This window comes from Vanessa tameamea, chromosome 14 (assembly GCF_037043105.1).
Source record: "Vanessa tameamea isolate UH-Manoa-2023 chromosome 14, ilVanTame1 primary haplotype, whole genome shotgun sequence".
NCBI lineage: Eukaryota > Metazoa > Arthropoda > Insecta > Lepidoptera > Nymphalidae > Vanessa > Vanessa tameamea.
The window spans coordinates 8,816,300-8,960,478 of record NC_087322.1 but is presented as its reverse complement, the minus strand read 5'-3'; the positions used below and the strand labels follow the sequence as shown (position 1 = coordinate 8,960,478).

Sequence of the window (144,179 nt, the reverse complement as noted above, 5' to 3'; positions counted from 1 at the left end):
CAAATTGTTGTAGGTACATATTATAGTATGTTACGAGTGCCTACAGACACGACTTTCGTAAATGTAAGCTATCCTTTAAGTGAAAAACTTGCTGTCAAATGTCGAAGATGTTTTATCTCCTGTCTGTAACTTGAGTTAAAGTTTGAGGTACAGTTGAGTTGAAATGAAAATAGTAAATATCGATCAGATAATTTTAATGATTCTTATTATGTCTACTATACTTGACATTGGCAGAATATTTTACGCTTAAATAAATAAAAATATATGAGTTTTAAGGTTATTACACATTTTCCATTAGAGCTCAAACATTTATTATGAGTGGATCTGCATTTAGTAATAATTATTATTATATTAATAATCATCATTAAAATGACTAAGTAATTAATTAAATTTTAGTTTTTAATGTTAAAAAACGGTAATTATTATAAATAGTGTAAGTGGAATACACCAAAATCGCGACGAAAATCGCGATGTATCATTGCTTTTACTTGTTGCATCCGCAGGGGCGTTACACGGTTCGACTCTTGCGCCGGTATCACGAATTACTTAATAAATTTAATACTTACAACCATATCTTGACACTCATTCTAATCTTATTAAATTATAATAATCTCTATCGTTTTAAATATAAGGTTTAAATTCCTGTTATTAAACAAACGAGAGTTATAATTTTAAATTGGTTAATATGTGTCCTGTCATTAAATTTGGAGGTCTGAGGATGCGATTTCCATTTACATTGTGTAATTAGACGATTCGCAGATGTTATGTATCGCGTGATCGACGCATCCTCTCGAAACGGTCACTGATAATTTATCAATTGTTTATTACCGTCGGTTTATTTGAGTCATGCTATTATAAAGCATTTCATGATGATTTTCAATGACCTACTAACTAAATAATCTATTTATAGTCTCTATTTAACATTAACGTATAACAGCTGTTTAGATGTTTTTGCAAAGAGACTCGACCTAAGAAATGGTTGTACGTGTAAATTAAGGATGCTATCCCAATCTGTTTGCCAATATATGTTTATAATGGCAACATTTGTTATCATAAGTATTTAAAACGGGATTTTCACGAGAACAAGACATTCGTAGATAATGTCGAAAGATCGAGCTCCACCAAATGATGTTTTTAATTTTTAATTATATAAATAAGAATAAAAATCATGGTAAATATCCCGTTTTAAATACTTATAGTAATAAAAATAACCATGTTAATATAAAATCTTATTTGTTATCATAATACGTTTTTGTCTATTTGTCTAGTATTTGTTCACGTGTTACTGAATCAAATTCAATGAAATTCTACTAAATTTGTTAATTGTAATTAAATACCTACTTAAATAGTAATTTAAGTATTTGTAAGTCGGTATAAAGTATCGCATTTAATTAAAAATAAAAAAATATGTATATTTGCGACAGAATTGTGAATGTTATATTTTTTCTTGACTATCATTTCAGTAGCGGTGAGATTGTATCGTCAAAGTTACTTGAAGGCTAGTTCGAATTAAAGTTACAATTTGAATAATAATTGTGTTAAGAATCGGACTTGCTGCATGAAATGTAATTAGAACGAATTAATTAACATTAATATGCGTAAATTAATTACTTGAGGTTAAGGTTATTTTTCTTTGTACGTAACTTTAATATTTATCACATATAATATTAAGTTTTCCTGGCTGAAACTAGTTCCCTCTATTTCCTCTCACTCCAAACAATTGCAGGTAAATTGGTAAGTGGTCAAATGGTGGTGATGGTGGTAAGTGGTCACATAGATTTGGGCGCAATTTTTAATCATTTCTTACATAACCGATGTGCCATTATCCTTGTCGACTGAGATGTTGTGTCTCTTGTGGTTACACTGGCTTGCTCACCCTTCAAACTAGAACACAATAATATTAAGTACCCAGACATGCTTGCACAAAGCCCTAACATCTTGTAAGTGAGTTTATTATCCTCAAATGTGCGACTTATAGTGTCAGACTTAATTCAGAGCAAAGGCCAAGATTAACAAATGATTTTCAAATAAGTTTTATATGGAAACCAGATGATGTGATAATTTATGAACACAGCCCTTCATAACCAAATGGTTTTGGTTCATAACCCAGTCGTCGCCAACGTCGCTACCACAGCTCTCTGCCACGAGAGAGTGACTTAGGAAGTGACGTACATAGACACTTCTATTTATCATATTAAATTTTTTAATTCATTATATCAACAGCCTGTAATATTCCCACTGCTGGGCTAAGGTTTCCTCTCCCTTTGAGGAGGTTTGGGGCATATCCCACCACGTTGCTACAATGCTTCAAAGGTTGCTGGAATACACATGTGGCAGAATTACGTTGAAATTAGACACATGCAGATTTCACGATTTTTTCCTTCACCGCCGAGCACGAGATGAATTATGAACGCAAATTAAGCACATGAAAATTCAGTGGTGCTTGCCTGGGTATGTACTCGAAATCATCGGTTAAGATGTACGCGTTCTAACCACTGGGACATCTCGGCTATATTAGAAGTGTATGTCTTTAATTAATGTGCTATCCCCTGAATAGAAGTTTTAATTATGATTTGTTTATTTGAAATGTATTTAAGAAGTATTTGTAGCGCTTAGTGATTTAGTGCATGTAGGTGTTATTTACGAACATGGTCGATACACATTTGTGTGAAGGATAAAACGATTTGTTTTGTTTTTATTTCGATTACAGTCGAGTAACGAATTACAAGGCGGCTTATAAATTTACATACATACGTAGGTACCCATTCTGATGAATATGTAAGTTTATCTTTTTGATTTTGAACTATATATTCCGTATTATATATTCGCAGACGTTTTTTTTTCTTAATAAATAAAAATGATTAATTGTATTTTTATCCTTAAACTATTCATCCCAATGCGATTGAACTGTGTGTGCTAAGCATACGCCAATGAAGGCACCGGCCCAAAAAACGCCTTATTCTACCCGTGCGAAGTCTGCATGGGTAGGTAGTTATTATATATGTTTATTAGAAATAAGTACAGTGTACGTAATTTGTTTTATTATTCGGTCATCTTTATTTAAGAATCTCTCAATATTTACTTACGACTGCTGCTAATGTCGTTGCTAATGCTGTTGTTAAAAATTGTAATTGCTATCTATTATAGTACTGGCCGTTTTGAAGAACAAGAAATTTCATACTTTAAAAAAAACTAATCTTTGTTTTGTTAAGTTTCCGGTTATTAAAGTGATGTTATTTTGAACACGGGCTCATACCTATCTACTAATCACTTAATTAAGCAATTAAAAAATATGATAAAGTTTAATATCATTCATTACTTAGGTATACATATGCGAGCACTCTAAATTAAAAATAATATCTATATATTAAAATTAAAATAAACTAAAATTTTTTTTTTTTTCTAAATTAAATAAAGTTGCCGAGGCTAGCTCCTCCTTTTGTCACACAATGTTATTATTTCAAATTAAATTGTCATTATTTATTGTGTGCTGTAGTGTGTGGCAATAAAGTTTATTTTTATCGAATAATAATAGTTAAAGAATAATTATTCGTTATAAGCTTTTATGAACGATTTTCACCGTAATTGAGAGGTATTTGTATATAGGAAATAATTATTGTAAAATAAATATTTCAAATACAGAAGGTAAATTGACCAGATCGACAAACATCTTAGGCGAGCGAGCCTAAATCCGCTCATGAGCGAAACCAACAAGCCAAGTCGAGTTGTTTGCGTACCGTCCCGTGTCTATTCACAGCGATACTTGCTACTGGGTGTCTGTGTGTCGTGCGCAAGTGGGGCCAGAAATATTTTTAATCCAAACAAATATGCGGCCGCTCTTCAAAATAAATATTTCGGACGAACAGTTAGGGAGCTTGCAGTATGAGTGAGATTGAAATTGATTTCATTCGTACCGTTGATTTACTTCGTAGGAAAATCACAACGCATGCATAAGTCCTTTAACTGGACAAACGCCTCCTCTCCTTTTGATTAGAAGGCTTGGAGCTAATTCGGATCCACACAAAATAAAGAAACACAAATTAAGCACACGAAAACTCAATGCTTATCTAGTTTTTAATCCTCAGTTAATCAATCTTCTTTTAAGATTCATACGTCTGTCAAGTGCCATCTCTTTATTGTTAAACTTTAATAAAATGTTTATGCTTAATAGTTTTGAAATCTTGTTTAGCTTAAAATATTATAGTTTAAGTCTTTGATAAAGAGATAACAAATAGCGGATTGCTTATAATAATTGTTAGAATATTCATTCCGTTATATTTATGATATCAAATTGGATGATCAATATAATAATTAAATCCTGTGCAATTAAAACTAATATACGCTGTTAGAATCGAAGACTTGGACCTTGGAGATACAAAAATATTTCTAAAATGTAATAATTTACATAATAAGTATATATTAACATAGCTCTTTGCCTTATTATCCCCAATGTTGCCAGGGCTGGTTCATTTTTCGCTAAGAGAATCGAAATTGAAATTCAACAGAAACATACTGCTAGCATTCTTGCTCCCTTTCCACGTGGTCATGATTTGTACAGTTATTTTTTCTATTTTAATTTTTTTTAAGTCCTCATAAAGTCAATTACAAATTAAATAATTCATTTTAATAAATTATTAAAAAAACATATTGCTAATATCAAGTGTGAAGTACCCTCAATCCGATATAAAAATCAACGTTGACCAGAGCCGGATCACTTAGGACAAAAAGAGCGCGTGTTTACGCTTCGTGCCGCGATACGGACAGTATAATATGGTGACTGTAGCGATGTGTGTGTGATTAGCGATGTGTGTGTGAGTAGCGATGAGCGATTTTACATCACTATCAGTGATGTGATCAGTGATGTGATTGTCAGCTTTCATGATTTTCTAGTGTCAAGTATTTAGTCATATACGTACGTCGAAGATATTATATACTTGTGTGTGCACCGAGGTTCCATGTTGTTATCCTCATAATTCGATGTGACAGCAAATCCCATACGACCCGCATCTTTAAACAACTTCTAGACTCCACATTGCTACTAAATACATTTTATCGTAAATTTTGTTGACTATCTGCTAGTTAGTTGACAGGTAAAAGAGGCAGAAAAGATTATATAGGTACCATGTCACTGATCAAAATATATATATATATCTCATTTAAGTATATTCATTGGAAAAGGTTCTCTTCTTAATTATATAGTTTTATTTGATTTGGGCATTTTTTTGGGTAAAGATAATTATTAAATACGACTAAATAATATAAAAACGTAAACAGAAAATGTATTTTTTTTTTCTTTTTATTCTAGCAATTTCATTAATTAGTTTTAATACAACTTGCACCACACACTAAAAGAGAGATGTTTACACCGAACGAACCAACGATAGTCGAGTAATTGTAACTGTTTCCAGAATCGAAAATAATCAGGAACGTTTATAAGGTGCGATACGACATCAAACAGTGGATCGTTCGCCGGTTAGTTTATAGGCGAAAGAAAATAGCGTCTGATCTATTCGTTGCAGTTGATACATGGACGGTTTGAGATCGGTGTGTTGAAAAAACCGCGCTGATCCTCTATTAAAACTAACAAATGCTCTTGAAGGAGTTTTCATTTGGGTCTAATTGACGCAACCGGCTTGGGAATGGATAAACTTCGGACGGAATCATAAAATATACTATAGATATAAGTTATGATTTATAGATTATTGCATAGTTATATATTTGTTTAAGTAGAGCATGTGATTGTTACACGAGTAAATTAGGAAGGTTCCTTGAGTTTATCTGAATAATAATCAATGCAATAGTAAATATGATGCAAGTATTGTAGTATTTAATTTGTGTTACCATTTACAAGTATTGAAAATAGAACAGTTTTTCTTTTAATAATATTTATTTATTAGGTATAAGTGGTTTCAACCTGATTTTTTTACATTGTTCGTAAAATCTTGGGGATTCCCGTAAATCAATCATTTTTGTTATAAAACATAATTAAATTATACTTATGTCTGGGAGCAAAAACGGTGAAATTTATTTTTATATGTTAAAATATTTATTAGTAATACAAATTATATTTTGACTTTTTATGGTTCATAGCGATCTTAGTCCTTGATATCTGTCTGCCTGTGCTCTCCGAAAATTTGCATATGTAATTCTTGTGTAGATTCGAAGCATTTTAGGCCCTCGACCGAGGCTATTTATGTTTAATACCACGTAATGCAGAGGTATATGGTTAACCAGAGAGCAAAGTAAATCTATTGTGTCTTCAATGAAACGAAAAGTCGGCAGTAAAAGTGACCATAAGAAAATAATCGATGTAAAACCGCGGTACCCTGTGTAGTGGTTACTTTAAATAGCTTTTTAAAAGTTTGCTTTCGTTTGTCGTAAAAATGCTTTCAAAGTTGATTTAAAATCTGTGCACTAACTCCGTGAACATTATATCTTTAAATATAAATTAACCGAAACTTAGTACGTATGTTTGATATTCTGTGGTATCGAACATTCGTTCTCTGTTTTATTTTCAAAATAATTATATCTGAAAAAAGTATTTAGTAGAAACTCTTTTGATTTTAAACATTTCTTGAACTATCTATTAAAACCTAAGATACAGAACAGAACTTAACAGATAGCTGATATTATCTTTGTCCGTTTTACATAAAAGGGTCAAACTTAGCAGGTCAGGTTATCCCGTTTGCGTATTTGACCATTTTGATGTCGAAGGTAATTTAGAAATATGAATTGTTAATCAGTAGCGTCGACATATAGTTAAATAAAAAGTGTAAGAAAAGTCCCAAAGCTAGGCAAAGATCAAACTTTGTCTTCGTTAAAACTTGTGAGATTATGATATGAACCGACATCGTCGGTTAAAGTCTACGTTCTAACCACTGGGCCATCTCGGTGGCATCTTGACATATAAACGTATGATAAATAATTAGATGCTTAGTGGATATATATAGAAGGCATCTAATTATTATGGTACTAGGTATCTGCACCTTAGTTGGGTTTATTAGGTATAAGTATGACTTTTTAATATTGCTATTTTATTCGCTCAAATGAAATTTGTGATTGCGTAGGTAAATATGTAAGTAGTTTCGTACTAGTAATTGGAATTCATTTCATATTATGATGGTATTTCTTTATTTTATGTTAAAGCTATCAGTAAACCACAATTTACGACAGATAATTATTTAGCAATGGTACTTATAGGTACCTACTATGTATTTGATTCAAAATATGTCTTAAAATTTCCAAGTAGTTAGGTCCAAAGGTTCTGTAAGTCCAAATATAATATATTATAAAATATATTATAAAACTTATGTGAAATATATCACAAGTTTTTTAAATTTGCCTACATTTTTTTAATTTAACTGTTTTAATATTATAATTAGTTTAAATTTAATTAATGTTTAAAATTTATATCTTCTTAACGTCTATATTATTTTGTAAATACCAATTACATAAACGTGCAAAAACTTAAACAACGGTAGTGGATTCGTTCGCCGTTAGTTTTTTAAAACGATAAGAGATGGCGCTACTTGTATCATCTCTACATTTATACTAAAATTTCTTTAAGACTGATGGTATAGGATGACGGTTTTTCTTATTATTATACCTCAATCTCGACGCAATAAAATTAATGGCTTTAACTTCGTGACAAGTGCAGAGCGAATGATTTATCATAAAATTTTCAATCGAATGTTATTTTTAACACATTACTCAGAAATTGTAAATTATAAAAAGAAAAAAAAAGTTTTATTTTCATTAGATAAATCATTCTTATTTTAATTAATAACAAATTATATTTAGCTCTTATTTCGACGTGTAGTGTGTAAAAGATAAGGATATTAAAAATATCATAAAACAAAATATACTTACTAAATTCAAGTTAATTATTTAATAGATTCCTTTGAGCACTTTCGATTCATCATCTTACAACATTAAATTAAACATAAAGGTAACATAGAAACGTTAAGAATATCTTATTTATAATTCATAATTGGTTTAAGATAAAAATCTACACGTCGTGTGCAAGATTTTTGTAATTAGTTTTAAACAAGAAAACCTTTTTGTTGATGATAAACCTCATTCATATACTTAAGACTCGTTTTTATTGAGATATTATTTATTAATTATTTTTTTTACATACAAAACAGATTTGACGAACATAGGTAATTGTTTTCGCAAAATTAAAAAAATATATATGTAGATGAATTCGGTTTGTAGAGTCAGCTAAAATGTATAAGGTTAGTTCCTGTTCTTGACAAAAAAAAACATATTATTATTATTTTGTTTACTTATAACATAATTTGACTAGGTATGTTATGCTATTATGTTACCTTAGGGCTTAGACCCTTTTTTAAGTAGGTACAATTTTAATGTTTTTCACATAGGTACCTAATATTCTACTTATTTGGTACATATTTTAACTACTTCGGTAATAGTACCATATTTATCGTTTTCATTACAATAGACTTTTTAGAGAAATAGAGAAGGGGAGGGCCTGATGTAAATTTTGTTCAGATAACTGTAATTAAATCGTAAATAAATGAGTACATGACAAGTAGTAATAAACTTCTACATTGTAAGTAGAATTTATAACAATAATCTAATATGGAAATTACTTAATGCTAATTACGAAGATTAATAAAGATAAACGTCAAAATTATAAACATTTATTTAAGCTAAGGTATATCTTATTACTTGCAATGGTTTAGATTCACCGCTTTACAAACTTGGAGACGGGAATAGCAATCACTGGTAATAGACAAAATTAGCTTACGCAGCGTTTCCGTATTGGAAGGACGATAGGTACCTACAATACGCTCACAATACAATCGTAAAGGTACGATCTACCTACAGCTATTAAATTTATCAAGCTGTTATAGTAGAGGTTATAACAATGTTAATTTTCTGTTTATTTAGATACAAATGCATTCCTCTTTGTACACATATTAACGAATTATATATAACATAAATAATCCCCTGTTTACTTTTAATTTATTCAGTGCATCTTATACAATTATTTAATAAATTATATTTTGTAGATCTTCGTACCTACATAATAGGTATATGTTTAGGGATATACCTATCATTTCTGTAATAAACACTGATAGGTATTTGAGTGCAATTACCCCGTTGCAATTGAATCGTGTTTTTGTGTTTTTGAAGGGTAGCGATGATCAGATAGTGTTTTTTTTTAATTAAATCTCAGGAGATTTTATTTATTAGAAGTAAAAGTAGAGAATACAATCGCTGCGTCCAACAAACGTGTTATAGGTAATTATTTTCAGCCATTGACCTTAACTTACTTTAGTGTTATTGTGTTAAGAGTAAACTTGTTTAAATGAATACATTTAAATATTTATATTCATGTCTATATAAATGTGGACTTGATATCTGCGGAGGATCTCGTAAATGTGTCATTGTACTCGATTTCGTTGGAATTGGCGTCGGTACGTACAGTTTATTAGAATGACGAGCTTTATGTAAACCTCTGTACATTGCGGCAGAACTAACCACTTAATTCCACGGATCGGCTCGATTCGTTCAAAGCATATCTGTGTATATCGAGGTGTATTGCGCGATGCACGCGAGACACGCAGCCGTATGCACTTACCCGAGTGCGGTATGTAGTTACGTAACGACATGTGATGCTTTACTTCTCTCGTGTTTACAGTGGTCGCTTCGAGAGCGAGTGTCGCTTGTCCCCACTGCGCATCGATCCGCTCCGCCCAGCGCTCGCTCCTCCCACCTGTCCCCCTTACACCCCCACACACCGGCCCCGCGACGTCTCCCCGCCCGGCCGGCCTTTGTCGCGCGCCGCCCGCGCGGTCACCTGTGTCGCACGTCCTCAGTCGCAAAGCGGCCGCGTCGCGCGCCACCCGCTTCGTATTACGCGCTATATTATGACAGTGACGTGATGGAGGGCAAAGAGTTCGGTGCGGTACCCGGTTTGCCCGCCGGTTTGGACTATTTTATGATGCCCCGTGTCAGCCAACCCGCGCCTCAATTTGACTTTAGAAAATTAGGCGCGAGTTTTAGCGGACGGGATGAAGAAAAATGTGAAGAGCGACGGTCTCCCGAGTATCCGCCGGAGCGTCGTGATCCACCACCTGCACCTTGGCCTCTCGGCCTGGGTGTACAGTTCGTCAACCCCGCTACGGGAAAGAAAAGAGTGCAGTGCAATGTTTGCTTAAAAACTTTTTGCGATAAAGGCGCGCTAAAAATACATTTTTCGGCGGTGCACTTGAGAGAGATGCATAAGTGTACAGTGGAGGGGTGCACTATGATGTTTAGTTCTCGGCGGTCTCGGAATCGGCACAGCGCTAATCCGAATCCAAAGTTGCATTCCCCTCACGTGAGACGCAAGATTTCTGCACACGATGGCAGGTCTGCGCAGCCGTTCCCACTGCTACCGGCATTAGCTCGATTGCCGTTACCACCGCCTGCTTTACTTCCGCCTGAATTCGCTAGTCGTCTTCCGCCTCCACTTGCAGCGCCTGGACCTCCTCATCTACCTCCTCGAGTTCCTCTCGATGATCTCCGTAACTTCAGTGAAATTGAAAAAATGTATAGAAAAATTCCAAGTCCCGATGAACCTCGACGTGCGCTAGATCTTGTGAAGCCTAATATACACGACGAGGAATCGATCAGCTTCAGTGAACATAATGAAGAAATTTCTGATGATGAAGACAAAGATAAATCAAAAATACAGATCGATTCTAATGAAGAAGAAAGATTGAATTATACTGATGAACCAGAGGATTTAACTGTTAACAAAAAGAAGGATGACGAAAAGCCCTTGCCTATACAATCTGATTCTGGTACTCGAGCAGACCCGAACGTAGCTGATGAAAAATCGTCCTTGGTTCCTAATAAACGTAAAAGAAAAAGTGGCAATCCTACAAGGTGTTCACAAAACAATGAATACAGTGTATCCGATGAAGAGTACAATAGTGATATTTTTAGAAATCTTTCGACCCCCAGTTCTAGTCGAGCAGACGAGGAGCCATTATCTCTTAAAAAGCAAAAACCAGAAAAATGGGAGTCATTTCAGAACAGTGATGAACCGACTGTGAACTCGGAATCAGTAACAAGGGTAAAGCCTGAAAGTGAGTCTGATGACGAATCGAGTGCGCCCAGTGTTGTTCGTGAAGGATTAAGACTGCGATCCGATCTTTACACGCCGAGTGACAGTGGAAGCGACTTACACACAATCGAAGAACGACTTGCGCGAGCACGTTCGCCTTCTGCGAGCAGCGACAGGACAGATGAACGACCGGATATTAATGATCTCGAAATTCCTATCGATGATGAAAATCCCGATCGATGCACTGCTTGCGGAAAAATATTTCAGAACCACTTCACGTTGCGCATGCACTTCAGAAATGATCATTTAAAATTGCTTCATCCATGTGACGTGAGCGGTTGTGACGCTGCGTTTCCTTCACGGAGGAGTCGAGATAGACATAGTTCAAATGTAGATCTCCATCGACGTTTGCTGTCAACAGGTTCACCTGCCACTCACGAACAAAAGCCGGCATTTGAAGTGAATGCAGAACTACTCAATAAATTATATGCTGATATTAAGGGTCTCGCATCGACGCTTGAAAGCCTAAGATATGGCGGCGAGGAATCTTCCCAACTTCCTACTTACGTGACTGAAACAATGAAGTTTTATAGTAGAAATTTAACTGCATTGCAAGCTGGGTTTTTTCCTCAGCTAGGCAATCGAGGTTTTTTTCCGAGCCCATTTCTGATGGGCAATGGAACCCCGCAGCCTGGAGGTCTATACGGTGCTCCAGCGGGAGCTCATTCAGCACGGGAGTCGCTTTCCCCTTTATCGGCGTCATCCCCACCAGTGATATCTCCGGGGAGGCTGGATGCTGCGCACGCGCGCCCTCGCGAAGACGCTAAACTGCTTTTTCGCGAGACCTCCGAATCCTACAAGAAGATGACCTCACTCTGCGAGCGCCAGGACCAGCTCTACCAGCACCACGTCCCGGTGTCATGACGCAACCCGTACAATCCCCGCGCATCCTGGTGATACCTCACTCTCTGAAGCCCGTGGCGCAAAGACTCTGTATATTTAATTGTTAATAATTTTAATTGTGTTAATTCTATCATATTTCGTTTTGTATTTTCTTGTGATATTTAGACAAATATATCGTAATTATCGATCCCACGAACTGTAAGTTGATAGGGATATTACCGCTTGGGTATTAAGTTGGCGTTTGTGAAGCGAAGTGCAATAGACTCGAATGTTATAAATATTAATGTACTCGGCGGCATACGATATGGTATCGTGTGGAGTATTCGTAATCGATGTTGAAAGTAAGCGTTATAATGATCGGCTTCAATTATTGTTCTGGCGCAATAAACTCATTGAGGAAAAGTACAATTGTTTTTATTTCTACGGCGGTCGGTGAGTGTGCCGAATCAAAGAGGTAATCTGGTTACGGCTTATTAATAACAATGTTGACGGTAACGAGCCTCGCTCGAGGGGTACGTCGAGTGGAAACAACCATCTGCCTACACACTTTTTGTTGCTTGCTCAGCGGTCACGCTTCTTTAATAAACTCTTTTTTCAAAACAATTTAAATTACTAAGAGGACTGAGTATAATTGCAAATGTTTAATAATATCAAGTCGGTTTCAATTTATTGATTCAATTTAAATGTAACAAAACTAATCAGCTATAATTAGTTAAATCTTTATTGACATTTTAATTGAAACTAGACGCTTCCGTATTTGAATAGAAATTATATGATCGCTCGTAAATGTCATGTCGAATTCTCGACTGAACATTTTATGACATAATTAAAATTTGCTACAAATCTCAACCAATCTGATTAATTAGAAAATAATTATGTTTACATTAAATATTAAAAAGAACTGTCATACGCCTTTTTTCGGCGTAAATTGAATTTACGTAGGTAATTTTTTTTTTTTTATTACAAACAACCCTATCCTATTCCTCCTATGAATTTATTTATTATTATATCTTTAACAAGTCAAAATAAGGAATATAATATTATTATTAAAACATTGATTTTCAATTTAATTGTCATTTATTTTAATTTATTTAATTTTTAATCAACAATTAATTCCATCCATCGCGTTACATAAATTAAAAATTATTCAAAAAAAGGCAAATATATGCAACACCAAAGCATTATCGTTTACTAGCGATTTCTTCCAGACAACCTTTGGGTCTGATAATAATATTATGGTAATAGTTCAATGAACTCTTGGTCATAAAAATAAAACGCTGAATAAGTAAAAAATATTTTAAAAATCTTCAATTATCTCAGATTTTTATTTAAATTTTTAAAGCTACTCCAAAAATATACTTCTTCGTACTCAAGCGATTGCTATCAGCCTGCAATGTCATAAAAACATTTATAATGTGCAGAACACCTTGCACAACATCTGGATGATCTGGATGATGATAGATCAAGAGAGTTGAAGTGCAGTAGCTAGAATACGTTAATCGTAACCGAAGATTGCGGGTTCAAACCCACGCAAGCACCACTGAGCTGTTCATATTCATGAGTTTAATTTGTCATTATGTCTTATCTCGTGCTCAGTCGTAAAGGAAATACCTACATATGTATCTACTTTGTTAGGAATGCTGAATGTATTGGATGAAAATGTTGGTGTATGGATACACATTTAACTCATAGGAGCAGCGTAACCAGCAGCAGCCGGTAAGTTAGGCTTCAAATCTTCTCAAGAGCAGAGGATACTTTTGACCAGCAGGGGTCCTTTGTTGGTCATTAATAACGTGGCGGTAACTTATCTATAAGACGAAATATATTAAATACAATCCTTAATTTATCTCATTGAATAAGTTTAAAATAAAACAACTTATCTTTCTGTTTAAATATTTTTTTAATTTGTTATTTTTGTAAATTGTTGACATCGAACCAAGTCCTAATTATAAAAATTGTAAAGATTCGCTTTTTTCTAATTGGATTAGGTATGTACTAGTACTGTTAGAGTGATGTAGTCGAATTGTTACCATTCGTACATTTACGATATTTCGTATATTTAATTTCACAGATATAATACGAGTTATTAATCAGTACTTAAATAAAATCTATCTAGACATTAAAGAGCTTTATATAATATATCATTACTAGTTTCAACAAGCGGATTTGACTGTGTGTAGTGAGGGGGGAGGGGGTGTCTAATTTTGCAGATGTTAGGGATAAAAGGTACCGTATGTACTATTCCAGACTACAATCTATCTCTGTACGAAATTTTATTTAGATCTGTTTAGCTGTTTTAGCGTTATTAATTAACAAACCAATCCATCCAAACTTTTGTATTTATAATATTAGTAATATAAATACATCGTTTGTTATGTCTTTCATTTTTTTTTATGGTATAGGTTGGCAGTTGAACAGGTGGGCCACTTGATGGTAACTGGTCATCACCGCCCATAGACAATGGCGCTGTAAGAAATATTAACCATTCCTTAGATCGCCAATGCGCCACCAACCTTGGGAACTAAGATGTTACGACCCTTTTTATACAGCTCACTCACCCTTCAAATCGTAACACAACAATACTCAGTACTGTTGTTTGGCGTCATATCTGTACTGATAATATCTGACTGTAGAATATCTGATGAGTTGTTGGTACCAACGCAGACGGTTTTGCTCAAAACCCTTCCACCAAGTAAAGTTAAAAAAAATACATAAAAAATATACCTAGCGTTTAAATGAATAAGGTGCATATATATATATATGTATGTTCCTACTCGTCTATCATATTAGTTAATACGCGGCAAACATTATCTGATACGACGCGAACGCCATATATTTTACGTAGGTTTACTAAGACCGAATCATGCAAGTGTCAACAGCAACTTTAGTACGGTTCGTCTCCATACTACAGGAATACTACAGGAACACATAAAACGTACTACGGATAAAATAAATATGTAGGTATAAAATATCATACTCATTGTTTATCTTCATCACAAGAAGCATTGCTTTGAATTGAAGCATACTGCATATTGATAGTACCTCTACAGAAGTTCTGAGTGTATATTTTGATAAATTGTAAGTTAGTCAATAGGTTCTAGGTTGGTAGGTAAAATATTAAAGAATAATAAACATGAAAAAGAAACACTATCTATGTCTTACTTTCTTGGTGGTAGGGCTTTGTGCAAGTCTGTCTGGGTGGGTATTTACCACTTATTAGATATTATACCGCCAATCAGTAATACTTAGTATTATTGTGTTTCGGTCTGAAGGGTGAATCGACAAAATAATCTCCAGTTAAATGTTCAAATAAATTAATAAATAGAAAAATATTTGTTGAACTATTTTAGAGACAACAGTACAATAACTAAACAGAATTTGCTCTATATCGAATAGGGTGAGCAGAAAGCGTATTTACATAGATACACGAGGCAATAATTAGGCGTATATAATATGACCGGTATGTTCCATAAAAGCACTAATATTTCATAATAACTACTAAAGATCCTTGATTACGATATAAATACATACAATTAATGATATATATCATTTATATGCATTTTTTTTTCGTAATTATTTTTCCATACACGTGTAACCAGTACGCACATACTTAAAATTCTTCTAAAGTAAATTTATCTTTCTAGGTATTTTTGTACAAATTTTTCTGAATTCCTAAAATATTTCATTAGTTAAAAATGTTTAACAAAATATCTGTATATTTAAATCTGATTTCATACAATAAGAATGCAACTCTACGTCCACAATGACAGTGGACGTTAGTCCCGTGAGAACGAACTACACAAACGAAATATATTCTTGCCGTACATAATTATAGGACGATCGCGCTAATTCGCTGTTCTAAGTCCGACTTTAAAACTATATAGACTGTTACTTTAACGCTAAAATTGGTTCCGTAATTTATATTATTACTTTTAACGGGTCAAATTATGGGTCAACTACAAAATCTTTTAGTATAATGAGATATAATCAATTATTAAAATTATATGATACGATTATCATCACGATAGTATTAATTAATCTGTCTGTTTTTATATTGTCGTGCGTTTATCCAAATGCTTTGTGTTGTCTGAATTACTACTGGTACATATTGAAGTATCAATGACAATTTTAGTTTGCACACAACATTCATGATCGAATTGTATATGTAAATTCTGAGAACAATTATGTGATGTATGCTTCAATAATAAAATAAAAAATAACTACCTTTGTAATAAAAAATGGGTCGCGCCTCCGTGAGTAAAGAGATCTAAAACAGTCTGTACATGTACAACCATTTTTTGAATAAGATTTGAAGTTTATTCCACACCGCGAATACAATGCTGGTTACGGGGGATACGAAGCAAATTTTCATCCGGTTGCATGGTTTCCTCCTGGTGTTGTCCTTCACCAATCGACGCCGATGTATTGTGTTGTCTCTTGAATTACTACTGGTACATATGGAAGTATCAATGACGATTCTAGTAGGTATTCATACAACGTTAAGCATAGTCGAGCATGGAATGAATTGTAATCATGAATTAAGCATACGAAAATACACCGGTGTTTATAATAATTTGAATTTCTAATCATATAAAATGTCGTAAACAAATACAAGTGTCAATTGAATATACCGCGAAATTTTCATTGCGGTCTTAGAGAACCCTAATTGACCACTATTAAGAAACATCAAGGTTCACCTGACGCATGATAACATTTTTAATCGTAATAACATGCTGTGCGATTGACAAAACGCTTTAAGGATTTAAGGAGTCGTTTTGTTCTCAACGATTGCGTTTTTTGTTCAATCATAATTGATCATTTGTTTAAAATAACCTTGCGCTTAAAAACGAGTTTGTAACCAATAACGTGCGTTTGTAATTACTTAATACAATATTGGTGAAGTGTTATGAACATTAATTATTGGTTTAAATTTAGAAATTAATAAGCATAAGATATGCAGAGGATTGGACGTTAGTCGGGCGCGTGACTGCTTTAGATGTTAAGAAGCGGGATTATTTTTCCTTCTCTGACTTTAATTTTCGTTATTATTTCTTTCAGTGGATTTATTCGTCGTAGAAAACACGATAAGTCCAGATATTCCAGCTTGTTCCAGTCTTTGCTACCAGTCTAGACTCCATTGTAGTTTAGCTTTAAAGCAATTTTCTTCATTATTCTCTACTAAGTATAATCTCTTTGTAATAGAATTTCAGCCAAGTTGGTAAATTCCAAGCAATTTAGTAAGAAATTTTATACTGACGACGACGGAGGACAATGTTACGCGACGTACAATAATCGTGTTTGATTAGGTCAATACTTAACACGAATTAGTCTAAAAAAATCAAACAAATCCAACATAATTCCATTAATATATTACATATAACTAAGTGTGACGGCTAGACTTTAGGCAGACATCACCCGAGGGCGTTCGAAGTCAGTTCAGCTTTATTAATTAAGGGTTGACAAACTATGCGGCGTATCCCTTTCATCCCTTGTTTGTTTGATTTGAAATTGTAGCTAGGGTAGATATTAATATGATAACAGATGTTATTAAGCTTTAAAATATACAGATTTGATCATATTTGCTAGTTTAATAATATTTTTTTCACAGTTTCGTGTTTGCAGTTGGAGAAACTAGATGGCGTTAGTGAGTTGAAAGAGGAACTTTTCGTATTCAAATATTTATGTTTATTTATAAAAATACTCTGTTATTACATAACTGTTCAATTAATATATATATTTTAATATTATATACAAAATTATTTTTTCGGGAGTAAGTATACTTCTATGTTAGTAAGTCTGGTTATTACGCCTAATTTAGTCGATATTTTGGTAAATATAAGAAAAATTGTGTTTATTTCTATCCGCTTCAAGATTAATTTATTTACGTAGAAAAAAATTAACTTAAAAATCATTGTGTTGACATAATATTTGGCTAAATCTGCTCATTGCTTATGAATTATTATTTTTATTTTGTACAATATTTATATTATTTAGCTTTAATGAAGCATTATATGAATATATAATTTAAATATAAAATCATTTATTTATAATTTATTTAAAAACGATTTTTTATATTTAAATATTTAATAAATTATATAAAATATTTAATGAAAAATTATGTATTCAACTTTAATTATTAATGGGAATATTAAAATAAATAATCTTCCCCCAGTATTTAATCTTGAGCATATAATTAAATTAAACAGCAATTACAAGATCTTGGCTACAAAGAGCTGTTAATTACGGCTGACAACATTTTCAAACGCTGCGGGCGTATTCCTAACCGTCGACATTATATCAGGAGACAAATTGTAAATTTCCTTTTATATCTAAGTAGGTACACAATTTATTTACGAAGAGTTGAGATGTCACAATGCAATGGTCAAATGTCTTTGGTCTTTATCCGAAGAATACTTATGGTTAAATGACTGGATTTAATTTATGAAACTTCTAATTTCCTTTTAATTAAAAAGATTATTATTAATATTATTCCGAATTAAAGACATACATTGAAGATTAAGTATGAACTAACTGTCCGTCTTGACTTCGTACGGGTAAAGTTCATACGTAATCACTCCAGCCATTTTGCTTTTCTGAGTGAGCTTCTAAGCCTAACTATGCAAAATTTGAGACATTCAGACCTACAGTTTCAGAGATTTCTATAATAGTAGAATTTCGATATATATACAGAACAGATGGTCAAAACGTGTCGTTTTTTATACGATTTAGGCTTTTTTAAATATATTTATTGTTAAATTTTTATATTTCCACAGACATACCGTCCGGGCCTTTGATGTACCGTAATATAAATTTTAATTTCTATTTTTTTTGTTATAATATTTACTTTAGTGTATTAATACATCACAACGACTCTTAAATCATCCTCGAAGGGTGTTATTTGTTTTCCTGGGACACGCTTCCCGACGTGTTTCTCTATTGAGAATAATACTAATATGGAGTGGATAATACTAGTATGGAGTTTTTGGCGGGTTTTTCATTAGAATCTACATTCCTAGCGGATGGTTGTAATCTTGAAGATTACTTGGAATGTAAAGCAACCATCCGTTAATCAACTTATTACTTTTTTATGATACTCTGTAATCATGTTCAATGGCTTGAAAGCAAGCGTTGACAACAAAGATATAGATTTCATTTTTTCAGTGTCAACATTTTTCCACGAGATTCTGTACAAAATTGTTAAAGTTCTTGAATTAATTTATCTTACGGGAACCTTTATCAAGGCAAAATCTCACATTAGATAATAATTTCAGCCCATTGAGCTGAGATTAGTTTAATATTCCGTGTATACGTGTAACACACGATACCCGATTTAATTACCTCGACATGATCAAAATGTACAACACGTACATAATTAATAAGGATGAAATCTCAAGGAAGCTGTGTTATTTTAAGTCAACAAAGGCCTCGGGGTGTACTTTAATCCCCTGTCTCTTACAAACTTGTATAAACGTTACATAGAACAGGAGAGATTAGAAGTGGCTTAGACCTGTGAGAGCGATGGTTAGTAGTTAGAATGTATAAATCTTTAACGTCGCTTGCGACATTTTTCATGTTCTTAATTTGTTTTTAATTTATTCAAAGTTGGTGGCGCGGGAAAACGTCATAAGGAAATTTGCACGTGTCGAATGAAACATGTGCCCCATGAGTAAAACACATTGGATAAGTATTGTCGATTAAGCTTCTAATCTTCTTCGCAAAGGAGAAGTTCACTTGCCTTATTTACAGGTTTCACTTGTCAGACGTCACTTTACTCTTTTTTTATGTAACAGGTAGGCGGACAGGCAAATGGGTCACCTGATAGTAAGTGGTCACCACCACCCTTATACATTGACCCTGAAAGAAATAATAACCATTTTTTACATCACACCAATGCGCCACCAACCTTGAGAGCTTAGATGTTATGTCCCTTGTGCCTTTAGTTAAACTGGCTTTGATGAGTATTGCTGTTCGGTGGTAGAATATCTGATGAGTGGGTAGTACCTTTTTTTCTTGCTGGAAAAACGCTTTACGCGTTTCCCCCAAGTGGAAGGGAGGAGGAGACTCGCCCTGGATGCCGAACGCCAGCAATTGCACATTTACAGGATGTTTTTTTTTGCCAACTCAGATGAATGTATTGTTAAATACACGTGTCACTCGATGGCACTTCTGTTTAATTTCGAGTCGTTGAAGTTTTCTTAGTGGGAATAGCTAATGATTCTTTTAATCTGCTTAAAAATGCTCAAAGGAGTTCAAACGATCAGCAAAGCGAAATTATAAATGCCGCAGGCGCGTTACGATTTTTTTTCCAAGTAATTTCGCTTTTAAATATTATAATTTTCTTGTTAACTCTGTAAAGTTTGCCGTGTCGTTTTTATATATTAATATCTCGTGTAATTGGGAGTAATATTTATACTGTGTTATTGGAGTACCATCTTTGGTAAGTTTGCTTGTATAAGACGCATTTTATTAAATTAATTTTATCCGATTCATGAGACACGCGATATGACCTCCGTATCTTACTATTACTATTTATGTTACTTACTTACTATTACTATATAGTATTTTATGTCAATATTATTTTAATATCTCTCACTCACTCAAGGCGATTGGCGAAATAGATCGAACGGTGCAGCACAGGATTAACACAGGGTAGATGAAATGGCGGCAGGTTACGGAAACAATTTTTGATCCCCGTATTCCCCTTAAACTTAAGGACCTGTTGTTCTATATGGATCAGAGTGTTGGGCTACAAAAGGGACGACTGAAAGACAATTGCATGTGGCGGACATGAGAATGCTGAGAGGAATGTGTGGTGTTACGCGAATGGATAGAGTAAGGAATGAGTACATAAGAGGAAGTTTGAAAGTGGCATCGGTAACCGAGAAGCTATGTGGAAACCGGCTGTCATGGTATGTTATGCAGAGGAATAAGGATCATGTTGTGAGGAAGGTATTGAGCATGGATGTGGATGGATATAGAGGTAGGAGACGACCAAAGAAACGATGGATGGATTGTGTGAAATACGATATGGTTAGAAATAATGTTACCTGTGAGATGTCCGACAGAGAAGTATGGAAGAAGAAGACATGCTGCGCCGACCTAAAGTAAAATTGGGATAAGGGCAGGAGGATGATGATTATTTTAATATGCTTGCATGTTCATTAGAGTAGGTTAAATGCTTAGAGCTTTTTGTCTGTTATGTCATAGATAATCTATATGGTAATTGCTTCACGTTTAATTTAAACCATTATTTTAAAATGTATTTCATTATAAATCTGTGTTTAGGCCCCAATAATTGACACTATAATATTAACTTTATTTTTTATATTTTTATTAATCGACTTTAATACCATTTGGTTAATTACCATGGAAGTAACATTTTGTTATAACTCGCCATGAGAAGTCCCTATGGCATATCAACTTCTGCCACTAGGATTGAGATGTTTGCGGCGTGCTTATAAGATATCTAAGTGTGCGTGGGACGATTTAGAGTAAGGACAGCAAAAAAATACAAATTAGATTGTATTTGTTAAGATTATTTTATTAAAAAATAATTAATTTAACGTGGCGAGGCGCGCCTTCGTTTGTTTTGCGAGTGAGCTCGTATAATATATAAAAGGTACTATTGCAAAGGCTTATTTAATTCGCACTCCAAACTATAATACATAAAGATTTAATATTGGGAGAATTAGATAACATTTCGACTTTAATCCTAAACTAACACACACACTAAAACGAAAGTTTTTCATGTACCTACGGTTTTATCAATAATGTAGCAATTAAATTACATTTTTTTGTTTTGTGTAGTTAATAAATTTGGACAGTTTGGAGATTATTCCACCAAGATGCTTCAAAGCGTGATGGTGGATACAAAGGTGGTCGAATTTCATTCGACACTAAACTCTTAATTTAACATCTAAGGGAAGTGTCTATCTGATGGTAAGTGGTTTTCTAGCTCAATCTTTATATTATACTTAGCAAAACAAAATAATTATGCTTACCCACAAATTCCAACCAGAACTGCTGAACCGCTTTTGATAAAACATACAATGGAGATAACTTGGAACCACACAGGCTATTTCGTCTGTCATGTCATGTCTTTACTATTTAAAAAAAAATTGCATTACTCAATAAGTATAAAGAACGAGTACTTAACAATGTTTTAAAATTTACTCCACGATTTGAAGGTTCCAAAAGTGTTTCGATTCTAGACTATTCTAATGCAAATACAAGTCGGATCGGTGACGGGTGGGGTGTTACGGGCGCCGATGAATAATTCACATGTTGTGATCAAAGACAATCGCGACGTCAAGCGTTCAGCGTCATGGTTTTTACGTCAGCTCAAAGTATTTGCACGTATTATTTTCCTTTGTTCGTCAGAATTTGACTTGATATCTTATGAATGATTTAAATTCATATTATACGTCAGTTTCTTTAAATATATCTTAGCATATTACGTATATTTTAAGAAATCATATATGTAGATTTATTGTGTTCGGAAAAACCTGATATGTTCCGTTGAGTAAGTATTGTGACCTTTATTTTACCATTAATAAATGACGCGTATATTATATATGAATAAGTATAATTAGACTGCGTATTAATATACGTATTGAATGTGACATTTTGGTCAAGTAACACTAATTTGGACACGATGTGAGTAAAACTGTGAGGTCGATATATGACAAGGTCAAAGTCAAAAATCTTTATTCAATATAGTAGTGGTCCATTTGGTCAAAATCTACAACTGGTTCAAAAATAAACACCACGGACCTGAGAAGAAACGGCGAAAGAAACTCAGCGGGATTTTTTTAGTGTCATATTTTTTAATATAATGTTAAATTATTGATATGTTTAGGTAATGGTTTACTTATATCACAAGACAGTACATAAGTTCAGTACTTAGAACACGGGAATCTTAGTCGAAGATAGTGGACTCAAATATAGGCGGGCATGATTGAAGTATTTTAAAATTAATTTATCTCGGCCTAGTGAAGGAAAACATCGAGCATCGAGAGGAAAACTGTTAGTGACGGAATAATACATGTTTATTCATCAACCCGCATGGAACAGCTTTTTGGAACAAGCTCGAATCTCCTCAAGGAGAGGAGGTTTCACAGCAACAGTGGGATATTCGTAGGCTATCTTAAATTATGTCACAAGAAAGGATTTATATTGAGTGACTTAAACACTTCGTCCCTATCTGTAACATAACAACATCTCTTAAAGCTCAACTAACTCTGATTTTCCGTCCCATCGGATTATGGGAATGAGGGAATCGCGAGAGCGCCTGTGTTTGAGCACTCGGTTGTGCACTATAGTATGTCCTGCGTTTGTTGTTGTTGGTTGGTCGCCGTCGCCAAAATAGATCAGAACGACATCATCATCACATATTCTAAAACGCAGTACTACAGACATAAATAATTAAATAATATATATTTAAGTGTTCATGTCTCGTGTGCCTGTAATTCTTCTGGCGCTTTCACCCTTTTAACTCAAACAAAGCCAATGATTGGCGTTTGTTGAAAATATAATTGATAAGTCTTTTATTTGTTTAATTCTCCCATAAATCAATTTCTCGCTAGAGGCTTTTTATAAGTTACTAAAAGTTTCATAACATTGTACATGATAATAAAGTAAATTAACAGTTTGTAAATGTCCCCATTGCTGGGCTAAGGCCTCTCCTCTCTTTTGACGAGATGGGTTGGAGCCTAGTCAACGACGCTGGTCCAATTCGTTTTGGTGCACACATATGGCATAATTTCATTGAAATTAGATTTACATTTAGGTTTCCTCGCGGTGTTTTCCTTCACCGCTGAGTACGATTTGAGTTATAAACACAATTTAAGTACATGAAATTCAATAGTTCTTCGGCTTAAGCCCGCATTCATCGGTTAAGATGCACGCGTTTTTGGGACTAATTAATGGGCCAACGTCATATTATGTTATTATTATTATAAATTGGATATACAAATAAAAGTATATATTTTAGAATAAACCCGAGAAGATACTTTCACAAGAGACTTATTCACACAATATCTAATATTTTACGAGGCCACTTAAAGTGATATTCAAAAGGCAAATGTCGCCAATAAAATTCAGATAGCCATAAAACCATGGTAGGGGTGAAACCCCTCTCGGTCGGTAATGTGCCACGTGTGGAGTGATCATTTGTTTTATGTCCTTTATGTTTATTGTAATTGTAATATGTTTAGTGGTTTTTAAATATTTTCATTGTTATTTTATGGAATGTTATTTAAAGGATGAATATTACGGGTTGTGTTATTACGGGGTTATAATGTTGATTAATTAAACCGACGACATCTACCATGAGAATATGAAAGTTTAATTAATGGAAATATAGGACGTATATATATGTATGTTTAGGACGTGTGTGTGTCTGTGGCACGGTGGAGCGCTGACCTACGGAAGGTGGCTGGTAGAAAGTGGATGAGAAGGGCCGAAGATCGGGCTCAGTGGCGCGTTTTGGGGGAGGCCTGTGTCCAGCGGTAGACTGATACAGGCGGATTATATTTATGATAATAATCATGTAAATTATTTTTTGTTAATTGTACATGATAAAAAACCAAAGAAAGAAAATCACGAAGACGAAAAGTAGTTTCTTATGGTATATCCTGTCCGATTTTAGATACGATGGCCATTCTCATATTCTCTATAGAGAATAGACAATTATGTAGAATATATTGTATAATATTATAGTGATCAAGTGTGTGTGTGTGTATCAACGAGGCAGTCAAATTAATCATATATTGTCCAAGTAATAAGCTTGGTACTAGGACTTTGTGGAAGCCCACCTGGGTAGGTATCACTCACTCATCATAAATTCTATCGCCAAGCATTTTTTTTTTGTGTTCCGGTGTGAGTGAGCCAGTGCTTCAGGCACAATGGACAAAAAAAATATGTTATATTGCAAGATTAATGACGTATTGGAGATCTAAGGAATGATTAAAATTTCTTACGGTGTCAATGACTTTGGGAGCTGGTGACCTCGTACCATAAGGTGACACATATGCCCGTCCGCTTACCTATTTAAAAAAATCCTTTATTTATACACTTAATGTTAAAAAAAGATTATGTGTTACTATTACTCTATATTTCATGTGCACGGTCCGTATATTTTTATACATATAAATGTACTATAGTAATAGACAAATAAGGGTTTTCAAGTGTCGATCACATTTATTCGAGGACAAAAAAGTGACAGGGATGTGTAGCATAGAGACTGCACGTGTCAAAAATATCATTTCCGCGTGTCAGGGCTGTCTCGCTGTTTAGCATTTGAATGCGAGTCCGTAATATGACAAGTGAAAACCCTGCGCGAACGTCACGTCTGGATGGTAAATGAGGAGTAGACAATTTATTAGAATAATATTTGTAGAAAATATCCTTTATACTTTTAAATTATTTTAATTGCTTGAAAATTGTTATTTAATAATTTTGATGATTTGATATAATATCCGTTTTCTAATTGTTAATCTAACGCTGATAGATTATATAACAAAGCCAGGTGGAGACAACGGAATGTTAGTGTGAAGCAACAAAAGCGAATACAAAATCAAAAGCTCAATCGAGAATTTGTATTCGGTTTTGGTTTATACTCGCTTTTGTTGCTTTACTTTAACGTTGCGTCCGCTCCACCCGCCTTTTGTTATATATTCATAATTATCGTAGTCAATCTATATTAAGTGGCAATAGCTGAAACCGCCTTGCGATTTCAACATTACAGGTTCGATTCTGTTATTTATGTAAACGTTTAAAATAGCATTAACAACCATATCTAAAGAAATGTATTACTCATCTTATAAATATAAACACATATTTCAATTTCAGTGACCCGTTTGCTCGTCTGTTTTTGTTTTTTCAGTACCTTTCGAGCAAAGGACCACATGATGGTAAGTGGTCGCCTTCGCTCATTGCTATGCAAACTGCAACTGCAATCTCTCCTTCCAGCGTAAATGCGCCTCCAACATGCCTTGACGTCGAAAAATCTATACAAACTGTTAAATGTATTGTTTAAAAACATAAAGGTATATTCATTTCTTTTTAAGTAAGTACAAAGTAATATTTAAAATCAATCTGCTCCTCCATTTATAGTCTTAATCGGATATTACACTTTGTTCAAGACGATTTTGTTTTGTTTTATAAGACTGTTACCTACTTTTTGCATCATATTATAAATAAATAAATTAGCAATGTTCAAAATAGCTATATATAAGTAAGAAGTCCGTCAATCATCGGAATCCAATTCAAATCCAATAAATAGAACTTGGTCATACAACAAATATTCGACATTTGAATACGACGCACATTCGAAATTCAATTGGAAAAAAAATCACTGGCAATAAAACAAAATCGCTCATTTAACATTCGAAACTCACCTTACCTTACACTCCGAAATTCCAGATCACCCCACGCTCCTCTAATTATAACTATCGGCAAATAACCTATATTTTAAATCCATACAATAACGCACTTGTAGAGGACGGGGGGAGGCCGGGGTATCGGCTCACCGCAGTCGCAACAGAAATAGCGTTTGACGCTTGTATCCGCGGTGGCGCCTGTTCACTGTCAACTTTATAGAGTATGTTTGGATAGAGGTATCTACTATCAAAATTTTTTTTTTTCTAGGTTTGATGATTTATCTACGAATTCCGATGTTCTGTTAAAACAATACGCATTTGTGTATTATATGCAAAACAATAATTATTTATATCAGTAATAATTAGATAATAATTAATTACAGGCATCAAGTGCATGCATTGGGTAATTATTAAGCACAAATATTTTAAAAAAGTAAAAAAGGTCCAAAAGAGCACGCCTTGAATTCGACAAAATAAAGAAAAAAGTACTCATTAGAAAAATATGTTAACCTACTGGTTTTATATTTAAAAAGTATTTTATTGTTTTTGTATCATCATACAATAAGAAAATTTTAAAGTTTTAAATATATCTCTGTTTGGTCATTGCTCTGTGTCGTTAAGGAGGGCGCGTTAAAATTGAAAATAAATTCAATATCAATTTGAGCGTGAGCCAAGTGTATCGGTGTCGATACGTGACGGTTATGTTGCCACTCGACGTCCACATCGCTATCAATAAAACAGCTCGCTTTTCTGCTCTCCTGGTACAACATAAAAAAATAATTTTGTTATTATGTATGTTTTTTACATGTAAGTGTTATATTTAGACTTTTTAGATAGCTATCAAAGCTTATAAGAACTTGAGTTCTAAGTTATTATTAACCAACAAAGGATTTGACTACATACTGAAAAAATATGTATCGTTCATTTATTTTATGGTTTTTTCGAAGATTTAAAGACACAGATTTTTTAATTTAAAAAAAATTTAAAAAGATAACCAAATAAATAGAACATTGTCTTAGCTTGCGGTACTTTGAAGTACGATGCTAAGATTTATCAACGAAGCATAATGCCATTGCATTATGCTTCCTGGACAATTCTACTATTCAACTTTTGTTCTATCGAAATCGTATCGAAATCTTATCGCAACCGTTCAGTCGTCTTCTTATTCTACTAACACATCGATCCAGTTGCGGTTCAGTCTAAGTTGGAACGGAATAAAATCGGAAACTTTTAATTTCCGTTATATGTTAGTAGAATTCATATCTGACTGTTCGTAAAAAAGTACACTTAAACTGTAACATTTAGTCACATCAACTTTGGAGAAGATCTTCTATTTGTACTGGAGGGAGGTAGTAAGACTGGATTTAGTGAAAACTAGAATTCAAGGGCTGCACCCGATCAACCCGATCAAAGCATCAGCATCTCTTTACAGTCAAATACGTTTATGGGTTCGGTACAATTTCTCGGTGCGTATGTAAAGATAGGTACCAACCAGTACTTATTCTGCCGCTTAATAGCATTATGAAGTATTGGTGTGTTCAGTTGAAAGTGTGAGTCAGCCAGTGTAAATACAGGCAAAATGAACATTAATTCATATTTCCCAAGCAGCGCGGATTCATATGAAACATAGTACCAATTTGATACAGGTATTTTTTTAATAGGAGTTATTTTATTAAAAGAGGTTAATTAACAAAAATATTTTTTTTTAATTCGGAATGATGACCCTGTGTTGAATGCGTTCAAACAAACAGACTGTAAAGCTTTATTTAATAGTATAGATTATTTTCGCCGTCAAACTGCGAATGAAAAACAATTGAGGTCGGTATCGACGCGATGGCGTGTGTACTATTCATGTCAAATATTAGACGATCGAGACTTACTATTTTTCCGGCATCTTTCAAGGTTTATTTATAATAAATATCTTAGCTCTTACTAATTTTATACAGAAATAAATTGGACTTACGAAAGCGATGAAATATATCAACGAATAGATATTCTTCATTCATATTCACTGGATCATCATGTCAACAATCCGCCAACCCAGATCGCATCAGTGTGGTGGAATAAGCTCTAAAACTAAAGTCTATTTTACTTTATTATGATTGGATGGTACATGTATTGAAAAATTTGAATTTTCAAACAGTAATTATCACTTGTATATATAAATATGATTGTACAACTCGATTTATCGTTAATATAATTAAGTTTATACAACAATAAACCTCCCACTTGAGCAGAAACTGGATTGTACCGAGGACAAACGGCAGGAAACTTAATAGTTTCCTCTAAATAATGCAATAAGTGATACCCAAGTGCCTCCTCTTCCTTTTGAGGAGAAGTTTGGAACTTACTCCAACACGCAGCTCCAATGCAGGTGGGTGGACACACGTGGTGGATTCTCATCCACCACGTTCAGGTTTACTCATTGTTTTTCCCTTCATCACCGAGCACAAAATGATTTAAAATACAAAATAAGCACATGGATACTGCGGTGCTTGTTCCGGGTTTGAACTCAGAATCATCGGTTAAGGTTCACGTTATGAAACTACTGGACCATCACGACTCGTTAAAAGTAATCCAAATCAAATCAAAACAAATTCCTTTATTCAATATAGAAATATTACACTTACTTATTGATTGTGACCGGCGAAATAATCTCATCGGTTTTTGATTTATTTTTTATTTAAAAATGTTTGCCAGGAGGATATCATTTAATTTCCAAAGTGTGCTATCAACCATGAACTCTCTAATGGTATAAAAGCCTTTCGTACACAGGCATTCTTTAACAATTAAATGTAGGATATATTAAATTTAAAATGTAACAAAAATATATGTACAATCTCTCGACGAATATACCAAAATGACATCATACAACTAACGCATATCGGTTACTAAAACCGTACCCACAAAACGAAGCGCACTTTAGTTAGCGGCAATATATTAATATAATATTTTTGTAAGAATAACAAATGAAGGATCGAGTTGGCGTGCAAATGATGTCTGTCGTGTTGTTTTAGTCGTGATTGACGATAATCGCCGTTATGTATGTACGTGGTGAAGGTTGCCGGTATTTTGGATGATATCTTTACTATTTTAAGAACCCTGTAGTTCCATGATGGAGTTTTATAGAAAGACTTTGCATTACGTATTATAGCCAAAGACCGAAGAGTATCTTTTACTCTTCTGCTTGTCAAAGGATTTTTTTTTCTTTCTGTATCCACCAAGTCACTTTGAAGCCACGTCATCAAATAAGATCCAAACCCTTTCTTCAAGAGCATAAAACCAGGATCATTCATTCAGGTCGTTAAATCTATTAACAAATTATCAATTCATCGCTACCGAATCGAAATGTTATTGTTAACATTAGTGGTAGGCATCAGATATTCTACCACAAAACATCAGTACCCAGTATTGTTGTGTTCCGGTTTGAAGGGTGAGTGAGCCAATGTACAGGCACAAGGGACGTAACATCTTAGTTCCCAAAGTTGGTGGCGCATTGGCGATCTAAGGAACGGTTAATGTTTCTTACAGTGCCAATGTCTATGAGCGGTGGTGACCAATTACGATCTGGTGGTCCATTTGCTCGTCCGCCTACCTACCGGACAGAGTTACATTAACATATATAATATTGATACAATAAATAAATAAATAAATATTGGACAACATCACATACATCACTCTGATCCCAATGTAAGTAGCTAAAGCACTTATGTTATGGGAAGTCAGAAGTAACGACGGTACCACAAACACCCAGACCCAAGACAACATAGAAAACTAATGAAGTTTTTCTACATCGACTCGGCCGGGAATCGAACCCGGGACCTTGGAGTGGCGTACCCATGAAAACCGGTGTACACACTACTCGACCACGGAGGTCGTCAAAACAGATTAAGAATGTTATAGATATATCTAATATTTATAATTGTACTGCGGTTTTATTGTTTTTTGCAATTTATACATTACAAAGTTCACTTGTTCGGATAGTATGGATAGTTTTCCTATATATAGAGACGAAATCAGTAAAGCAAGGGGTAGACAAGATAGCAATAAATAAATCACAGAAGCACCCTAGCTACTGAATAAAACACCTGTATTTGATATATCTACACGTTATCGCAAGTGTGGCTTCATTCTTTTAAGTGTAGTGCTTTTATAGGAAAATGTCTCCGAATATGTATATTTTATTTATGTGTTTTGGAATAATTTGTTCGATCAACTTTAAGTATGTATATATTATTGTAGATGTTTGCGAGTTTAAGTAGGTATATATGTGATTATATAATTATTTGATTTAATTTTATTTCTGTGATGAGTTTACACAGATTATATTAGCTGTCAAAGTTAAATCACTGAGTGCACAGACCCAGCTTCAAACGCAAAACTAATTAATAAAAAAAAATCTATCGGCACAAACTACGTTATCAATAATACTAATTGATTTTTTTATGGAATTTATTGTTTATTTCCATCTGTAATAGCGACAAGAGACGAGACAGATTATATTTTTGAATTATTGATTCTTTATGAGAATTGTAAGAATTAATAATAATTCTTCAAAGTGTTCGCTTATATATTTAATATTACCAATGTTACAAAACACGCCGATCCGACTATACAATACGGTCCGTCTCTCTGACAGAAAGAAGCGATCTTCAGGGTTCGCGATTAGGCGACGGACATCGAATTATTTATGTACGGACGCCCGGACATATCACCCTAAACTTACTGCATATGTTATCTTGACAAAGATTTAGACGGTGTGGGGTTGATTTAAATTTTTATCTTATATAAAACAAGCTTTGTTTTTTACAAATTAATTCTGAATTGGTATTTTTAAAACATTTACGCATTTATTTAAAAACATTGGGTATAATTGAAAAGTTTATAATGAAATACGTCATTTTTTCATGTTTAATTGGTGGTAGGGCTTTGTGTCGGCCCGTCTGGGTAGGTACCACCCACTCATCGGATATTCTACCGCTAAACATCAGGACCCAGTATTGTTGTATTCCGGTTTGAAGGGTGTGTGAGCCAATGTAACTACAGGCACAAGGGACATGACATCTTAGTTGCCAAGGTTGGTGCCGATGTATACAGAAATGGTCAATATTTCTTACAGCGCCATTGTCTATGGGCGGTGGTGACCACTTACCGTCAAGTGCCCATGTGCTCATCCGCCTACGTTATAAAAAAAATAGTGTGCTTTTTATGACTTTAATCAGTAATAATTATCAATTTAATTATGACGTAAAGTTATTAATTTGCTTTCCGATAATCGATCGTCATATCATTTGACATACTGGTAGTTTTATTCGCGTGAATTCCTCTCAAGATAAGTTGCGGGAAATAACTAATTCTAAGTATAATAAAATTTTACTTTCCGCTTATAAATTTACCTGTGACGTAAAATTACATTACATATACGAAAAAAATACTTTAGATCTGTTTTATATATCCGTAATTTTTTTTCTATCATAACACAATTATTTTGTTCATTTAACAGTATAAATTTAATAAAGTTATTAATTAAAGTAAAGTAAAGTAACTAAAAAAGTAATGTTAATAGCTCGAACGTATGTCTCGTACGTAAGAGATGCTTAGTTATACTAAAGTAGCAGGTTATGACGTATTTTTTGTCATATGGGCCATCTGATGGTGAGTGGTCACCACCGCCCATACACATTGGCGATGTAAGGAATGGTTCATATTTCTTACAGCGCCAATGTGTATGGGTGCCAATGTGCATGGTCTACCAACCTTAGGAACTAAAATGTCATAACCCTTATATCTACTAAGTATTGCTGTGTTGCGGCAGAATATCTAATGAGCGGGTGGTCCCTATCCAGACTCTAAATTGATTGTCTTCAACAGATTTATTTTTATATAATTATTTATTTTCAAATGGAGATAAGTCTTGAAGCTCATTTACAGTAAAATATTATACACAATTCGTGGGAACAAGTTATTAAGCATTATGATCACTGGCATCAAATCTTATCTAGGCACGTGTTTAGTGCATTCGCAATGCCTGAGCAGCGCTTATGCTTGTGACAGGTAATAATGCGCTTAGTGCCTAGGTATCCTATTTACTCTGCGTGCAAACGGCCTCGTTCGGTACATGGACGTTGCTTGTTTCCATTGTTGAGTACGATTTTTATATTCAGTTGTTAGGATAGGTTAGTTCAGTTGCATGATGATATTGTGATCTGGATCTGGTTAAGAAAATAACTCGTATTTGGTAATTATACGTTTTTTTTTAAAACTTTTGTTTTTTTTATGGAAATTCTATAAACGTGCATTAGCAAAGTTTGACAATTGAAAACGTTTTTTTGAATAAAAATACTAAAATGTTGAGTTATAAATATGTCGTTGATCTTTTTTCAAAATATTATGTAAAAATAATTTCAGCTTAAGGCAATTAACACTACTATAAACTTATACGTTCAGACATAATAAAAGTAAACATATTTAAGTTTATCTCCGTTCTTTGTTGCGATACAAAATTACGAGATCTATTGAAACCAACACCATCACTTACATGTAGTATTTACAGATAAAGGTATTTGTTATGATTAAATTATTGGAATAACGAAAGTATAACTTATTTTGAACTTAGTCTATACTAACAGATACTCATTCCCACTACAGAAAAGTTTACAAAAATAACAATACTTAAGAACACATAAAATGTCTTTAGTTTTTCGATATTGACGTTCAATATAAAGACGTTAGCCGTAATGGTGTAATGGAGACAGATAAGTTATTAGTCACAATATAAACCGGCATTTACGCAAAAATCACTATCAGATGTTCGGCACGACGGTATTAACATGCGGGACCCGCGTCATTGGACATGAAATCACGAAAATGAGTAATCCCGGTAATAATTACCGACGATTGCCGGTAATAAGTACATCATCGCGTGAGAATTGAGACCGCTGGATAGAACCTCACGATTATCATTAGTCAATGAGATTTTAAGATTGTAAGTTCGTTACCTTGATATAGAGATAAAGAAATATGAATGATTTTCAAATCAGTTATCTGTCTTAGATGTGATTTCCATTTAAATAAATGACGTCATAATAGATTTTTCTCGAGTAAGGAATTGTATAGTGGCGTAAGTATCATTGATACAGCCGTATTACGCAGCATATTTTATTTGCATATTTTTTTTTTAAATAATGATGTTCATTGTTGGAGACTAGAAAAAAGGTTTTTGTTATGTTCTAATATATATATATATATATATTTTAAATCTGAATTGTAATATTAAATTAGTTGAGGGCTAATAATTTATATTAATGTATTTTTTAAGCTAATTCAATTAAAGGTGATGTAATAGGTAATTTGATTGATGAAAACTCTCAAATTTAGTAAAATACGATTACAATAATTTATTTTATATCGGGATACTTTTTTAAAAGTACTTAATACAACACAATTTCTTTAAATAAAAGTAATTAAAAAAAGTATTTCTTTAACATTTTATAGTTATGAAATAATAAATAATAAATAAATAAATATTAAATATTGGACAACATCACATACATTACTCTGATCCCAATGTAAGTAGCTAAAGCACTTTTGTTATGGAAAATCAGAAGTAACGACGGTACCACATACACCCAGACCCAAGACAACATAGAAAATTAATTAACTTTTTCTACATCGGCTCGGCCGGGAATCGAACCCGGGACCTCGGAGTGGCGTACCCATGAAAACCGGTGTACACACTACCCGACCACGGAGGTCGTCTAAAATAAAAAAATATAAATACATTTTATTTCATATTTGTAAGACGCTTTTATTTATAATTCTTTATTATTATTTTTATTTAAAATTGAAAAAAAAAACAATGTCAAGTACGTTACTTAGAAATCAGGTCAAAGATTCTTACAAACAATTATATATTCAAAAGTAATATTCCTCTTGTGATATTATAAAACGAAATAGGTATATAAAATAGTATATAACACATTAATATAAACGTCCGTCGGTCAGGTGTTTAATTGCATTCATGACTCGGATATATTTTCTATGCATAGCGTTGTCACGTTTGCTGTGTTTTAGAATTATTCGTATAAAATCTGTTATTCGTAATCGCTTCCTATCAATTAAACTTAGTACTGTAATTCGATGGTCAATTCGTGTATCGATTTGGGGTATTTCGATTTATTCATTAATCGATATATGCTTCCTGTTTTTGATTCGTAGTTTACATGTATATAAGTAATTTTATGAAAGAAATATTGCAAAGGTGTGTTTTCTCTAAATTTTTAATTTGATTACTCTTGAATTTTTATTTTTATTTTGGCATTTAATGCACAAACTCAAGAAATCTTTCCAGTATCAAATAATAACGTTAGTGGATAATGGATAGTTAATAACAATAGATTTGTTAAATTAGACTTAACTTATTTGAAAAAAGAAGGTGATAAAATACCTTCCTTTATTGAATATTAAACGTAAAGTATATTTTGGATGGCCTATATTAGTTTAATAATTTGGAAAATTTAAGCGAGACAGAAGTACATAATATCTACGATCACAAAATTATTCTAGCGATATTTATTATTTCGAAATAATTTTAATTAAATTCAATTTTCAACGCTGGCATTCGACGAATCAAAGATCTAAGCACATGAATAATTTGTACTATGCTTGTTAGGCAGTCACGAGTGTATACGCGTTCGTTTTTCAAATAATTGATCATTTCGTCTCTACAGCTTTGATTATCATGAGACGTATCGTACATACTCTTTGACCCGACATATGATTTATTAAGAATAACATTTGACAGATATTATACTTTGATAAAACTGAGAGTGAATCAGTATAATTACTAACACGAGAAACGTCATCTCCAGGAACTGAGATCCTACGGCTGGTGTATTATCGACGATTTGAGGAATGATATATCGGTTTCCAACTAAAATAAAAGAAAATGCTTGAAGTTTTTTTTTAAGTAGTAAAATGCTTAAAAACTTGTTTAATTAAATAATTATTTTAAGTCTATATTTCATTAAAATAAAAAAAAATATTATGGAATACAAAACATTCAAATTTGGAACGGTTACGAGTTTTAATTCTAAAATATTAAATTACATAATTTATTACAACGTTGTTTATTGTTAAATTTAAATAATTCGTATTTTAAAATTGACCGTTATGTTTCCAATTCATGTACTTTACGTCTGTGCAAAAAGATGCATATTAGTAAATAAAATATTCCGATACTATATTAAATCCGCTTTAATCTTCAATCGATTTTTTACTATCCAAAAGACAATTCTCACTTAAAACCTCATCAAAAAAAGACGAACGAAAACAACTTTCCTATCATCTATCAATCTAACATAGCACTGCCAGCGGGGAACCTCTATTATATTTAATTCTCAATCTATAACACTGAGCACACTGTGTCAAAAATAACAAATTCTTCGTCGAGACTACCTACAATATATTAACCGCAGATCGATAGATGAAAAACGACAAAATCGACTGTATTTGATCACAAAAAAACAATTAGTTTCATGACATTTGATGGCGGCTTAAAATCAATCCATTCATGCTGTTAAATGACAATGATATTTTATCTGTAACTAACTCTTAAATAGTTTGAAATCGGTTTGCAAGCGAATCGCAGGATGGGATGTAAAAAATTTAGAACTAAATAACTCTTGCAAATAAAACACTAGGATTGAACTAGGCAATATGTAGCCGTGTTAAGGTTTTGGATTGAAAGCATTTGGGCGTTTTTTTTTATGTGATTGCTGTTAATGATGGTTTTTATTGCAAAGATTCGTTTTTTATTCGAAACATTTGTAAAGAACAAATACATTACAACATATCAATGTGTTTAATTTGATCTGTTTTGAGTTTTATTTTTAATTATTAATTTACAAAAGAGAACAGCAGCTAAATTTAAAGAAAAAGTTCGCTAAGAAAATGCTACTACGTAAAGATTCAATAAGTTTGCATAATAAGATGTACCTAATATATGTAACCAATCCTTCATCTCATATATATTATATAATAATATTGTAAACATGTAATATTTGTATGTTTATATGTAGGCGGTAATCGCCGAAACTGATCATCCATATAAAATAAAACAAATCCACTGGTAGGAAGAGTGCTACAGGGTGCCGTAACGGATCACTAGTTTTGGAAAAATTGAATTAATAGCCAAATTGTTACGTTTATATATTTATTTGTATGTACTTTATTGTACATAATATAACGTAACGTAAAATAAATGTTGTTGAAGCCGGTCTTGCTGCGTAAAACGATCTCTCACAGACAACCTTTGGTGGAAGATGTTTGGTAAGAAAACGGATGAGTGCATTTGAAATTTAAGATAAACATAGAAACTAAAATTTAACCAACCTTTTGTATACGACTTATTTATATTGACATACATATAATTATTATAATTCGCACATATCTGTGTACTCATAGTATGTCTATGTACGCGTATTTAAGGATATCCATACTATTTGAGATCAATGGTATTCGACAATGTTTGACTAATCAAGATGAAATTTGGAACATATGTATTTTTAAATAAGGAAGGTTTTCCGTCCTCTTTGCAATAATTAACTACTTTTGATTAGGTGCAGCACCGTATAACCGAAAACGCTGGCATTTGTTATACACACTATCGTAGATGTACAGAGATAGAGTAACGCCTGACTCCTTAATTTGATCCCATTATCGAGCTAATATTTCTCTTATGTTAAAGAGAAATATCTATATCTTATTTTTCGAATTGATTGAATAATCCTAATCTTACGTCTAAGATGCTTCACGACACTTCCTGTTTTTTACACAAATTTCTTAGACATCACCATCAAAAAAACCTTAAGTAAAAATTCAATCGGTATACGGCCGATATATATTTTTAAAGTAAGTTATGTCCTTCTTAACGATCTATAATCTTATGACAGTTGAAATATATATTAAATTCAATGTTGATTATCCAACTTTTGATCTCTGATTGTATTATTGAATCTTTCTTGGATTGACCAAACGTTAAGAATTTATCTAGTAATTTCAAAGTAGTCGCGCCAAAAATAGCCTTTTTAGACCGTTAAATTGTAAGTATTAGTTAAATGAAAATACATTTAACATTCACAACAATATAACATCCACGGCTATATCTTTGTACCATGAAACTTGCAAATAAATCCATGACATCCGTTGTCACAGTTAAAATAAAACTAATGAGAAACGAATCTTGTTTTTAACGTACATTTGTTGCAGATTGCCGGATTTTCTTAGAAGCAAAAGAATTATATCAATCTCATTGTTCAATTTATTTTTTTCCCATTTTTTCGTGACGTCATCTGCCAATAAAAATGACATATATGTTCTTCGTTGTAAAGGCAAAGGACATCTGTTGAAGTTACAATTGTCAAAAACAATTTTACACTGTTTCAATATAAAGATAAATAAATACTTTTTATGAAGTTTTCTTAATCCTTTTTGTCATTCGACACAAAATATTAGATACACAATTTAATATTGATTAATATCCTAGTTTTTATCGTACTTATTTATTTAAATCTATTTTTTGATGTTATTTCTAATTTTATGTACAACAGGAGCTACTGTTTATGAATTTCCTATCTATGGATACCTATGGATATCTATCTATTATCCACCAGCACCAATGACCAAATCTTATTTTTTTTTTTTTTATAATCCTTGCTCAAACATTGAATATTATCAAGACAAGCATCTCTCCGAAGTCCTTAAAACGTCTAGTACGGTTCTTCTTAATTTTTTCACCTATTGATATAGATTTGGCCTACAGTAAGAGGTGAAGTCAAATAGAATCTTCTAGAAAAAACCACTCGACTGAATGTCGTTTTACGCGTCTTATATATAGAATTTGACGTGGTCATTAATATTTTATTGTATTGACGTACATAAAAAGCATTGATAAAGATCCACTTATTATGAAACGATTTTCTGAAGCGTTCTCTGACCTTGGAAATTTAATAGGATAGTATGACGCTATCATTTTAATCGGCGCCTAAACCAGGAATTGATCCGATATCGTTTGTCTCCATCTCATCGTTATCGACGAGTCATTAAATCATTTCGAATCGAAATTGAGTCACGTATTGAACTCGGATGGGGTCCTCTTTCTAATTACCGGAGATATGTCAAACGGTGCTAGGATTACAAGTTAGAAGTCCAAGCGTTTATTTTCGATATTTAAAATTAAAAAAAAATATATATTTTTGATTGTTCGTTTATCTGAATTATGTTTATGTCAGTTTCTTTTATTACCTATTATTTTTTGTAAAGATTTTATTTTATTTGTTATTATTTTTCATTTTTCTTTGAAGCCGTTGTATAATAATATTGCCGTATGTATATTTGTTTTAATCCCAAAATTTAGTTCGGTTTTGCGATGGTTAAAATTATTACAGATGTAACTATATATAATATGTAATGAATGAAGATATTAGTAAAATAAAACAACTTACATCACATTAACTTCCATTATATTAAAACCACCCGATACATATATTACCTATAACTTTAACAGCAAATCCGTCCTTCGTCCTCAGTTTCTCTCTCCAGTTTAAAAATCCCGCGCTTCTCCGTGCCAGGCAGTACCAGCTCGCCTCACCACGCCACGAGACGGAAGTGACGGGAGTGCCACAACACGGTGTCGATAACCGAATCAATAATCATACTTCATACATGTTATTTCAATTAAAAAAAAACGTATTTAAAAGTCAAAGCAGTACTAAATATTATTATTTCAATTAAATTTATATAAGTATATTTAAAAAAATCATGACATTAGTAATATTTAAAATGTTATTAATTATTATTTATTCCAATCTTTTTCTTAAGATATATTCAATAGTAGCCTTGACCATTCTCCGATCCAAAAACTATGCGATGCGTTCAAGAAGGCAAAAAATTGCAAATGACTTTCTGGAATAGTATAAGGATTAATTACAATAATTAAATGTGAAAAATAGTCTTAAACTTGTGTTTTATACCACACATAGATATCGGGCGGCGCCATCGTGTCAAAATAGAGACCGCCCGGTCCAGTTCCCACAGTAGCCAGTGTTGTACACATCGTTAAACTTGTCACAGACAGGTTCTCGAATAATAAATTGGAGAAATCATCCGTATGTAGAATTATTTTTGATATTACATTATCGAAAATAATTAAAAAATATTTAACTAATCATAATATACGAAATAAAAAACATATTTCTGATTACTCTTGAATGATTGGAGTTCTATTAATTAGTAATGTCTTGTTTAATAAATTTATTATTATTTTGATTTAAATCGGTTTCTTAGAGCAGAAAAGATTTTCAATATCATAGAGTTAAAAAAAAGGCGATCAAGTGGAGAAAAACGATTCTCGAAAGGCCTGACCGAGTTAAAGCAGATTTAGCTAATTACGTAGGAGATATTATTGCGCAAAAGTGTATGCTCATACTCTAGGCTTCCATTCTTAGTGCGCGTCCTCAGTGACAGCGCACTACGGACGCGGAATCCGCCGCATCCGTTGGTCTGTGCGTCCGCTCGAGGACAATCAAGAGGTGCACTTATACTCTCATAGGGCTATATTACTAGTGAGATATCAATTAAGATCCACATTTTTACGTGATGTCTGAATCGAGAGTTCATAACAATAACAGGCTACTAAAAATCTACACATATTAACTTTTATTTAATTTAACTCGAATGTATTAAACTTAATAGAATTTTGTCTAAAAGTCTACGTAAATTTGATTAAAAAAACCTTTTTGAATATTTTAGTCTAGGGTTAAATGCTCTGACGTTTTGATATTTCATCGAAACGTCAGCAGTTCCAATATTAAATATAATCTTAAGTATGCTAGGGGAAAGTTGGGATATGTCGCTAGTGTATAAATGAATAGTAAAGATGACTGTTTGAAAAGAAACATGTCCTCATATTTCATTCAAATTTATCATCGGTTGAATAAATAACAAGTCTGATATCCTGGTTCATGTGTTTATGTCATGTTGTAATTGTAAAAACCGTGATATTTATAATGTTTAATAAAAAAAAACAGCACGCGTTTCATTAAACGAGACAGTATTATTATTGTAATATATGTGGACACTTTTCATTTTGTAATACCTAACTGAAAAGCAACTTAACAAAAAAACTAAAATTAATTTATAATTACAATTTATACAAGAAAATTCAACGCGTTTTGGGCAAAGGTTTTTATAATATAAGTATGAGCTGAGATTTGCCGTTTCATCAGTTTTAATTGACAATTAGACCATCGACGTGTTAATTAACCGTGAATTTCATATGATTTTCTTCAATATATCAATTTTATAAATGGTACTGTTACATAGAAATTCGATAGATAAGCCAAAAATATGCACAGAGATAAGGGCATTAAATGAAATACTTAAATCTGAACAAAAAGTCACGGAGAAAAATCTCGGAGAAATATCACTGACGCTGATGAGCTTGAAAATGTTAAGCAACTATGTACCACCACAAATTCACACTGAAGATCTGGTGGAAATGTTTTTCTTAAGAGACTGAACAAATATACATAAATATATGTATACATACCTATTAAATACATTACAGACATCCTTTATAATATAATCAAACGCGTGGAATAGTTCGATTTTGAAAAAATTAAAGGCAAGTTAATAAGTGGACATGTTTAAAAACACTTAAATGTAACAAATGCATGTCATATAAATAATAAGAATCTTTTAAACGATACATTAATTATACATTATCATAATCCGTTCCTTATATTATAATATTCCAATAATATAGTCAATCAACTTTATCGTAATGTTGTCTTACTATGTTATACCACAAAGGAAATTTCACTGCTCTTAAAAGAGACAAATGAAGTTATGCAAGCAAACGTCAAATTTGAAAATAGAATTAAAATAAATATATAAGAAGATTAAAAAAAAAGATATATCTCTATATCAGTGATTTCTTAGATTTTTTATTACAACGATAATTTACGAATTAACGATATTACGATCATTTTGATTCTCGACTAATAAAAAATTACGTTTTAGGTAATTCCGTTTAATCAGATAACAAAAATATAATTTATAAATGTTATTTATACTAAAACCTTTTTTGTAATATTGGGCTCGGAGTTGGCTCTAAGAGGTCCATAGCCAGTGAACGAACCTTTGACGTAATTTTATAAAGCACAGTTTTTATCTATGTTTTCTTAGGAGATGACGCGATTAAACATGCGGTATCATTGTAGATATTTATGTAAATCGTCATGCCGTACACCTGATGACAATTAAATGCAAATTAGTAGATTTCCCACTATAAAAATGTCATGCATCTAATGCAGGTATGTATCGCTAGTGTGACGAATTCTTAATTAAAACAATCACTGAGACATTCGAATGTACCACTAAAAATGATTGATTTGGAATCAGGCATATAAGTCCTGAGAACGTTAATTAGTGACCGGTTTATGAGAAGTAATTAATTTGAAGAAAAAAAAGTCGTAAGCGAAATATCTTCGGTTAAGTAAAGGCCATTCCAATTAAATAATCACGATTTGCATAGAAAATGCGTAACAATTTATGGAATGCTTCTGACTGCCTAAGTCACGAGAGATGCCAAGGACGTTTGGCAGACCTCAGTCATGCCATCTTATCAACGAAAATATAATTTCTAGTGTGTCGTTTTTTTTATATAATATATATTCGATTTTACTTATAAATAGGTAAATAAAATCTTAATGACATGCAAAGTAATATATGTATAATTGAATTAGCAATAACAAGACATAATATTTTGGTATTTTGAAACAGTTAGTCATTTTTACATTTAATCGTTTACAATAAATATAAGTATCAGATGTGACCACTGCTTAATAAACTTGTAGATTTAATTTTTATTCTCATATCGTTTATAAAATTATCATATCATTCGTGTCTATTGAAGTTGCATTATTTGCGGAAAAGGCCTAATAAATCTATAGAACCGGCGCCTGGGGTTAAATTTGTCTAATTATAAAATGGTAAAAGAGCCGCCGTTATAAATAATTTCAAACTGGCTCTCATTCAATTAGTTCGTATTATTTACGGCTTCCTTAATGTTATTGAACTGGGATCGTGTATTAAGATTTCCATAATGTCGATCTGGTCATCAGGTCAGTAGACATAGGGTTCAAATAATATGGTCGATGTTATTGAGAACACGCTTGACGTGCTCATCTTTAAACGTATCGCGAGTATTTCTTTGTGTTTTTAAAATATGTCTTTCAAAAAATAATTTTATTTATTAAAAATTGAATTTGTTATAAAAAAATATCTTCTACAATTGTCATATTAAAATTATTGAAAGATGTTGTTTTGTATTGAATTTTTGTCTCATACAAATAATTTAATAAAGAAAATATAACAATCTAATTCTATTAATATTAATATATCATTTTTGATTAGGTATTTAATAAATATTGTCACCTGTATGATGAGTCATTTAAAAGCGGATACGTTTGTATATTGTGACAAAAAATTTATTGACTAAAAAAAGGGTTCGGTTTTAAAATGTCGTGTTGACCATTTAATTATTCCAAAGAGTCCGCACGAAAAAAGTTTACGACACGATATTTTCAAATCATTAATCCCTCAGTGTCGTTAACCGTTAAATCTTTTTTAATTAATCGCATTAAATTATTTATATTGTTGTTAAAGAAATATACGAAATTGTTTTGTCAACTCGTAATTCAAGGTCATGTAGATCATCAGTGCATTGCGTAGGGTTTTCGATCATTTAATCCATAGAGTTTGTTTACGATATTAGAAATAAATTATACCAGAAGTTTATTATTTTATTTCGACAAATTAACCTGGTTCAATCTTTTCTTTTTTACAACGTATTTTAACATTTCAATGATGATGGTGAATTCTGGTAACATTGACAGTCGGACATTTACAAGGAGTTCGTGAAAGTTTTTTTTATCATCACTAATATTTTTATTTGAGTTAGGCAAACATCGTCACAAAAAAAAAATTGAAAATTCGGTATAAATATGCGGTACACTAACATGATTTAAATGCGAAGACAGAAACATCCTTATTATTATTATGCTTGCATATAAAAATGTAGATTTAATTAATATATCTAAATTTAATAACTAATATAATATTTTTTAAATTGGAAGTCAACTTAGTTCTCACGGTAGAAGCACTTGTCGAACCTAAGGTAACCGAGTGCCTTTCACATTTTAGATATACACATTATTATTCAATCTGATTACTGTTGGAGTTGTTTTTGATACAACATAGTTAAAATGAGTAACTTCTTATTTAACACAGTTGAAAGCTTTATTAGTAGTTATTTTATTATGATTATAAGTTGAGATTATTTCAACTAGGAAACACTGAGTCATGTCACTCAAACTGTTGTTGAAGATTTATTAAAGAATACTAAAATATGTATTGCATATTATTTTGACCGTCTGTTCATTGCATAGACAAAATAATGATGTGCATAGGTTAGATCATTGTAGTGTATATTTGTGTATATTTGTAGTATTCAGAGTGCGAAGGTATTATAAAATAAAATATAAAAACTTATTGTGTTGTAATTTAAAATCACCTCGGTATTAAATTAATGTGTTATCTCGGTCGTCTTATCTATTATAAACTGTCCACGTTATTTCAACTAAATATGATACCGTACCGCGCGATTATCAACTCTTTCGAATCTCGGTTCCAGTGGAAATAATTCCTCAAGTAACGTTTTGCATAACGATTCCGACGTCTCATCGCGAGAGTGACTTTATCGCGTCTCGGACCATAAAATTAAAGTGAAATTTAGAAAAAAAAAATAACATGAAAAATGCATAAAAAACTCCCTCGTAATTGGCTTAAGATGGGACGTAAGATAAAATTCAACACCGGTAGCATATTTAAGTGGAAAAGTAATAATCAAATGTTAACAACATTAATAAAGGAGATTTAACCAAGTAATGAGACGCGATCGAGTCGTTTACAGAAATATTCAGAATTTTAATATTGATTGTGGGACATTAATCATTTCATTGCGTACCGGCGCATGCATTTTTATTAAGTAATAAAACACCTGCAGTAGTCAGTTCGATTACTTGTATACTTACTGTATGACAATTATTATCGTTATAGAAATCTTAAGATCCTAATGGCATTATAAATTTCACCGTATTCGTTCCTCGTCTCTTCTCGTCAGAGCTCGTTCATAATTATTAATTAGATTTGTAATATATAGTATAGTTAAAAATGCTTAACAATTATTTACTTTGTGGTGTTAGGTGTGCCAACGGGGTACAGATTATTTCACCAATAGAACACAAAAACATTATAGGAATTTCCTTGTTAATTCTTAACCAAGTTACTTAGAACAACATAAATAAATACATTTTGGATAACATCACATACATTACTCTGATCCCAATGTAAGTAGCTAAAGCACTTGTGTTATGGAAAGTCAGAAGTAACGATGGTACCACAAACACCCAGACCCAAGACAATATAGAAAACTAATGAACTTTTTTTACATCGACTCGGCCGGAAATCGAACCCGGGACCTCGGAGTTATTTTTAGATTAACAAATCTCCAAAGATATATATATCCTGTCTTTATTTTGATTGACTTTATTATTTATGTTTTAAACATAAATAATAAAGAAGATTTATTTTGAAAGGCTTATGAATAAAGAGAATGACTGGAATGGTATTCTCCAAGAGGCACAAGTAAATAAGGGATTAGTAAGAGAAATAAGCATGGAAGAGATAATTACAGCAGTCAAAAGCATGAAAAATGGGAAGGCTTTGGGTCCAGATGACATACCAGTTGAAGTATGGAAGGTGTTAAAGACTGACGGATGTATGTGGTTGACTTTATTCTTCAATAAGTTGTTGCATGAAGAAACCATCCCTCAAGAATGGTGCAATAGTTCGCTAGTGCCCATCTTCAAAAATAAAGGGGATGTACAGGATTGCAACAACTATAGAGGGATAAAGCTCATGTCACATACTATGAAAGTATGGGAGAAGGTAATAGAGAGAAGATTGCGAGAAGAGAGTGAAATTACCCAAAATCAGTTGGGGTTTATGTCAGGTCGAGGGACAATGGACGCTATTTTTGCACTCCGCCAATTGTGCGAGAAGTACAGACGTGCTCACAAGAACCTGCACATGGTGTTCATTGATCTTGAGAAAGCCTATGATAGGGTGCCTCGTGAAGTGTTATGGTGGGCATTGAAAGAGAAAGGTTTGCCTGGGAAGTATGTGGAGTTAGTCCGTGCTATGTACAGGGGATCCTGTACCTACGTCCGATCGTCTGCCGGCAACACCGACCAGTTCAGTGTGGCTGTAGGGTTGCACCAAGGGTCGGCTCTAAGTCCTTACCTCTTCCTGTTAATTATGGACGCTCTAACGGCGGACATACAGGAGGAGGCACCCTGGTGCATGCTTTTTTTCGACGACATTGTACTGGTTAGTGAAGATGGACCTGAGATCCAGAGCAGATTGGAGGATTGGCAACAGAAACTGGAGAATGTTGGCTTGAAAATCAGTAGAACGAAGACTGAATACATGTTCTGTGATTTCGGCGGTCTCTCCGGTCCTGAAGCCATAGCGCTTGATGGCGTGGCCCTTCCAGTCTGCTCCGACTTCCGGTATCTCGGTTCACTCATTCAAGGCGATGGCGAAATAGATCGAACGGTGAAGCATAGGATTAACACAGGGTGGATGAAATGGCGGCAGGTTACGGGAACAATTTGTGACCCCCATATTTCCTTTAAACTTAAGGGGAAGATCTATAAGACCATGGTCAGACCTGCTGTTCTATATGGATCAGAGTGTTGGGCTATAAAAGGGATGACTGAAAGACAATTGCATGTGGCGGAGATGAGAATGCTGAGAGGAATGTGTGGTGTTACGCGAATGGATAGAGTAAGGAATGAGTACATAAGAGGAAGTTTGAAAGTGGCACCGGTAACCGAGAAGCTATCCGGAAACCGGCTGTCTTGGTATGGGCATGTTATGCGGAGGAATGAGGACCATGTTGTGAGAAAGGTTTTGAAAATGGATGTGGATGGATATAGAGGTAGGGGAAGACCCAAGAAACGATGGATGGATTGTGTGAAAGACTATATGGTTAGAAAGAATGTTACTAGTGAGATGATGTCCGACAGAGAAGTATGGAAGAAGAAGACATGCTGCGCCGACCCCAAGTAGAGTTGGGATAAGGGCAGGAGGATGATGAGGATGATGATTTATTATTTATGTTTTGTCTTGCATTTTCAGCCAATCTTAGGATCAAAGTTTTGGGATCACTGATGTGAATGTACAGTTTTGTCTTCTAGTGAATGGACTCAAATTGGTCTATTAATGTGATTCTGGATATTTGGACTGGTCTGGTTGATATTTCGCCGTGGTGATAATGGCCGTTAATCAAGGGGCCACTACAGAGATATGCTATTGTCATACACTCAGGCGACACGCATCAAAAAATAAGACTAACCTTATCTTTGTTTTTATACGAAAAATATATTTGTCGTTTAAAAATAATTTTGAAATAAAACGAACCCTACGTTTCTATTGTACTGAGACATATAGAAATTAAAAAATATGCTTATTTAAAATCGTGAATATGGTGACGATGTTTAAAAATCTTTTCGATCTATGACAAAAACAATTAATTTTACTCTCGACTCTCTAATTTCCAAAATAAATGACGTAATAGTAATAAAATATGTGGAGCAAATATTATTTACGAAACTAGCTTTTGGCAGCCCTAACGTTGACGACAATTACCGGTAATCATTATGTATTTGTATGACGTCACAGATCGTGCTCCGATGCAACCTTCACGCTGGTTATTGCGAGATTCGATTTGTCTAAATTACGGTGACATTGGACAGACCACATTAGTTGATCGTTACCTTAAAATGGTAATCGTTTGTATCGAGGTCGCTTATGTGGTTACTTTTAACATTTAGGTTTTGAGGACAATTTTTATTAATGACGGTGCATTGGTTATTTGTACATGCTACCCTCATTGTCGTCGGTTTGAGACAAGACTATGCATGTTATTGTCCGAGACATATTATGTTTGTGGGCTCCTCGGGTCGAGTCAATAAAAGGTGTTGTTTCTTTTCTGTTAAGAAATTCTTAGTAGCAGCTGGAAGGTTGGAAGTTAGTAGTAATACATCTGTTATATGGAAAGCATGTAAAACCGATGGCCTTGAGCCTGAACTCTTTCAGGTTTTGCCGGATTATGAGGCTAAGGAAAGCAATAGAGAGTGTAATAATTAATTTTCTTTTTTTATTGATAGTTTTATGTATTTGTTTTTGTTTGGTTGTATGTGGTAAGATATAATATATATTAGCCATTTCATAGATATATGTTTAATTATATAGTATATATTTAAAAAAAATCCATTACCAAAAAAATAAAAAAATATGTTTTAGTTGAAGATACCCAAAGTTCGTTTACATTGGAAGATTTAAAAAAAAATACAAAGGCTTAAAATTATTTACCACCTCAATTATTTACTTATATTTAAAAAAAAAAACGTTTATATTAAACGTAACTAAACAGCATACATAGTGAATTAGTCAATTCGTGTAATCTTTTAATCTATTCGAATGTAGGTGACACAAAAGGTCGCACTAAAAAAGTTGCAAAATGGCCCAAATTCCCATGACTCAGGCGTAACCATTTTTCTATAGTTTACCTTACCTATTAAACTGGTTCAAAATTCGCATCCAATCAACACCTGTCTATTAAAATCAAACGCAAACAACGTTACGAAAAGAAACGCATAAATACAAATCTAGAGACAATGAGCGTTGTGAATCATTAATGTTTGGAAATATTTTCTAATAGTACAAACGTACTTCGCCGTTCATAACAAACGAAAACGGTTCAAGCTAATTTATCACTAAAAGTATAACAGTTAAGACATATAATGGTCTATAATTTTCTGGACATTATCATTTAGTTTATGGACGATGGTACAGTTCGCTTGAATAATAGAAGTGGAATTGTGTATTTTTAATAGTTACCATCAATCAAGTCGCATTGTTACGTAAATATGACATTTTATGGAAATATAAATTGCTTTTAATATTGTCTACTCCACTAATGCAAAGTTGCCTTTTATTTGGTAGTCTCATTTTTGATTATACCGGCATAAGGATTTAAGACTCTGGTCATAATGCTTCTCAGCAATTGACATTTATTTTTATTGCAGCAGCTATTTCCTTTAGATTATAATCTGGCACAGTGTAACTAAAACCTCATGTCACATTTTTGGAATGAAAAATATAAATATAAATATTAAGGGTTTATCGGCCATCTGATGATAAGCAGTCATAATCGTCCATTGACTCTGTAAGGAATATTATAATTATTCCTATGTCATATTCGTTATGCCTGTATTTATACTGGCTTACTCGCTTTATAAACTGAAATAAAATAATACTAATGCTGTTTGGCAGTTGGATATGTGATGACTGGGTGTTACAGACCAAGTACCTAAATAATGAGTATGTATCTCGCCAAAACTTCTGCAGACTACTTTCGTCAATCAAGAGTTGTTTTGTAACATCAAATTCATATTTATACCCATGAAACAATACAACCTTGATGATTTTAAAAATACTATAAACCATCATTATTCGACCTTCAAACTGTAGCTGGCAAAAAGGTCAGCATATTGGAACAATTCTGCAAGGCACTTAGCGGCTAGAGAATGATTATAAAATGATAGTAAGCACTGTGATCCACTGAAATTATATGTGCTTCAAATAATATTAAAAATAAAACAATATAAAACTTTAAAACACCAACCCATAGTTGTGCAGTTTGGTGAAATGAGCTTTTACCCATTTCATATCTCACGAATATAGCCGGTCTTAGCCCAGTAGGATATTTACGGATACATGTATATGACAAACATATATATTTTAGATTTTTTTTAAGTAATAACGTATTAACCTTTTTTTTTAAATGCCATCAACGAACGATTCAAATCCGGATGGCTGGAAGTTAACACAGAGTGTTTAAAAATCTCTGTTATAAGTTCTTAGCTGTGGCCGAAGAGCATCAGCGCGATATAATCAAACGAAATGATTTTTGCAATAGACATAGCGCATATATTATAGCAATGTTTATTTAGCAAGCCCTATACCTGATGGTTGTTTTGATATTAGCCTCTTGTTTTACTATCGTTACTAAAATACTAAAAATCGTACTGTCGTGATTGTTCCAACACATTACGGTTGGATGTTGATTGCTTATATTTTATGATGCTTAAAATTTATTTATATTCTGAGAAGATAAAAGTTAACGATGTTTATATTACATAAGCTGTAAACTATATGGATTTGCACATTGGAAAAAACATTCTTGACGAACTCTCCGCACTTCTACCAAGAAATGAAAGACTTTTAATTTCCAGGATAAAAGAGCAATGTTTAGTAGTTCAGGACATTGGTTATCCCATATTGTCCGCTGTGTCTTTCGTGTATGGTAATATGTTTATTTTAGCTTTTGCATTGTAAAAGTGTCAGTATTTTTGGAGACTGATGACATGAAAAATAGCGTGACCAAAATAGATACGGAAGGCGTTGTGGATGGGGAAGTGGTGCACCATGGGAGAGTGTACTACTGCTGATAATGATGGTGTTTTGTTTATGTGAATATGCTATTTTTAATCATCATAATTTATCAATGAAAACTATTAACGGTAAAATATAATTACGTTGATAATTATTCATAGATTCATATTCTTTTTCGAAAGCGCTTTGTATATTACATAATTTTAAATTTTCAATTTTATGGCGTTAAGTGTGATTTAATGCACGCCTACGGTTACCTACATAATAGTAACTATTGTCATAATGTATTAACATATTAAAATTATCATGCAGACTATTGAAATGGTTATAATATCTTAATCTAACTTATTATAGAGACAGTCCATCATGAATGAAATGAATCACCAAGAGTTAAGCCTACGGTCAGAAGTGGCATCCAAACCCTAAGCGATTGTATGTTCATTTTTAAGAACAAAAATATATTGGGGGGGGGGGGAGTGAGTACAGTTTAGTATATAATTTTAATGCATTTATATATGCAACGTTTAAGTGCAACATTTCTCACTTCAATAGGTTTTCTATCTCATCTGTAGTTGAATCCAATGGCAGGATGCGAGTGCCACATCTTGCCAATAAATTTACTGTCCAAGTGTATTTTTGACGAGACAATCATTTCTGTCGACGTGTTAGACAAATGTCAGTCAAATGTTCGACAATTTTAAATGATTTTCTTTAGCCTGTTTTAACCGGGAATATAAAATGCTGAGATGGTGGAATTGGTACACAAAAGAAAGGTATACTGTCTATTATTGTTAATAATATATATTTGTCTCAATTTAAATCTTTGGTATTGCTGTTACTAGAACTTCAGCCTTATTTAATATCCACTGTTCTTCATTAACTGTAAATCACCGGCGTATGTTTATTCTCCTTAAAAGGAGACACCATTTAATCATAATAATTAACTTTGATATTATTTTCAACTAAGTTAAGCCTTCCGTCTATTTCCATATAAAAGTATTATTTATTTGAAAAGTGATAAAATAATAAATCCTATGGGGACAAATTAAATTTATACAAATCATCGATTTATTTCTCCAGTTAATAATAGATTAAAAAATTAATAATGAATAAAAAAATATCGATACCTAAGCATGATTATTCAATGTGTTTGATTCGGTCGTATGTCATCGCAAAGTAAATTAAACGACGTGAAATATCAAGTCATTTTTTTATACGTGTAGACGCTAGACAATCGTCTTGTGTCTCTGCGTGGGTGCGTTGACACGGCCGAGTCAAGTGACGCGGGTTACAACACTAACAGCAAGTGCCCACATCGGGCTGACTAAGCGCATTGTGCAAACTTGATATACCCGGTGAGAACGCGACTTATTACGACTTTAATTATGGGTGGGTGTGTATCGTGCTTTATTATAGAGAACAGATCCGATAAGTCCGATAGTGTTGTCGTCCCTTTTACGTTTAATCGGTTATGAAATTTGTTGCGTGGTGTCTATTAGTTGTCTATGGCTGGAATTTATGTGTTTTTTGACTGTCTGACACTGGTTTAAAAGGATTAAACTTTAACCTTATAATAACAAATCTCATAAGCATCAATTTCGATGTTGCATTCGGAGTCCCAACATGGCAACATTTTTGCTTGAAATGATTTCAAGTTTTAATTTAAAAGGCAATAATATTCAAATTTTATATTTATAGAGATAAAAAGCTGTCGCCATGAGAAGTTATTAGAATAATCATCGGCTCAGACGAAACTTTGTATATATAACGTGACAACCGCAGATAATAATTATCATTAGCAAAAGGCGCAAATTATACCGAATGCATCACGCGAAATCAAATAGACGTTTGTAATTTGAGCATAACTCACGACACGAGTTAAGAGAATAATAAAAAAAAAACCTTAGCGAGACAATCTCAGGGACCGAGAGGCACAATCACGTGTAATTGTCTCAATTAAGCCTCGGGACAGCATTAAGAATATGGCGAATAAACTAGAGTTTAGACTTGATTTTAATTGTAACAACTGCTTCGATTGATTACCGAGGTTCAATTGAACGCGCTTGTTTGTTACTTGTTAAGAAGTTCTCAGTTATAGTAGGGACGGTGGCTGTGCTACACTTGAAGAAAACAGGTAAAACCATAAGTCATAGGATTACGCCAATAAGGGAATACAGAGCGTCTACGTCTGAATCTCCCGCTATATTGGCTTTAGAGGATCTAAAGATATGTTATAATGAATAACATAACTCTAGACCCTCTACAGCCAATAGTATAAAGTAACAATCAAATAAAATATTTAAGAATGTGTAGAGTATAAATCAACAACAATTATATAAATAAATCGTTTGAGCAATTTTGAATAAAAAGAATTGATCAAGTGCGCATGCTCCATTAGAACCTTGAACTATGATAGACAGCCAAATACGTAGCGGTCACGGCATTACCAGCTAATGTGGCCACAGCATGCACCACGCCATTGTCCGGTTCTCAAATGAAGGCGAGATGTCAGTTTAATAATCTCGATTCGTTTTTTATTGTCTAAACAATTATTAACGACTACAATAGAACTTACTTTTGCAAAAGCGGAAGTTGACAATTATTATTATTATAACGAAGTGATAGAATCCAGTCCATGGACATAAAGCGAGAAAGATATATATATATTTATATCATCATTATTGTCGCAATTGTTTTGTTTATACGTGGAGATGTGCATCAGATCTATCGGTCAACTTAAAACACTGATTGTTGTTGATGTCCACGTGTTTGGATTACCAAACATACATTTCGACTATCCCATTTTTTTTTCGATATATCCTTAAATCTAAGGTTAAAAAACCAGGCTCGGTTGAAGATGTACATATGTATTATTTCGCTGATTGTGTCGTTAGCAAGATTATAAAAAAAATAAAGGCTTATATATAGAAGGACACATATTCATCTCACTTACTTTATCATATTAATAATAGATCTACAATAATAATATTGTATAATATAATGTTACAAACGATTACGGTCTGTTAGTACTACTCTGAATTCTATATTCGGTCCTCTAATCATTCTTTTCTTTATTTTATCAACAATTTGTGGAGTTATTTATCGAATTATTTAAAAACATACATATAAAGGGCAAACAGAACACACGTCAGATAATGACAGCAAAAATGACAGGCACTGTCAATTTTTAAATTTCGAAGTATTCGATTACGTTTGAATGGCAATAAACGAGATGCTAAACGTTTCGTTTATGTCAAAATATGTCTTCAATCAACGCCAGTTTTAGAAAGTAATTTTGCACGTAATTTCGCATAAACAAGGACTTTCGCCACGCGTTTCAATCCCGATGTTTATCTATATAATCTCTCAAACGTGGACATTTATAAAATCGTTACTAAATCATGTTTACGACTTACCTAACGAATTTGTATTAAATTATGCATGAATAGAGCGTTTTATTGTAAAGATTTACATATATTAAACAGATTCGCGTTTGTATTTATTGTTATGTCGCTACATGCACATGTTGCCACGTAATCGTATTTATGTTAAAGTTATGTTTGTAAATATGATACTATTGTTACTCTGTAGTTCAGCATACAAAATAAATCATAGTTGTATACTGATTAAAAATGACTATTGTTCGCCCACGGTTGAAATTCGACCAAAATATTTTTTTGAAAATTTGAATAAAGTTTTATTTATATGAAAATTTTAAAGTTCGAATATTTTATAGATACATTTACATTATATTAGCTACTACATCAAATAAAAAAAAAAAAAACACAAAAGAAAATCAGTTGTCAAGTAGAAGAGGAAAAAATAGTAACCGTTTTGTCATTCGCTACATATAACTAGATTTTAAGAATGATGTTTTATTTTTTATAGTAGAAAATTTAAGATTCATTAAAGTATTGGACGGTGGTAGAATGGAAGAATTTCGGCAATCCATAAGAAAGTGTATTGCTTCTATCTTTATTTTAATTTAAATTAATCTGTACTTCTTCTTTAAAAAAAATCAGATGATATATATTTAAATATTTTTATGTAAAATAAATTATTGTATTAAAATTTACACCAATATTTACAAATTGTCAAACTTTATCATAAAAATGATGGCGTTAACTTGTAAATTTCAGTAAGAAATTATGTATAATAAATGTAATTACATACATATTTACTTATCGCTGGTACAGTATTTTTTAATTTGAATTGAATGCCTGGCTTATTTATTGCTAAGCTTGTGGCTTTACCCGTGCGAATTTTATAAAACTTTACCAATATCACACAACCCGTCAACCCCATTTTTCCCCTCAATTGGGTCATCCGTAATAGTTGCAAGATCAACTATATTTTCTTGGTGCATTTTTGTATCAATAGTTTATGAGCTACTTTAAAAAAAGCATTGCTTTAATACTTCAGAAATCAACTTATTTCCATGTTTTGTATTTTATATTTATTATTAATAACAGGAAAGGTCAAGTGAATAGATCATCTCGTTAGCAAGGTCACCTTCACCGATAAAATTCACCGATAAAACTGTAAGAAATATATCCATCCTATGGGATTTTATGCTTCAACATCAATGCACCCCTAACTGTGGGTTCTACGGTGTTGTATTTTTTAGAATAAGTAATTGCACTGTCTCAATCATCCCTCTATTGGAACACAGTCATAAAAAAACGTTGAATTATGGAGGTACAATAAGTGATGACTTGGTGATACCTAGACGGTTTTACTCAAAAACCTACCACTATTGAACTAACACAATTCTGGATATAGCTGTTGTTATTTACGTCCAAGTTCTACGCATGTATAAACCGAAGAGTGTGAGCTAAACCTTTGCAAGCACATCATTTTCACGTGCTTAAGTTGTGTTTATAATTTAATTCGTGCTCTGAGGTGGAGGAAAACGTTTTAGGGAAACTCGTATGTGTCGGAAGGAATCTGGAATGTGGAATCGTCCTGCCTGGGAGCGTTGTGGAAATATCTTTATACCATCTCCTCAAAAGGAGAGAAGGTCAGTAAGTGAGTATTATTTTATGCCAAAAAATATGAAGGATGTATTAACCACTGTGTAAGAGGGGAGAAGTAACGGGACACAGCTTGTTAATTAATAAAGTCTTGCGTGTCTAATGGAGATTTATGTCAATTCAGTTATCATAGATAAATTGTCGTAAAATTTTAGCACTGTCGCCTACGTTCACATTTACGGCCATTTGCAGTTTGTACACAGTTCGGGCTTAGTGACTAAGGTGCGATTTTGAAACAGTCTTCCTACATTAGAGATGGCGCACACATTAGACAAGACAGACGTAACACGTGCAACTCAACTTAAGTGCGTTGTGTTTAAGAAGAAAAACCTTATTGCTACAAACTACAGAACTAAGCAAATAATGACAAATTAAATTTCACGTATAGTATTCTGTGTTCTACTTATTACAAATAATATAATGATTACCAAAAAAGTGCTTTTAATGTTATCAATTTTGTTTTTATATTTCAAGAGAACACGTTGTGCTATGATAATTTATTATGTAAAAAATTGTATCTCATCGAATATTTTACGCTTAAAATATTGCATATTTTGCTGAGAAATCCTGTGCAGTTCTCACCGTATATCGAAATAATATATGCGTCAAACTTAACATTGTGCGACTGCATCTCTGGTCACCGAAAGGCTAGCTCATTTTTAGCCCATCAACATTCGACACAGACATCATTTGTACATCGTCGTATACTTATTTATATTATCAATGTCCTAAATAGGTAAAGGTAGTAAGTATTATAAATAAACTAAGAATCAAACGAAGCTATTGTTATATTACTATTGTATGTATTATATAAGCGTTCATCCGTCGATGTCTGCACCAAACATACGCCTCGTCTGTCTCATGGCAATGACATTTTAATTAATTGATTATATTGATTACGGCTTGCATGGGAACCAGTAGATAGTTTAGGTTTGAGATAACTTATGAAATGCAAGGTGATTTATTTTATAATTATTACCAGTTGCTGCCTGCGGCTTTCTTCGCGTTTTAGGGGTTGGAGTTCGGTTCGGTGGTTATGACGTGAAAGAGCAACAGACAGAGTTATTTTGTATTTATAATATTAGTATAGACAACATTTTTTTTTTGTGATGAGCGGTCTTGGTATTAAATATTGCAATAAAATTGGTAAAGCCTCAAAGAATAGGGCTTAAATTGAAATGGTTAATCAGGTGTACAGGTGAATAATAAATTGACTTTTGCATTTTGTTTCTCATCTTCGGAGCTAGAGTATTGTTACTTCTTGTTGTTGTTAGTCAAAAAATCAAAATCAAAATATACCTTGTTCAAGTAGGCTTTTACAAGATTATTGTAATCGTAATTTTTCTCATCTGTATTAAACGTAAAGCTACTTAATCATGAGTAATTTCAGATGCAAATCTAATTTTAAAATTTAATTAATTTTTAACTGAAAATTCTACTTTACATATTATATTAATTACTGTTATTAATACATAATAGTACTATTAATATATATATGAAGAAGAATTTTTAAAGAATTTCTACAAAATAATATTTTTCTCATCAAAATCTGTATCAAATTATTAGCTATAGTTAAAGACTTAGAACATTGAATGTCAAAGCGATACTATCTAAATCTATCCGTCAAGATTATATTTAATTTATAGCTTACAAGACTTAACCTTCCGAAATTGAACGAAACCAGCGCTGAGCGTGTACTCGTCATTAAATAAATAGACAGATTTTGAACCTATATATACTCGTATACTCTGTAGTACCTCTATATACTCGTATATAATACAGAATATGTACATAATGCGTAGGAGTCGTGTGAAATGTTTTTAGGGAACATGTTATTTTTAATGTTTGTATTATAGATGTCAATATTAGGGATTGCAATCCGGCGAGATTTTGAGGCCGGCCGGATTCGACCGGATTCCCATCGAATCCGGTCGGATCCGGCCGGATCGGTTCAGTTAAATACTATTTGATAAATCTGTCTAATGAGTGGCACAATTACCACAGTAATGAGTTTGTATTATAAATAAAAAAATTGAGTTTCAACAACTTACGGTAAAAAAAAATTAATTAGGTTTTTAGCGGTAATCCAAAGTAAGGCGTTATTCTTTACCTATAGTATCTTCTGCAGGACATTAACGATATAATTTAATCAAGCCTAGATTAAAGAGTTTTTAACAATTAAGCGTATTTAAAGTGTCTACTCATGCAACATTTCTATCATTTTGCCAAAATTGCTAACACCAGATCCGGTATATTGGGACCGGATCCGGTAAACTTATAATGATGACGGATCCGCCGGATTACCGGATCCGTTTTTCCGGATTGCAATCCCTAGTCAATATATACATATCGGAGCTAAGACATGTTGATCTTGATTTAAGGTCGCAAATTTTAATTCATGCACTTACGCTAAGCTTCAAAATTTTCGACGCTGACGAAAATCTTCGCAATAAAATCTGAAATTGTCGGATGCTAGAGCATTTTATATTTAATAAGGAGTTTGCCGATATAGTCCCTAAACCTTCGCCTTTTGTCCAGCAATAGGTCAGTTATAGGCTAGATACTTTGAAAATTCCCAAATAGATTTACAAAACAAATTATTTATTTGAATAATTAAAAAATATCCACGACAAAAGCGAACGAGCACGAAGTCGTGGTATCTTACGCTCAGCTCGTAATAAATCCATTCGAAAAGATTGATCCAACGTGGCAAAAGTATTAAAGCTGAAAATTGTCCGTGATTACAAAATAAGCGTATAACATCCAATGTTTATCTTTGTCGCGAAGATACCGGTTTTTAGTGATGGTAATAACTTGTCGATAATAACTTGTCGATATTTATGTTAATGCAAATTCATACCGATTGAATATTCATCGCTCCATAATTGTTTCTAACCGGTGGTGAAATTAATGGTTATATCCCCATGAAGGTAAGTTATCAAGTGTACACCTTTCATTCGACGCATTTAACAGTAATTAAATTGTTACTCATGGTATACGAAAATGTTTTCAATAATACTTTTTCCAATTTAATGCGTGTTAAGATTTATATGGTCGTTGAAAAAGTTGATCATTTCTTCCCTTAATAAGTACTTTGGACATCTATCTAAAAAGTTAACGTTCTAAATATATATTTTATCTATTAACTACGTAATTAACCTTTTACGGATTATTAAAAAGTAAATTAATAGTATTTGCGTTATAAGGTTGTCTGAAAAACTAAGATATTATATGTTGATCGTATTTTTATGGGTTAAAAAACAATTTGTTCCTTCGTTACGATCAAAGTTTAGAGTAATTAGTATATTTCAATAATGTTTTCGTTATTTTCCGTGCTTCAAATAGAACTGAGTTAAAATACTATATTTTTTAATGAAAAATGGTGGAAAGTTATCACCACATTTTAGATCGCCATTGGGCCGCTAACCTATTGTTCCCACCTACCAACTAAGATATATCATATCTCTTGTGTTTGTAGTCACACTGCCTCACTCGCTCTTTAAACCGATACACAACATTACTAAGTATTTAGTGGTATCATGTGTTTTGGTACTTATCTAGACCGGCTTGTACAAAGCCCTACTACCAAGTTAAGGCACCATTGTATTTATTTATTTTATTAAAATAAAAAATCTTATAACAGGCCGCAGAATGGATAAGCCGGTACTAGTTACAAATGACAAATTTTGTGAGGTATGCCTGACTATATTTTGTGTAAAGTATATTTAATATTCCTTGGTTACCTATTTAATGATCCTTGGTTTTATTAGTCCATATCTTAACTCTCGGCATAATATGCCTTTGTCATATAATATATCTGTAAATTAATTTCGATTTAGACAATCTATCTAAGATTTGATTACAGGTATCGATTATTTTGATTTTAGTACATCACTTACAGTTGTCCTCAAGAGAATTGGCAAATGTGACAATTTTGTAATACGCCGCGCGGGTTGGGAGTGCCCGTGAGAATTCCGAGTGGCCTCAAACGGTGATTGCTTCTATTAATAACATTCACTAGCACAACTCTGGCTTTGTCTATTTTACATTGAATACGGCCTATTCGCTCGAATTAATAAAAAATACTTTAAAAATTAATTCCAAGAGATGGTCTTATGGTTAGACCACGTGGCTCTAAGCCAACGATCGCCTCATTGAAATTCAAACAAACAAATAATAATTTTAAATAAGTAATTAATTTCTGTATATAATTCAAATTATTGTTTGGTAAAAAGAGTAGAAAAAGTCCATTAATCCAATTTATATAGGCCCAACAGTGGACCAACGTTATCGAATAACACATACGCCTTTTAATTATAGTAGGCTCTAAGCATAGCCAACAGAGTCGGGTCAATTTATAAGTTAAAATATGTATATGCATGTAAGGCAGTTTGATTATTGGTGATTATTCTTAAGAAAATGTAAGCGAAAAGATACAGTAAATAAATATGTCTGATTAAGTATTAATGCATTTACCCTGTTTGTGTTTATGTTAGTTACGAAACAGAACTTTAACATAATGTTATTGGTGTATTTGGAGAACAATTTATTGTAATTATCTGTTATTTCACGAAAGGTGTCGTTTTATAATTCAATATTAAACTTGCGAATTTCACGTTGTCTCTTTAACATGACGATACATAATATTAAATCTTTTGTCAAATATCATAAAGTTGTTGAACATAATTAGTTTATCAGGTATGACTAGTAATTATATAGATATGTATGTATATTAATGAAATACCACTCATTACGAGATCTCCGGAACAATGATTGACATCCAATCCAATTGACATGAAGTTTAGCGCAATGATTTCTTTCGTGACGCAGACGCTCCCTGGGAAAGGATTTTGGAAATCTATAATTTAATATAATTATAAACTATTTCAAAAAACTAATATAAATGATTATTGTATGAAAACAATAATTGTAAATAATTACATTAAAAAAAATCCTGCTAAGTTTCTTTCGGTTCTTCTCAGGTTCAGATATTTTCAATTTTTTTACATTAGGGTGAAAAATGGGAGGGATAAATTTATATGAATTTTACTCGCTTGAAGTCTGGACTTGCAGCTCGTTATGTAGATATTAATTAAGTTTTTTATTTCGGAGTTGTTGTTTGTTGAATTTCATAGAAGATATACCTATAGATTTAAATGAACATATGTATGTATAATGTATATCCGGAATGTTGGAATAACCTCCTAATTTTCTACTCGAATGCACAGGAGGCTGTGACATACTACTAGTACTTGAGAAAACATAAATTGCAACAAAACGCTATTATTATTAGCATGCATAATACTAAATATTAAATCGTTTCCTGTACGTGCGAAATTGCATTTTTTGTCCGATTCGATTGTTCAATAATTCGTAATTCGAACGAATTATAACAAAACGATTTCCTTGAGCGAACGTCACAAATTGGTCGAAAAAATCTCGGAATCGTACAATTAACGATAAAGCACTCGTAATAACCGTGGGACCAAGTTCAGTTTTGGAGTCTGAGTGAGAGGAGGAAGCGAGATGCAAATATGATTATATAGTCGATAAGACAAAGATTTGAAATGCTTAAAATCGTTGAATATAAACAAAAAAACATATACGTATATACTAAAAAAACCCGATAGATTCTGTCCTGCCTGTATGTACATCAAGTAGCGATCAGCCCCGGCTTCGCACTTAATTTTACCAATTTATTAATACAGACGATTACTATTTAACTGTCTGCCGACCTATGTTATAAATAACCGTGACAATGAATATATATAACATTAATAAAAAATAGTTCCAAGGTATATGTGTGTAGTGACGTGAATTATTTTATTAATAAAATAAATTTTAATTAAAGTTCAGACATCAATCTATGTATTATTATTATTATTATATTTATATATTCATATGCAATAAATAAATAACGAGTCAATTTTATAATATATGTACTTATTTTCATTTATTATAATTAAATAAAATACAATAAATTCGATTCAGTGATTGTTTTTTTTTTCTTTTAATTTTTATATATTCGTCCATAGATTTATCTCTTAAGCGAAATAATTTCACAGAATAATAAAAATATTTTATATTCTACATAGAGCGTAATTCAAGCTTAGAAGGATTGCTCGGATTACACAATCTGTGTTATCAAACTAACGTAACCTTTATGACTAAAATACTAAGCAATGAAATGTTGCAAGAGATAAGTTATATAGCTTATTAATCATCTTTATTCTATAACTTAGACCACCCACAACATGTCTCAAGCGATCTGTAATAAGCGATAATCGTAATGTTGCGGATTTCGTGTCAATCTTTATATACAACTAAATTGTACAAACGTTTCGTCAGTATGTAAAAAAATATATATCAAAATATAAGTATCTATACAAAATTGGAAATTATTGTATAACTAGTTGTCATCCGACTTAGCTCGCGTTTTAAAGTTATAAAAGTAGGCTATGTTGTTCCTTGAGATTCAAGCTCAAAATTTCATCAAATTTGATTCAGTGATTTTGCCGTGAAAACTTAATAGACGGACAGATAGTTATAGAGCTAGCTAGATTTATAATATTATAATCCATAAATGTATACTTATAGTAATAATACTTTATATAAAAAGGGAATTTATATTTATCATTCGAAATTTAACTTACCATAAACAATTGATTCTACTACACATAAATAAAACTTTGGAGATCTTTTATAGTTAATTAAATGACTATAACATTTTGATTTGTTAATATAGGAGGTAAGAACCTGCTTTAATATGTATAGGCTATGTTTAAGTTTCATTGAGTTTCATTTAAATCTTACTAAATATTCCTTTTTTATACATAATGATATATGAGATAAAAAGTACAATGATAATTTCCATAAAAAAATTCAACTCGTAGTATTTTCACCGGTAGGGAGCTTGGTTGAATAAGTATAACCCAATTATTAGATATATTTCTACTGTCAAACATCAATATCTACTGTTTTTTTAATCTATAGTCTAGACAATGGCACTACAAAATAACTAAAACAACGAGGCAACTTTATTGTCTTGGTGTGCGTGACAGCTACGCTTGACACTCGCCAAACGTCACTACTATACTAGTGTGCGTACTTAGTGTCCAACTGTTGGCTACTATTTTTTTTGACGCGTTCACAGCTTTGACAGTCTGTCTAAATATAAATAATAAAAGTTCAATGGTTCAATGGTTGAGAAAGCTAGTTTAATTACAAACATGCCCTACAGATTTCTTACAGTGGTAGTGACTATAGAAGCAGGTGATCCTGTCACAAAAGGCTTCGTTTACATTCTTAAAGAAAAAAAAAATCGAAGTGTCGAATTAAATTATAGCAATGTTTTTGATACATAAATTGTAATTACAAGTACTCTTCAAATAAAAAAAATAATTTAATTTAATTAAAAGTAAAAGACAAGTCGCGGATAAGAGTTAGTCATATAATAGCATTTAATATAGTTGTAGACGGCACGATCGCACCGTTTATTCACAAATACTTATCGTATTAAACTTTCAAGTTTTCGTACTTTGTTTTATATTAATGCGTTGATTACTTTTAATCACCGAATTTTTAAAATAATAAAATAAAATATTAGTTTTTGAACTGTTTGATGGTATGAGATCACATTGGTATTTATATCAAAAATACCGATGTGATATTTTTCTAATTATAAAATTAGTTCTTAAAATACTTCTATATACAATAGGCAATGCTCTTAAAAAATATAGTTTAGCACATAGGAAACATAATCGGAATCAGAATCGAAATAAATCCAATATAATATTTGAATTACAACAACCAGAAAGTAAATAGAAATAACTACCATAATCATATGACTAATTTGTCATCCATTAAATGATGATGAGATGAATTAGAAATACATAATATTAAGCACATGAAAAATAAGTGTATATTTCCTTGGATTCAACTCATAATCCTTGGTTAAAAACATATTCTAAGCGATGGGACATTGCGTCTCTGTTATTTTTGTGTAAATATTTAAATTTAGAATTATTCAGTAAAAGTAATAATTTAAAAAGTCTTCGCGATACCTTTTTAACTGAAGTCATTGGTTGAAACCTTTGAAAAGCAATCCAAAAACTTTCCCAAGAGTCGTAAGTCGAGAAATATTTCAACAAAATATGTTTGTCGGATAAGCGTACCCTTTTTGTTGTTTCAAAGCATACTTGATCCGCTCTGTTGAATAAATTGTACGGTTATCGGCAGTGACGTTTAGAGGAAAACCGTGAAAATCCACGGAAAAAGCCGCCAAGGCAAATATTTGAAAAGTTTCCGAATAGCCGAGCACCTGTGGTCACCCTTGCCCTAGTGTGTCCACTTATAGTGCGAGGGATTTATAAAAGTTGCTAATACCACCATAATACAATTTTACTTTAAGAAAAAAGATTGTAAATTTACAATAGAAATACTAATAACGATTGATTAAATAATACATATTCTTAGCTAAGAAATATCTGGATAGAACTGGTTGTAACCAGAAATTAAACTTAAACAAACAATAAATTACAAGTAACAATTTTTAGAATCGTTTAATTTAAACATGTTTTGTATTTGTAAATATAATCGCGATAACTTTAACGAATCGTAGATCGTTGAATATTTAAATACAACAACACAATAAAACAATACTTGACATTTTGATATCGTCGTTCCTAATCAACGTTTAACTGGTAGTGGAATATTATTTCTTGATAAGATATCATCTATTCATATTTCTTGCGACTTTGCGCGTGTAGGATTAGCTTTAATTTTGATAAAGAATTTAATATAACCGAATCCATATCTTGTTGAATAAAAACTTACCAGCTACTAACGGAGTAATGAGTTACCGAGAAATCAGTATTGTATGTAATCTTCACATCAAAATTGACAATTGATGAGCATTGAGGTAATCAAACATCTATTTAAACTAATGACTTCAATATTGATTATAGTAATAGTCACTGAAGGAGGAACAGCAGCATATTCAGTTTTTTCGTAAGTTCGATATTCGATTGTTACAAATATTCGTATTTGCAACATAGACACTTATTCGTAGTATATCATTTCTATCGTGTATGTTTCTCTTAAGGATTTTTTAGTGGCTCGTTATATATGACATCTTATATAAATCATAAAAAAAAATATTTTTTCTAGTGACGTGCCCTCGCAAATATAATAGTACTACACAAGTTTTACTATTGAAAATTATATGGGAACAATAGATATGAAAATATTAAAAAAAGTAATCAATTATTAACAGCTCCATATAAATAACTAGTAAGTCTTTCCACACTCGTTCAGCCCTTATTTTATTCCGCGACTCAATACATCGGCCATTCCGGTCCCGAGTGTTTGCCCTTTTCCTTTGTCCAGAGGGTCGGTGAGAATACAGTCCTTCGGTGGCCTCAAGTGTCGACTTGCCATTTCTTTTGATATTTTATTACTTGTCGTACGTGCCTCGTAATTGTTTGATATAGATGATAAGGGGTAATAAAATGTTTTATTTATTTGTTTACTCCCTAATATATCCATAATTACAGCGCCCTATGTAATATAAGTTTACAAAGTAGAGTCGTAGCCTTAGTCTAGGAATATATTGTTATAAATAAATATATAATATTATTATAATAATTTACAATTAATTAATTTAATTTACAATTTACCTATAAAAGTAAATGAAAAAAAAATAGTAAAAATAATAATAAATAATCAATCAAGTTGTTAAGAGCGTAGTTTGTAAGCGTGGGAATTCATTTTAGAACACACACATAGGTACTTTTCAATAATACAGTTGCATTGTGCAGTGTATCGTACGCATCCCCGGAGATAATTAGTTGCTTGTTTTCGGTGCAACGAATAAATTAAATTTTCATTGCGCGTTCATAACGTAGGATTTATAAAAATACATTTAATTACGAGTAATGTATTAGCTATAAGGTTGTCACTCGCAAACGCAATTACAAATTATTTGTTAGCATAGGGTGCGGTCAGAGTGCATTAAGATGCCAAATATTCATTATGATTTTTATTGTTTCAACTGCTTACGTCTAACTAAATAATAATAATTATTTTCTTGATATTTTAAGGTTGGTAGATATACCGAATTAAATTAAAGTAAAGACACATTAAATAATCACTTCTTAAATTTTATAAATATAAATAACGAAGTTAAATATAATTTTTTTCAATACTCTATTTTTAAGTAAAATATTCGAAAAAAATATTTTAAATCAACTTCTCGTCCATTTCGGTACAAATACTATTTTTCATAGTGAGCAATTCGGTTTTACAAGAGGTCGCTCGACAACTGATGCGAGAATAGCACTTCTTAAACATATTTACGATGATTGACAAAAATCACAGAATGCTATTAGAGTATTCTGTGATTTGTCTAAAGCATTTGATTGTGTAGAACACGAGACGCTTCTTTATATGCTCAAATACTACGGTATTAAAGGTAAAGCTCTTGATCTCATTGCTTCATATTTAAGTCAAAGAGTCCAGCAAGTTTTCATTAATGGCATAAAGTTTTCTGGATCTACGTTATAAATGAGTGTTCCACAAGGATCAATTTTGGGTCCCTTTCTATTTCTAGTATATATAAATGATCTTCCTTTCTATGTTAAAGGTATTTGTGTTATAATGTTGTTTGCTGACGATACTTCACTGATTTTAAGGTAGACAGGAAAAAACTGACTATGACGATGTGAACGGTGCATTATCACAGATACACGATTGGTTTACAGTAAATAATTTAATTTTGAATACTCAAAAAACGAAATGTGTAGTTTTTACCCTACCAAATTTTAGAAAACAAAATTATAATATATCTTTAAATGGTTGCCGTCTTGATGTAGCCAATATTACGGTTTTTTTTGGGAATAGCATTGGATTCCAAACTTCAGTGGAGTCCTCATTTATCGTCCCTGACAGGAAGACTCAGCTCCGCAGCATAAAAATTAACAATTGTGTCCCACGACACTCGCGCCCCACCCTTATGCTAACTTGTCTATGTGTGCGTAGACGTTTTGCGAAATTATAAGAGTCGGCTCGAAATAAAAATTGACGTGCTCTCACCTTGGGCTCTGGGGAGGGACTGAAAATTTATTGACAGCGATGTCGAATAATAAGTCAAAACCGTCAAATGATTTTCTCCATACTAAAATGTATGGACGACGAATGCCAAAAAGTAAGCAATATTTAAATAAAAATTACTATAATATTGTGAGATATAATAGAAATTGAACACGGTGAACTTATTATTTACACTTTCGTGTCCCCATTTAACCAAAAATACATGTATAAACTAGCCGCTAAATAGCTTAAAAAATGTTAATAGAAAAGGTCGATTTCAGTGTTTGGAGTGATGTTGACGATTAATTTACCAGGTTATTGATACAAATTTTATAAATATCGTCCGGTGAAACTTGAGATATATCTATTGAGATACTGAATGTATTTTTTCATCCATAATCAATGCTCCAGTTTTAAGATATTTTAAAAATAGTAAGCGCTATTTTGGCGTTCCGCAAGGACTGTCCTCTTAAGGCTATTTAGTAAATAGATCGATTTCATAATATATGTAAATTGATGAATCTACTAAGCTATATAGTCCATTATTGTCTCCACTTATCTGTACACAGTGATGCCTTTATATGTGTGTTTTTATATATATATTTTTTTATACTATTATTCCATTCGTTTGTAAGTTGGCCGTGTTTACATAAACTTAATCTCATAATCTGACACAGTGCAACGTTCTTAGGCACTTCGAAAAGCCGTGACCGTATTTATCAGATAGTCATAATTATCGTTTATTAAAATAGTAATTATTAACAAGAGATCCTTTGTGTTTGTACAAAAATATGCAGCAATTGTTTGATTATTTAATTCAATTCGTCAGTATGATGCGTAGTACAAAACTCTTTGTCTTATGATATAGTTATGTTGATATTGAGGCGAGATAAGGGCTTACAGAGCGATGCTAGTCGTACAATACAAGCAATCATGACTTTATGCCAAGCGTGTGTATCGTACACCCACATGTTGAGCTCGATGTAAGATCGTAACCGTTGTCTATTAAAGACAATACCGCTGTCTATTGTAATGCAATGAAATGCTTTAAATTGTCGATTTATACACAGACTTTTAATTTAAAAAAGAAACAAGTAGTGCTGTTCATAATTTATTTATGTACATAAACTCATTATACACGAGTATCTATCTATAACTATCTGACTCATTTTTATATAATATTTTACCTATGAATATATTTTAGTTATTTTTTTATTTGTCAATTTCAACCACGGCGTGTCTTCCAAGGGAGAATAACTAACTGTGCACCACAAATTATATATGTATATACTTTCTTTATAAAATGAAGTGCACTTTCATAATTCTATTGGACAAGAAATCCAATTCAACCGGGAAATCCCTCCAGGCTGCTTAACCCAATAACTTTTTAGTGACCCGACCCAGGTTTCGAATGCAGTACCCCGAGATCTACATCCTTATAAGCTAGCCTTCAACAATGAAACAATAACAAAGGAAATAAATAGCTTTCGTAATTAAAGTTATATTTTTAAAGATATAATTACCGATTCTAAAATTTATCTAAAGTATTCCATTTACAAATATACATTTTATATCGAAAGATCGCAAATTCATTAATTTTACCACAAAACCTACGACCTCATTTCGTAACACGTTTCGTTGGGACTTCTTTATCGCCTCTTGTACTATCACGTCTCAGAGAAATTCGTTTACTTCACAATAATAACAGGAGCGATTTGCTACTTGAACCGGTAAATAATTATCAGTCGTGACGCCTCGGTGCCGGCTTGACATTTTCTGACCTAATTATAGGCTAGTCTACCACAGACTAGACAAATTATACTTAGCCGGTATCTGCAATAAACGGCCGATTGTAACTTCGATGATGGGTTACAAATTGTTGCGTAGGATTGGATTTAAAGTTGCAAAAGATATTTATAAAGAATCGACGACTTTCTATCTATTAGCAAATATATATAATATAGTTTATAAAATAACAGTTTCGATTACTCTTTTGTTTGAGTTGATATATTGTTTTTTTTTTTTTTATTTAAAATAGGAAGCGGCATAAATTTAAGATACGTGATATAAAGCATTGCGAGCATTATTAAAATAACTGAGGAGCACAAGGTCGTTAAGTGCTCAGTAAATTGATTCATTAGTATTGAAAAAATATATTTCGATTTAATTAGATTGGTTCGATTTTAACATAGAGTAAAATAATATTAGAAATGTTATCACGAATATTATGCTGATATTACTAAGACATGCCTTCCGGGCTGGTTTCCGCAGTGATGTTCTACAATAGAATGCCGAGTTCGCTACATAATATGTCAGTTAGGACGGCTCCGCTTAATCTATACTTAACAATCTGAGCACACCATTATTGTAATACAAAACAATAATTCCCTTCAAAGCGCATGACATTAAGAAATTATTAGGTTGCGCCGCGTCCGCGTAAGGGTCTCTGCTTGAGGCATTTAGGCATTTTGCAAACTATGCTTTCTCAATAACAGTAATGTTAATTAATTTGACAATTATATGTGGTTAATGGAATGTGTTGAACCAATATAATTATTTTATTTCCTAACCTACATAGTTATATTGTCATATGCAAGTTGTATTTCGGAAATTGAGATTTGAAGTACAATATTTAAATATCATTTTTAAAAAGCACCAATTAGCGCTTTAGCTCTTTTTCATTTCCACTAACGAGATATAATAATAATATCAAAAATTATTGAGTAATCATGGATAATGTGTTTTACTGTAGATTAAAACCATAAAATTAGCTTATATATATATGTACATATTTTTATTATTATTTAACTGCTATGTTCTGAAGGTTAGGTTATATAATAAGAAGACTAGATTGCGTAAAATCTCCTGAAATGCCAATCTATTTTTATAAGCAATTTAATTTACTTTTCTTCTATAACAAAACAAGATTTAAAACGAAATATTGTTATGAAATTTATAAATGATGTACTTTTAATAAGATTTTAATTCAATAATATGTAGTACATGCTCTATCAGATTACATTGGCAATAACATATTCTAGGATAGAATAGTGGCTGTTAATTTTCATCTCAATTGCTTTAGTGAAACTTTAAAATTCATTTGCAATGATTGATCATTCTTGAAAAATTATATTTATAATTAAATAAGAATTATTCACCTTAATGTATGAGATATATTATGAAATAGATAGACAAAGGAAGAAATAACGCAAAGTATGCAGGCTGACTTACAGCACCGTTGGAAGACAGGACGTATAACGCATCCGCACGTGGGCGAGGCCGCAGGCCGCTTCCACTCCGCTGAAGTGCCCGGCTTGTTACATCTGAGGGCAATTAGAATTTGAAACGTATTGAAAATATACGTCATATGTTAATATATAGCTATAACTAGTGGTAACTATATTAGTTAGATATTAGATGGACGAGGAAAATATTTTTTTTTTGACATAATTTTTTTTTAAATTTATTATTTATTTAACCTCATTCAGAGAATAACTTTAATTCACTTGACTATGATGTTACCAGACTTAAAAGGCAAGCCGAGACAATTTTGTGGTTAAAACACCTGAATCTTAACTGAAGATGGTGGGCTCTATCCAGAGCAACGATGGTTGAGTTCTTAAATGCTTATTTTTCTTAATTTCGAGTTGCTTCACTCGGCGGCGAAGATCAACATTGTGAGAGAACCTACATAAGCAGTGCAGTTGACTGAGCTGCGAGCCTTCTCCTTTATATGAGAAGGCTTTAGGCTTAGCAGCAGTATACCATAAAGATGTAGATTTAGATAATAGTAAGATCAACTTACATTTAGAATATTTTTTTAAAATTGACATCAATGTCATTTTAAAATGAATATAAAATGACTATTAATGTCTTCAATATCTCATTACAACATTCTCAATAAAGCAGCACCTAATTAAAAACGTGTTAATAAAAAATAATTAAAGACATTTTTAAAGCAAACAATGACTCAATCCATTATTTAAATATATTAAAACATTATCCTTTTTTTTACACTCCTGTTTATAAAAAAACACAAATTCATGTTTTATATAAATGTCACTTTATAGTTCAAACTTTACGATTCATTTTAATGGAACTAAATCAAATAACTATGAAATAAAGCAACACCGTCGAGTCGTAACAATCTAAAAAAATCCTTGAAAGGACTAAAACTTGTATTAATCGAAATGTTCAACCATTTAAGCATCCCTGAGAGAGATCGCTCAGATTAAACGTTTGAAGCGGTAGGCGTGTTCATATTGTTATTTAAAAGGCTTTAACCCATTAACTGTTCGTATCGCGGTTAAATCGTCACGAACACTTGCGAAACTATATAGCTGCCACCACCACCGCCTTTTGACTGGCCATCCGTCTCGTGGTCTATTCATTACCACCGGTTAAATTGTATTGTCGATAAATATTAATTTTATTACCATCAATGTTATCTATTGGAATTGGATCTGTTGTGACCTTTAATAAACTTGAATGCTAGGTGTGTACCAATGATTTTTTTATTATTGTGTTCGTAATATAACATAAGTGTGTCTAAGGTACCACCCACTCCTTAGATATGCTACCGCAAAATATAAGTACTTAGTACGGTTGTTCCCGTTTAAAGGGTGACTGAGAGAGTAATTACAAATACGAGGACATAATTGCATTGGCAATATAAGGTATAGTTAATATTTCTTACAGCGCCAATCTCTACTAGCGATTGTGACAACTCACAATGGTGACCTTTGCCCGTCCGTCTACCTATTCTATATATTAAAAAAAAACAAGAGAACTCACAATGAAACTAACCAATGCTCAGGGCCCTGATTTTGTATGCCACTGAAAACACGAACGAGCTTGTAACGCGTTGCGTCGCGTTATTGACTAAAAACGGTAATCCGTATGCACCTGTTACATACCGACAACTATAGTTTTATGGTTATTTTTTTATTAATATTGAAGAAGGAACCCATGAGACTCACGGTCATATGTATCTACATTATCATGATTGTATTTACAACTATTTAACTATCAGTATTTAAAAAAAAAAAACTTAACTTCTATCATCCTAGTACGTCATTCATTAAAAAAAATAAAATAACGACAATTCATTTTAAATGAGTATGAACATGTTTAATGGAAGTGAAACGTTATCAAGAATGGAAAACCATCAATCGTTTATAAACGATACGTACTATAACTAAACTACAGCTATAAATATATGACAATTGACAAGAAAGGGTCGGTTTGTCTATCAAGCGCTTGTAATTACCTTTCTCGGCGCACGCGGCGAATTCTCGGTGTCACGCCATATGTCCCTGAAGTGGGGACGGACTGGGGGATTGTAATTAATGGTATCGTATTTTCTTGACGTCTCTGGAAGTTTCTCGAAGAATTGCGCTACATCACCTTCGTTGGATAATTGGTGCTAAGGTAAATTTTTATATGTTTAAGTAATCATTAGATAATCAAATAATACATAGTATCTCAAATACGTAAACTGTAATATATTTTTATATTGTTACAGTAGAGTGAACTGGCAGAAATTGTCACGTATGGAAAAAGCATTATGCTTCCTCCAAACGGCCTTTCAATTTTTTTTCTTTCTCATCTTAATAGTACATCCGTTTTAAATACATTTAATTAAACTTTTTGATTTTTTATATTCACTCGGGATTTAATTTCGTGTGTTTATTCGGTTTCGTAACGTGTTAGGAGTGGGCTTAGGCTTAGTTTTATTTACCTAAAAACGTGTAAACAAAATATTATGATTAATTATCATTTGAGTATATAATACGCGAAAAAAAGACAGTCATATTTATATAATTAGTTAGGAGTTAGGAATTTAATTACCTCTCAGTTGTTAATTATGCCATCCATTCGATTAATTTCTTATAAATAAATAAACGTTATATATTAACAAAAAAATAACAACTTTAGTCGAAAACAAATTGCTTCGATGTGTTACACCTGAGGTACAAAATAAAAATATAGCTAACTACTGTCAAAATAGCAGTCACGTACGTGACAAATATGTGTGTAATTTATATAGCAATACGTCATCACAATCCGGCCCTGGCATGTCCTCTACACCCCATCGCTTAATGTCTGAAGGACATGTCTTGTGTTTCTTAACGGTGTGGTTATAGTGTTTTCCGTATAAACGATGTTTGAGTAATGTCTGCATATTAGAGGCAATTTTTAATTAATTTTGAAAGACATACGTGTATTTTTAAAGTAATTACAATTTAAAATGCTCAATAATAATTAATCACAATTTAGCTATCATATTAGCCAATAAATGTTGTGCATTTAAAAAATGAAAAAATTTAGACAAAATTGTTTTTTTTTATGTTGTAGTATTGCATCTTTCATAATTTAATTACATTGAAATATTCATACATAGTTAATGAAGTCTTTTTCCCTTCCAATATCTCTTCTTCCTCTATTCAATAAAAGGTGACATTTTTAATGGTAAATTATTTATTAATTATAGCAAAGAATGCATGTCGGTACCTATTCATATCATATCATTTTAACGGTATGAAATAAAAAAGACTATGAAAACGAATATTCTGTATATATATTTTTCTGACTCTTATGAGTAGAGCAGTAATTTGTACTGTTGTTTATTTATTGATGCAAATTTTATATTTGCTTATCGGGTTACAAACAGGATCGTAAACTATGATTAAACGCTAGCAAAACCATGAGGCACCACTGATGTCTCCGGCTAAACCTCCTCGCTTTCCGCTCATACACGAGAGCAGGCTTACCCCAAGTGGCAGCGTGTTTTCCACCTGACTCGATTTACTCAGTGACAGCGATGCCCCGTTTTTCTTCCACTTTCCTCGTGTCGTGCTAAATTGTGCGGAAGCTCTCACGTCCGTGCGTCCACAAAGATTTCTTGTAGATAAATCTATGTATATCACTATAATCTGAAGTTGATTGCGTTTAGTAATCCTAGTAGGATTTCTTTTCATAGTTTGGTTAAAAATAAATTTAAAAAAATATTATTATAATTAAGACGTTAAGTTTAAAGATAGGAGCGAAGTGTGACTTTCGCCAACATGAATTGATTATTTTCGTTTTACATAATAAAAAAAGCAATGGGGTTTTTACCTTGTTTTCCCTTGATTTCTAAGAAAATATTGAGGGCAACGAAAGGCTACTGTTCTCTTGAGGTAATGGCTTGGAGTTTATTTCGCCACGCTGTCTGTTCCAATTGCTTGATTGACGTAAAACATGATGTGACATTTCATTCAACACATGTCGTTGTCCATGTGTGTATCCTTCAACGCTGAGCACGTGTTGAATTATTAACACAAATTAAACACATTAAATATAAAAACTCCGTATTTCTTGCCCGGGCTTCAAATCACAATCTTCAATGCTATTTCTTGTACAGTGAACCATCTTAGCTTTTAATTTAGCGGGGTAGAGGAATAAGTTCGAAACGAACTCTTAAAACGACGTATCAAATTTCCTAATATAAAGACATAAGTTATAAGAATCTTTATTGTTATTCTGTCACGAATTCCGATAAGTATTTCAAACCAGATATCTATGCTCAGATGTTGATCTCAGTGTACTTCATCTCAAGAGGGGACCAGTGACGTGACAGGAATGCGATCCAGACGCCGGAAGCGTTCAAAATACCGGACACTCACCGATATCTTCCGTTGAGTTCTGAGATTTCATTACGAGAGTAGTTCATATTGTTTACATTGAAATTGTACAGAACCTTCATATAGTTTTGTTTGTTTGTAAAAGAGATTTGATTATATAATATTTTTCTTTTAGGTATAGCATGTACGATATTTAATTCAATTTATACTTACTTCATTACAAAGTATATAACAAAGTCGCTTACCGCTGTCTGTCCCTATGTATGCTTAGATGTTTAAAATTTAACAAAGGATTTTAATGCGGTTTTTTTTAATAGATAGTTGGATTCAAGAGGAAGGTTTATATATATAATACATGCACAATATAGTAGAGAAACACTGATAATTTTAGAGGTTTCTAAAGTGATGTTATAAACAAACACATTTTTTGCGATTACATTGCAAACGCTGGCTGAACACTACGAGATAGATCAAAATAATATACTACAGTATTGTGCACCTTAAAAGGCCAACAAAAGAAGTCGGCGATGGTGTATGTCTATCTATCTAACCCACAATTACCATTTTTTATCTTAAACATTTTACGAGAAATAATGACTTATTTTCGAAGCGATTTTAACCAATACAGCATTAATCCATATCCAATTAAGTAGGTATCCTTAAATACATTGGACATTTAATATATATTAGTATGGCTTTTTACAAAATGTAATTTAAATGAATATTTTCTAAGATATTACAGATTTAAAACGCAGGGACACAGCGATTCTAACGACTGAAAATCTGTGAACGTTGTAAGACATTTTGTAGTCAATTTAGTGACAATATTGCACCCGTGCGAAGCTGGGGCGGGTCACTAGTAATATTATAAAAGTAACTCTGTCTGTCTGTTTGTCTGTCGCTCTTTCACTACCAAACAAATTAAACGGATGCTTTTCTAAAAAAAAATCGATGGAACAATTACGTTAAGATGTAATTTTGTTTGACATATAACTAATAACGTATGTTGAAACATGTCTATTTTCATAATAAGTGGTTATGTTTAAGTATAAAAATTGGATAATATATGTTGGTGTGGGTAATATTAGTATATTTCAATTGGTCCCTTAAAAAATCAAATATTTCCAAACAGAAAATTTCCGTTACATAATTTATTATATATATTGATCTGTATCTGTTTATTATATACATATATTATCATATAAAATGTACAAAGTTGAATTTTATTCAGATAAAAATAATTTACTAAGTAAATAATAGATACTCATATCAATTTACTTTAATAATAATTATTTTATTGACTGTATTAGATTTTAGCATTCATAAATTTAGCCACGGTCAAATTCATAATCGAGGCATTTAAATAAAATATAAAGATTTGGGTGAAAATTGCATCACGAATATGTTTGACCTTGTGTTGAACTCTAGAATAATTAGGTTTTATTCAACACCGACGCATCCAAGGAAAATAATGCGTTTATATGATATTCTTATGCATGATAAATTTTACTAAATATACTTAATAGACTTGATGCTTAAATTAATATCAAAGTTAAATGCTTTTTGACTATCGATAACCACCGGATCGGCCAAAAAAACTGGTGGTAGCATTTTTATGTTTATTAACTGATTCAACGGGGAAATTTTGCTAGCATTCTTGCCACCATTTCACGCGATCATGATTTATACAGTAACTATTTTTAATTCTTATTTGTATAGAGTTAAGGCTTTAATGCTAGATATAATTCTTATTCAGATAATAAATGCTGCTTTAAAATAATTAATTTTTTTTTTATATGCCCGAATGCGATCATTTTATTTCCAAAAAAATCATAAATTCTATATTTTTATACCAGAAATAAGTTCTAATTTTAATATACAATAGAAAAATTATAAGTCCTTCGACATTAATACACATTAAATAATTGTATTTATATTTTACCCCCAGTAAAGGAAGTTGGTGTTATATTTTTATAGAATTATGACAATTGTATTAAGTATATTAGCAAGGTATTACGGTTTCTACGGTGCGGAGAACACGAAGCAGCAGAAAAACTTCGTAGAGAAATACGTAGAAAGCATGATAAGCATTCCAGAGTTCCACTTAACTTTATTGATTGACCCTTCCGAAAGGGGGTCGAAGTTTTTCAGAGGGCATTAGTTCCGCTTCATTGGACCGCAATTAAAAGGGAAGTGCTGATATCGAGTTAGCTCAGGATTTAACTTGGATTATTGACTTTACTGTTTGTTGACAATAACGGTTTGGATTTGGCAGAGGATAGTTAGAAAGAGAGAGCATAGTTACTCAGTATATATCTACCTAGAATAGAAATGTTTATTACGTATATTGATTATAGCTCTACTGGGGACGAGTACTGAGCTGAGAAAAGAGAAACAGATGGATTTTATCAACTTGGATTCGAATTATAGAAAGCACTGATTGACTTTACACATTGATGACCTTACACCTTACTTGTACTAAGACTGCGACAAACTTTATGAGAAAATTGTATGTAATAAAATGTTTCCGAGCAAACATTGCCCAGCCGAGCATTAATTTACCTTAGCAGATACTCATGAATATTACGAGCAGATCGTTTGTTTATAAATTGTTTGATTTCTTTGTAAATATGTTTTGTTTCTTATTTAATTTCATTTAAGTATATCGTGACCATCTTTAGATCATGACACATCTTAGATATTCTATCAGATGTTAAATTAGATAGCTCACCTGAATATTAACAAATTAACACGGACATAAGTCCTACCATAGCTCCGCTGTCTGTTTTATAAAATTCAACATTGTTAGTATTTTACAACATAGTTATTTTAAATTTTGATCATACCCTTTGTAGTTGTGTTTTGTTTTGAGTTTTTTATTTTTTACTTAAAATTATCTTATGTACAAATTATGTCACATGTAGATATATTATTTAATATAATTATTAGTTACATTACATATTTACTTATAGTTACTGAAATTCGATTAAAAAATGATAATAACATTTATATATATTAAACAAGATACGGACTAACCTCTGACCCTGTTGCAAGTAAATCATGTCTTAAGCCGCGGACACACAGAGAAAGGTGAATTTGCTAAGCCTGCGGCAATAGTTAGTATTATTATGGTTATTAAGACAAACGATACTAAAACAACACGATAAAAGTATTGTATCAGGATTTAGTCGTTCATTTCAAGTAAAGGAATGTAACGAGGTACGATTTGATCACACCTTTGTGTAAAGTGAATAAATTTAAGCTTCTAAGGGTGTGGACACATGGTGAAAGTTCGCATTCGCTAAGCCTCGAGGCTACGTCCTACGCTGGTGGGGTAATGAGTGCAAATGATAATACAACGATAATAAATTGAAATTGATATATTTATTAATTAGAAAAATATTTGCTCGGTTTTTTTTTTTAGAAAACTTGTGATATTTCTCTTTCGTTTACATTTTGAGCATAAATTTTTCAAGTATTCATATGTATTTGATCTCATAGGTCATATTTAAAAGCTTTTTTTACCATCTAGGATTCGTTCAACATCTTTTAATTTATATTGTATTATAGCATTTCACAAGCTACCTCCATAGGTCCGTCTTAACCCATCGCAGAGGGTGAAAAAGCCGGGCGCCACGCATTGGTGGGCGCCTGGGGCGCCTGGGCGATGGCGATGATCAACTCTTAGATCATAGATGAGTTGGCTTAGAAGGACTCTCAAAAATATTATTCCTGGCGAGGAAAGATCGCAAGAAGACCGCTCCCAGTATATATATTTATTTTTACAACTTTTATGTAACAAAATAATTCTTCCTAAAAATTTATACATGTTATTAGACACGCTATGAAATAGTGCACTGTCTTATCCTTTGAAAATTTGATGATGATACGATTAATCAGAGGCCGATCCATTTACCAAATATTCTACTAATAAGAAGTAATATGTATTAACTCTAGGTAGGTAAAGAGTAAGGTAAAAGGTATTTTTTTTATGGTATTTGTATGTTGACGGGTAAACAGATCACCTGATGGTACATACCGCCCATAGACATTGGCGCTGTTAAATAAATATAATCAACAATGAGCTCAGTGCTAACAAATGATAATAATTTATGACCACAATACTTAATACGTTTGAGTACCAACTAGTCCTGTTTTTATTTAAATAAATACGATTTATAGGCTTCAAGCGACAGTATCGATTTTATATCGGCACTCGGAATAAACGCACCCCGTACATCACCCACGAGCGCAGTGGACAAGCGATAGCCATTAACGATTTATAGCCAACAGATAGCTATCATTACGTCTTGTCTGTGGATTATGTTGTTTGAATGCATTACCACTATGAGTTCTAATGCTAATCTGCAAGCAGGATACGAGAAACTTGGTCCGTGACTTCGTTTTAATACAGGATGTGTAAATGTAGACTGTATCCTCGGAGTTTACTATTCTGAAATTATGTATACTTATATTATAAATGTGAAAGTAGCACTGTCTGCCTGTTACGCTTTAATGGTAAAGCGGCTGATCCGAATTTGATGAATTCTGATATGAAGCTAGCTTTATACAACTATCCTTGTTCTCTAAAACAAGACGCATAATATAAAACAAGTAAACAAAGCTTCGGGCGACTAATAGTATTCATATATTTCATACAATCCAAGGGTACCAGCCATTGTATAGGTTTTAATAATTCAGTGGTCACAGAAACCACTGAATTATGATAAAAATTAGATAGAGTAATAATTTTGCGTTATTAGATATATCTTTGAGAAATGTCATATCATTCTAATTTCTATGGTGATTTGTGGAGTAATTTGGTGACTAGCTAAGGAATTATATTCCTTAACCTATTCCTTCCTTCGTTCTTCTTTTCTTCTATTTCATAATCTGATGGCGAAACCGACACCATCAGAAAAAGTTCAAGCGCAGTCTTTACGCGCTTTCAATTTTTTGAGTAAGCACTGTCAATTAGTAGACTCGAGACTGGTGCTGAAATTTCTCGACGGAAAAACCAATAACATTTAAAGATTTCAACTCGGGCTTTGAACTCAAGATCTCAGGATCGACTATCAATATACAAAAGATATTTTAGTAAAATATATAAAAAATAAAAAAGTTCTAATTAAAAAATATATAATTAGAGCGTTGTGAACGCAGCTTAATTAAGTGAAACATAAACATACCTTATTATTTTTGGAGTAGCTTTTCTGATTAAAACTCGCGTCGGGTTTTATTAATATCGTTGATAAATTTTCGAATAGTTTATTTTGATATTAAAATCTGATTCTCGGAAAGGATTGTAAGGTAAATAAGTTTCATTATTTAGGACGGCCGGTCGATATTTGATAATGAAGACACAGAAAATTTAATATGTGCTATTGAGGCGTTTACTTTACTCAAATTTATTTCCTAGAAAGTTTTCTATGCAAATATAATATATCACGAGAATGTTAGTAAGATGGTACACAATGTCGCTTCACTAGATCTACCTCTAGTATAACTCAACGGAGAATCGAAGCTGAAACCACCCAGTGACAGGGCGCCGCCGGCAGCGCACCACAATGGCGATTGTTCAGTACGCGATACCTCCTCCTTACCAACCCTCGTTATTTATAAGCAACAATTATGTATTACCTCTGAAACGTATAAGCATCTCTTATAGCCTCAGAACAGAGAGGCCGGTAGAACTGCTGTGAGGCTATTGCCTTTACTAATATTAGAAACAGGTGCGAGTCCGGTTAGATACGATTTTTCTATAAGTTAGCTTATCTACCTAATAGCACATCCATATTTTGTTTTGCTGTGTTCTGTTAAATGGGTGAAATACCATTCAAATCAAATCAAAATATACTTTATTCAATTAGGTTTTTACAAGCACTTTTGAATCGTCATTTAACAAACTATTTAAAGTAAAGCTACCACCGGTTCGGAAGGTAGATTCCACCGAGAAGAACCGACAAGAAACTCAGTAGTTACTCTTTTTCAACGTCTAAAAATACAGGCATGTTAGTTAAATACAATTATATAAGTATGTCTCCTGTCTGGAAGTCAACAAGCATTAACTCCACGCTTTTTTATCATCAATATAATCTTGTATCGACATATAAACACAATTTATATAATGATGTCATTATTTAGATACAACATGATCGGCGGCACATATAAAGATTTATGTATGATTCCCACAGTGTCAATCTTTATGCAGTGGTGATCACGTACCACGAGTTTATTTTCGTTGATCAGCTTGTCTGCAGCAAATTAATTAAAAAAAAAAAACATAATAGCATTTCCAATGAAGCAGTTCTGCTAAGGTTTTAAAGCATAAATAAGGCTTGAATACATTGAGACGGTATGTCTCGCTCGAGGTTAAATCGGGTGTATGAGTATTTCTAATCGGACTGTACTATCGGTTCTACCGAACATATTACTTTTTCGAAATCGGGGAACAGTTTCAAATTTACTAAGCAGGAAAATATTTGGACATGAATAAAAGATAACGAAACATAAAGGGCCTAAAATACAGACGGATTAGCTACTGATTATACTAAAAAAGTAACAGCCTGTACGTTTCCCATTGCTGGACAAGGTCTTGTTCTTTCATTTTGGATAGAAGGTTGGATGCTTATCCCATAGCGCTGCCTATTTGAGATGGTGGCCACACGTGTAGAAGAATTTGATTTGTCACTTTCAATTTCGTCAAATTAAACAGACATATACATTTCTTTATTTGTTCCTTTTTCTAAAACATTTTTTTAATGTTATATCTTAAGATAACTAATCACGTAAAAAAATATTTTCCAAATTTCCATACATTTTTCCGAAAAATCATAAGTAAGGCTTAATTTTTATTAAATATCATTACAAGAACGTGTGATAAATTATGAACTAACTACTTATATAACTTGTAACGTTGTTAGTGGCGCATTTTTTAGTTTTTGCAGTTAAATTATTATCTATGGACGAAGATTACAGCCATCAGGTGGTAAAGTAATTTATGGAAAAAAAAAAACAAAAATTATCAATGGTATAATTCGAATTCGATATACAAGGCAATTAAATAAGATTGTAAAAAATATAATTGACAGTAATCAATTATAAAATGCCATATTTATATAAAAAGAAGACCCGCATTTTAATAATAAAATAATTTGTCACAATATAACATAATTGAACCATTAAATAATATAAAATACAAACAGGATACGAGCAATCATCGTACGAAGGACGCGAACGAAATAATCACTTTTATTTAATGTCAATATCGATTTTAGAGATATAGAAAAAATATCGAAAATACGTTTGACAAAAAAATAATGATGAAAATCATGATTATCAGTTCTGTTATTACGACTGATTACTGTCGACAATGGCAGAAGTAACCATTTTAGCGTGGCCTTCGTCGCTCCTTTCTTGATTAATAAAAGCAGATAATTAAGGGGACTCATCTCAACGAGTCTGGGGTCATTTTATATTTGTCATCGAAAGGTTATACAGCAAAACACGTCTGACAATCCATGATGGGAATACAAAAGATTACCTCGTATGTCAGAGGCGTCACGTTCTAAGATGATTGTCTATAATTAGAGGCGCGTATTAAATAAATTAAAAGTTAGATTTGGTAGCGGATGTTGGTATGTCAATGTCAAAATTGTCATGTATTGAGCATATTATTTGGTGGATGTAATTATTCGTCGTATCGAGATGACCTCAGCTGCCATACGGACTTTAATACGAAGCAATGTTCGTTACATTTTGATCAAAAATAACATAATTGGTCAACGTGGAATAATTGAGATTGACCAGCGACTTTGATCATTTACGCTTTAAGATAATTCTTAGTTATTACCAACAATTAATACTGTGATAAATATAGAAGGTTGACTAATATATATCTAATAGGTACATATATGTTTTATTTGTGTACATTTTTCGAATGGGAGATATGAAAAATAAAAGAAAGAAAAATAGTCAAAAGGTAAAAGGAGCATAAGATGCTAAGAAACATTAAAAATCTCGTCGTTTTTTTTCTTGTTTTTAAAATAATGATATTTTTTTTTAACCTGTGTGAATTTCCTTGTGCAATAGGCAGATTAGAATCTAAATAGTTATCGTAGGAAAATATTAAACCTATCGAATAATTAAAAACTCAACTACGTATAATTTGATAGAGAACCATGTCCAAAAAGTCGTCAAGTTCAGCCAAAGCTTTAGAATTAAATGAATAGCAAGCGAATGTTGATAATGATGCTTAAATTCAAAATTATATCTCGTTATTTTAATGAAATTATTTTAAAATATAGGCACATCTAAATCGAATATTACTCTATACGTGGGAGATTTCTAATTGTATAATAAATTTTTATATCCTAAATCAGCGACGATTCAGCCCAGCGAAACTTTCCAAGATATACGACAAACAATTCGTTTCAGTTTGAAAAAAAAAATCAATTAGAATCGAATGGACACCACTAATTACTCGCCATAGTAACGTTCTTAAACAGTAAACGGAGCCGATGTATCGATTAAAAGAAATTGACACAACACGATCAAAGGCGGCATCCGATTCGAAATATTTCAATAAAACCGATTCACTAATAATGAACAAGTCAGCGATCGGAGCGATCTGTCGTGAGAACTTCAAGCTGTTAGCTACGACTTTTACAACTCTTCTACTGTGGCTATAAAACAAGCGTTTATGTATAAAGACATTAAATTACAGAAAAACAAGAAGATTCGAAATCTAAATTAGAGATGTGAATCATTATGAGAAGGTCATTTATAAAGTATGTTTTGGTTAGACAAAGGTCTGGAAGGAATTAAAAAGAACTACAATAATCCACAGAAGCGGAATCGCAAAATACTTATAGATTATTCAGGTTGCATGCATTTTGAAATATTTCAATGGGTTATCCTGTTTTACCCATCATTTTCGTGGCCATTCACCTAAGCGCGACTTTTACAACTGATACACTGAGAAGAAATCCACCTATTTCGGATTCGTCACGCAATTTGTCAATCAATTTACCGTCACCGCTCTATACGTCGTCTGTAGTCCATTAAATGTCAATTTTGTTGAAAAAATCCGTCTATACGTTTGCCGCTCGCATATTAATTCCTATAAAATTAATAGCGATGACAAATCCATTAATTTGAATTGCTTTTAACTGGTTCCTTAATTTCGATGGGTATTACGAAGATGGTCGTCAATTTTGATGTTATTCGGGTTTATGTGTTTCCTACGTGGAAATTTTATTTTTATTGAAGATATGCAATTGTTGCATTTTTCAAGGTCTCGCTATAAATTAATTACAAGACATTTAATTGCTTGCTTGCTTTTCCTTTTAAGAACAACAATTAAAAACAGTCAGCCTATATTATATAATAAAATGATATAAAATGTTTGCTTTGTCATATTCGTTAAAAATCATATTTGTATGAAGCCCCCACAGCGACAAACAAATCGATTAAATACGTGTCCAACACGGCTCGAATTGAAGCAATTAAAACATTCTGAAGACGTCAGTTGAAGCTACAAATTGTGCGTGGATAAAGGGTTTATTGGCCGAGCCATTAATATTTATTTCATTGCTGTTCCTAAAACCTTAAAAAGTTAGAATTGACGTTTGACCCCATTTTATGCCAATTTATTTAGATTTTTATTTATAGGAGTAACCTAAAATTTGTAAAGTTACACAAGCGCAGTAGCTTTTGTTAAGTAATATTCGATATCACAAAATAATACAGAATTTATAAAAACCGAAATTTAATCACTTAAATTGAAACGAAAAATAATTCATTTTGACCAAATTTGACCAAATATCTCGTGTCCTCTACAATATGAAACAACTGGTCATAGATCAGAGATAGCTTCGAAGAAGATTTAGATTTGTTTTTAGATTCGAATAATATGTCATCATGTCGTGATTCCATGTACTTTAGCAACAACATAGACGATATCAATTGTATGTGTGTGGAATATAAACCATTTCAAAGCGTGTTCCGAAAGTACACCCATGTCAATGTACCAGATGTAAGACGGGTAATTGCCCCTATCTCTTCATCTTTTTAGACAATGCGTGCTCAGTTGTTTATTTCCACGCGTCTATTGTTGTGTCCACCTACCGGAAAATTACAAAGAAAACCTTTATATACTTTATATAACCGTCCATTGTCTCCTGTAATCACTGTATTGCACTGCCTATTGGTTAGTCTTGCTGAGCAATTGTAAACGACAAAATCATCAAGCATGACATCCGTGTGGAAGGTAATATACAAAGCATAAAGTAATATGGACGAATATAACCAGTATTACAAAAAGGTTTCTTACAATTAACTGTCATATCGCTAGGCTGTGTGTTATGTGCGCTGAAGCTGATATACACAACGTTTTTATTTGTAGATTCTATTTTTAATTTCAAAGGATTCTCAACTTTATTACGGTAGCATAGAGGAGATAAGGTATTTTAGTGATGTGTTTTGTGATTTGGCTTCATGTTAGTGTCAGTCGTCATGGTTTGTTAGTCGCGTGTTGCTTCAATGTTCTTGGAGGTTGCAAAATCTGTCGCAGTCATGTGATGGTTAAGTTAAGCTCTCACTAAATTGGACTCATTTAAAAAAAACAGTATAGAATAATAAGAGGTATTTAAAATGAGCTCGGAGAAAATACAAGAAGTAATTATTTGTAAAAGTACACTATAGCATGGTTATTGTCATCATTATAATATAATTACTTTATTTTTCTTTAACATAATCTAATTTATATGTTGATTCTTCAAATCTTAGTCAGAAGTGTATGGGAATCATCTCGTGACGGAAAGTGCATATTTTATTGTGATATTGAGTTATTACGCTACAGTATCGGTGGTTTTTGACAATTCATTCTTGCTCAATTATATCTAATAGGTTTTATTTCATATGAAATCAATTTTGACTGGATATACGAATTTACAGAAGATGTTTTGTTGTAGAAATGTATTTTATTAGGAGGTCAGCTCTACTCTTATATCATTATATTTATTCGGCTATTAATACATTATGTACATACATACATCGGAGTATCTTTAAAAATATATAATCTTATTTAAAATATTTTCTCCATTGCAAAGCAAGTACTTAATCTCGTAAAATTCATAAAATATTTTTTATAATTTCAATCTTAAAACGAAATGTCACAGGTAATTTTAAATCCAATCCAACATTCTTGTGTAAATCCACGAAGTATTCCAGTAATCCTCTTCAAAGAATGGAATTTGACGAAAAAAGTGGACAGATCTCCCCAAGGCGGGAGAGTGTAGGCAGTTATTATGCAAATCTGCAGTCATCGCCGAGGGGACGAACTTGAGATATGAGGCTTACATCACAACAAATGTATTTGGTATTAAAATGATTTTACCAGAAATATTGAGAATCATTTATAAATATTTAAAATTGAATTTTACTGTGTACTCAAATGACATTTTGCAAGTGACCGTACACTAATTGATCAAATGAAAAAATAAAACACTGAGCCCCTCGATATGAGTTAAGATAAAATAAAAAACACATTCCCGAACGCAACTATGTATCTTTCTCTGTGATAAAACTTGTCATTTATATAATTTCGGTATTTTACAATCCATTTTATATTTTTGAAATATTTGTCTAATTTTATAATGATACACAAACGGTTGTTGCGCTATTAATTTGCGTCTGAGATGCATTCACCATGTATTCCAACCCTATAATTTATTTTTAAGGGCGGTGACGGAATGTCAAAAATTTTGCTTCGAAATGTGACTAGTTCGGCCTCGAAACGAAAAATTATACAAAGTCTAAATGACGTACGCCCGAGGACATTGGTGTCGGTCGGTTAGAAGCCCTTTTTATATTTAGTACTATATGTGCTAAGTTGAATATATTAAGAATTGTATTATTTTTTATGGATCCAAGTTTGCCTTTCAGGGAGTTTAAAAGATCATCGGGTTTTGTACGACGTACACTTTGTTGATATTTTTTTAGACAACTCTGAATTGTTTGGGATTGTTTCGATTCAAAGTCTTCAGAATCAGAATACATTTTTATTGTCTATTAAAGAATAGATTTATATGAGATTATCTCGTTTAACATGATAGAATTAGTTGTTGTTAGTAGTTGTAATTATATTTGAATCATATCCTGAAATTGCCATAAAAAGAGATTTATTTTGAATGATAAAATTTATATGACTACTTTCTAATTCACAAGGCAATGCAACACGCAACGAAGCAGAGAAAGGTAATACACCTAGTGTCTAATAAAAATGGCCACATAATTTCAAATCTTGTACGACCGCTAGTCGCAACGTGCTGTGACCGTTCCGGCGCGCGCGCATCTGAATTATTCATCGTTGGACGTACGTAATTAAATGTCTTGCGGTGTAAAAAGCGCTGACACCTTCCTGTGGGATATCTTGGGGTCTCCGATGGCAATAAACGCAAAGGTGTAGACGAAGATGGTAAGGCGAATGTACTGTGAAATAAATATGGTTTTGTTCAATTATATTAATCATTCATTTGTAATTGACAATCATATTTCTGTAATCTTTAATATTAGTAATAAAACTAGGAAGAAAATAATTTGAAGTCGGTACCAAATATTTTATCGCTCGTACATATATGAAGAATATATATGTTATTGCATTCTCATAATCATCAATCATTAAATTGGCTTAAATTTACGAACAAATATACCAGAATTATATGTAATAATTTTCAAAAAAATATTTTATCTGTCTTTTGTCTTATAGTTCTCAATTTAAATTAACTGGGTATTTGATACAAAAAATGCTTGATAGAACAGAAGAAAAAAAAAATTATAGATAGATACGAAGAACGTTTGCGCTATAATTACTTTGTCGAGGTAAATGCAGCACGTGAGTTATCTAAATGTCAAGTACAGACAATATTTCCTTCCTAATTATACTTATGTTTTTTATGCTGTATTAGAAAATCGTTGTTTGTTATCTGTTTTGAATTTATTGAAGTGAAACTTCTTTAGGTGCGTTGAGGTTAACAGTTCCAGGTTGGATTTTAGTCAACGTTACGCTTTGATTGACATGTCTCAATCACTAAAACACTGATTGGGTTTTATATTTAGGGTAATGTTTTTGAATTTTGTTTTTTTTTACAACGAAATAAAATTTTATGCTCCGTCGAAATGCTAGATGGAAATAATCATCACAGCGTTTTAAACTCAAATAATGGTTTGACAATTATTTTTAACATTAATATCTACTTATTTTGTTTTTGTACGTTTCTTGTAATAAAAATGGCTGTTGCATTTTCTATATTAACAAATCACTTTACGTTCTTCCGTTGAAAGAAAACGTACTAACAAACGCAATTTCACATTTAGAATATACATAAAATTTTAATTGTGTAATTATTTAGATTTTTAATTTTAATATTATTGGCTAATATTAAATATTCCAAGATTTGTTAAAAGCTTAGCCTGTTATTACATTGGGTTTCTGAATCTGAAATGAGAGCTGTCTACTAAATCTTCGCTAAACTAATTATTAATGGCTGCATTTAAAAAGTTAGGAGACGTGTAATTACAATAACTGATCCGCGGATTATACTGGACGGCCTGTAATCTTTTGCAATTTTCGTTTAATCGTTCCTCTTTGAGTAACCATTATATTCAGACCCGTATCACCTTATTTTCCTTGTAATCACTTAAAGCAGTTGGAGTCCCTTGAGGGATATACTGGGACCATTTTATTTCGGTTTGACATAACGATACCTCGAGACATTTGGACTTATGTGATAATACTAGGGCGAGTTAAAGAAATTTGATAATTCGAGGTTAGGAAAACGATCGTTTTAATAATAAACTTGGTTTGAAAATTATTAAAGAACAGGAAACATGTAGAGATTCTATTCGTAACTTTTATTTAAAACTTATAATGACAAATAAATTTTAGTTAAGTCAAATTTTTGGATCAGTATAAAATTTATCGTCAATATAAAAATAAATTAATTATTGCAAAAAAAAAAAAATTGAATAATTATTTTAAAACATAAGATCTCGCTGAAGTTTAATCGTTTTATTTTTTTTGTCAACTTGTAAAAATTCGATCGAAAATTAAACTTTTATTTAAATAAAACATCGTATCCATGTTTTTTGTTCTCAAAGGTAACCAAGCTCACCATTTATCACCCGCCCGTCAAAATCTAATTGTCCTGCCTCGCTAACCACGGCCTTGTGACCGTAATTATGCCCTTATATTTTTCACAAAGAATTAAATCGACTTAGAGATTTTTTGTTGCTCACATTTAAAGGCCAATTTGATAGAAATTCCATTTTTTTTATTTAATTTTATGGTAGTTACGTGTTTTACACACCGCAGAACTTGATTTACAAATATCTGTATCTTTATTTATATTTTTATCCTGTTGTAAAATGACTTGTTTTGGCGAATTAAGGAAAACTTGAGATATGTTTCAGATCGAAAAGAATTGTTCTAAGTGTTTTCTCCTTACACGTGGGTACTACTGCCTACCTACGCTACCTTATTTTGAACATATGCGGCTAATCGCTTTATCTATAATCGATCAAGAAATTTCACTCCAATTTCCAAGGCGCTCAGGTAAAAACTCTAATTTCATAGATAAATTGTTATCCATTTTGTAAAATTACATGGACTTAATGTTTTACAACGTAACAATAGGCGTTCCTACTATACGGACTCCATTTGGGGGTTGAACCCGCAACCGCAGAAGGCTGATAGTAATAATTAGTGAGCTACCATGAATTCTGAAATTATTATTATTTATAGGGAGTTCGCATTAACTCATAAATCATGACAAAATTCACCGTCAAAGTGAAAGGGTTTATAATGTTACGCAAAAGAATTTTTTTGATAATGATGATATTATGTTAAATTTGTAGCTTAAGCATATACTTACCTATGTCAAAATGAAGATTAGTAACAATTTAAACTAATATAATGAATTGCTAAAATATGGAATAAAGTTTAATCTATTTCCGAAATATATATGAATTTGTGGTATTTTATAGACGTTGTAATTGAGAAAATACTGGATTTAAAGTTGTGTTTTAACTTTACACGGTAGATGAAAACGAAGAATCTTACGGTTACGTTTGTATTCTTTCTTGGACCTTAACATTAATGACGATCAGAATCTCATTTGATGTCGGGATTGTTGTTGTTATCAATCACTCGGTGTGGGATGACTCTAATTATAGGGATTAAGGGAGGCTCGGGTCCCAGGTAATAGTTTCCATCGGCCCTTTTAATAGATCCAAAAACGGTATAGACCATTCCCTGGAAATAGAAGAGTTTTTAATTGGTCGCGTTTAGTGATTAGGTAATTTATTTTCTTATAAAATCGTTTTCAACAAAGGTTTTATATGTAACATCTGACTGGTATATCTGAGTTACACGAATGTAATATATTTATTTAGAAATGTACTTTTGCAGAATCGGAAGCGGAATAGAATACTTATCAAATTCATCTTACGCTATAATCAAAGTCAATAAGAGAGGTGAGAATAATTCATGACAAGAAATAAAATTGTTATTAAAAATCCTTTGTAAATTAGAACAAACAGAACAAATAAGTTTAAATAATATTATATAAAACCGTATATAATAGAAAGAGGAAGAGATAACTGAACACATGAACGCTCATATTATAACTTTGAAATATAATTTTCCGTTTTGAATATACGAATATTCTATATTAATAATACCTGTTTATGACGGATTAAAATGTTATACAAAATATTATAAATATATGTATTTGAAACCGTATTAACATAACAATGTTGTTATCAAACATAAAAATAAAAAACGATACAGTATCTGAAAGGGAAAACTGTTATTTCGCGGTCACTATACTTATACGAACGCACCTTGAAGGCTGTTATTTAATTAAACATAATTTCACGAATCTTCTAAGACTTCACGCACTACCCGTTACAAACGCTACGTTTATAATTCAATATATTCTCGTAACGATTATTATAAGTGATATTTTATAAATGCAGTTACTTGATCACATGATCTAGAATACTCTATATGAAATATTATTACGTTTACTATAAAAAAAAAATTGTACAAGTTTTCTCAAATAAGAAAAAATATCAGCTCAAATCAGCTCAGTATTTTAAAATTGATTCATTTATATATTTGATTAATTCGTTTAAATATGTAGGTACTCTGGAAAGTACATTGAGTTTAAATATTAAAAAATACGGTGTATTTTATATCTGCACCGTGTTTGCCGTTAATGAGTGGTAGCTTAAACTTTTCCTACGGCGTGCGATTACTCGATTATTAATTGGGCGTAAACGCCGGTACGGGATCCGTTCTACAAGATTGAGCTCTAATTTCGTTGATTATTCGTGTAAAATTTTTACAAATGTCTGTATAAGATTTTAAAATGGAAACGCAATGCACATGCTTTTAAAGCATTCGCTTCACGGAACAATAAAAAAAAAACATTACAATATTTTATTAGAAACTACAATATTTTTCATCTCACTGTCGTGAATGTCGCTATTTCCCAGTACAATAGTTAACAAAGTATTTTATTCTATTTTTGCATTGTATATGGTTATAAATTCAAGTTTAGTAACATAGTTTAAATGATAAAATCTATGAATTATTATTAGAAAACAAACTCGGTCGTGCATCGTCTCACTAATGATTCCATCTCAAACTAAAATTATATTTTAAAAACGAACACATTAAATCACAAAGCACCCCAAACTAATTGCTTCGGGCTGTCAATAGCGATTATAAAACATCTAAAAATAATGATGACAAAACGTTAGCGACTACATGCGGTTACCAAAAAGCTTTCATAGCCCCTACCAAAATAGAAGGCAAATTGACAGATGACAAATATGACCGTTAACACTACGGTCACTGCACCCACTCGACCAGCATAACTTGGTCTTCGAAAGACTAAAGAAAATATACATCAGCATTTAGATACACAAACAAATAATGAAATGAAAGGTCAAGATGCCGTGGACGGTGATAGTAAATATTTCTACTGAGCTAAATGTGATAAAATACATCAAGACATTGTCGTTATAACAAGATAGATGGGAACTGATGTCGGTAACACATTCCTTTGAACAACGAGATTAGAACAGATGAATGTTTTGTATACATTCGATGTCAGACATGTTCAGAATTAAGGTCCGTTGTTGGTGAATAGTTTGGGAATGAAGGTGAAAATCTAATAAAAAATAATAATCAAAGCAAAGGTAATATAATAAACAGCTTACTACATTTGTGATCTATTAATTATCTATTAGCATCGAAAGAATGATAATGAATGAAACAGATTTTTTATCATTCATTAGTATAGTTTAGTATTTGAGAGCCAAACGTTCTTAGCACAATTACTTATTTAAAAAATATGTTATGTTTCCTTTTTCAAAAATTAGATATATATATAAAAAAAAAACCCAAAATGTGGTAGAAAGTTAACCTTTTTTTCATTGTTATATTTAATCTGTAGCAGCGTCCAGACATAAAGGAGTTGGATGTATAAAGGCAGCAACAATTGAGACAAAGGGCAAAAAGGTTGACCCTTCAGAGTGCATGGGTGTGGCGGGCTTAAATTTTCGCATTGACAGCCGAAACGGCCCTTAGGGACGGTTGAGACTTGCTTTTAGTGCCTTTATTCGTTATGGTTAATGCGGCAAGTAGTTTACGAGCTGTACTGTTATTTGCGACCTTAAAGGGCAAGAGGAGTAAGTAGAATAATATTGAGTAATACGTGTAATAAAAGAACTGTTCCAAGAATACATTTTTGTTTTATTGTGTTTTATCATTTAGAAATTTACAAATCATGTGATTGCTAGACAATTCTTTTTGTATTTCACTTCGTAAATGATTTGATATGTATAAACAACCTGATACTTATGAATGTCTTAGATTTTTTTAACGTGTTTTTGTGAACGTCCATCTCAAATATTATGAGTTATATTTATCACAGTAGCATCACAATCACATCTACACCTCCAGATTAGATAGGAGAATATAATGCAATTACGCTCCAATGACTATTTAGATTAATATCGTCGATTGTAAAGAACTTATAAGTCGACCAATCAGAGCCGTCAAAACGTCTGTTTGACGCGTCAACTATGAAATGGGATTGGCTATCAATCAAAAGTTGTACGAAAATTAGGCGCATTGTTCAGTGTTGCCGCTCCCTTACAAATGAGGTACCTTTAAATCACAAACATCGTGTTTTGACTCGAGAATTTTTGAGTCACGACTCATTGGTATTGAATTTTATACTAAATTGATGCTTCGAAACACCTTTATTGTGTGTCAGTGATACAATGTTTTCAAATTTTTAATTAATTTATTTGTTTTGATTTACTCAAAATCTACAATATAATTATATTGTTTTGATTTCTTTATAATAAGACTTAATAACTTATGTTATATTATATTTATATGAATTACAAAAATATTATGCAAAGTCGAAGTTTTATAATATCTGTTGTAGTGTTGCCATATCGATTTTTGGGTATAATATTAACCAAGCTTTAATATTACTTTTTTAGAAAAACAAAATAAAATAAAGTCTTCATAGCTCACCGGTATGCAGTAGCTGCATTGAAAGTTACAAGTTCTATTTTGAACCCTTGGGCTATCGTCGTAGCCACTCTACACTTAAGCTTAACTCTTTACTGGTGAAGAATATAGAAATATTAATAACTCCAAAAGTAACTTTTAAAGGCTTGTATTTTTTTTCTTTTTTATTCGTTTGTAATATTTCAGTAACATATACAATAGTTTTGTAAGCTAGTATAGTTCCTTGATGTCGGGCCCAAGTATCAGTTTATCGAATTTCCACTAGACATCGCCCTACACGTGAAGACAATGCTCTTAATGAACACGTCAATATTGCTTAGCGCACGACACTCGCTAATGCGGTATGAGATATCGATAATGTGCTTTATCGAAGTATATACTAATAGTTATAGGTTATATAATGTACTAGCTAGCCCGGCCACGCGTTGCCATGGCTACCTTATATATAGGTACATTGGGTTTTGTTGTATGATAATGTTAGGGAACCGAGGGAGGGAGGCGCACCTGTATGTTATATTAATTCATTTTTATAAAATACGCTATAAAAATATAATCTCATTTTTTGTTATTATTTTTTTAACGTCTTTTTAGTCGTCTTACGCACAATACGACATCCTGTCAGCACGAGCGTCACTCACTCAAGCTAATACAAGCCAATAAAATATTTTACGCGGAAGGATGCACTTTCATCAGAAGATCTTTATCAATAATGATAATCAAAACATTAGTTCCTTAGTAAGTTGCTTTTAAAACAGATAATTAAATAGCATTTTTGAGAAATAAATTAAACTGAATATTTTATACTACCCCAAGTCTATCTATTTAATTATATTTTTAGTCGTTAAATAAGAATATTGTCAATTTGTGAAAAATTGGAACTAAGTTGGAAAATCAATAAAAAGAAAATAAAAAAAAGAACGTAACCACGATCGTCCCAAGTCTTATAAAGGTAATTAACTCAAAAACCCAAATAACTACTATATCAGCATTGCTCTATGATTTACGAGGTCAATTTAGCCCCCAAGTACATCCAAGCTAGTGGACAGAGAGCCTATCTGATCAAACGGGCCATAAATAATACTTGGACTGTATTTATCATCGCACGACCGAATATAAGTTGTGGGACCATTTATGATTAAGAAAAATTGTCTCGTCTGAGTAAATAACCAACGGTAACTGACAAAGTATTTTCTAGATAAGATATAAGTTCACTGTTCTTCTGACATAATAATTGTATGTTACAGTCAAAACTATTTCCCAGTCAATTAATTTGGACGTTTACTTAGTGGTACGGCTATGTGCCAGCTTTTCTGGGTAGGTACCAACCACTCATCAGATATTCTACCACCAGACAGCAAAAGTATTGTTGTGTTTCGGTTTAAAGGGGGACTGAGCCAGTGTAACTGCAGGCAACAATGGTCAATAAAGGTTTTAGAACTTGATAAGAGTTAATCTCGTGATAATTTTTTGTTTAAGTATATTATAAACTTAAGGAAGTTATTTTATTTATTTTTATGTTGGTAGAGAAATGAGAAGAGCCGCTGTGATGGTAAGTTGCCATCGTCCATAGTCGTGAGCTGTAACAAATAGTGTCCTCGTATAGTTTAGGGGTCTGGGCAAATTCCTGTAAGGAATAAATCTATCTACGTAATATAACTCCGGCTAGAACGCGTGCATCTTAACCGACGATTGCGGGTTCAACCCAAGCTAGCACCACTGAACTTTCATGTACTTAGTTTTTGTTTCTAATTCATCTTGTGCTCGGCGGTGAAGGAAAACCTCGTCAGGAAACCTGCAAGTGTCTAATTTCAACGAAATTCTGCCACACCTGTATCCAACAACCCGCATTGGAGCAGTGTGGTGGAATATGCTCCACCAAACCTTCTCCTTAAAGGGAGAGCAGGCCTTAGCCCATCAGGGGAAAATTTACAGGCTGTTAATGTTATGTAATGTTTAGCGTATCTCCAGTTTCCTGCGGCCGCTGAGAATCTCACAGGCATCTATTTCGTATTCGTAATTATATATTGGATGACAGTTATATTATTACTTGAACGTGGAGTTTTTGTACCAGTTCCTTGAAATAAACAACACGCCGCCGAATTAAGTGCGGACGCGGTTAGTCACGTAAAAACAAGTAATTTATAACTAATTATTAAATTAAATTTAGTCGACAGTACGCATCAACATATTTTAAGTAATTAATAGTTTCTTTTAAATTATTTCCTAGAATTATTTTGTGATAATAATATATTTTTAGTATTATTATTGACATGAATGACAATCTTAGTTTTAGTGTGTTGCTCTTTCACGGCTATATCAATGACAAGAATATGAAGAAGTTTGATAAGGGGCAAGTTTCAACCCCAATGAAGGACATAGGCATACTGTATTATACCGAACAACCCCTAAAACGCGACACAGCCACGGGCAACAACTTAACTAGTTTTATAAAAATATACATTATTCTTTGAAGATTAGGTATCTTTCATTGGAGCGTTTATCAGGCGAAACATTTTTAATAATTTTATGAAGTTCTCGTTTTATTTTCTATTTTAGAATGAAAACAGTTGTCAACGTAAAGTCAATCTTATATGCATTCGTCTAAAGTCTATATGAACGAATAGTTTCATAATATTTATAAGCGTTTTGAGTATTAAAAGAGTTTTAAAAATAAAACGATTTTTGAAGATTTTAATTTCCATTGTACCGTAAGTCGTGATAGCATCTAGTTACAATCGTATGAGGTTAATTACCATAAAGTCGCTAGGGTTCCCAGCACGCTCCGCTGGTCAGGATGAGACATTTCACTGCCATACGTTTAACATTTTGTCTTTGGTTCAGTGACACTGTACTATTTAAACTACAGTAAGACGTGTTTAATAATTATCTCTAGTCATGTCTTACCATACTACGAGTCGAACTAACGGACGCTACGATATTAAATCGTAATAGTTTAATGATATCGATAGTTTTATTATTATTCAGTAAATATATTATATTAATAAAATGGTGAATATTAAGAAACTAACATGTATCATATCAGAAGACAATTTCTTATACTTACTAATTATATTAAACAAAAACGAAATATGAAATGCTAACTAACGACGATAATTTTCTTTGAATGCAGATACTATAAGTATTTTCTGATGATAAATAAAAACCATGGATTAAAACTATGGTTTAAAGTTCGGTGTTACAGTTTAAGTTGCAGTGGAAATGGCCGCGTTGTTTTTAATTAAATAAAATCAGGTGAGCTGAACTAATGAATTCAGTCGTCGGCGACACACTAATCACGATGTAATTGTGCGACCGTTTTAATGCTAATGCCGTCTTCCTGTTGCCTCCAACTATATAAAAAAAAATTAATTACACACACTTATAACTTGTTAGTATATTCAGATATAATTCGTTTTGTTTAAAGATGGAATTCAGAAGGTAAATTCGTATTTGTAGTTCCGGAGCAATAGGATACGAATGAAGGGGAGTGAGGTGATGATTTTGATATTAAAAAGTCTCTCTCTAAGATTGGGTTGCCTGGAAGAGATGGCTAATTAGCCATAAGTCCGCCCGTTGTGCAACACATCATATATTTGGTTTTATTTTTAGTATTATTTATATTTTTGTTTTTAGTCGTAAGAATTATATATTTTATGTTTGTGTGTAAAATAAAGTTTATTAACATTAACATATTTAACACGATGATGTTGACTAACATTACTTTGAAAAATTTTGTTAGTTTTTACTTTTACTTATTGGTATTCAAAGATCGAACAGAAAAATATACCACAAAATAACATAATGATTTATATTAAACTATATTAGTAAATAGTTAATAATTTAATTCCAATCAGTTAAACTTAATCACAGATTATATACAGTGATCATTTATATAAATTATTAACGAATGATATAAGAAAAGAAAGAACGAATGATAAAACACATATGTACATTTATAAAAAGACCCGTGTTTTATATATTTGTTTCGTATATATTCAAAGTAAGGATCATGATTGTAACTACATAGTATTTATTGCACAATATATTCCATTAATTTATATATTATAAATGCAGTTGGATGTCTCGATGTTCGTGTTTGTTCATAAACTTAGATAAATTACAATTTGAATCGATATAAATTTGCGATACTCGAAATACTCGTACAAAGCACTCCTTAGACCTTCGATGCACCAGTAAGGAGTTTAGAAGATTGGTTTTATATATCATATTACTTACTTGGTGTAAGGGTTTTGTGCAAGCCCGTCTGGGTAGGTACCATCCACTCATCACCAGATATTTTATTGCCAAACAGCGGTACTCAGTATTGTTGTGTTCCGGTTTGAAGGGTGAGTGTAACCCAAGGGACATAACATCTTAGTTCCCAAGGTTGGTGGCGCATTGGCGAGGTTAGGAAAGTTAAATATTTCTTACAGCACTATTGTCTATGGGCGGTGGTGAACACGTGACGCCTTTGCTCGTCCGCCAACATATACCAATAAAAAGAAGAAAAAAATTTACGTGACAATTTCACGTTCTATTAAGCAAACGACGTGAATGAAATCGCGTGTTAGAAATAGTTAAGCTGAGTACACATCAATGTACTCTGTTATTTGATCTTGTGTCTGACACACTATTTCTCATGCTTGAATATTTCACTTGTCATTATCATCAACTAATGTCACGTCAGACTTAGCCTTTGGCATATGTAATGCGCCACTTAATCATGACTCGGGTTGGTGCCGGTCAGAGGTCGACACCCGTGTGAACATACTTTTATGTATCTTTGGCCGATGATATCTGTTTGAAATTAGTCAAATATACGAATAGAAATGTCGAGATGACGTTTTTGATAACATCATTTAATTTTGATATAGGAAATTGCCAGATCAAATCTTGTGATGAGTTAAAAGATTCATTTGCATGAGTACCTGTAATATTTACTTAAGAACTAACAGTATGTTATATGTTTAATATAATCTATGTATAAAACGTTCTTATCGTAAATAAAAACATAAGCAATTAAAAGTAGCCATAACAATAATAACTTTTTTTTAAATAATATGTTATATTTTTCTAAAAAGATAAGAAATAATTCAGAATTTATTGGTATTTAAGATATAAGTAATTTAAATAATAAAAATACATACCTAGTCAAAAAATGAGTAAATAAAAACCAATTGAATAACAATAAATATTTTATTTTAATTGTTGTATATATTAGTTACTAGACTAAATTTAAAATACATGTTTAAAACTATTTATCAAAACAAAAAAAAATATTGGGATAAAATATATATAGAATCGGTCGGGCCGATATAAAGTAATTTTGTTTTTCTTATGCATGCAACTTGGAAGAAGGCAGTGCACTCCCTTGCCTCGGAGCACTTAAAATCGTTAGTCCTGTGCTTGATATTTTTCCGATCGTGTCGGGTTTGCCCTTCCATGTTATGAAAGTAAGGCGATAGACTCTCTCTTGATAATGCCCACCGTGACCGAAATTATCAACTCATCAATAATTATTCGTCACTATTTTTTAATCAATATTTTTATTTTTAATTTAATAAAATGCCTATTAGAATAAGACTATGGACCTTTTGTGTTCGGACAAAATTTTAATATTTAAATTCAGCTTGTATTATTTACGACACGATCAATGTAAATGTAATTCCATTAAAGCCTGATCAGAATCAAAAGTTCAATTTAATTTTGAACACCAACTAAATTGCGATTGGTATATTTAACATATCTATCTAGATATTTTAATAGCGGCAAATAATTACAAGGCGAGTTCATTACCGGTCTAATACTAGCGGCGCAAGCAAAGGATTAACATTGTATGGGAACCGACTTGAATATGAGAGCCTTTTTATATGTTAAGTGATGTCTACATGATATGTTTAAATATATTTTGAGGTTGATTTATAAATGACATCCCTTGATAATATTATTTTTTAAATTATAGTAATATTAATATAAGGATTTATAATTGTTTTAGGATTGTTCATTAGGGAAAGCAAATAAATGCAAGATGAAGAATACACAAAGGATTGCTTTTTTTTCAAAGGTAATAGTATTTTTACGCTTTGCGATCGTGGCGTGGAAAAGTGACAGTTCGCAGATGTCCTGCGGCTAGCCTACAGATTCAAGGATTCTCTTAAAGAGAAGGCTTAGTTAGTAATTAGTATTCATAGTTTAGGTTTCGAGGCTAAGTCAATCATACTGCACTAATATTGATTGGAAAAGTAACCATTAACACAATATAATATATTATATAATAACAAGGTGACAGTTTTTAAATATATCTTTAAAGTTATCGTGTATATTGAAATTGTGTGAACCACCCTTAACTTTCGCAAAGTAATTTTTTCCCATTATTGGCTGTATCGTTAGCGACATCACTTTTACGATATGAGCTTTTCGATAGAACGACCCCAGCTCGCACAGTTTATAGCCCAGCATAAGTTTTTCTATTGTAAAATGTCATTAAATATTTAAAACGACGTTGATGACCTATTCTATAGTAGAAGAGAACGAAAATAAAATATAATAGGTATATTGTTTATTTTCCATTTTTTATAAATAAATAATGCGGCTACTTCGTTGGTCTAGTGACGAAAGAGTTCGGTTCAGTTAACGGTTCGTTTGGTGTCGGAAATTGAGAGTGAAGGAATAGGGAGTATGTCTATGTTTGCAGGCTGAGTGAGTAGAAGCAATTTTCCAAAATATACCCAACAATATTGTTGAGTGTAAATTAAAAAAAAAAATCTTCATATAGGTATAACTTATATAATCTGTCCAGCCCGTAGTACAAATTTTACGAAAATTGACTCTCAATTGGGTGTAGTCAAGAACTAAGCGAGATAGTCTTTCTAGAACTGCGAGACCAACAAATTTGAAACAGTAATATACAATACTCCAGAGCTTTGAATGCCGAAACCGTTTATAATAATCTTGTAGGTATATATAGGTGGCAATAACTATGTCAAAGATGTTGTTATTAATAGACACTAGGTGTCGCTTGAGGCGTTATTAACAGCGTATTTAATAAACAAGAGTATTAGTTTTACATATATAATATAATATGTGATTACTTTCTTATATATGAGGACATTGTGTGAGAAAAAAAAAAAGATAACGATTAAAAAAAAAAACGTAGCAACATATGAGTTTTTAATTTAAAATAGTTACACAGCCTTTCGAATAGGCGGTCTAAGGTCCTGTGGTCACCACTACCCAACGTTGGCATTGCACTAAATAATAACCATCCATGCGACCACCAATTTTGGTAACTAAGATTTAACTCTTCTGCCTATAGTTATACTGGCTCACTCACCCTTAAAATCGGAACCCAATAATACTACAACTGTTTGTATATGATGAAGCATATGATCAGTAGGTGGTACCTAAAGAAAGCCTTAGCACCAAGTAAAACAAATATTTCGTTTTTCTTCAGCAGTCCTGCGTTTGGAAGAAAACACTGTTACACGGATAGAATATTACAAACAAGCAACAATGTTTATGAACACAATCGAAGGGTTAAGAACTGTGTGAATATATATACATATACAGTTATATAGTATATATACACAACCCTGTGGTAATGCGAGTAATAACCACCTGCAACCACAAGTGTTTTTTCACGAAACCACATTGTTCTTATTTTCGATAATGAAGTGTTAGAAGTTAATGAGCCAGTGTAATTCATAATAACATAAGTAAGGCTTCACATAAATTAAAGGCTTTCATATAATCTAAAATATCAATAGCTATGTTTAGAACTGAACGGTAAGCGTTGAAGATTACAGTATATTTTTTTATTCTCAACAAAATATAATATGAGGTTTTTTAATTAAATACAGGTTACATTACTAATACTTGTAACCAAATATACAAAGAGGAATTTTTGTTTTAATAATGATTAAGAAAAATCGTTCGTGCCTTTTATGTACAATTTTTCAAGAAGTCGCGCTCATCAACGTCAAATCATTTTTTTTAAAACATTAAACTTAACTAAAGCATCTAATTTGTATTTTTTTGCTGTCTACTCGTATTCGTCTCATTCACTCAGACACTCACGCCGATGATATTTTAACGTGGAGAGGCGCGCCTTCGTTAGTCAATTCTTTACGTGTATATGACTTTGTAGAAATTTAAAACTTGATCTTACTATAACTTTAAGTGCAAAAATAAACACAAGTAAAGTCGAATCGAAGGAAAATGATTTCTAAGTTATATAATCAAATACTTACATAAAACATTAGGGTTAATTGAATTTACATAAAGCCAGAAGATAAATAAGTATATAATGATTAATATGGCGACTTAAAAACCAGTTGTTCTAGTTATCACCGTCTCATGATCACGATCATCTAACTGTTAATCATAATTTTACAATCAATCAATATAGTTAATTTATTGAGTATTTAATATAATATTTTCCCACAATTAACTATTCAGCTGTTTATAATTTAGTGATCATTTAAAATTCGTTTCTGAACGTGATACTGATATTAACTAATTAAAAATAAAATATACTATATCCAAATACGCTCTTACTTGTTTTTGAATCGTCGTGAAGATATAATTTGTTAATTATTGTCATAAAAATATATTTTTTTTAAATTTTGATCATAAATTAATTAAAAAAAAAGTAATTGTGTTGAAGTATTTTTGATTAATAATAACTCTTGAATAAGTATTGATTCGGCAATTAATGATGCATATACTTATAAACCTTACTGATATTAGTCTAATATACAGAATTCAAAATAATATTATTCCTTAAAATATTTATTTCTATATATGTTTAGAAGGAGATTCAACATTTATCCTTTGACATGTAATAAGTCAGACTTGTAAACCTGTAAACCTAAATATTATTATTGAATTACGATTAAAAACTAACAATATCTAAGGGCGATTTTTTTTTCTCTAAATATTATATTAAATAAACACGCCTTGTTGTTGTCTATTATATCTTAACGACTCCAAGAACTTTGTTTTTTTTTTGTAGTGTACGTATTTTCATACTATCCCTAAACGTGGCGTGATCGTCTTAGGTAACTGGCTTCCTTCCGCACTAACTAGTGTGTTACGGTATGAATAGCACCGACGTCCTTCCTCGTTGTGAAACGTGGCGTGGCCTTATTTCGTGTAATGCGAAAATACTAATTTTTTTTTTATATTTAAGTATATAGTATCAGTTATTTTAGTACTTAATGTTTGACAAATTTTTCATTAATAAAAAAATAAAAAAATTCTGTCTTTCTATATTGTAACGATACTTATGTTGGGGTATGTTATTTGTTCTTAAATTAAGTATGAGTATGTAATTGTGTACATCTCTTAAAACAAATCGTAATGATTTTTGTTCGATCGTGGTTCGATCGTATAGCGCTAAATTACAAAAAAAAAAACAAATAGTTTTCAACCACAGGTATGCTAGCTTGAATCAAGGCATATGTCATTTTTTTATTAATAAAATAGAAAGCCAGATGAGAAACTAAGCCGATGATAGATAGTTGCATACCTACACGCGTTGACACTGAAAAAAGCCATAACACCGTCAGTTCGCGGCCAGCTGCGGGATCTAAGATATTATCTGCCTGTTATTACACTGGTTCACTCAATGCTCAAACCATTTTATATTATTTTTCAGGCACTTACATACCCGTCCACGCACATGATTGCATCATATCTGTTAAAACTAAAACTCTTCTTAAGTCTGACGTTTCTTTCCGAACCGGTGGTAGAATTTTGACAATCAGTAAAAATGTATAAATATTGCATGTTAAATAAAGATTTATGAATTTGAATTTGTACCTACGTTGGTACATTTTACATCGGCGGACTACGTATAAAACGGTTAATTACCCATTAAGATGGGTCTCAGTACCAGTAGAATAATATCAGGGTTCTTCTTGTGTAAAGCCAAAATAATTTTAAAATTCACGCCCACGTATGTAAATTAGAGTACACTAATTTGGACTTCAAGCTCGTTTACTAAGCTCGCTGAAAATTTTCAGAAATCTACAGTCCTCTCTTGTAATTCTAAATAAGATTAGAACGAAAAAGTGTGCAAATAACATTTTAAAAGTGCAAAAAATGAAATAAATATACCGTGAAACCAAGTTAAATTGACATTCAATGAGTAATTTTATCGAATCAATGTTTTGTGGTGGACTGCTATTGTGGACTGAGAAGAACATGACTGTAAAGGTACCACACGCAGCCCGACATTTCTTTATTCAACCTATACGATGACGCATCAGACGCGAAGACACGCAACGCTTGATACGTAAAAGGCAAAATAGTTCTTTGGGGTGTAGGGATAAATGTCAAAATTGGTTGGGGTAATGATTTGTCGCGTGCAAAGTGGAGTAGTGTACGTAGAACAAACGATGATAAGAATGTACTTGTGCGGTGCGCCGCGTATCACTTTTTCTATTACGCCGCGGCCTGGCGGCGCTGTACGTCAATATAGAACAGAGATTAAATTGAGCTGAATTAATTGTTAATTTAAAAGATTGATTATTTTTAATATGAATATTTTTTTTACTTTTAATATAATAAAATACTTAAAGTTTAATTTATATATTAAGGATAATGGAAATGCATGCGTAAACGTTTAATTTTTTGTATAGTATTGAACTATAAGTTATCTTTTAATGTTTGAACTAGCAGATACGTATGCACTTAATATTTTAACTGATCTATTTTTGTTTACACTATTTATCGAACGTTTGACGTTAACGTAAATGAAACAGAAATAAAAACCGGATTAGTACATAGTCACAGTACCTTGTAGTTAAAATTAAATACAAACTATTTATTTATTTATAAAATAATTGTACAACAAAATTATATTTATAAAAGCGCTAAATGCTTCGGCGTTCACTGCAAGCAAACTTCAAAACAAACAAGATAGTTTGATAAGAGGTGAAACTGAAACTGAAATGTCGAAAAATAACACATTTTAAATACATAAATATACATAGATAGACATACTGTAAGTAAATAAAAGAAATAATACATTATGTACATTCAGTATATTATATTTTAGAAATAAATTTGAAACATTCGTGAAGTAATTCAATATATATCTTGTTAACATGAAGTGCATTTTACACACGACAAAATTTATTAATCATTGTACAACTCCACACTTCCCCTGTCCGCCGGCGGGGCCATCCGTACGGGAGATTGTGCAACGTTTTGTGTGACCACAGACCGAAACATATACATATTTATGAGTTGACTTTAATATACAATTTCTATGTATTATCATCATGTAATGCAGGAAGTCGGAGCACTTGATTGTCTTAACGGTCACCTGAGTCGCCTGATCCGACGATATCACATAATTGCTTCGTACAATTATTGTCTTCGTAACTATAGTGTTACATATATATATGACAATTCAATGTTATATATGTATATGAAACATCACATGTAATTTATTGGATGTGTGCATTATTTCTTAGCAGTCAGTGAGCCAGTGTAACTACAGGCACAAGGAACATATTAGTTCCTCAGGTTGGTCGCGCTTTGGTGTTTTATGGCATCTATGAGTGATCGTGACCACGTATTAGGTGAGCAATTAGACCGTCCACCTATACTAGCATTGTATAAAAAGTACCGATTCTACAGAATTATTCTGTAAAAATAAACTTCAGAACTTACCGCAGAGCATAGTCGTGTGGTATTAGAAAGTAATAAGCGACATTTAATATTTAAAAATAAAGTCGCAAGTCGGTGAGTCGGCGTAAGTCGGATTTCAACATTTCACGGGTGAGATATAAAGTGATTTTTTTACAGAAAAGTACGGTTGTGTTTATTCAAAAGCAAAATAGTTAAATATTTTCCTTAATTTTGATAGTTATTATAGAATCAAATATTCCATTAAGCACGACGACAAAGTTCATTTGAAAGGAGACTCGTGAAATATAAATTACGCTATTTCAAGGGGACATTTTATCACTTCGAAAATAATATACATTTGCGACTTAAAAATGGCAACGTAATATAGATTTGTTTATAATACTTAAAATACGGTTTTTTAAACATAATGTTTGTAATGACAATAATTTCGTAAAATACCTGACTCATTATGAGTCATCATGTATTCGAGGTATACGTCATTTAGGTAAATATAAATTTACATGAAATACTAAATAAATATTACGATTATGGATTATGTGTTTTTCAAAATTCGATGGCTTTGACAATTTTATTGACAAATAAATCATGATTATGCTAAACGGCAATCTAAATTCGTTTTGCTAATTATGAAACTGGGTATAAATAGACATTGCTTACTTCAAAATTAAGTAATTAAAGATATATGTATATATATATATACAAAAAATAAGGTATATCATGATGTTTGCTGTATATTGCTAGTAAACTTACCCTTATACTACTGTTGGAAGTTGTCAAAATACGTCAAAAAAATTTTATTAAATTAAATTCGACCAACTTTTTTATAAACAGATATCTTTTAGCACAGCACCACTCATACAAATTTTCATTATAGTTTATAATAACATTTATTTAATAATAAGCCGAATACGAAAATCGCATTTACGAAATAATAAGCCACATTATTTGTGTTTTTGTGACGACAATTTTACACGTATAAATTTAAAAATATAGTTATCTGCTTTCCTTAAAGTTTTTCACGACGTGTGAGAAAGGGACAGCAAATTTTATAATCTAGTCGTTACTCTCAATACGCTCATATTGGAGAATCATCATCTATTAGTGGAATTGATCAAAACAGCCGCCAAAGTGTTCGATATGACAGCTCGATGTACCCTCAAAAGCTAATTAATAAGCAGATACAACCACTTAAGATAAGTAAAAATATATTTTCATCCCAAATGGCACCGGATACAGATTATATCGGCATGACAAAGCGTGGCGCCAAGTGCAATTTAAAATGTTTATCGGAAAATCAACTTTAACAATCAGTGGAATAAGGAACAGATTTCTTTGATAAATAATTTTCATTTTCAGGTCCGTTATATGCTGAGCAAAATTGGACCAACTGTCAATGTATATAAAAAGGTAATTGTATTGTCGTTGTATCGTTAATAATTGTATGTGGTTTGTCAGAACAAGGCAACGATAATTTGTAATTTGAATCCTATTTCTATGATTTTAAAAGTTGATTTCGAGTGTGTTACGTATTTAAGTACCATATAGGAATCAATGGTAACTACTCTAAAAGCTTCATCCAGATTCTGAAGTGCAGGTACCGGCTTCTGTCTCCTAAAATAAACAAATTGGTCATTTCGAGATAAGTGTGCCCAACACACTTCTTAAAATGATTTCTTACCCACCGTTATTCCTTGAAATGCTCCGTATATTTCATAAATAGTTTGTGTTTTGATTCATAATATTGATAAATATAATACAACCAAAAATTAAGTTTATATAATATATAAATAAAAGTTATCTACGTGTAGCTATACTTATGTAGAAAATATTATTTACAAATTAACAACATGAATTACTGTAGGTAATATTTAAAAATATTTTTTTTTAAGAATTATTTTTATTAATTAATTATTAAGAATGTATTAATTAGTTAAGTCCCAAAAAATTAAAACATAAAGATTCGTCATATTCTTTGAATGTATAAAGAAAAACGAAGTACGTTCCTATTTTATACCGTTTGCCGGAGGACGGAAAAATGGACCACCTGATTGTAAACGGTCACCACTTGCCAGAGCTATTGGCGCTGTAAGAAATATTGACAATTCCTTACATCGTCAATGCACCATGAGAAATAAGATGTTATGTTCCTTGTTCCTGTAGATACACTGACTCACTTACCCTCTAAACCGCAAAACGGTGGAATATCTATTCCAAAAATTATCTAAGAAAGCAAAACTAAAAATAGCGACCATTTGTGTTAGACTGTAGAAGAGAACATCGATAGCATTACGTGCTTTTTGCGTCAAAAACGCGAAATTTTCTCCGTGACGCCACTAAAAATTATGTACATACATATAGTCTGTCCTTATGGTAACTGATTTTGACTGTTTGCTAATTGTCTAGTTAAAAATCTAGCGCCTAGATAACTATACACATTTATTACAACAGGACTAATAAACTGGGACTACTTTTAATGTTATTATAGACTTAATAGGCTAGATATACGCGTCCTAATTAAAGAGCAATCAAGCACCCTTGACACCGGTCAGTGTCTGAATAATCCCAGATTATGCGGGCTAGTACCGACAGGGTGAAACTCAAATGGGTATCATTTATTTTATAAATTAAAAAAAATGTCTGTAGATTTTTTTTTTATTTGAAATGCATCAAAGGTAAACTATTTCTGTCTTATGGTTTTCTCTATGAACATTTTTGTTCGTTTGCTTGTAGTGATGAATATTAATGGATATCAAAGTTTGTGTCACGTTGATCTATTCCGGACCTTTTTGCAGATACTTTGAATAACCAGTTGAATTATATGTGATTTATTTAAATAAATATATAATTGAATTTATAGGTTAGGTTTAAAAATAGTACTTTGGTACTGAATTCGGAAACTTGCTTAAGAGAATCAAATTCTCTTCAATTCTCAAACAGCTATGTATTTATTTGTCGGTAAATAAAATAATTAATTAAAAAAAAATAAAGAATGCGTGCGTTTCACTTCAAACAATAAAATTCATCCATTAAATGAAGTACTGGTAAATAACATTTTTTGCATTTATTTTTGCTGTCCGTACAATGAGCTTATATGGGTAATTCGCGATAATAGTACTGTCAATCGAAGACTTTTTTCGTATACAGGGGTACGTCAGTTAACATTATGTGAATATAGGGTGGTATCGTAAAGGTTAAGTATACACATTATTAAGTTATTGTCGTGTACATGTCCCAAAGTAATTAACACTAATAATTACGGAGTGTGTGACGGATTGCGTGTAGATGTTTTTGAATAAGTTAAGAGCTTACGTAAACAACTAAATATGTAGATATTTTATGTTATATAAATTGTTATTATTATAATTTTGTTGAATATGTATTGGTTATAATTAAGTATAGAATTAAAATGAAAACAAATTATTAATGAAATAAAATAACTTTAATTATAAAATTAATTATTATAAATGGAATGACAAAGATACAATACAAAAAATATTACATTTATTCGCTAACAATGTCTACACACAAACGTACTGTCTAACACTAATTATTATTATAATATATATATATAAATATATATATATATATATAATATAATTTTAAATTAATATTTAAATTAATATTTTATGTAGGCTTACCATTAGATGGTCCATTTTAAAGTATAACGTATATAGGTATGGTGCTATGTGATATTAGACATTTTTTATAACGGCGATGCGCCGCCATCCCAGATGGGGTTAGTGGAGCCTTATCGAGTAATAAATAATATTAACCTACATATTACGTAACAATTTTTTTTTAAAACTGTGTTTTGTTACCTTTATAAAATTCTTAAATAAAATTTATTTCACTGAATGAAATCTATCTATTATCTAAAGTTAATCAAGTAGGAATGTCAAGGGAATTTCTCCTCTCGCACTACAAAGGGCAAGGGCGGACCCGAGGTCGTCTTTAAGATAATCGGCAGCACGAAAACATGTATAACCTAATAGTTATAATTTTTATTCCCCATGTATTTTGTAACTGTGTTGTATTGAGGTAATGGAGCCTTTTGAATATTCTACTGCTTGCCTATGATTTTATGATTCTATAAGATAATTCTTTTTTTGCCTGTTCTTGAGATTACTCAATAATAATTGGTCATAAGTGACATTTCCTTATTTTCATTGGTATTTTAGTGGCACGATTCTGGACTGTAGCTTTTCGATATTATATATCCTATATAATATCTATAAAATGCAACTAAATGATAATTATTATAAACCAATTAACGTTAATGTACGTCCTAATTTTCGCCACAGAAACTTTATTTCTTATATTAGAATAAAAATAATGTGTGCCTGTGTTCGAATAAATATATAAGTTCACGTCACTTTCATGAATTTTTGACAATAATCAATACAGGTTTGCGGATAGAACAATTTTTTATACTATTCACTATTATATAGGTGATTAACCATGAAGTTTTATAATTTGACTTATGACACTTTACTTTATACCGTATCAAGACCGCAATCAATGTCCACGTGAGTGGCACGCAAGATGCGTCTGTCTAATTTGACCATATCGACCGTTTTATACGAATTTAATATTAAAACAATTATTCTTTGAAATTAATATAAATTATATTAAATATAAATTTCTTCGTTCAATATTACTCTTTCATTAAATTATAGTAACCAAAAACAATCAATAATATTTATTCGCTTAGATTTTATCGACGGAAAAAATCGGGTTACAAATTCGTTTTTTAAATTAATTAATATTCACAAATAAGGGTTGACCCGCGAGAGTATTCGAAGATAAATGAAACGTGTCTCGATTTTTTTTGTATAGGTAAGCATATTTTTTTAAACAAACTACGATTGTATCCTTCTGCTTTATAATTATACCAACGCCGAAAAATAGTTGCAGAACCAACTGAAGATGCGTAGCTTTAAGACATCTGTTCATTCGTCAATAGGCTAACTGATGGTAAGTGGGCACCACTGTCCACAGACATTGGTGCTGTAAAAAATATTGACCATATCCAATATCGCCAATATGTCACTAAGTGTTATGTCCCATGTGCCTGTGACAAAAATAACCTGGAATAATTATAAAAAAAATAATTAGAGTTTGTTTTATTTGCTGATTAAATAAATTGGTAATTCAAGTATTTACAGAGAAAGTAAACAAGTCTGACGTACAAGTAATTCTACCATAACAAATAAAATTATTGTGTGAAAAATTTCTTGTTTACCCAAAAGGCGTACTTCCGGTCTCCCCTAGTCTCATTTATAATATTAATTTCGCGTGTCAACAAACACTTGTTCGATTGGTCCAAAATATTAGCAATTTGCATTAGACTACTTCAGAGGTTAATAACTACAAAAAATTGCTTTTCACTGTAACATTTACATTTCTATTAAAGCATAAAAGTTCAATTAAGAATGGTTCGATTATTTTTTGTTTAAATGATAGTTCGACACAGAAATAATCCGCTATTAACCACCACACTCTCTTTTGCCCTGGTGGCAAAGGCTCATAGGTATAAAGTTGGAGTAGAAATCACTTCAATTAGAGTTCCTGAATCAGTGTAACCAAATAATTGGAACGCAGCCACTGGGTCTCTGTGCGTGAGGAGTACATCACAATAAACTTTCAGGCTCTCTATCTACTCGTAAATTACTAAAATATAAGTCTAAGTGAATACATTCTATTATGTTACTAAAATTAAATATTAATATTATTTTTTACTCTTCGCTTATCAATTGTACCAAGCGACAGAGATTTTCGTGGGGCGATTATTAACTGTCGTCTACTATTGCGAACAGCTGATCAATCAAACATTCTTAAGATATTAACAGCGAAAATACTTTCTTTGAAACAACATTAAAAGCGGAGAATTGTTCTATGTAATTGATTTTCAAAGTGTCTTTAATATTGGAAAAACTTAAGATTTTTCGAATTGGGTTCGTGTGTGTGCATAGCAACAGCTGACTGTACGTGATTCTATTTAACAGCAACTGGTAGGTATCGAAGCAGTACCAAGATTCGCTTAAATTTTTGCAGGATCTTATTTTCCATAATGTTACGAATGCATGGGGAATTTGCAAACGAATGTCCACAATTCTCCAGCATTATAAATATACCAGCATCCAAACCGATGGCTGTTATTGATAAAATTTATTAATAGAAAAACCCAAAACTCGTATTGATTCGACCCATGGTTCGAATAATAAACCTCCCGAACTATCTACTAAACTGACGAAGCAGTTCCATTGATTAAATAATCGACTAATCTACAATAGAATGTCATAACGAAATCTCTTTGGGAACAAACACATGCGACACTCGTGGCTGTGATTATAGTGATACATTATCACTATCACTCAATATTGGGTGACAAATGCCGACACTCCAACTTTATGACGAGATAACATTTTTAATATGACGTTTATGGAGCATTATTTGATGGGGTTTATTAATTCTTTCAACATTTATAACGACGTTTTTACATAGAATTTTTTCTAGCTATCGTTGCGTTTGTAGAGTGAGTGAGTGAGTATACCTACCGGCACAAGGAACGTAACAGCTTTTTGCCTAAGGTAGGTATCATATTGATTATATGTAGGAGTTGTTTAATAATTCTTACAGTGATAATGTTTATGGGTGTTAGCGACTCGGTACCTAATGTAACCCGAGTGCCAGTTTGTCTACCTATTTTAAATAAATAAGATATTATTCAGATGTTTTGTCAAATGGCTCTTTATTACTCGATACGACTGCAAACAGATAAAGCAGTAGTAAGGAGCAGTACATTTTCATGTATTCTGAGGCACGAGATTACAAACGAAAGTCTCAAAGATTGAAGGGAATTCAATCCTGGATTACAACCCAGCACCTAATGATTATTATTGGCATTAGATAAAGTCTCGTTTAAAAATCTTATCAAACAGTCAATAGTCAGTACAAGCTGGTGACGTAATAAAGGAAGCAAAATTGCACCTCACTTCGTCCATTCGTAGTTAACATTCTCACAACCACAATAAATAGCATATGACGCGCATACCGAAGTCTAATAGAATTGCAAAACCTCTAATAGTCCTAATCTGAGCTCAATCATCAGAGTTCTTGACTTAGGAAATAATCACTCATGAAAAACGAAACTCATATTGAAATCCTGGCGAATTATGAAGTCGAATATTGTGTTGGTTTCCTTGATGGAAAGCGTAAATTGAATTTCGCCGGATTGTCCAGTGGGAAGATGATTGAATTAAATATTTATGATGTGGCAACAGTTTTTGAAAATATAAATGGATTTTACTTCCTAATTTTTAATCAATTTTTTTATTTGCATAATAATTAGCTATGTTCTCATAAAAATGAAAATAATTAATACTTTAATATATATTGATGGTGGTCATGGTCTAGGGACTTAGCCTGTTCGGCTGTTGATCGAAGTCCTAGGTTCAGACTTCTGGGTAGTCATAAAAATCATTGGATTGCTTTGTAAGAACGGTAACTAAAGGCCAAAATTAAACAGTTGGCAGTATAACTATCGCGAGCCACAAAAAGTACGTGAATCTATTTTTATTAGTCCTACGTCATATGTAACAAAAGCATAAAATATACCATCTATTTTTTTTTAAATATTTTATAACGTAATATTGTAAGTAGAACTGATCTAGTAAGTATTATATCTTTGTTGAAATCCTTCAGAAATTGGTCGCGGGTCCAAGTTAGAAAATTACTTACATGCAAAGCAATTTCCGTAAACCGCAAGTGAGGTATGAGCTCGGGCAGTCGGCGCAAGCGCAGTGGACGCTTTGTGGGACCGCCGCCACAAGATTGCAAGAGACAATGTCTTTTAACTTCCTCAATCTCTGACGATGGAGCGATTTAGAACGTTAAGTTGATGACTATTGCAAAAAATGGTTTTGAGCATGTTCCAATTTTAAAATTAGAATTTAAATATTGTTGTCACAGAGAAAATAAAATACTTCATTTATTTTAATATGAAATAATTCAATTTGCATTATTATTACAAGATCCGAGATTGAGCTCACAGATCTCATCAAAATAATTTGGGTTAAAACTTAAACATCCTGCAAAGACCTGTTCGTGTCGTATGAAAATCCACAGGCGTCTCCGAGAGCATCGAGGTGAAATAACCTCGAAACCTCAAAAGGGGGAGCCTTAGCCCAGCTGTGGGATATTTACTTATTATAACATAAGATTTGATGTAATATAAGTTACGTAACAGTTCAATAACCTATATTTAAATAATATAGCAATGACTTTAACAAGATGAAAAAAATATCAACGACTATTTGAACATAATTGCTAACTCGATCTCGTATCGATTTTATTAATATAATTAAATCGTGAGTCGTTTGTCATGTATATCTGTCGTCAAATTATTGCACAGAATAGACTTCCGTGACAAACCGACAATTACGACTTAATATTACAAGTATTCGTTCTCCGTTGAAATTGTATTTCAATTATTTATCATCGATTCGGAATTACATATTTACTATAAAAGATTTACTTTTAAAGTTCGTTTATTGAATTTCTGTCTTGTCAACTTATTTGGTAACTTTTCTGTCGCGTAAACACTTCATTGTAATTTGAGTAGAATTAATTGGTTCTAGCGTTTAAAAAAATGTACGCAAAAAATACATAGTCTTAATTTACATATATGATTTTTTTAGGTGAAAAACGTGAAGCGAATTCCTTTTAAAATAATACAATATACAAGTATAAGTATCATTTATTCATTGACCTACCCTAAATTACTGTCAGTGAAATAATTAATTCTTGATTCGGAGCACACTATTCAACATAACACATAACACTATACAACATTTATCTTTGACACCCTTAACGACAAAACATTAACTCTTTATGCAGTTATTTATTAATAAAAATCTACTGAATCGAATTAAAACTTTATGTTCAATAAGCAATTACGCGTTACAGAGACAAGTAGATCTAAGCGATAGACAGCGGACGCAAGCTTGGGCAGGGAATATTGTTTTTGCTTAATTGGTTAACACACACGCACACATACATATAATCATACTAGGTCGAAGCGCAGTAGTGGCGAAATATGTTCTAAAAGATTTTTTAAAAAAAGAGGGCCTTAGTTTATTTTTTTATAACACACATTCAAATTAGAACTGAGTTTTCACGTATTTATAATTCATCTCGTTTTCTGCTTTAAAACATAGTAAAAAAGTCTGTATTATGTCGGGTAAAGTTCTACCATACGTCCTATCACTGATAAGCTTCCACGTTACTCCAATGCTTGCAACACATTATATCAAAAATAAATACTATACCGACACAATTGTCAAAAAAAATAATCATGAATGTGCGGTAAAATTTATAGATGACTAATAAGTAGGCATTAAAGATCGCACGCATGGTATGAAATGTAACAAAAAAAAACAAACGTTGTGACCAGTGTAGCAATGTTTCATAACAGTTATTGCCTTAAGCAAGACAATTTTACAAATGGCCGATCCGTCGCTTAATAAGTATAGTGAATTATTGGTTTTAGGGACGGACGTGACAATTGTAAAAACCATTTCAGTTATCAAAACATGTCACTGACATAGTTGAGTTACAAACACTCCTGTTGGTTTATTTATTAGAACATCTGTTCAATTTTTAATTTTAATGAAATTAGTATTACGACAAAAATAAGGATCATTTTTAATATGAGATAATTTGACATTATTTATTTTATTAATTGGATTTGTACACTTAATATTTTAAAAATTGATGCAAATCGCTTTAGTATCGAAAAATCAAACGTAAATCAGACCGAATATGAGAGTAGACAGTTTTTTTGGATTATTTAATGCATTTTAAAACTTTATATATCATTACGATGAACTTAATAAGTACCATGTTAATATACTACAAATAATAAACTAGTAATGTATAAAATATATACGGAACACGTTATATAAAAACGAAATCTGTTCATGACTATAATTTTTTTCATTGTGAAACAATGAAACGGATTCACACGGCCTTCTTGCGACACTTAAGATTTCGTAGATGTCGACAAAGTGACGATAAGAAACTGTTTTGTACTCGTTTTAATGTGGTATTGTCTCTCTGACTTCGATATGCAAATTGAGTAATAATTATTTTTTACATAACAATATTTAGTTTCGCTTCTCGATGAAGTAACGTTACCTGCAAACAACATAACATATTTAACTATTAAAGTGATAGTGATGTTATTAAATTTCTTTTTTTTTTTTCTTTTTATAATGATATGATTTGTATTCGTCTTGCATACACGCCTATTCAACAAACAACAAAGGAGGTTTTATGCTTATTCCATTTATAATGCTTTGTTGAACGATTAAATAATTTGAATGATTACTCTACTTTAAAAATTTATACTTTTTTCAATTGGAGAAGCTTTGGAATAGATTCACAAGTAACTCAAGAAAAGTAACAGAATGTCAATTTTCGACTGCTAGGCTATACCTTCTCTCCCCCAGAGAGAAACGTTCGTTGTTTATGTCACAGGGCACATCTGAACTGTCACTTGGGTCAGAAATATAATCCGACATATGTATGTAGGGTTCCTCATCATACTTCACCGCTAAACGCGAGATTTAAGCGCTCGAACTTTTTTTTTATTTGGACTTGAGTTCCCGATCTTTGATTAAGTTTTATTTATTCTAAGCAAAAGTCCTTTCAACTTTGAATTAAATGTAAAGTAAAGTAACACTTTGAAATGCAGAATCAACTGAAAATAACCGAGTAGAAATGAACTGGTTATTCTTGTTTTCTAAATAGAGTATATCAATGGTAACACAATAATGTCACCGATTTGATCGGTATCATGTGATTCTAAATAATAATAGTATATTTTTTAAATCTTAATATAAGTCGTTCAGGATTTAAAACTCGGGTAGGTACATGAATTAATAATAATTGTAATAATAATATAAATATTGGACAACATCGCATACATCACTCTGATCCCAATGTAAGTAGCTGAAGCACTTGTGTTATGGAAAATCAGAAGTAACGACGGTACCACAAACACCCAGACCCAAGATAACGTAGAAAATTAATGAAATTTTTCTACAACGACTCGGCCGGGAATTATGGTAAGTGGTCAGAACCGCCCAAAGATCTTTGTCAAAGCGCCACCGTTGGGAGCTAAGATGTATGTATGTACATATGTTATATTCCTTATACTTGTAATTATAGTGGCTCACGCAACCTTCAATCCGGAACACAACAATACTAAGTACATTTGTATATACCCAGAGTAGCCTGCACAAAGCTCTACTACAAACAGATAATCGTCGATAAGCGTCAAATTGAAAAAATCGTAAGAATATTATATTTAAAAAAAGAAATAATATTAGTCTAATTAATTGAATAAAAAACCTGACGTTTGTACTCCTATTGAAATCGTTGATTTAAAAAAAAAACACTGTATTATTTTACTAAAGTTATACTTAACCATAAACTATAATTAATTCTCAAATCAAAGCCAAAAACATTAAAACATATAAAACTATTTTATTTCATGTCATAGTATTTCAAACATAGTTTAAATATTTGAATTAAAATACAATAGAGATACTACACTCGGCGTAGCGTGTACGTGTATTTGTTTTAATTGTCCGACAGAATTACACACAAGCACACACACGTCATAAAATCTGCACAAACATTTCGAAAATACCAAGTATGTGTTTCCGTTTAATTGTTTGTTATTGTTTGGATAACATAATATGAAAATAATTTAATAAGGCATTACACTGCGTTTAGTTTTGTTTTGTATAAATTGCGTTGATTTAGTTCACTCGTTCGTACCGCTGATGTAATCATTGTGTACTTAATAAGCATTTTTTTCATCTTAAATTATTTATATATTTAGTTAGAGTGTTCTACTATAATGAACTAAAACAAACGAGCCAACTTCATTATCTTGGTGTGCGTGAAAGTTGCCACTTTTCTTGTGTGCCTGGGCTCATTGATCGGTTGGGTACTACTTTCGACGCGGTCTCAGCTTTGACAGTCTGTCTAATTAAAGATTTTTATATACTTGAGATTTCATTGCACATTACACCCATTGTTAGATAGATATGGATAATTGGGCCTTCTAATGGAAAGTGCTCACCATCACCCTAATCAATCCGCCCAACTTTGGGACCTAAGATATCTTGTATCCGTAGTTACTTTGGCTCATCCTTCAAACCGGAACATCGCTGTGCGTCGGTAGATTAATTAATGAGTAGTTGGTACCTACACAGACGTGCTTACACAAAGTCCCATCATCAAGTGATGAGTGAGTCAGCATACAAATATTTAGCTCCGCCAAGCGATATAGCTGCAAAAGGTTAATACACAAAGTGTGATGCGGCCTTAATATTACATTGTCAAAATCGGTGACCTAAGAGGAAAAGATTAAATAAACACGATAACACAAAGCGAGGTCATGTGAACACAGGTGTCAATCTTATCTTGATATCAATAAGACGTTTATAAATGTAGGTACTATTGATTTGAAGAATATATTAGGTATAAATATTGTATACTAGGAAATAAACTTACTAAAACAAGAGCTTGCAAATAACATTCATAAACAGATAAATAAGATAAACAGATAATTTATAATTTATAAGTTAATGTAACCCCTACCTAAACATGTTTGTGTAACATAACTACCCGCAACATTTTATTTTACTGTATATAATTCATAAGGCAGACTTTTAAATGTACCCTCAAGCAAAATTATTGTAATTTCTTATTATAAGTGAACTTTTGTGTTCTTTATGAGAAATAAATGTCTTTAAACCGAAGTTACTTGAAAAAAGAAACATATTGAGATGTAATAAAAAAGATGTGTCTTGTTTATTATGGTTAGTATATATGAATGAAATTCAGTTCTCTCTCTGATTCTTTTTGTTAATAAAAAATATATGTATCGGGTATAGATTTGGGTAGTATTAAGAATTACTGAGTTACTTCACAAGTTTTTTGTGGCAGATTTTTGGTTGCGAGCCAACAAGCTTTAGGTTTGATTGATCTTGAAAAATGACGATTGAAAAGTGCTTGTATCCTTCTTAAATATATTTATATTTTTATGACAGCGTTTAATCACGGCCCTTATCCAATAGTCAGTTATCACAGATCTTTTTTTTTAAATTTTTGTTTCGATTTATGATAATAATTTTGCAGCAACATTTATTTCAAGTACGTAAACTTTAACATATACATATTAGATATCACATCGGTAATAAAAATAAGTTATAAATAAAAATTTAAGATTATATAAAACGTACGATATGTCCTAGCAACTAAGGATCTTAATCAACTTCAGTAACTTTTGATTAAAACCCGGAACTCCCATTTAATGAGTTTTAAGGAAAACTTGATTAAGACGTGATACCACAGAGACATAACAAGAATTCGAGTGCGTGATTGAAGCAAAAACTTCTTACAAACATTAATAGGAAATCAATTAGTTTTCTCACACGCGTTGGCAGGGACGCGTTTACGCCCAGACTGTATTTGAAATGTTTAGAGGCGGCATTTAAAAATATATGAATAATTTAATTGTTAATATCATTTATTTTTATTTTTTAACTTAATACGAATGATTTAGATACATTTGTCTACGGATATAAATGGTCTAAAATATGCTTATAGTGAAGTTCGAGAAGATATTGGAAGCAAAAATAGTGACGTGACTGAGAAATACCTTACTATCAAGAGACGACTGCAATACGATGCAATAGGAGGAATGGTGTATTCAGACATACCCACAGGCTAAAAATGATTAGAAGCAATTCTGTATTTCATTCTCCTAACGATAAATGTAAATAAAAGCTTACACAATTAATATTAAACACAAAAAAATACTAAAACCGTGTCTATCCTTTATATAAGTCTGTTACCCCGAATGGCACGACACCCGAAGGTTGCGTCAAAATGGTTGACTGATAAATTGAAACAATGACGTCACAATTAGATGAATGCATTTTATTAAAACACACACACACACACAGCGACAGCTCTGAGATTTTATCACCTCAAAAAACAGATGAGACGTGAACTTTAGATGGGGTCACGTGTTACCAAAGTGTTGCTGTAGATCCTTATCTGTTGCTTCAATCGCACATTGAAGTCTTATCATCGAGCGTTTAATTAAAAAAAAAACTATTTATAGAACAAATCGAAAGGTAGAATATTCGAGCAATTAAAAAATCGTCAGTGTGCATCCCTAATAGTACAGCATTTGTAATTTCTTAACAAATTTAATGAAATGTTACGTGTAGCAATTAAATATGAGAATAAGCTCAGAATTGTTTCGTAATTACATAATAGTACTAAAGCTCGTAGATTATTTGTTAACTTCTTTTTTCTCAACACAATTTCAATTAAATTGAGTAATCATTATACGGTAATCATATTAATAAACTTTTCTTTATTATATTTATTTGACAGTTAAATTTATATATTTAATGACTTACTGTCTTCATATGGCCGAGATGGCCCAGTGACCAAAACGCCTGCATCTTACCCGATGGTTGCGGGTTCAAACCCAGGCCAGCACCACTGAATTTTCATATGCTTAATTTGTGTTTATAATTCATTTTCGTGCTCGGCGGTGAAGGAAAACATAGTGAGTAAACATGCTCGTGTCTAATTTCTACGAAATTGTGCCACATGTGTATCCACCAACCCGCATTGGAGCAGCGTGGTGGAAAATGCTCCAAAATCTTCTCCTCAAAGAAAGAGGAGGCCTTAGTCCAGCAGTGGGAATTTACAGGCTGTTAATGTGTGTCATCGTATAACTAAAACCAATTTACATACACACAATTCATTGACAAATATATTTTTGTACATAATTCCTGCTAATTTATGTGGTATTTATATCAATTATAAATCTACGTAATCATTATGGTAATTGTCACAACATGTTATGACCGTAACGTTTGACGCCGCAGGCTACCAGGAGATTACCAAAAATTGTGTCAAGATCACGATAGGAACCTCAATACACTCAGTACAGAATAAATTGAACCTTATTCCAAGCTCGATAAGCAATTATTCCGCATTAGTAAATTCTGTTTTGTAATTATTTAATAAGCTCAAAACAGTTCGTGACATGCGCGTATTACAAAAATGACATTTTTATAATAGTATTTAATATTGTTTCATTTATAACGCAACATCTAGTGATAGTTTCGAGACGGCCCAGTGGATAGCAATCGTAACCGAAGTACGAGGGTTCAAATTTGGGCTTTAACTAAGGAGTTTTTACTTGCTTAAAGTGCTCTTATGAGGAGATTTGGAGGTTTGGAGCTTATTTCTCCACGCTGCTCCCGTGGGGGTTCGTGGATACACATGTAGCAGAATTTCATTGAAATAAGACACATGCCGGTTTCCTCACTACGTTTTCGTTCACCACCAAGCACGAGAGCCTGGATTTGAACCCACAATCATTGTGTTTATAATTTATATCACAAGTGAAAGAAAATTTTCTTAAGATACCTACATGTCTGTATATACTAATATTGTTAAGCTAAAGATTTTGTTGTTGTTTGTGTTTTGTGTGTGTGCCGACACAGGTGCACTCCCTGTTCTCTTTGTCTCATAATCCATTGGGACGGCAAATCCGACCGGTACCTAATAGTTCAGGCGCAGAACCAACGGCTTCATGTTCTTTCCGAGGTACGTACCGTATCGTACTGTATCAGCCAGAACCTCCAAACCTTTTCCAAAAGAGAAGAATGGAGCTTTAAACAACAATGGATATTATTTGTTACTAGGTATTTTGCAATAAAATACTTTTGATGCAATTAACATTGCTGATTTGATTGTTTGAAAAGGTTAAGTCGAATGTAAATCAAATTGATCATAAATAAACATGATCCATATTTACGATTTAACAAATTGATAAATAAAACGAATCACGATAACTGTGTCAAATGTAATCGAAGAGCGTGTACCTATTTGACCCCGTCGGAGAAAAAAATTTCGTCAAGATATTATCGTCGTAAACATGACATCTCGAATCAAACGACAAGTATTGTCTAAAGGTAACCGCTCTACACAGCGAGATCCACCACATATGACGCGTGTCATTCAAATTTGTACTCTATTTCAATGGGATTATGTTTCTATGGTGTTGTCTGGAGTGGCGTCAGAATAGTAGCTATTATCCGAGAGAACATACGTTCGGAAATGGTAAAAAAAGGCCGAAATATGATTAATAGGACGGCGGTACGAGACGTTGTTCGTGTGTGATTCTTTCCATTTGACAGATTGTCTCGACTCTCTGACCCGAGCGCCCCGCGGCGAATGTAGTACTGTCTTGTAACTATATCGATATCGATAAGCCACGAAGATATTCCCAGTTTTAATTATCCGACTAAAAGTTCTCTAAAGTATTACCCTGAACTTAATACATTCAGGTGTATTCTATGTATTATCATATTTTTTAATTGTTTTCTATTACGTATGTACTGGATCTTAATAAAATCTATTTATTATAAAGTGAACTGTACTTCTTATAATGCTTTCACATTGCTGAAAATCTCAAATTATACAAAATAAATAATTGCACAATATTTATATCGATATATTAAATATTACTTCCTTAGACAGCGAGGTCGGGCGAGATTGCTCTCAGCACGAGACTGTCCTGCGTCGGCGCTCGTTCGCGACGCTTTGACATCCCGACGTATACAAACATCATTAACTTAAACGCATAATAAATAATATACCCGCTCTTATTGCCTGAGTAACAAAGAATAATATCCTTCAACAGACATCTTTTTAAATGCTATTTTGTAATTGACGGTATTCGTCATACGTTGATAGACGGCCATGGCGGGCCCGTGAGAGTGTGTTTTTTATTTTACATGCAATATGATGATATTGATTAGGTGTGTTTATCAAGCTATGTAACGTCTTATGTACTAACATCGTTAGTAGGGGATCATGTACAATATTACATAATCAGCTGTCGTGTATAGAGTATATAACTACATTGGTAAGAAAACTGAGATGAACAAAACTGTTTGAATTATTAATTATTGTTATATTATATTAAATATCATCAATTATTGGTACATAGCTTTATTTGAAGTTGTTTTTTCATTTTTAAATATCTAATGACCTAAATTGTATGCGGCTCCCACACTATCTACTTCATTAAATAAATCCAAGGGTTTCCCCGCGTTTAGTTAGACGATATACTATTAAAAATATTAAAAAAAAGTTTAACAGTCGAGATGAATATTTGATAATCATTTTATATCAAGACATATATCTACTTGAACATTAATGAAGCTGCTATGACATAGCGAATGCAGAGTAGTAATCAATTAAAGTATAATTGACGTTCGGGTTTTATATAGAGCGAAGTTCCGCGTATTGGAGGGAACAATTGCACCTATTGCCATTCTCCATCAATCCACTTACGGGCGAATGCAAAACGCATCACGAATGTGTCTCACGTATTGCTTAATGAAGGTCTGATATGTGACCACCGGCTCTAACGAGACGGTTGACAGTACTGCGGAGCTCAGCTCCGGTTCGTCAATCGCACGATCGTTTCTGATTTGATATACACGGGCCATTAAATGGGCGAGGTTCTGGATATTAAATACTACGATGACGTTTTTAATTTCAGCAATAGCTGATTTATCAGTGGTACCTTTCAAGGCCAATGGTCCTGCGCCTAGCACAACGCCGGTCGTGTTGGATTTGACTCTCAATGAATTACGAGTTTAAACACACACTTACGCATCACTCCTCTCCCTTAAATGGCGGCCGTGCTTGTACTCGGTCAGGAAGACATCTTCATTGTGCAAAAATATTTTTTCACAGTATTATTTCTAGTTATTTCTGTTTAAAATCTTTCTTATATTCTTATTGTACATATTACTTGGTTGAATAACATGTACATTAATTAATTAAAATAAATTATATTGCTTTTTATAATAAACACGCATTTTTAATGGCTTCAATGGTAAGAAAGATGTATTTAAATCACCTTGACGTCTTGTTCAGTTTGAATATAAAGGCGCCTCTTTGAGAGGTGTCTCTGGATATAAAATTGGTGGAATTGATCGACGGCTCCTCGGTCGCCTCTATGGGTCAACAAATCATTAACTTTGAATGGAAGTCCTTGGTCTCAGGTAAATACGTCTTTATACTAGTTGTTCGTACGTTTTTCTCATATTATAATTTATATCGCAAGAGGTATGTTAGATACTTATTCATCTTTACTAATATTATAAATGTGATACTAACTCTATTTGTCTAAGCTAATTCTCTCATATGCAGAAAATATTGTTGGAATGTTTCTTCGTTTTTAATTTTTCGTGAGGCAAGCTTCTTATGACTTATAGCGCTATTTAACTTGGGACCAAACTCGTCTAAAAGATATTTCTTCAAAGCTTCCCAATCTTTCACACTGCCTAATGATCGTAAAAATAGTCGCGCAGTTCCGCCAAGTAATCTTTTTCCATAAACAAGCTTCTCAATCTTGGACCATTCCGTAACATCAGCCGTGTCTTCAAATTCCTGTATCCAGCTCGAAATCGGATATGTATCATCTCCGGTAAATGTTATCATAGATTCCTATAAATCACTGAAAGATGATTTAGGATAATCTTCGTCTTCTTTATTTTTTTTCGGCAGCATTTTCGTCTTTAATAAGCTAGTAATCAAAATTTCACTATTTATTTTATTTTTATTTTTTTTTTCGTCTTTAATTCTTCTCTTCGTTTTTCTTAATTAATGTAATAAAATATTAATTATAGCTTCAATACGTCTTTTCAAATCTTCAAACATCAGTATAAATCTTCAAAACATAAAAAATATTATTTTAAATATTTCTTTTTTTCATATTTATTTTAAATATCGTAACGTCGTTTTTAGTAACATTATTAATTTTTAAAATCGTCTTTTATAATAAAAATATCATGGCGGCTTATAATTTGTCATTCGTCCGTCGAAGTATTCGTTGTTTTCACAAATCGGTTACCTTATGATCGTTCGATATTATCTCGTAATCTTCGTCGTTGATAATTTTTAAAACGATATACGATCACATCCCGGACGAGCCCCCAAAAATTGTGGGATTATAGTGATTGAAACGTTTTAAAAAAGTAATATTTCTTTAATAATCTCGGAATTAAAATTAACACGTCTTATAGCTGTCTAGTGTCATCATACTTATAAAAAATAAATCCTCTAGTAAGGAGGTGTAACATTAAAATAATTAACCTAAATATCTTAGTATACCACAAATATATTATTGAATGTTTGAAACTATATATAGTTTATATTTATATATTATTAAGATTGTGCAGCTTAGAATGGGATTTTTTATAGGCTATTTTATATACTAGAATCAGCGATGCCTTACCATACTAATTCTAAACAGTAAATCATACAACGAAAACTCCAATATTTTTTCTAAGTCGCCATTCAAAATCAAGTTAAGACGGACAACGACGGCTAATGACCAAACGAATCGATTCCCGTCCGATGTAATTTGTCAAATCTAAATCACGAATTCCGACACAAAATTTCTCGTTCGTAGAATTATAATACCGGTGCGGTTCGCGGTGACTCTAAATGTGTTTTTTGTTTGGGATCCAATTTAAAAACTAATTACAGGCCCGCGGTGACTAGCCTCTGATGGTCAAGAAACACCCTTTATAACGTCACAAAGAACATAATTTCGTCATGTTAGCTCAGGAGGTGACAAAAAAGTGTGATTAATGGTCTCGCTATTGCGACGGTGATCACACAAAAGATCTGTCAGAGCGTCTGTTTATGTTCGTCTTCATTTATGTTTGGGAACTGCTTCTACCTCGAATCGAGTAAAATTGAATTAACTCGATAGACTTTAATCGATACTATTTAATAAGGTAATCGAAATAAACGAATTTAGATATTTAATTTTAACTTAATTTAATAATGGTATTATTTTTTAATTAATATAATGTATAATTAATTGCAACTATTTATTTAAAATAATTTATTTACTCACGACATTTTACTCTACAAATACCAAACGGCTCATAGACATTAGTACTGTAATAAATGTTAACAATTCTTTAAATAGCCACCTACCTACCTAGCTAAGATTTTATGTCCCATGTGCCTGTAGTTACAGTGAGCTAGTCTACCACCCTTCAAATCGGAACACAACGATTAAGTATTGCTGTTTGGTGGTAGAATATCTAATGAGTGGGTGGTACCTACCCAGACTGGCTTGCACAAGGTCCTACCACCAAGTATAATTATCCTTCATTATTAGCCTTAACAATATTGAAAACAACATCCCGATTGGATTAGTTATATAACCTTTGCTTTCATAATATTTTGTATGTTAAAGCTTATAACGTATAATCAAGTATGTCGTTAATAAGATTCAATCAATAGCAGTAATGATACTGAATGAATATTTATGTAAATTAATAACATTAATATATTTACATAATAAATATTGTGACGTACATACCTAATTTACCCATTGGACTATGAGATTGAGGTTAAAAAAGTGAACCTGTGTTAGTGCACACACTTGTGAACAAAATATTTCTATTTGTTTGCTAATCTCATTAGAAAAAAACATCGTGGCAAAAATTAGGATATCATCAACATATCGTTTGGTATATATTTTTTGGTTTTTAATTCGTTAGTTTAAAAAATAAACATTTTTTAACGTTATATTTATGTATGTCGCGGTTATTAAGTAACTTGTTTAGGCTTTTTAGCTCCGATTTAGTGGATTTTCTTCCGATACATGCAGGTTTCCTCACGATGTTTTCTTTCACCGCCGAGCATGAAATAATTTATTAGACACAAATTAAGGCCGCAAAAATTTATAGCCGCTAACTTCGTTTAAGTTCATGAGTTCTAACTACTTGGCCGTTTCGTTTTGTTTTATTAGCTAACTAATAAATAAAACACCATGTATAAGTAACTTTGAATCAAAGGTCATTTCTAATAAATTACATATAACTCCAAAGTGTAAAGCAATATATTCATTAACCGAGTTACGAGCAAACTTCCGACAACATTAATCAAATACGATTCAACAATAATTCTGTTTGGTCATCATTTTTAAAAATGGCGACATATGGACAATCGTAGTCAAATACAGAGTTTATAGACTTTTAACCGTGACCTTTCTGATCGTGATACAGCACTCGTGACATTAAAACTAGGGTTACCATAGTAATGTCTTGGAATCCAGGACAATACGGGAAAATAAAAGTATCTACTATTTCGTAATTATTTTATAATAAATTCAGCCAAAATAATATACTTTGTTATTAACATTATTATTGTTTGCAAGGATTAAATGTTTCTAACTTAATACATAAAAACATAACGCTCGAAGACTTAGGATTTATTTTAATTGCGTTAGTAATAGATTTTCTAATATATGTTACAGGTATATTATTACGAGTATGTCTTGGGGTAAGTATCTCGATGAGATTGTTGGTAGCCCTATTCCAATCAATAGGTCGCTATGACGGAAATATGATTGAGTGTCTTTTATATCACCTGTATAATAGAGAACTTTTTTTAGTTACGTTTTGAAATTGAATATTTTTAATACAATAGTAATGATCGTGGGAAAAAAAGATTACGTTCTTTAGTTTTAATAAAATATAAGTTTTCATAAGGAATTCCATGAGGAGTTATATAAGGTTATAAAGTTATATATAATCTTATATTGCCTATTTGTACACGTGATTTTTACTCAGTCATTAGAAATGTAGTACATATTAAAAATATGTTTTATTCCCTAAGTTTAATATAGTTAAGTGACTGACCTACTTCTTTAACTACTGCGGAAAGGCCTTCTCTCCCTTTAAACAGATGGTTTGGAGCTTATTCCAACACGCTGCTAAAATACGGATTGGTGGATAAATATATGACAGAATTTCATTGATATTAGACCAATGCAGGTTTCGTCACGACGTTTTCCTTCACCCTCGTGCACGAGTTGAATTATAAACACAAAATAAGCACCTGAAAATTCAGAAGTGCAACCCGCAGTTATCGGATAAAATGTACGCGTTCTAACTGGGCCATCTCGGCTATGTTTAAGGTTTTTCAATACCAAATCAAAACTAAATTTGTTTTGCGACTTCTATTAATGTAAGAGATTTCGCATTTATATAATACATATATTTAAATAAAATTTTCTGAATAAGCACTTTATATAACCCCCTTAGTGGTGGAATTTCGTAAAATCCGTTCTTAACGAAAGTCTACACTCTATAAGGAACCTTCCAAATTTCAAGTTTTAGTGGTAGAATTTCGTAAAATCCGTTCTTAGCGAATGTCTACACTCTATAAGGAACCTGCCAAATTTCAAGTTTAAGTGGTAGAATTTCGTAAAATCTGTTCTTAGCAAATGTCTACACCCTATAAGGAAACTACCTGCCAAATTTCAAGTTTTTAGGTGTTACAGTTTCTTAGGTTTCGTGATTAATCAGTGAGTGGTATTTCGCTTTTGTATAATTATATACAATAAAGATTATACCTTTAATAATAAATAATAATTTATAAAAATATGTATGGATTGTAAGTTTTTTTTTTTTAATAATAGGAAATTACTATATTGTTCTTAGAATCTTAGACAGTAATGACAAAAAACAGATGCAACTGTTAAACCAATAATAATAGAAGCATATACGAGTGAGATTGACTTCGCCTTGACTTTATCCAGTCATGGTTTGTCAATTACGGGCCCATTGTGCGGTTGATGCTATCTGTGACAAAAAAGACGCCGCCGATATGTGAACTGACGGAGGTTCTTTCCTTGTTTTTGATTTTGTACTAATGTATTCGAATATTTTTGTACTGTATATGTTGTGATATAGGTAGGCGGACAGGCAAATAGGTCACCTAATGGTACGTGGTCACTACCGCTCACAGACATTGCCGCTGTTAGAAATATAATACATTCCTTACATCACCAATGCCACCAACCTAAGGATCTAAGAAGTCCATTGTGCCTGTAGTTCCATTGGCTCAATCACTTTTCAGATTGAAACACAGCATTACTAAGTATTGCTGTTTGGCGATAGAATATTTTTAATAGCCGAGATGGCCCAGTGGTTAGAATGAGTACATCATAACCGATGATTTCGGGTTCAAACCCAGGCAAGCACCACTGAATTCTCATGTGCTTAATTTGTGTTTATAATTCATCTCGTGCTCAGCGGTGAAGGAAAACATCGTGAGGAAACCTGCATGTGTCTAATTTCAACGAAATTCTGCCACATGTTTATTCCACCAACTCGCATTGGAGCAGCGTGGTGGAATATGCTCCAAACCATCCCCTCAAAGGGAGAGGAGTCCTTAGCCCAGCAGTGGGAAATTTACAGACTGTTAATGTAAAAATTTTGATAGAATATTTTTTGAGTAGTTCATACCTACCCAGACGGGCTTGCACAAAGCTTTAGGACCAAGAATATTTAGATTAAAAATGATAACAATAAACTATCGAAATTAATTATATTCGTATGCCAAGAACATTCTAAGTATTAATAAATTGTTGTAGGAAAATTATTTCCCCGTAATATATTTTCAATGAAAAACAAAACTTTTTATTTGCAAGTGCGTTTTTTTTAAATATAGGTATGACTCTTAAGCAAAGACAAATGTGATTAAAAGAGTTATAACTTGTAAGTGATACTGATAGAACACAAGACTTAAACTCTTAAAACTAACCAGTATGACAGTTAGATATTCTATCCAGAATATTCTACCCAGATATTTGTTGTAACAGTTAAAAACCTACATTATAACAGTAAGATATAGTAAATGGAACTAGTGGGCAAAGATTTCAAAGTTTAACCTTACCAAAGCATAAACTTAGCGCGCAAACTTACGCGTGCAAGCATAATTATGAAACCTTCGTTGATCTACTTCTGTTTAATGTAACCATTTAAGCCTCGATAAACGTGTATATAATGACTTATAAATATAAATGTATTGTATTCAAAATATACCGTAACCCTTCAATACCATACGTTTATAAACATATGAAAAAAAAAACGCACAACTGGCTTAAAATCATTCAGGGTCTATATATGTTGTGTTGTAAATCAAAATTACGTTATAATATTATTTTTATTAGAAAAAGCCTGTTTTTGGTTCTTTTTTTTCAGCATGGGTTTGTGCCAGGCCGTCTGGGTAGGTAGCACCCACTCACCATATATTCTACCGCCACGCACTACTTTGTATTGTTGTGTTCCGGTTTGAAGGGTGAGTGAGCCAGTGCAACAACAGGCACAAGGGACATAACAACTTAGCTCCCAAGGTTGGTGGCGCAATGGTGATGTAAGAAATGGTTATTATTACTTACAGCGCTAATGTCTATGGTGGTGACCACTTACCATCAGGTAACTCATTTGTCCGTCCGCCTACCTAAAACATAAAACATACGTTATATGTCTTACGCATTCTTAGTATTACAAGTTTTGAGAATTCGTCAAGTGCTTTATAGGTTTTCCAATTGAGCTCAGATTAGTTATGAATCATAAATTTTTCGCGGTATTTATTATCTTCATCTAAGTTTTGCATGTACTGCCGATCATAGTCAAGCAGTCGATGTACAAGAATGACGCGCAAAGATTATTTAGATTAGCAATAATTATGATAAACTCTGTCCGTTTGTCCTTCTTATCATAATGTCTAATCATTCGACAAAGCGTGTCACTTTAATAGAAAAGAATCTGTATTATAAGTCAACGTTAACTTTTGATATATATTATAAATTAATATTATTAAAAAAAAAAAACATTCGGTGGTTTACGAAACCTTAAAAAATTTTAGTTGTTTAGAATTAAACATACTAAAATTAATATTATATATTTAATTAACACAATTTATACGATAATTTTAACGATATTTTTTGGTTCTTTTAATTTCCAAGCATCTTAAAATTGTTAATATAGTAAAGGATTGTTTTGCAAGGAGTGTTGTCATTTATGAACTAACTACTGGTTGCCCGCGGCTTAAGTTGGGGTTTAGGAGTTGGTTGTCAGGTTTAAAGCATATAAAAGTTGCCCATGCCCTTCCTTGGAGTACAAACTTCCTTTATACCAAATTTCATCAATTTTTTTTCAGTTGTTTAGTTGTGAAAGAGCAACAGGTATATATATAGTTAGGCCCTTAATTTTAATAATTCTTATTTAAATAAATGTTTATTATTCCACATTGAAAATTTTAAAAATTGCTGGCCGGATAGTGGGCAACGTTAAGGATGTATAAGAAAAATATGAAAAACATAAACAAAATGAAGGTAAATTGTTTTCAACAAACTCCATTTCTAACTGAAGGAATATATACTATATTTGATATTTAAAAAATAATTTAAAAGACATTACATCATTTTGGCGCCAAATGTAGATGACTGACTTGCAGTTTACAGAAAATAATATCAAAGCAAAACATTTGACAGGTTTTGGAATTCCTAAAAAAAATATTTTTATGAACGCGATGTTTCGCAGGAGACCCACTAGTATAACTTAATAACTAATATGTTTTTATCAATATATGAACAAGCTAACTATTTTAACAAGTAATTCAACATTTTCATCATTTTTGACTTGAATTACGTGATTATTTAAAAACTATTTTATCAGCTCAGTTGAAAAAATAATATTTCGATTTTGACGTTCAAAATTTTAAAACAGCATTTATCCTGGCTACGTTAATTACAAACTAACGTTTTTAAAAATTATCCGGTACCATATTATACAAAAAAAAAAAATCAATTAAACACACATACAATTATATTAAAGACTACCTTAAATAGGAAACTACTAATAATTATAATTATAATAGCTATGTATTCACTTTTTAAGAGCCTTGACTTTGGGGTCAAGATGATGTCATGAGTCCTAGGAAGCTATTAAATCACGAATGTTTCGTACCCGTACTTAGATACGTACGGGTATATGTATGATAAGTAATTTTGCACTTTATATCATTATATATAAAGCTCACATTCCTAAATATCAATAAATTTATCACAAATTAATTTGCATAATTCGTTTAAGCCGTTTAAATAGTTTTGGGTAAGACTATATATATGATATAAAAAGTTATGTATAAAAATATTGCTTTGCGTTGATTTTATCCTCACAATTCAACCACGAGAAATTAGCACAAAAAATATAAAAAATATATTTAGTAACATAAAGTATCAAAAATGTCACAAAACAGCCAGGGTATCCGCAATAGGCAGAGAGCCCCTGCGGGTAACAATACCAGTTACAATTTAGCACGTTTAAACAGCAGTTTGTAAATGACCTACTGAAATAGGGCTCTATTCTCTTGGAGTATCTCCACCACGCTACGCTGCTCCAATGTGGATGAGCGTACACATGAGACGGAATTTCACGGTTAAATTACAGACAGTGTGTACATAATCTTGGGCATTGTTGTAGTAAGATAAACGAAGTACGTGTAGACGTATGACGTGCAATATAAGTATTTTATTTTATGGTAAGTGGTCACCACCGACCATAGACGCCATTAGCGCCTTAAGAAATATTAAATATTCCTTACATTGCCAATACGCCACCAACCTTGGGAACTTCAAGCCGGAACAAAAAAATCATTTTGTTGGTAGAGTATCTGATGAGTGGGTGGTACCTACACAGGCTTGCAAAAATAATTAATCTGGCTCGCCCAACATTTAGATCAAAACAAATGTATGGAAATCACTTTGAAAACATAAATATAACTATTTTACAAATAACAGACAAGTAGTAAAAATATAGTAATAAATATTTTGAAAATATTGACCTTTAATTATACAATACACAAAATAAACGATTGATTTATCGCCGTATGATGTAACATATTATGAAGTCATCAAATATCAATATAACAAGACAAATTAATATTTAAATCCATTTAATATGAAAATCTTTTATCTTTATTACTAATTTGCTGCAGTCTAGCTGTAAAATAAAAGTTATTAACTCGATTTTTGAAATTCGAAATATATATAATTCTTTACGTTCGATATTTGTAGATGTACATGTGTGTACTAGGCATGCAGTGATATTGAATATAGAAGGTATATTGACTAATTACATCCATTAAGTTAAGACATTTTGTAAACTGCATGACAAAAATTCAATCAATAAACATCTAATTTAAAGTTCAAATCGCCTTACGCAAACTTTATTGCACTTAAGATTGTTTTCCATTATAGATAATATATCTTTATATATGGGAGGGAAAAGTCCAAATAACTTGCAAGCTTCCAAGAAATATAGCCTCTAGTTATAGCTTTGGATTAACCTGTATTGTAATAAACATTTACAGATAATAATAAAAGGACAAAATGTCGTCATGAATGTATCAATAATATGAAATAACGTCATGAGATGCAGGAAAACACTGCGATGAGGAAATTTGGTGCCGCAAGAGTGGACAGCACATCTGAATGATTTCATTTTCTCGGATAAGCTATCAAAGTATCGTGTTCGATAAACACGCGCGACTTATACGTGTTAAAAAATATGCATTGTAATTTGTTTGGTCTAAATTTATTTTATTAGTTTTTATTTATGGGTTAAGAAGGGGGCGGGCAAATGGGCTGCCTGATGGTAAGTGGTCATAACAGCTTATAGACAATAGTTCTTTAAAAAAAATAACCATTAAATATAAAATAAAATTTTATAAAAAATCAACCTTACTAATATAATCGCAATTGCACCAACAACCTGGGAACATATGTGTTATGTCCCTTGTGCCTATGGAGTGTTAGGTTTAAGTGGATTTTTATTTATATTACGAAGGTAGACGAGCAAATGGACCATCTTGGTAAGTGGCCTGCTAAGTAAGTAACTAGCAGTAACTAATATAAGCAACTTTTTACATCAGTGCGCTAAAGCATCTTAATATCTTGTGTCTTAATAACACTGACTACACCAGGTTCAGGCCATAGGTACACCTGGGTACGGAGCGCCTACTCATACTTTATTGTAACTGTTAAAATTGTATTTCTGAGTTACACGATTTAAGTAATTTTCTGCCTCGGACAACTACTATGGGGAAATAGCTGTCGCCGTTTCAGAACTGATAGAACTTAGAAACCTTTAAGAATAGAGCCTATTTATTGTTTAAAAGATAGCAATGCAACCACAAGCTTGTCATGTGTGGTGCTAGTCAATTTACAATTTAGGTTAGATCTTGCGCGTTTGCCCACTATTCCATAAAATTATTTCGGTTAGTAATTGATTGGTTCAGTGTAACTACAGAGACAGACTCGAGGTACATGCTATTTAGTCCGTATAGCTGATGGTCCAGAATTGGTGTAAGAGGTCAATAACTTCCGTGACGGAAGCCAATGTGACCAGTTACTTACTATCAGGAGGCACATTTGCCTGATCGACATCCTATATTAAAAAAAAAAATGTTTATTTTCATTCATAATATTACACGCAAAAAAGTAAAATATTATTACGACGTAAACCACAATGTAAGCGTATGTTTATTTAATTTATGCAAAAACATAAGAAAAATCATAATTTTATTTGTCGATAAGATCACCTCATTACAATATAACATCGACTCACGATCGTATCGGTAAGAGGACTAGTGACCGCACTACTATCGGCCACGATCTCGACAAACTTTGATCAGTACCTACGGTACGTGTCCTACTCGACATTATTGATACAAATTGCTTAAGCCATAAGACAAAAAAGAAAACGCCACAAATGTGTTCAGAATCTCATACAAAATAAAAAATAAGTATATTAATGAGCTTGAAGCGCCATTGCGCAATGGTTTACGGTGGCCTAGCGATGTAAAAAGTCGCAGGATAACATGAGTGATAAGCTTAAAAGGAGGTGTAAATAGAAACATTAATAATTCCTTAATGAATTTGGGGCATTTCAACTCTTTTTTTTTAAGTTAATAAATACTTTTGCAATTGTAAAACTGCTCGTAAATGTGTATTGTCAAATTTACGAGCAGTTCTACGTTTAGTTTTACGTGCTGGATGAAGGCCTTCATGATATTACTGACTGTGAATTAATTTTCTTGCAGAGTTTACTTTGGAAGTTAGCATTGTTTACACTCCAAATCGTCGGGAAGCACGTGAAGTCGTTGGCTACCTAAACTCTTTCTGGGTACATCAAATTGCCGTAATGTCGTATTATGAGAGTAAGTAAATACACAACATACACTCGGTCAGATTTTTCTTTTAATTGGCGTAACACGGTGAGTTTGAACGATTCGGGATGGCCCAGTGGTTAGATCGCGTGCATCTTAACCGATGATGCACAGACAAGCACCACTGTTTTCATGTGATTAATTTGTGTCTATAATTCATCTCGTGCTCGTCGGCGAAGGAAAACATCGTGAGGTAAACTGCATGTGTCTAATTTCAACAAATTTCTGCCACATGCGTATTCACCAACCTCCATTGGAGCTGCGTGGTGGTATATGCTCTAAACCTTCTCCTCAAAGGAGGCATTAGACCAGCAGTGGGAAATTGATAGGCTGTTAAAGTTGTTAATGTATGTTCTAAAACGGCAAAATCGTATATTTTATATGTCTATTTGAAAAAAAAAAGATAGTATGTATATACCATTTCTAGACCTTAAAAGCTAACCACAGTGATTAGATGAATAAAATCATCATTCTCTATTTAAAATGATTATTTTAAATTTAAATTAATTTAATTACTTATTGTAGTCTTGTTAAACTGGACGTTCTAATTGAAATCACTTAAAGAATATTAATTGTTTCAGTCGAATAGGTAAGGAACTTTAAAACAACTGTCACTGCGCAAAGCACTGATTAAATTGCTTCGGAGTAGAATCGTGACCTGACGTCAACCCACTAGAGATGACCAAAGTATCGATAAACAAATTATGTTCAAGATCTGTCAACTTTTGTGTGATGACTTAATATAGATATTTATTTTAATTCTTGTCACGACATTTTATAGGTGATTCAGCAAAATTTACGATGAATGAGTAATTGCAGCTTCCTCAAAATATATTTTTATAAGTTTTAAAGATTTTTCAATTCGTTGTTTTATTAAAATGTAAAGTTTAAAAGTAGATTAAGATAAGAGAGTTATTATCAGTTAATTTCAGTCACTTAGATTCCGCCGCGCTATCAATGGCAATAACTTTTGGTATAGTTCATACATAGCCTTACATGTACATAATTCCAAAATCAGGTTTTAAGACCATTAATATAATGTTTTTTGTTTAATATTTAATTAATAAATGATAAAAATCACTGACAGTTATAATAATCTATACTCAAATCTGAAAAATCTAAAAAATCATTCGAAAGCTATAATCAAAAACATAGGTATATAAACACAGATAATTAAAAAAAATCATGATAACGTACTTGTTTTTATGCGTCGGCTGTAACAATCGTGACACCAACGGAGGTCAAGTATTTGGTGGCGATGGAGAGGTGGACGTGTCGCCAATTACCTTACGACGTATTGACTCAGCCGAAACCGGGCTCCCATCATTTACATAATAACACCTCGTACGTTTCACACGTTGACTTAAGCGACAGGCAAAAGCGTTTCTATATATTTATTTACACACACAACACACTATACTACACAACAAAAATACAGATTACCGTAAAATATGAATAAAAAAAAAATGAATTTATCGATATTAACAATAATGTAACAACACTAAAACGGATACTAACGTTAACTACTTGTGATATTATTATTAGCATTACTTGTTTGTTTATACATATTATAAAAATTGTTACTGAAATTAAACTAATAGATATTTTTTTAAATAAGCTTTATGCATAATATACAAAATGTTGTTTCTAGGCAGTTGCCCGTTGAAGAGTTCCTTCGCCTGAAACCAATACAGAGTAGGGAACAGGTCAGATTTGTTAGGTATATGTGTTAAATATAAACTCCGTAGAATAAGAGGAAGAGGTTCTATTACAGCTTGATTTAAAAACTGAGTAAAGTCGCTACATCTTATGAATTAATATCAAATTTTGGAATTCTAATTTCGAATTGAGTTTCCCTTCGAATCGTTCGACCGAAATATTCGACATTAGACTAAATTCGTAGTCAGATAACTGGCATTGTTTTCTTTCCTCTGTTATTACATGTACCTATTTTTATCGCTTTAGAACATATATTTTTCTCTTGTACTTTTTAAAAAAAGAACGTTGGAATATTTTGGAAAGTTTTCTGTACTTTTTTATCACTATCTTACCACATTGTAAATGTTGTAATTACTCGTCATCGTAGAAAATTATTTTAGATAATTTATTCATCATTCTTTTTACTAAGATTTAGTAGTCTCGATATTAGACGAAGGCCTCGTTCCAGACAGCCCAGTCTTAATTTAATAAATGTTATGAAAAGTGTAAACATTTTAATAATTTAAATAAAATTGTAGTTATATTCAAATAACTTATTTATGTAATAATATAGGTACGAATATGTGCATTAACTTTTGCACATCTAGAAAATCAGCGTGGTAGTACAGTTTAAGAGCCAGAATAAAAATAATACTCTGCATTTTAATTTCTTGTCTACCAATGTACATGTTTTTTTTTAACTGTTTACGCTGTGCTTTATATGATATCTTAACCCGAATTTTTAGGGAAAAATGCATCCAAAGTAACACCTATTCTTTCGAACCACTACGCTTAAAGTTGAAATTTTCAAAAATAATTTATTTGTGAAAGCTTACGTTATAAAATTTAAATGTTTAAATTTTAAGCTATCTAGACTCAGTAGTTTTAAGTGTGCGTTGACAGTCTCGACAAGATAGGTATATTTTAAAACAATGTCTAATGATATAGTTCAAACGTATAGGTAAATACAATCGCGCTCAGATATTAAAATGTAAAAAGTGTCAATCGTTCCTTATTTAAAAATATATATATATGTAGTAAAAGGTACAATTGCGTCCATTGGATCAAATGTCTAATTTACCTACAATTTCATGTACATACGAGTACAATCAGTGACGAAACGGTGTCTTCACCCGCACGCGTAACATTGGACAGTCGCGCTCATTAAATCGTGCCGCTCTGTTACCCGATGTCCAGGCACTATGTATTGTGTAGCGGCACCTATAACTGGACTGTGAATGGAGAACATTCGTATCTGTCTCTCAAGTGGAATGGATACTTTTATAACAAACGAGACGGATAGATAACGACATCGAAACGACATTCTATTGGCTTGCGAATTAAGAATGCCTGGTTATTTTCACACGCCATTAAAAATATTATATCCAGTATTTTGCGATAAATATATCGATTAATATATTCCTAAGCAACAAGGTACATGTATAAAATTAATTGAGAAAACTATTTAATTAAATGAGATTACAAATAAACCTTTAATTTTGAATCAGAGATAAGTATTTATATGTTTTATATTTATATATTTATTTATTATTTATATTGTCATAATGTAGTAAATTACTTATTAAATGAAATCTTATTTTTATCTTCTACTATTTAGTTCTATATGATTCTATGTACTTTTAAGACTAAGTCGTGAGGTATAAACGGCCCTTGTAACTAAAGCAGCTAAGATAAGTCATCTCGGGCATGACCGAGGCAATCGCTAGTTCTATCAATAGTGAATTAGTTCTGTTGCTATTCGCGAATTACATGAAAATCATTATACGATGTTGTTAATCATTTGTAACTCATCACTTTTAAATTGTTATTTATAACTGCGGTCGGGCTAAAGAGATTTCATAGAGGTTACTTATATTATCGACGACCTCCGTGGTCGAGTAGTGTGTACACCGGTTTTCATGGCAACTCCGAGGTCCCGGGTTCGCTTTCCGGCCGAGTCGATCTAGAAAAAGTTCATTAGTTTTCTATGTTGTCTTGGGTCTGGGTGTTTGTGATACCGTCGTTACTTCTGATTTTCCATAACACAAGTGCTTTAGCTACTTACATTGGGATCAGAGTAATGTATGTGATGTTGTCCAATATTAATTTATCCTGTATGAAAATCAACCAATACTATGTCAATACGTTAAAAAAAAAAAAAACATTATAAACTAGTTTCCAGTTACCTTTTCTCTAATTCTCACAATGTATGCATAATTTCACGTTATAATTCATCAGAAACTATTAACACTATATCTATTTTTGTGAAAAATATAACGATATGGAGTGTAAAAGGCGCGCTTAATTCTTAAAGCATTTTCTACCGGAAAACCTTAGTAAGTGTAAGAAGGATCGTTTGCCTGTGTCGAAAAAAAAAACATAATTCATTCGAATACAAAAACAAATGCATTAATATATGTTATAGTTTTTTATTGTACTATTATTAAGGAAAACAAAATGTAAATGAAAATTTAAATATGGAACACTATAATATTGTAAATACAAGCGTTTGCTTGCAACTCTATCTCGTAACGTTATTTTGAAAAAAATATATACCTAGTAACGATATTTCCACCTGTGTCACCTTTTTCACTTTTATATTTCAAGAATATTGCTATGGATTTCCAAACTGATTTTTAAACGTCATAAACTTCGTTAAAAATCGAATTATATGTTCATTGTCATGCCGATACCATAGACCGTTAATTGACCGACCGTGGTGACATTTCACTGCGCCATCACTCGCGCGGCGCCTTTGATCCCGGCGGCCATCTTGCCGTCCACATCACAAAGGATACCGCCACAATTAAATTCGTACGTACTGCTATGTGACAGTTGTCTAGCGTGTGATGATACAGTTTTTATTAAAAGCGGAACCTTTATACTTTTATGGTCTAATTGGGAATTGAATAAGTTGATTTTGAAACGAATAACAGCCTGCGGGTTGGAAGTAATGGCTTATTAATGCCACTTCTTGTAGGTTAAGCAGCTATGTGACTATATATTGGTTTTTAATCGATTATATGAAAAAAATTGTAAACGATAATCCATTCGTATTTCGTACTAGTCGGCATTTCTTATTATATTCATTTAGGATGAACTTTAATTAGGAGTAATATTGGTGTATGGGATACCTAATTATTTGCGAACATATTTTTTTAATGACTATAGCTGATATCATTGCGTCGACGTCGAAGGTTATAAGTTTAAGTCCCGAACAAATGAGCCATCTGATGGTAAGTGGTCACCGTTACCCATAGACGTTTTAACCATTCCTTACATCGCTAATGCGCCACCAAAATGGGAACTAGGATGCTATGCATCCCTCGTTACAGTTACAGTAGCTTACTCAGTTCAAACAAGAACACAACCATACCAAGCACTTATTGCTGTTTGGCGGTAAAATATCCGATGAATAGGTGGTACCTACCTAAACGGTCTTGCACAAAGCTCTACCACCAAGTAAAATTTTACTTATTATTCATCTAGTTTTCAGCGATGATATAAAATCAACTGTATTACATTATAAAGTAACTTTTTAATTACACGACCGTTTCGCGTTCTTAGAATTATTGTATAATTTATAAGTAATCGACTTATGTACAAAAAAAAAAACCGATCAATTACTTTAGTGGAAATTCGAAACAAATACAAAAACAAAAAGGAATTTTGCATTTACACTAAACGCAGCAAAGCTAGAGTTGTACAACGAGAGCCCATACAAAAATATACGAGAATATCCTTAAGTCCTATTACGTTTCGATATTGCATATAAAAAGATAATATATTATCTGGATTAAAGTATAACGTTTTGTTATTGCATTAAAACAATAAAAAATTAATTCTGCATTCTGTATCTAATAGTTTAATGTCGAAGTGTAATCGTTCCCGAGACCACCCGCTATCAAAGATTGCATTAAAACAAATGTCTCTTTCAAAACTCTAACGCTACATCATTAAACGCAATACGATTGAGGTCGATGACGTAATACAACGAAAAATCACGACGTTTAAGCTAATGAAGTAATTTAATATAATTAATGTTTACAAATGATTCATTTTATGTTGTGATATTAAAATAATTTGTAACTATTCGTTTTGGACATAATTTTATTTAAGAAATATTGCCGAAAGGATTATGGCGATGTTACGTATTGATGCGTAAAGAAAAAAATACCTTTTTTATATATTAGTAAGTATCACTTCGATGAAATTCATTATGGTATATAAACAATATGAAGGGACATACAGGCTGTACAATCAGTACAGCCTGTATATCCCATCTCTGACTAAGGTAAAGATTTTATAAGTAATTTTATTATGTTGCTATATTATTATACTTGATCAATTATTGACTATTTAATATTGATTGAGAAAAAAAATCCAGTCAATTTATTACTTTCCGGGATTTAAACCCGTAGTTTTCGTCTATGACGTATATTAAACGATGGGTCAAAAAACGTTTTCAAATATCGAACATTAATAAAAATAAAGCTAAGTACAAATAGCAGATACATAACGAAAAAAAAAAAAGAAAATCGGTTGACAAAGGAGAAAAAGAGATACAGTTTCATAGGCGATAGTTAATTTATGGTTATAAATTCTTCTTATTTTAATTCTAAATTATTCATCAAAAACAGATAAACCGAACTTGATTGAAATTTTATGTTAATCTATATTTAGAAAAACATATATTGTATATATAATGTATCAAACGACGCGACTCAGCGGGATTTGAATCTGTATCCACCCACCTGAGTCGCCATTTTTGACCACTTATGTTTTTCTAATTATTGTAGTGATATTATTAATCACACATGGTTATTGGTAATTCGACGTATTCCCGTTATCAGGTGATAGGGGTGATTATTTGCGATAATTTTAATCCCCATATGCATGATGAAAAAGTGAACCATTTATGAGTTATCACGTTTTTTAGATTTTTTCAAAATAAGTCAAAATTGCAACTTCAAAAATTTATTAAAAAAAAGTTTCGATTAAAATTTACTTTTTTCTTTTGATTTATAAAAACGATTAAACACTGTATATTTTTCAATATTTAAACAATAATTATCGATCCAAATTTAAAAATGCGAGACGGAAAACGATATTATTTCAATATTTTTTTTAATGTTTTTCTCTCGAATATGCCTGAACAACAAAAAAAATCATTATGAAACTTGTTCTGCAGATTATTTTAAAAACATAATCGTTAAATTAGCTTTCCGAAAATGTATAAAAACTAGGAATTTATTTCAAAGCAACCGAAATAAAATTATCAGAAAGGACGCTGGTGGAAATTCGTATTCGAACATGACCGAATTCGTATTCAAGGTCGCTCTTTAAAATTCCCACAAAATTGATTTAAAATGTAAAAAAACTTACTTATTTACTTAACTTACTTACTTAATACAAATTTAAAATAAAATTTAGATACATAAACAGTTCAGTAGCTAAGTGACAATTAAGATATTTTGTATTATTATTTTAACTCTGTCTTATCATTTTAATCCTGTGCACGTTATTTACGAAGAGGATGCTGAAAGAAGAGTTGCTTTCTGTAGATTCATGCTTAATGAGGATTTAGAAGATGCATCTTTTTTTAAACAATCCTCTGGACCGACAAATTCAAATTTGACCAAGATGGTATTACTAACTACCACAATAAACATTATTGGAGTGAAAAAAGCAATCTAAATACTGCAGCTTACGAAGATTTTTTGGCAAAAAAAATGTTTGGCCTCCTCGAAGACGTACCTTTGGCTACTATGCAAAATATGATATACCAGCAAGACGGATGTCCTGCACATTTTGGTATCAATGCTAGGTGATGGCTTGATAGCCATTTTCCTAATCGTTGGATAGGCCGAAGGGTACCCATCCCGTGGCCCGCGAGGAGTCCGGACTTAACGCCGGTTAATTTCTATATTTGGGGTCACATGAAATTCCTAGTTTATGACGTCTCGCCTGTGTCATCCGCGTAAGAAATCAAAATAAGAATTATGAACGCTTCAAATGCAAGGCGGAATAATTTGACTAGTTCGGTAGTTAAGTCACAACTTAGAAAAAGAATGCGACTTTGCGTTCGCAATAGGGGAAGTCACTTCGAGCAAGAACTAGGCTAAATTACAAAATATCTTAATTGTAACTTAGCTACTGAACTGTTTATGTATCTAAATTTTATTTTAGTTAAGTAAATAACTAAGTTTTTTTAAATGTTTTTATAAAGCAGAAGAAAAAAGTAGATTTTAATTGATACTTTTTTTTAAATAAATTTTTGACTTATTTTGAAAAAATCTAAAAAACATTATAACTCAAAAATGGTTCACTTTTGCATCATGCATATGGGGGTCAAAATTATCGCAAATAGTCACTCCTATCACCTCCTAACGGGAATACGTCGAATTACAAATAATCCTGTATATTGGGTAGACAATAGAGTTACTTAATGCCTTTTTTTTTAATAAAATAAAGGGTTTTATAAATTTGATAGATGTATCCGTTATATATATTTTAATATAATATATGTTCGTATCTATATAAATGGAACCAAAAATATTACTTATCACTTGACGAATTTCAATAATAAAACCTTTAGTTATTTATATTTTTTTAAACTGACTTCGAATCGACGTTAGTTTCACGTGATATTTCCATTGATTGTTAAGATATTTTTATTTATAATATAATATATTTATTCAATTGGTTCCAATTAGTTCTCTCAAATAATGCTATTACACTTAAAGAACACTTATAAAGTCTTAATTTTATTATACAGAATTATATATGGTATATTTTTACAATAAAAAATAGCCTATCATAACAATTTGTAATAAAATATACCTATGGTGTTTCAAAACAATCACTTGTGCTGTATCGGGAATGCAAGAAATGTTAAATGTTTCAATACATATATTTATATCGATGGTGGTTATGACATATTCATAATTCAATAGTCAACATAAATACAAAACTATTACGTTGAAAACATCATAAACGCCTAACCGTTACAATTCAAAATATAAAAATACTAATAATAACAAAGTTTAACTTTGCTTAGTGAAAGTCCTGCAAATGTAAATTTTCCCTCTAATGGGATAAGTAAATATGTATTAAAACTTTTATTATTTATATGTCTAGACTGTCAAAGCTGAGAACGCATCGAAAAGAAAATAGTGACCAATTGTTGGACACTAAGTACACGCACACTAGTAAAGTATGTCGTTTGGCGAGTGTCACGCACACCAAGACAATAAAGTTGGCTCGTTTGTTTTGCTTCTATAGTGACCTCACTCTATCTAGATATATAAATAATAATTTAAGCACAAAATATAATAATAATCTTTATTGCAACACAATGATGAGATACAATTGTATGTGACTGACTCCTTAAATAGATTGACCTGTAATTTAGAAATAAATACACTAGTACACGAACATAATTTTTTGGACAATTCTGAGGTTGAAATGAAATCAAATCGTCAAAAAATCTTTCATTTATATTATTTCGGTGACTCATTCAATTTCTAATTTTACGCGGGAAATCTTTTGTTTTAATTTAAAAACCATGCGAATAGCGTTTTGAAATTAATTACAATAAATTTTATGAAATCGAATAGAATAATAAATAGGTATTTATAAAATATATAATATTGTTATTAATGTAACTGAAAAAAAAATTGTAATGAAGCTACTTCATTTTCGAAATTAATATTAATAAACTTTATAATCTGTTACCGAACGTTTTTAAATATTACGAAGTGAAAAAAACATAAGAGCGTGACTTAATCGCAAGCATTCCAAATTCTATTCTTTTGTTATTGTCAAAATCATGTTTTATAGTTCATAATTTTTTATTCCATATTTAAAAAAATCTGAAATGTATTTATTAACATAAATGTAATACGTAATACAATCTCTTTGTTATTCAACGTTCTTATTTAAGAAAAAGTTTTTAATTGTTTAATTTGGATCGGACTGAATGACATCCTTAATGTAATGACGGCGGCAGGTGATCGTGTGACTGACGAATGAAAAAGTTTCTATATTTTAATTATCTTTTTTTTTCTAACCGGTCTTGGTCTTGGGGTTTTACGTGTCTCGGTTATTATTTTTTGTGGCTGCACATAAAATCAATTTCTTAACTTAAATTTTGTAAAATGTTTGTTAAATTTATTATAGGTATTTTAGACACTCCATTCTTTGTCTTTTAAAACAAAATAACTATTGTTTTAATCCGTGTTAATTTCTCTTTGTATATAACACACATAATGAAATAAAGAGAAAATTTATCATCTATCAGTCAGGGCCGTGACGATCGTCCACACTGATTCCGCCTTATCTCTCATTTGCTAAGTGTCTGCCAATCTGCGATACGTAATATCATCCAAACATAATATATTCTGACGTATGTTTTTATAAAGATTTGTAATAGCTGGCCTTATAAAATAATATTTCCCTAGACCGCGCTATTTATTTTTACTAAGCAGATTGATGATTGAAAAAAAATTATATATTTATTTAGACAGATGCCCGAAAAGTTGATGAAGTCCACCACACTTCTCCAATAGGGATCGTTTGACATAGAGGATTGTGGCCAATTGTCATCCGGAACATGCTGGTTTTCTGATTTTTTTCCATTACCACCGAGTACGATATGAATTATAAACCAATTTAGTACATAAAACGTTAGTAGTACCTTGCTTGTTCATCTTCAAACCCGTAATTCACTTTTAAGATCCACGTGCTCTATTCACTGGCCCGTCGCGGAATCGATAATCGCTTAAATTACTTAATATATCTTAATAAATTTATCATTATATAAGAAAAGTTTATATTCATGCTTTAAGTAAATACGATATTCTAATACGAAAATGCATCTACTTCATCCTTTCCCGATGTTACTATTACCGCGTATTGCTTAACAGCTGTCCGTCCGGTGACCACACGCGTTTCCACTTTACCGGGACATTCCGCTTTATCGGGAACCCGAGTAATTCGGTAGAACGTCCCGCCTTAACAAGTGTCTCCAATGCGTTTACTCGGAATATTGTCATTCCATGTCCAATGTTTATACAGCGTGGAGCTATTAAACTGAAAATAAATTATTTATTTTTGTCATAGCTACATATACTGGTACAGTTTAGGAATACACATTATATTAGTTAAAACTTTTTTATGATCTATATATTCATGAATTGTTGCGTTGTCTCC

The 144,179-nt window shown here is 32.0% G+C and overlaps 1 protein-coding gene across 1 annotated transcript; it reads left to right on the top strand.

Moving 5' to 3' along the window:
* Positions 1–9,383: 9,383 nt before the first annotated feature.
* Positions 9,384–12,388, top strand: LOC113398612 (zinc finger protein basonuclin-2-like). Its single transcript, XM_026637449.2, is given in 3 exon segments — positions 9,384–9,822; positions 9,824–9,882; positions 9,885–12,388. Coding segments are annotated over 3 exon segments (2,427 nt in total). The 5' UTR covers positions 9,384–9,577; the 3' UTR covers positions 12,008–12,388.
* Positions 12,389–144,179: the final 131,791 nt, after the last annotated feature.